Genomic DNA, 144179 nt, shown 5'->3' on the forward strand with positions numbered 1-144179 from the left:
CTCCTCTTTCTCTTCCTTCCTTTCCACATTTTTTTTTCCTCTTCTTATTCCTTTGAATAATGTTTATGCACATTTATACTACTTGGCAATATTGACAATTACATGTGTTATTATCTTTGCATTCAAAACTGCTCATGCATAACAACTCTTTATAACATATTATATATGTTATATATATTATGTATACGTAATATGTATATATATTATGTCTCTAATGTTACTTCAACATTAGTATAGGTGACCATGATCTATGTTTTTTTCCTACTTTCCTTTAATAAAAACCCAAACTTTTCAAAGAGGCCCTGGCTCACATCCTCCAACTACAGAAAGCTTAACTGATTAAGACTACAGCTGCAGCGGGGCACCGGGGTGGCTCAGTGGGTTAAAGCCTCTGCCTTCGGCTCAGGTCATGATCCCAGAGTCCTGGGATCGAGCCCCGCGTCGGGCTCTCTGCCCCGCAGGGAGCCTGCTTCCTCTTCTCTCTCTGCCTACTTGTGATTTCTCTCTGTCAAATAACAACAACAAAAAAAGATACCTTAAAAAAAAAAAAAAAGACTACAGCTGCAGTGTTCTGAACTTGGTCTTTGAGCCCATGCTTCCTACCAGCCAACAAAGGTCCCAAGGTAGGACTGTCCCTCAAAGACACAGACTCTCCTGAGGACTTTGGCTGAAGGACTCCCAGATGGCCTCACTGAACCTTCCTTATACTACACTGTTGGATTCCGCTCAAACTCTCTCTCCTTCTCTTTCACTCCGAGTCATACTAACAGTGTGGTCTTAAAAACTATCCCAGAAATGCCCTACTCCTTCCCCATTTTCTCCCACACAAGGGCTCCTCTAATAATATCCTTGCACATTTAATCCCATTTTGGCATCCACTTTTCAATGGTGCCAGACCAGAGATGCACAAATATGCCAATATTTATAAGCTAGAATAAAGAATTCAAAGAACCAAAACCTTCAGATGTATTGAAATCGAATAAAAAGATGAAGAAATCAACAAATAGCCAAAAAAGGACTTATCATGTTCACAGTTCGAAATGTGCCCATTGTCTTTCTTTACAGAGGAGGCATTCAGCATTTCATTCTCTCCTACTCCAAGTTCCAGCTATCCTTGGCACAATTAATGCACCATCTCATCTAATGCCCCTTTTTGCATCTTTTTGACAGAAAAGGAACACTGAAACTCAGAGAGACTGATCCTGAGCATATACAGCTCCAGCATGGTCACATGGAATGTGGATCTAAATTAAATCCACTCTTAGTCCTTCCTTCCACACTCCATCTGCTATGGTGCTAGGTTGCAAGATCAAGGCAGTATAAGAGCTGCCACATTTTTCCTATTGTTCTTGTTTTTATATAGATTGCCCTAATTCATAGCTGCTTATCAAAAATATGTCACAGTAATTATAACAAGTGCATTCATGTCAAAATAAGTTGATTAGAATATGCCACAAGGATTCCCTCTATCCTCCATGGCTGAGTATTTTTATTTAGATATGAAAAAGACACATTTGTTTGTCCAATCTGCAGAAGAAAATAGAGGGTTGTTAATATGGAGGATTACACATTCTGAAAGAAAACCGAACTTGACAGAATGAACTGAACTGCAAACTGCAAGATAAAGTGTTACAGACAAAACCATGTGTCCCTGATTTTCAGTTCAAAAGAAAATTTTCTAAGTACAGGATGTAACTGCTCAAAGATGAGACCATTTTTCTTCTGAACATAATTTAAGGTTGGACTTGTGGAATCACATGAGTTCATAGAAAGGTCCAAGATTTTATATGACCACAAACTTGATATGAGCCAAGAGTGTTACTCTGTTGCTAAAAAAGAACATCTAATTTTGCATGCTACTAATTTACATACTGCATTGTCAAAGAACATTAAACACATGGATCTGGAAGACAGTCCCTGGGTCTGGCCATCAACTTTAGGGGGAGTCTCCATGAACTCCAACATTATGGAAAGCATGCTGAAACAATGTCCTGGATTAGGGTTTATTTATCTATGCACTTAATAAATGTTGAAGGGAATACTATGAAACAGACATGTGCTTGATAAATGGAATGAAAAAGTGATTCTTGCACTCAAGGAATTCAAAGCCTAAAGCTGATGATCTGAAGAGTGTAAAGGAAGATTTAAAGGAAAAATGTAAGTTTCCTTAACATACCTGAAGATACTTTAATAAGGAAGGTTTCCTTGTTCAGGCCTGATTTCATTCAGGCAATTGTCAGAAAAAAGAAGTTGTCCTGTATTACTGTGTGGGTAATGGTTACATTCCTGGTACCAAATATAGTCATCCCTCTTAGTCAAGGATTCCTAGACCCCAGATGAAGAACAGTAATGTGACAAAGCTACCTGTAGTCTTGGGCCTGAAGTACAATAACCACTGCTCCCAGAGAATGAGTAGTACCTGCTGTCCCCTGGGATGCAACAGAATAGAACTAATTGTTATCATATCCCAGGCTCTGAATACACCTGGTGAGGAATGAAAACTTGTCAAAGTCATCTTCCTAGAATTTTACATTCAACCCTGCTGGATGTTTATGCTGCCCTAGAGCAAGACAGACAATGTAGAGCTCACACACCTCTTATCCTACCCATATTGTCTCTTTCCCAAGAATTCATCTTCAACAGGTCTGCTGGGCTATGTGACTTTCTTTGACTAACACATACATTGGAATACATTGTATTATATGTTAGATACACAAATGATTGAGTACAATAATTATGAAGTACACTATAACAAATGGGTAGAAGTTGCATCCAACAAAATTTCAATGGAATAAGAAAGAATGTTATAAAATTAAAGATACAGGAGTGTCAAGATGGTGGAGGGGAAGCGGACTGAGATGACATCAGGTCGTAGGAGTTCAGCTAGATAGTTATCAAACTATTCCAAACACCTACAAACCCAATAAGAGATCAAAGAGAAGAAGAGCAGCAATTCTAGAAACAGAAAATCAACCACTTTCTGAAAGGTAGGATGTGCGGAGAAGTGAATCCAAAGCAATGGGAAGATAGACCACAGGGGGAGGGGCTGGCTCCTGGCAAGCAGTGGAGCAATGGACCACAAAATCCAAACTTTTAGAAGTCTGCTCCACTGAGGGACATCGTTCCAGAGGCTAAGCGGGTGTGGAGCCCTCTCAGGGACAATGTGGTCTCAGGTCCCATGGGGTCACAGAAGGATTGAGGGTGTCTGAGTGTAGCAGAGCTCCCAGGTATTAGAGTGGGGAAGCTGGCTACAGAGACAGAGCTGAGGAGTGAGCTCTCAGCTCGGGGTTAACTTTAACTGTGATCCATGGCTCAATCGAGCCACTGCTCTTTGAGCAGCCACCCCACAAGTGGCAGATCCAGGGAGACCCACCTTCCTTCACTGGAAGAGCAGTGGGGCAGAAATCTGCCAGGTTTGGAGACTCCAATGGGGTCGTGTGCCAGAGACAGAAATTGCTCGGTCACAGGCCAGGTGAGCTCAGAGTGTGGCCAGGGACAAGGGAGATAGAAGTGATTGACTGCTTTTCTCTGAGGGTGTACTGAGGAGTGGGGCGCAGAGCTCTTGGCTCCTCTGGGTCAGAAACTAGGAGGCCACCATTTTCATTCCTGTCCTCCAGAGCTCTAGGGAAAGCGTTCAGGGAACAAAAGCTCCTAAGAGCTAACCCAAGCAGATTACTTAGCCCAGCCCCCGGCAAGGGCAGTGCAACTGTGCCTCAGGCAAAGACATCTGAGAATCACTATAACACGCTCCACCCTCAGAAGCTCAGCAAGAACAGCAAGACAAAACCAAGCTCACTGATCCAGGAGAACACCGGAATTCCAGAGGAGGGGAAAGCAAAGCATGGAATTCATGGCTGCCTCTCCATGAGTCTTTAATATTCCAATGTTAATTAAATATTTTTTATTTTATTTTTTTCTTATTCTAATTTTTAAACTTTTCCTCTTTCCTCATTTAAAGTTTTTTAACTAGTTTATCTTAACAAAACCTTTCTAAAAATAAAAACTTTTTAAACATTCATTATTATAGTCATATTTTATTCTTCATTGTCTCTAACTTTATTTGTTGTATACAGATAGAGTTTTTTTCTTCTAAAAAATTCTGGGATACAATTTCTTCTAATAGATCAAAATATACCCTAAATCCAGCACAGGGCTTTGTTCTAGTCTCCAGCCTGAGCAAATTCTCTCCATTTTTTCTTTCTTTTCCCAACCAACTTATAAATTCCTTTTTTTAGAATTTTTTTTGAATTTTCATCTTTACAGTCATATTCCATCCCTTCATCATGCTTACCCTTATTTTATATATATATATTTTTTTTCTTTCTTTCTTTAAAATTCTGGGAGGTAGTTTCTTCTAAGAGACCAAAATACACCCAAAATCAAGTGGAGAGCTCTGTTATATTCACCGGTCTAATATATACATATTTTCTTTTTAAATTTTTTTTTTAAGATTTTATTTGTTTATTTGACAGACAGAGATCACAAGTAGACAGAGAGGCAGGCAGAGAGAGAGAGAGGGAAGCAGCCTTCCTGCTGAGCAGAAAGCCTGATGCGGGACTCGATCCCAGGACCCTGAGATCATGACCTGAGCCAAAGGCAGCGGCTTAACCCACTGAGCCACACAGGCACCCCTCTTTTTAAATTTTTTAAAATTTCTTTTTACCCCTTTTCTTCTCCCCTTGATTTAGGGTCTCTTCTGATTTCATTAGCATACATTTTTCTGGGGTCTTTGCCACCCTTTTAACATTTTATTCTCTCATTCATATATTCTTATCTGGATAAAATAACAAGGTGGAAATACTCACCTCAAAAAAAAGAACAAGAGACAGTACCTAAGGCCAGGGACCTAATCAATATGGACATCAATAATACGTCAGATCTAGAGTTTAGAATGACGAATCTCAAGGTATTAGCTGGACTCAAAAAAGGCATGGAAGATATTAGAGAAACCCTTTCTGGAGAAATATAATCCCTTTCTAGAGAAATAAAAGAACTAAAATCTAACCAAGCTGACATCAAAAAAGCTATTAATGAAGTGCAATAAAAAAAGGGGGCTCTTACCACTAGGATGACGCAGAAAAGAGAATTAGTGATATAGAAGACCAAATGATGGAGAATAAAGAAGTTGAGCAAAACAGAGACAAATAACTACTGGACCACCCAGGAGAATTCAAGAGATAAGTGATACCATAAGACAAAACAATATTAAAGAGAGAGGGGGGCAGAAGGTATATTGGAATGAATTATTGTAGAAAATTTCCCTAATATGGCAAAGGGAGAAAGCATCAAAATCCAGGAGGCACAAGGAAATCACTTCAAAATCAATAAAAACAGGTCCATATTCTGTCATCTAATAGTAAAACTTACAAGTCTTAGTGACAAGGAGAAAATCCTGAAAGCAGCCCAGGACAAGGAGTCTGTAACATACAATGGTAAAAATATTAGATTGGCAACAGACTTATCCAAAGAGACATGGCAGGCCAGAAAGAAATGGCATGATATATTCAGAGCACTGAATGAGAAAAACATGCAACCAAGAATACTATATCCAGCTAGGCTATCATTGAAAATAGAGGGAGAGATAAAAAGCTTCCAGGACAAACAAAAACCAAAAGAATTTGGAAACACCAAACCAGCCCTACAGGAAATACTGAAAGGGGTCCTCTAAACAAAGAGAGCACCTAAAAGTAGTAGAACAGAAAGGAACAGATACAATATACAGAAACAGTCACCTTACAGGCAATACAATGGCACTAAATTCATATCTCTCAATAGTTACCCTGAATGTTAATGGGCTAAATGCCCCAATCAAAAGACACAGGTATCAGAATGGATTAAAAAACAAAACAAAACAAAAAAAAAAAAACACCATCAATATGCTGTCTACAAGAAACTCATTTTAGACCCGAAGACACCTCCAGATTTAAAGTGAAGGGGTGGAATACAATTTACTGTGCTAATGAACATCATAAGAAAGCTGGGGTAGCAATCCTCATACCAGATAAATTAGATTTTAAGCCAAAGACTATAATAAGAGATGAGGAAGGACACTATCATTCTCAGAGGGTCTGTCCAACAAGAAGATCTAACAATTTTAAATATCTATGCCCCTAACATGGGAGCAGCCAACTACATAAACCAATTAGTAATAAAATCAAAGAAACACATCAACAATAATACAATAATAGTAGGGGACTTTAACAGGCACCTCACTGAAATGGACAGACCATTCAAGCAAAAAATCAACAAGGAAATAAAGGCCTTATATGACACACTGGACCAGATGGACATCACAGATATATTCAGAACATTCCATCCCAAAGCAACAGAATACACATTCTTCTCTAGTGCACATGGAACATTCTCCTGAATACATCACATCCCAGGTCACAAATCAGGCCTCAACCAGTACCAAAAGATTGGGATCTTTTCCTGCATATTTTCAGACCACAATGCTCTGAAGCTAGAACTCGATCACAAGAGGAAAGTTGGAAAGAACTCAAATACATGGAGGATAAAAAGCATCATACTAAAGAATAATGGGTCAACCAGGAAATTAAAGAAGATTTGAAAAAATTCATGGAAAGAAATGATAATGAAAACACAACTGTTCAGAATCTGTGGGACACAGCAAAGGTGGTCCTGAGAGGAAAGTATATAGCAATACAAGCCTTTCTCAAGAAACAAGAAAGGTCTCAAATACACAACCTAACCCTACACTTAAAGGAGCTGAAGAATGAACAGCAAAGAAAGCCTAAACCCAGCAGGAGAAAAGAAATCATAAAGATCAGAGCAAAAATCAATGAAATAGAAACCAAACAACAGTAGAACAAATCAATGAAACTAGGAGCTGGTTCTTTGAAAGAATCAGTAAGATTGATAAACCCCTGGCCAGACTTACCAAAAAGAAAAGAGAAAGGACCCAAATAAATAAAATCATGAATGAAAGAGGAGAGCTCACAACTAACACCAAAGAAATACAGACAATTATAAGAACATACTATGAGCAACTCTACGCCAACAAATTCAACAATCTGGAAGAAATGGATACATTCCTAGAGACATATAAACTACCACAACTGAACCAGGAAAAAATAGAAAACCTGAACAGAACAGAACCATAACCAACAAGGAGATTGAAGCAGTCATCAAAAATCTCCCAACAAACAAGAGCCTGCGGCCAGACAGCTTTCCAGGGGAATTCTACTAAGCATTTAAAGAAGAATTAATACTTATTCTCCTGAAACTGTTCCAAAAAATAGAAATGGAAGGAAAACTTCCAAACTCATTTTATGAGGCCAGCATTACCTTGAACCCCAAACCAGACAAAAACCCCATCAAAAAGGAGAGTTACACACCAATATCCTTGATGAACACAGACGTGAAAATTCTCACCAAAGTACTAGCCAATAGGATCCAACAGTACATTAAAAGGATTATTCACCACAACGAAGAGGGATTTATTCCTTTGTTGCAATGTTGGTTCAACATCCACAAATCAATCAGTGTGATACAATACATTAATAAAAGAAAGAACAAGAACCATATGATCTTCTCAGTAGATGCTGAAAAAGCATTTCACAAAGTACAGCATCCTTTCTTGATCAAAACTTTTCAAAGTGTCAGGACAGAGGGTACCTACTCCAATATCATCAAAGCCATCTATGGAAAACCCACAGCAAATATCATTCTCAATGGGGAAAACTGAGAGCTTTTCCCCTAAGGTCAGGAACATGGCAGGGATGTGCACTATCACCACTGCTATTCAACAAAGTACTAGAAGTCCTAGCTTCAGCAATCAGACAACAAAAAGAAATTAAAGACATCCAAATCAGCAAAGAAGTCAAATTCTCACTCTTTGCAGATGATATGGTACCTTATGTGAAAAACCCAAAAGACTCCACTCCAAATCTGCTAGAATTTGTACAGGAACTCATTCAAGTGTCATGATATAAAATCAATGCACAGAAATCAGTTGCATTTCTATACACGAAGAGCAAGACAGAAGAAAGAGAAATTAAGGAGTCAATCCCATTTACAATTACACCAAAATGCCCAAGATACCTAAGAATAAACCTAATCAAAGAGGCTAAGAATCTGTACTCAGAAGACTATAAAGTACTCATGAAAGAAATTCAGGAAGACACAAAGAAATGGAAAAATGTTCCATGCTCCTGGATTGGAAGAACAAATATTGTGAAAATGTCTATGCTACCTAAAGCAATCTACACGTTTCATGTAATCCCTATCAAAATACCATCAATTTTTTTCAAAGAAATGGAACGAATAATCCTAAATTTATATGGAACCAGAAAAGACCCCAGATAGCCAGAGAAACGTTGAAAAAGAAAGCCAAATTTGGTGGCATCACAATTCCGGACTTCAAGCTCTATAACAAAGCTGTCATCATCAGACAATATGGTACTGGCACAAAAACAGACACATAGATCAATGGAACAGAATAGAGAGCCCAGAAATAGACCCTCAACCCTATGATCAACTAATCTTCAACAAAGCAGGAAAGAATGTCCCATAGAAAAAAAGACAGTCTCTTCAAAAAATGGTGTTGGGAAAATTGGACGGCCACATGCAGAAGAATGAAACTGGATGATTTCCTCACACCACACACAAAAATAGACGCCAGATGGATGAAAGACCTCAATGTGAGAAAGGAGTCCATTAAAATCCAGCAACCTCTTCGACCTCAGCCGCAGCAACTTCTTCCTAGGAACATTGCCAAAGGCAAGGGAAGCAATGGCAAAAATGAACTCCTGGGACTTCATCAAGATCAAAACCTTTTGCACAGCCAAGGAAGCAGTCAACAAAACAAAAAGACAAAATGGGAGAAGATATTTGTAAATGACATATCAGATAAAGGGCTAGTATCCAAAATCTTTAAAGAACTTATCAAACTCAACACCCAAAGAACAAAGAATCTAATCAAGAAATGGGCAGAGGACATGTACAGACATTTCTGCAAAGAAGACACCCAGATGGCCAACAGACACATGAAAAAGTGCTTCAATTCACTCTTCACCAGGGAAATACAAATCAAAACCACAATGACATACCACCTCATGCCAGTCAGAATGGCTAAAATTAACAAATTAAGAAATGACAGATGTTGGTAAGGATGCGTAGAAAGGGGAACCCTCCTACACCATTGGTGGGAATGCAAGCTGGTGCAGCCACTCTGGAAAACAAAATGGAGGTTCCTCAAAAAGTTGAAAATAGAGCTACCCCACCACCCAGCAATCGCACTACTGGGTATTTGCCCTAAAGATACAAACATAGCAATCTGATGGGGTACATGCACCCAAATGTTAATAGCAGCAATGTCCACAATAGCCAAACTATGGAAAGAACCTAGATGTCCATCAACAGATGAATGGATAAAGAAGTGGTGTGTGTGTATATATCTATATATATACACACACAATGGAATACTATGCAGTCATCAAAAGAAATGAAATTTTGCCATTTGCAATGACATGGATGGTACTAGAGGGTATGATGCTGAGAGAAATAGGTTAGTCATAGAAACAGAATTATCATATGATCTCCCTGATATGAGGAATTTGAGAGGCAAAGTGGGGAGTCTGGGGAGTAAGGAAGGAAAAAATGAAATAAGATGGGACCAGGAGGGAGACAAACTATAAGAGACTCTTAATCTCAGAAAACAAACTGAGGGTTGCTGTGGAGTGGTGGTATGGAGAGTGTGGTTGGGTTATGGACATTCAGAAGGTATGCACTATGGTGAGTGCTGTGAAGTGTGTAAGTCTGATGATTCACAGACCTGTACCCCTGGGGCAAGTAATACATTATATGTTCACTTTAAAAATTATTTAAAAAATTAAAAAGTAAATTTATTTTGAAAATTGAAAAAAAATTAAAGATAATAGGACGTGAAATCAAAGTTTTGGGTTCTTTGTTTTGGGGGCCTTTTTCCTGAGGTAAGAATGTTTCAGTCATCAGAGACTTCAAAGAGAGAGGTGAGGATGGCACCAGTATGTATATTACTGAGTTTATTTTCTCATCAAGGGATTCCTGTATCGGGTGGGAAAACGTTTTTGTTTTTTGGCTTGTTTTTGCTTTTGTATTTGTTTTTTTGGTCTAAGTTCCCTTTTAGTTTGAAAATTCTGTTGTTCTCCTGTTTTGAATGGGCAATGCAAAGCTGCCCCCAAGAAGTTGTCTCACAGGACTGATTAAATGCATGTAGCTGGTCTGTTTTCTCAATGGCAGTGTTCTTACTATATTTGCATATTTTCATTACCCTCTCCACCCCTTATTTCTTAAATGTTCCAAGAATAATTTCATGCTTCAATTATATTTCCTTTATGACTTTTACATTATTTTAAAAAGGATGTTTTAAATGTCTATTTTTTGTTTTCCTGAATTTTGTCTTTATTTTATTTATCTATCTTTTTAAATTTTAGAATACACATCAAGTTTAGTAAAGGCTATGTTTTATCCAAACATATGAGGGATTTTCCTTCAAAGTATGACTGAAACCTATCACTTTTTCTTCACAGGATACTTATTAATACTGTAAAATGAGAAGACAGTCTCATTGTGGAAATGTTGTAAAAGGTGTTATTTGAGGTCTTGAAAAACTCCCAACAAAGGATCTTATTTTTATACTCCCCTGAAAGATAATATATGCTGGCAGCATTGAACATTATAACTAAACTTGGCATTCACAACATATAGCTTACTCAGATGCCAGAACTTCACTGTAAATGAAGGCTCTACTCATTCAGTTCCATTTGTTATTTCCTTTCTCATAACGCACCAAACAATGTAGTTAAAGCAGTAAAGCCAAAATCAAATGATCAAACTATCTTGAGTAGGGATTGTAAAAATACTGGGCCCAAATGATGAAAAGCTATAAATGGCTAATTCCTTAAGAGAGAAAGTTATCATCCCTTTGAGACAAATAAGCAATCAAATTTATAGAAAAATGGGGAGAATTAAAACATACCATTGTATCTGATCCCAGAGAGTTTCCATTTATTTGACCTTTCCAGGTTGGAGGTATCTATTTTGATTTGCATCTCATGAAGGTTTTAAGGAAGTTATGGAACATGCGAGATAATTTTTACATCTTTTTTTCCTCAGTTGTTTTACAAGTAATTCAACCACTTGAAGCTCTAGAATGGAAATTTAATGTTTTTTTCTTTCAAATAACCAATATAAACATTTTTGGATATTTACTCTTCTATTATTTTTAATTTGTAACAGGGATATTTGTATGTGCCAAGGGCTATTCTTAAAATACTGCAGAGAACTGGAAATGCTATATTTGGAATCACAATTTAATTTTACATAACATCTAAACACATGAAACAAATAGAAGTGCTCTAAACAAGCACTTTGAGAAATTCGAAACAGAATGAGCTTATGTAGAGAGAAGGAGAAAGGAGAAGAGAACGGAAAACAAGGAAAAATACAAGAAACGGTAAAAAAGGAAGGGAAGAAAGAACTGAATTACAGAATGAAAGATAGGCTAGCTAAATTATTTTATATCTACTTTGAATTTCTTTAGGGAATTTAAAAACAGTAATTAGGGTCTCTTATAATTATTTCATTTATTTGATAAAAAAATTTGATATACTTAATGATGGTTTTTATCTAGTAAGATTGAAACCAATTATCAAAAGTTTATGTGTGTTGATTGAATTAACATGCAGTTTCTCACTCTTAAACAACTGTTACATTTGATAGTCTACTATGTCCAGTTTTAGTTGAAGCTGTTCACAAAATAATATGCATAAACCACCCTATCCTTTTTTGTATCACTCTTATCTTTTACATGTGTCTTATGCCCATCTCTTTGACTGCAAGTAATTGACAGATTTTTCCAAAGCATTTAATTTGGTTTTTATAATTTATTTATAATTAATTTTATATACATATATTTTATATATACATAATAAATTTTTATTTATAATAATTTAATTTAATTCTTCTCATACTGTTGCTTTACCAGTTATGTAATATTTGACTAGTAAAAAAACTTATTATAGAAAGTATAAATAGCCTAATTAAGTTTTTAAAAAAGCACAATACTTTTTTTAAATTTTTTTTTAAGATTTTATTTATTTATTTGTCAGAGAGAGAGGGTGAGCACTGGCAGATGGAGGCAGAGGGAGAAGCAGGCTCCCTGCCGAGCAAGAAGCCCAATGTGAGACTCGATCCGGGGACACTGGGATCATGACCTGAGCCGAAGGCAGCTGCTTAACCAACTGAGCCACCCAGGCGTCCCAAGCACAATACTTTCTTGATTAGCATAGTAGATAGTCTAACTGTTCAGAAAAAAGATAAGTGATATGCTCTAGAGAACAGCTAACTAATCCTGAATATGCATAGAAGATACTGGTCAGTATGAACCATACTGGTTAATCTTAGAAGTCAATTAAATGTAATTAGAGAGAGCTTTTCTGTATTTATGCAATGATAAAATGTTGAGGATGTAAAATGTGCAAAGTAGCCTTTCCATTTAAGAAAACATTTATATGTGGATGCAAGCTTTTCCCGGTAGGTAGGTAGGTAGACAGACAGACACAGATAATATTAGTTATCATATATATTTCACAAAGGAAATGCTAGTTCACTTTGTTTTGAATCAATAGATTCAAGAGATTTTTTTAAAAAGACTAATTTTCTGTCTACATTCAGTATCTGTTATTCCTGGGCCTGGTAAAAAAAAAACTTGATGCTTTCCTTTGGTCCCTAGTTTTTCAGGAAAATATCAAGTAAATATGTACCCTCATTAGCAATAGTGGCAAGGAGGCTTTCAAAACTGCTTGGGCTCAGAATTCTCTTAGGAATTAGAGTTCATGGGATCCCTGGGTGACTCAATTGGTTAAGCATCTGCCTTGAGCTTGGGTCATGATCCCAGGGTCCTGGGATGGAGCCCCTCATCTCGTTAGTCTCCCTGCTCAACTGGAAGGCTATTTCTTCCTCTCCCTCTGCTTGCCACTCCCCCTGCTTGTGCTCTCTTTCTATGTCAAATAAGTAAATAAAATCTTTTTAAAAAATGCAGTTAGTGGTTAGAATCAGATCTATGATATATATGATGTACTTGTAAAAGCCTAAGAACTTTCTATGTACTAAATTCCTATATTCCTTGACTAGATCATTTGATATGGGAGTATTCAGTCAAAAAGATCATCCAGAATGGCCAATGGCATCTTAATGAAGATGGGCAAGTTCTGAAGAGTTGGCCATATTCTGATAAAGTTTCAGAAGATTTTTCGTGAATACAGTATGTCAAAAACAAGTTAGCGATCATATTCTTATTTGCCTGTTTGTGTAGCTCTTTTTCCTTGGATAACATTCACCAATACTTCAAAAATGTTGGTGTGTTTCAAAAAAACATGCTACAGTTTTAAACTATGTACTTCTTATTGATGGAGATGTTGAAGACTTTATAAGCTAAGTGCTTATAACAAAAAAGTCATTTTATTCTTTTTTTGAAAGTATTAAGTACACCTGACATGTCATTATCCACAAGAGCAACATAAATCCCCTCTAGTCTTTTGACAATAAACAAATTAAAAAAAAAAATCTAGAATAGACTTTAAGAGGAATGTAAGAGATCAAATACCATACTTTTTCCCCTCAATTTTTAGCATCTACAGGTGAAGTGTCAACTCTAGTACTAAATCTTGAAAAGAAATCAGACTCACTGGATAGAAAGCAGCACTTTACTTAATCTAAGCCCTATGAATTTAGTTGTTTTTTTACATTTTTTTAACTAGTTAGTAATCTTCCGCCTTTACAAGAAAAATTAGAAAATATTTCAAATGAGATTTTATTCAAGTCTAGTTGTAGATATTAGGCAACCATGCCAAGTCAAGGAGGCCCTTAAATATTCCCAATATACAAATTACAGATACAACTTATTATAGCTACTGATGAAGACCTCTCAAAGATGATTAGGAATTAGTTACACTGAGTTTTATTTAGTGATGGATTTCCTTTGAAAAAAATATTGTTTGTGGCTTGGCAGCACATTTGAACATGATGATTTTTAAATTGTACAACATAGTCCTCTAAGTCTCTCTAAGTCTTTAAGGAGTTTTAAAAAATTATGATTTCACACAGAAATAAAAATGTATGGCAAACGTTATACAAGTATGGCATTTCAGCATTGTGAGGTAATGCAAAAACTCACAAAGATTTATTAATTAGACAACAAAAGCATATATTCTATTTATTTCTGCTTCTGAATTCATCTCAGCTTTGGCTTTTCCTCCCTTCTCCATGTCTTGCTCAGCCTTTCTCTTTGTAAGACATCATTCAACAGTACATCAAAAGCTAATGATGTACTATATGTTGGCTAAATGAACAGAATAATAAGAAAGAAAAAAAAAGAAATCAGTACAGGCTAATACACATACAAGGTTTAATTTCATCATACGTGCCACACTTCTTCCATAGAAGGAAATATCACCGAGACCCATCCCTTCATCATGAAAACACTGGTCAAGATTCAACTTTTCAAAGAAGCTTTAGGACAAAAACCACAGTAATTTAATTTGCTCCAGAAAAATCATCCTGCCAACCTCGCCTCATTTTATATATCTGTTGATCTCAATAACAATATTTTTATTGATATCTTTAAGCAAAAGTCTCTCATTCAGTAAGTCCTTTCTTTTTTTTAAAGATTTTATTTATTTGACAGGCAGAGATCAGAAGTAGGCAGAGAGGCAGTCGGGGATGGGGGGGTGGGGAGCAGGCTCCCTGCTGAGCAGGGAGCCCAATGCGGGGCTCGATCCCAGGACCCTGAGATCATGACCTGAGCTGAAGGCAGAAGCTTTAACCCACTGAGCCACCCAGGCGCCCCCAGTAAGTCTTTTCTTAGAAAGCCTTATTATTTTCATATTAAAGTACCTTTGATTAATCCTTGTTTTTAAAGCCCTAAATCCAGCTTCACTGTACACCTGTGAATTGTATAGGACTTCATATAAAATCTGAATCTCTTCCACCCTCCCCCATGGGGATCTAAGTACTAGCCTGGCAGAAATTCCCCAATAGCAAAGTGTCAGTGATGCATATTCTACCCACCATAGCATGAAACATTGATTCAAAGGATCACATCAATAAGGATCTTCTAGAAAAAGCCAAGCTTCAAATACTAGAGATACCAAACTCATACACTAAGTACAATGGGTAAAAGACAGGAACAAGATTAGGGTCACAGAACGTGAGATTGACATTCGTTGGGAAAGGGTCAAATACGTCCATAATTATAAGAAAAACCTGATGGTCGGGACTACTCTATGTTTACATTTTGGTCTTACAGATGTTAGATGTGGAATTACAGAATTGATTATGAATCAAAGCCATGATAGACTCAGTCTTTTGGAAAAACACTCAAACATGACTAGCATGTTATGATCTTAGTTTCTGCAGTGAACAGTAACCTACTTGGCTAATTAACACTTCAGCGTTTCGACCTTTTTAAGTCAATAAAAGCACCAAACATAGAGCTCAATATAAAACAATCATTAAGAAGATATCAGTTTATGAGGTGCCTGGGTGGGCTCAGTCAGTTAAGTATCCAACTCTTGGGTTCATGTTAGGTCATGATCTCTGGGTTGTGAGATCAAGCTCTATGTCAGCCTCTGTACTCAGTGTGGAGTCTGCTTGGGTTTGTCTACTTCTCCATTTGCCCCTCCCCTCATGTGCCCACATGCACACTCTCTCTCAAATAAATAAAAAAATCTTTAAAAAAATGTATCAATTTATATATACTCAAAACAAGATATCTCAGACATACCCTAAGTTTAAAAAAAACCCCAACTCACTATGTTGTATGTAAAATTAGTGCCATGTACATTAAACACTGTATGTAGAGAGGGAAAAAGTTCCAAAAGGTTATTAACAACTGATAATTTTACAACCATTATTTGAGCTAGTAAGAATGTAAGTCTTATATTTTCATATAAGTATTTTTATTTTTATTATGTTTGTAGTAAGAAACTATAACTTAACACTTATACAAGCAAAATATTACTTAGCAAATCCTTAAATATTAATAAAAATATGGGGAAATTTCCATGTGTAATTGCTATCAAAACCTCTCACAAGGCCATCTTAAATATAAAAGATTCTATTTTTTTAATTATACAAATCATTATTGTTCAGAAATTTTCTTGTTTGCTCTTCTCTCAGTTTTTGAATTTGAATTTGCATTTGTCCCCTGAAGGTAGAAAAAGTCTACAGCTACTATTGGCTATATGCCAAATTCCCCATGCTCCTAGAGCTATAATTTTGTGAAGTAGTTGCCTGTCTCTTTCTCTGATATCCATAGATACACATATACTCCCTCTTAAATACCAATTCTTTCTCCAAGGGCATGCATACCAGGCCCAGAAGCTAATGGAGAAAGAATTCCACTGTCATCCACTTGTCTAGCACCAGCCCATCCCTAAAATATCCGGTCTTGACACTGATCCTGGATCACTAGTCGAACATTTCACTTCTTTGTGATAAATTTCATCTCTGAACACCTGGGTCTTTTCATTGCCATTGAAGTTAGGGACTCCCAAATTCATCTCAACCATCTAATAATGTACATCAAAAAGGTAACAAGCCTAGTTTCTGGATGGGATTTCCCAAGGAAAACCTCCTCGTCTGCAATGCACATTTTCCAGCCAACCTTTTGAATTCCAAATTTATAGATTTTATCCTTTATCCGCCTGCAAAGCATCATGTTAGAGACTCCCCTGAGATGAACAGAAACATCCTTACCTCACTTGTTATTTCAATTAAGATTTGTCTAAAGATGACAGGGACTACTCTTACTTATTTACACACACACACACACATACACAAGAATTTAATAATAGCTATATTTAAACTGAAGTAATGGGTATTATCTATATTAAGACAACTTTCAAAAGCTAATGAAGGCCGGGTGGGGGGGGGGAACTTGCCTATTTTCAGATAGAAAGAACCAATAATATGTCCACTCTCAAATTCCACCAGAATTTCATGTGATCCTTACAGTATACCAGTAAGACTTCTCTTTTAATTAGTTCATATTTTACAACAGCCAACTACAGTAATTTTTAAGAATGAGCATTTGAACAAAAGTAACAAAATACAAAAGAAATTATGTTACATTATTGCATTTACATTAAGTCCTAGAAAACCAAAAAGTAATCCATAGTGCTATAAATCAGCATAGCAGTGGTGGGAGGCAGGCGATTTACTCAAAAGGGGCATGAGAAAAACTTATGAAATGATAGAAATACCTTATTTCTTCATTTGGGTGGTGGTTATACGGGTTTGTACAATTGTCAAAACTGATCTCATTATAATCTTAACTTACAAATTTCATTGCATATAAAATATACCTCAGCAAATATATATAAACATCATTTTTTAAAGAAAGGAAAAAGCAAAGCTGAACATAAAGCAGAATAGATGTCTAATCCAATGCATCGCTTAAATAGCTAATAAAACACATTCCCCTTTCCACTGATGCAATTCCAATCTTACTTCTTCCTGTTCCTATTTTGTGATGCCAGACATCATCTTACCCATCACCCCAACCAATACTGTAATCTCTCCTTTTTATTATTTGCTATTTTCTCCTGTGGCATGAGAAGCATATAATCATTAGAAGGCAGTCTCAGATTCCAGTTCAATGAACACAGTCCATTATTATGTAGAGTGAAACCTTCAAATCAGAGGAAAACAGAGATAAGAAGATGAAAAGCCAACATTTTAACACTTTAGGTATGACTATGAAAAAACTGTGGTATCCCCTTCTCCTCTTACCTAACACACACACACACACACACACACACACACACACACACACACACACACATCCCTTTTGGCTTCTGGATGGACCAGTGAATTATGGCTATGAGGTTTAAATGAAATGGCACCATACATCACTTTGGTTTTCTCCAGGGTCAAACGCTTCTGGGTTTAAGAACAGTAAATCTTGTGATAATCTTTACATTTTTTTAAAAAAGATTTTATTTATTTGACAGATCACAAGTAGGCAGAGAGGCAGGCAGAGAGAGAGGGGGAAGCAGGCTTCCCGCTGAGCAGAGAGCCCGACGCGGGACTCGATCCCAGGACCCTGAGGTCATGACCCGAGCCGAAGGCAGCCGCTCAACCCACTGAGCCACCCAGGTGCCCTGATAATCTTTACATTTTAATGTGAACTGAGTTTCTTAGTAATAAGAGTGTGACATACATGGAAGCTATGTAGAATAGAGAACTACTAACATGTGGTACCAGCAGAGGCATGAAGGACAGGGAAATCAAACCCAATTTCAGAACTGGGTCTTGTTTCATACATTTTTCTCAACAACGTAAGGAATTCAGTGTAATGACACCACATACCTTGCCGCTCCCGTTGACTTATAGAACCATACTGGAGGTCAAGGATTGGTTTATGCAAATGAAAAATTGGTCCCTCAGACATGGTGAAAGCCATGTCTGTCTTTATGAGGGGGAAGCCAGTTTGTTGAGCGTATGTGTATATTTGCCTCCAACACTACCACTAGGATCACTTTCCTCAAGAACACAATAAAAAATAAAAGGTACCTGGCTGGCTGAGTCAGTAGACCTGATGACTCTTGATCTTGGGGCTTTAAGTTCAAGCCCCATGTTGGGTGTAAAGATTATTTAAAAACAAAATGTAAGGTACCCAGAGACAGAGGTTGATCATTTATCCAGGGAGCAAGTTATTATAACAATATGTAATGAGCCTTTTCTACTTTAGCAGCTTTTTAAAAAATATCCATTCAAAGAAACACATCTATTTCCTTGACTTCAACACTTTTTAAGAAGTATATACCAACTTTCTAAGTTGTATTATCCTATTTAATTCTTGCTCCTTCAAAGTTGCTACCCATGCCATCAGACCTTTAATTAGCCTTTTGCCTAGGAACTGGTATAGATATTCATCTTAGGCTACTCTTTCTCCAGGCAGTTTTTTCATCTAGAAAGGAAGAGAGATGATATTAAGTTGTTATATTATGTAGTATGATTGATAACCAATCAGTATACTATGGGAGCAGAAAAAGAGTATTTTTTATCAGGTAATCAGAGTACTAATTGGAGATGGCAATATTAAAATTATTATTATTATTTTAATAAAATTAAAATATTTATAATTAAAATATGGCTCTCAAAAATAATCGTTAAAATTTGGTAAGAAAACAATGGAGAGATGGTGAAGGAAGAGTTTAAGAATACGGAACACAGAGTTGGATTGTAAAATGTAAATAAATACACTTTTATGGATGTTTAGGTTTCCACATTGAAAGATTTGCCTTTTTTTTTTTCTGTAGTGGGTAGTCATCCGGCAAGTTTAACCATGTAAATGATTCAGTTAGACCAATGTTTAAGGAATATAATTCTGTTAACACCGTGCACAATGGATTAGAATGAATATTAGAGGAATAGAGTTCAGTTTGGAAGAAAAAGAGAGGAATTCCAAAGTGGAAATGTAAATAAGGTTCAGATGGGGGGGGGGGACTGTGGATATAGAATCAATAGAATTTGACAAGCAATTAGACTAAGAATTGAGAAATAACTAATAGAGGCAATTCTAAAAAGACTTTCCTTATCCAGCATCTCTCCTGGGAATGATAATGGACCAGAAGTATAATAGAGCAGTAGTTGTCTTCCAGAAAACCAGCAAGGTTTCAAAAGAATATTCAGGTCTCCTAAACCCCAGAAGAGAAGAAACTCACATAATGGAGGGGCAATCACTATGAATAATTCTGGGAAAAGCCTAGATCTCCTACTGGGTCATCTTTTGTCTGTGCTTTGCACTATTGAAACCTGTGTTAGCCTTTCCCTGTAGAATAACTAAACACCATTACCACCTCTTAGCCTGGTTGGGGTTTTTTTGTGTTTTTTTTTTTTTTTTTTTCCTATTGTGACTATTTCCTAAAGGGTACTTTCCATATCACTTCCTTCCTGTACTGTTTTTGTTTGCTTATTTTTCTGTTTTTACAGGTTTTATCTAGTAATCTTGATCTACCTTTTACCTTCATGAGCCGTGAAGTCATTTTTAAATATTCTCAAGTCAGGATACCTTTGTTCTCTGTACTGACTACTGAGATTTCTAGGACTGAACTGAGTTCCTTACCATCTTCTTTGGATTTTATCCCTACCATCACTCCTTCCCTGGGTGGGTCCTTTGGCCCTGATGGGACCCTATGAGCCTGCTGTTTCCCTGCCACTTCCATGTCCTTAACCCTGCCCTAGCTCCTTCCACACCCTATCTGCCTTGCAGTCATGACACAAGGTGCTGGATTATTACTCTCCGCTTCTAACACTAATGCTGATGCCAACAGCCTTCAGAGTAAAGCTGAGGGAAGGTTACTGGGAAGGTTATTAGTGTTTTGGAGTTGAGTAAGTTATTAGGCAGCAGTTCCAGATGTTTCAGAAATAGACAATACAATTACATGCAACCTGTTTTTATATCTTTCCTTTCTTATTGGGAAAAGGTATTTGCTCTGGAGCAATACTACCTTAAGCATTAATCCACATCTATCAATGTTAAATTGAAACCCTATCCTCTATCATGCAAAATTCAAGGTAGTTTTATATTTCTTTGGTAATACTGACTCATTTTCATTTCATTAAGTTTTCTATACAAATTTAACTAAAAGCTAAAATTGATCTTCTTGAATATTGTGTCTAAAGTTCAAAATATGATTTTCTAAGGAGATTAAAATTTAGTCTAATCATTTTGACTATCTGAGTCTCAGTTTCTTATCTGTAGAATGAGGGATTGGACAAGGCAGACTTCATAGATTGTTGTTTTAGAACAACACAATAGTTTTAAAACACAATTAACACACAATTTACTTATATCTAATTGAAGGTTATATTACTTCTCTGGCCCTAGCCCCACCTCGATGCTTTCCTCCAATGAAGAAAAAAAAATGCATACTGTGTTTTGGTTTAGGGGTATGGGGGTTTTTTCTAATTTAAAATGTTTTTCTTAAGTTTTAAATGCATAGTGACATCTAACGATTAAGTTAATCCCCAGGATCAGTTCAAAAGAGTAAATTTGTACCATTATCAACTTAAAAATCCAGAGTAATTTCCTCAGCTTCTATATCAATAGTACTTTACAATAGTTATTAATATTCTTTATTAAATGGTTTCCATTCCATGCCACAAATCTGATCATGGTCCTTTTTAAAGCTATAGAACTAATTTAGAAGAAATGAGATATGTTTAGTGTAAAACTTAAAAAAATAAGAATAATATCCTATCATGTCTAATTATTTCAAGAATGTGTACCTCCTGCTGGGCAAAACATAATAATAATTAAATTTAGCTTGGGGCAGTATGGGGAGTCCTTATTTGTTTAAGCTTCATTTAAAATATACCCCACAGTACAAAATTCCATATCACGGATGTTGTGGTTCATTAACTCAAGGTCATATCATACTCAAAAAGGAACATAGTTTTTCAATTAACCTATAGATTTTAGATAACTGTCCAAAACTCATTTACCATTCACAATAATTACATACTTTTAACATTTTTATTTTCAGTTTAGTGAAAGTTCATTTCCCAGCGGCTTTTACCCTTTCCTCAAACTGCTGCAGACACAAGCCATTTTGCTTTAACAACACCTCCCATATTCACTCTCCCACGTATGCTTATTGGAAGCTTTAGCGGTATCTAAATTAGACTTGGCAGAAATAAAGAGAGACTTTCCATTTTGGACAGCATATCCTATGGGGCACAAGTATGGAAGATGCAAATTGAAAATGAAAAGAGATTTGATGCTACAAGGACAAAGCTGGAAAAATGTTTGAAAGTGGCATAATTTAAAAATACAATACCCTATGTTTATTTGTAATGTCTGGAGAATGCCATGGTTTGCTTAAGTGAAAATTATGGGCAATCCAAGGATACATACGCCATACAAGGATTACTGATTTTCAAAGTGCAATGGGATAAAACACATTCAGCCCTAAAACTTAAATTTTCCCAAACCTGAACTTTGATGATTCAGATGGTCCCTCATTGTTTGTATATTCTTGGCCTGCCAAAACATGCTCCCTCTAGCAAAAAAAAAATGAATTTTGTTTTTATTCATCCCCAAGAAAAGCAATGTTCTCTGCAACAAAAGGGGAGGTTGGTTTGTGGGAAACCATTGCATGTTCTAAAAAATATTTGTTCTATATTCCTGCTACTTGTCAAATAAGTCTGTACATGGGAGCTCAAGAGCAATGCAAGATATGGGCAAGAGGCATCAGGGACCACTCATGTAAAAAAAAAAACCTGTCAGGGGGCGCCTGGGTGGCTCAGTGGTTTGGGCCACTGCCTTCAGCTCAGGTCGTGATCTCAGGGTCCTGGGATCGAGTCCCGCATCGGGCTCTCTGCTCGGCAGGGAGCCTGCTTCCCTCTCACTCTCTCTGCTTGCCTCTCTGCCTACTTGTGATCTCTCTCTGTCAAATAAATAAAATCTTAAAAAAAAAAAAAAAAACCTGTCAGTCCACTGATTCATTCTACTTATTCTACAAAATGGAGATCCACTAGACACCAAACATTTTTCTACGTAAATACAAACCTTAGAGTCATTTGCTTTAGTAGTCACTTTTTAATAAGGTAGGAAGGGGAAAGTGAGAAGTCAAGGAGAAGGAAAAAAGGGAAAAACAAACCACATTTTAATTCATTCCTTCATTCAAACATAATTAAGCACTGCAACACTGCAGACATTACATAAAATTCAGATAAAAGAAAAAGTCAAAAAATCCAGTTTAAAACAGAAGATTGGCATTTAAACAAATAACCATAATATATTGTCATTAGGACTCAAAGAGAAGTATGCACAAAGTTCTAAGGGAAGAAGAAAGAAGTGAAAGAGGATGGACTAGATTTCCATAGAGCAGAAAGTTGTTAAGAATCTCCATTTATAAGGGACAAAATTCAATGTATCTTGAAAAATGGTTTAAGTGTCAAAAGAAAAAAAAAAAGAGAGAGAAAGAAAGAGAGACCATACATAATGAGACAGAGAAGTGATTACATATAGCCAGTGGGGAAAAAACCACAGAGATGCAATTAAATTCATTTGAGTCCAGGGAAACTTGTTTTTATGTTTTCTATGCCTCTTTTAGAATACATGGTAAACTCTACCCTTAAAATTTAAAGTCCAATTTATATTATTTAATCTCCAAGATTTCGTGTGTAGAATAGGGACCCTCTGTATATTAACTTTGAACAATTTCCTCATTTTATAATGAAATTGGTAGAAATTTTTAAAAATACTCATCTGGGTTTTTCATTGTTTAGTAAGTCATACTCCCTCCCAATCCTAGAAGTCCTGGCAAGGAGATAAGGAAAGTAAATTTATTGCCCAAGGAATCAAACATTATCAAGTACCTTGAACAAAGAAGTCTCTAAACATATTTAAATTACAGATGACAGTTGTAAAAATCAGGTACTATCAAGTGTTTTATACTTTCCTGAATCTCTTCTTTACATGTTAATAATGTCTGGCTAACACAAAGTGTTAATGTAAAATTGGTTAAGGACAGTTAAGGATATCTGTGATTTGAGGAAGTAATCAAGTAAAAGGAAATGTAAGAAGGAATCAATTCCTAATGGCAAAGAGAGGACTGAAGAGAAAATAAAAAAGAAATACATGCTAGAATTGGATACAGTTGCTGTAGTTTATTTTTTCCATTTAATCATTTATTCACTTAACACTTATCCAGTGACTACAACGTACCATTAATTTTTCTAGGTTCTGTAGGTAGATCTTTAAGTGTAAAGCCTCTGTACTCATAGGCAAAGCTTCTGGAGGAAGGGTATTTAAGAAAAACCCAGAGATGTTTGAAGGAATCTTGGAGAAGTGAGGTTTCTTACTCATTCCTCAGGTTGCAAGCTAAAAACCTACAATTACCCTGAGTGAAGAATTACATCTAACTTCATCAGTTAGAATATTAGAAATAGTTGAGATAAGATTTGAGGTAAAAAGATGACCGAGATGTCATCTTGGTGAGGAAGAAATTCTAAGAGATGGAAAATTTGGCAGTAATAGAGAGAAAATACAAGGAATCTGCTCTCGAATCACACCAAACAGCAATGCTAGACAAAAAAATACATATATGCATACATATGTATTTTTTGCTTGTTTTGATTCTGGTCCTTTTGTTTCTTTATGTAGCTAAGTTTGAAAGCATGAAAGACCAAAAAAAGGAAAAAAATATAGTAGACATTGGAGAATGAAATAAGCTATGGCATGAATAGGAAGTAAGCAAATGGGTCATAGAGTACCACAAAGGAATGTGCCCAAGAGACTAGAGTGTTAACACCCATGTAGGGACCGAAGCTGAAGCCACAGATCCTAGTAATGTGTGAACCTGGAACTAATCTTGGTATAAAGCTGGGAACCATCTATAAAATCAGGACTAAAAACATTCCTCCCCCTAGCCCAAGTGGAACAAAAGTGGGCATTGGTCATAGGTAAAAATAATCACATGTGAAATTTTAAAGCCCATACCTGGAAACATACGGGATAGAAATCCTAAGCTGAGAAATTACCAGGAAATTTGACCCCCAACTGGAAAGGTCACAGGTCAAATGTAAAACAGCCACATTAATGACGTTCATAACTCAGGGTATATATTCAATTCATGTGGAAAACAAGTCACTCTAAAAAGTCAGTGTCCAGGGGCGCCTGGGTGGCTCAGTGGGTTAAGCCTCTGCCTTCGGCTCAGATCATGACCTGAGGGTCCTGGGATTGAGCCCCACATCAGGCTCTTTGCTCAGCAGGGAACCTGCTTCCTCCTCTCTCTGCCTCTCTCTCTGCCTACTTGTGATCTCTCTCTGTCAAATAAATAAATAAAATCTTAAAAAAAAAAAGTCAGTGTCCAACATTAGAAAACATGAAAATAAAATGTTAAAAGTGTGAAAGTGAAAACACACACACATACACACATACACAGAAGAATTAGGATCACACAACTTAAAACTAGAGCAATTTAAAAGAACAAAGCATATTTGTCAAAAACTTCAAATAGATGAAAGAAGCAACATAAGACATAAAATAAACTAAAGATTTGGAAAAAAAGACATACATTTGCAAGACAAAAAAAATTAGAAAAATGAAATATCTATCAAAATTAAAAAAAAAACAGATGCATGGATCAGCAGGCTGGAAGAAACAGAAATTAATTAATGACTTAGAAAACAAAATAATGGATAATAATGAAGCTGAACAAAAGAGAGAAAGAAAAATTATCCAACACAAGATATTAGACTTAGGAAACTCATTAACTCCATCAAACATAGTAACACTTGTATTATAGGAGTCCCAGAAGAAGAAGAGCGAGAAAGGGGAAAGAAAATATATGTGAGGAAATAATAGCTGAGAACTCCCCTAATCTGAGGAAAGGAACAGACATCCAGTTCCAGGAGGCAAAGAACTCCTGCCAAAATCAACCAAAACAGGCTAACATCAAGACATTTTGTAGTTAAATGTGAAAAATATAGTGATAAAGAAAAATCTTAAAAGCAGCAAGACGAGAGAAGTCTTTAACTTACAGGGGAAGACCCATAAGACTAGTTGGAGATTTCTCAACAGAAAGTGGGCAAGCCTAAAGGGAGTGAAATGATATATTCAAAGTGCTGAATGGGAAAATCTACAGCCAAGAAACCTTATCCAGCAAGGCTATCATTCAGAAGAGAAAGTGAGATAAAGAGTTTCCAAGACAAGAAAAACTAAAGGAGTTTGTGACCAATAAACCAGCCCTGCAAGAAATATCAAGGGGGATTCTTTAAGTGGAAATGAAAGGCCAGAAGTGACAAAGCCAAGAAAACTACCAGAGAAAACTTCCAGAAACAATGACAAAACAATTTATAAAAATGGGAATAAAGACATATCTACCAATAATTACCTGGAATGTAAATGGACTAAATGCTTCAATCAAAAGACATAAGGTGTCATAGTGGATTAAAAAAAAAAAAAAAAAAAGATCAATCTATATGATGTCTACCAGAGAGTCCTTTTAGACCTAAAGTCACCTACAGATTGAAAGTGAGGCAGTGGAGAAAAATTTATCATGCAAATGGACATCAAAAGAAACATAGATTAGCAATATTTACTTCAGACAGACTAGACCTTAAAACAAGGACTGTAACAAGAGACAAAGAAGGGCACTATATCATAATAAAGGGGATAATCCAACAAGAATATATAATAATTATAAATATTTATGCACCCAACATGGGAGCACCCAACTGTATAAAACAATAACATACACAAAGGAGCTAAATGATAATAATACAATAATAGTAGGGGTCTTTAACACCCCACTTATAGCAAGGGACAGATCATCTCAGCAGAAAACCAAAAAGGAAAAACAATGGCTTTGAATGACACACTAGACCAGATGGACTTAACAGACAGATTCAAAACATTCCATCCTAAACCAGCAGAATACACGATCTTTCCAAGTACACACAGGACATTCTCTAGAATAGATCACGTATTAAGTCACAAGCCAGGCCTCATGATACTCTATAAAAATCCTGAAAGTCTCCACCAAGAATGCTAGAACCGATAAATGAATTCAGTGAAATTGGGGCGCCTGGGTGGTTCAGTGGGTTAAAGCCTCTGCCTTCGGCCCAGGTCATGATCTCAGGGTCCTGGGATCGAGTCCCATGTCGGGCTCTCTGCTTGGCAGGGAGCCTGCTTCCTCCTCTCTCTCTGCCTGCCTCTCTGCCTACTTGTAATTTCTCTCTGTCAAATAAATTTTTTAAAAAAATGAATTCAGTGAAGTTGCTGGATATAAAATCAATATCCAGAAATCTACTGGATTTCTCTATACCAATAATGAAGCAGCAGAAAGAGAAATTAAGTAGACCATCAGTTCCAGTGATAGCTGCACCAAAACCCCTAAGATATCTAGGAATAAATCTAACCAAAGAGGTAAAAGATCTGTTTTTTGTAAACTATGAAACACTGATGAAAGAAATTGAAGATGACACAAAGAGATGTAAAGACATCTCTTTATGGGTTGAAAAAACAAATATTATTAAAATGTTGTTACTATGTGAAGCAATCTATACATTTAATGCAATCTCTATCAAAATACTACCAGCATTTTTCACAGAGCTAGCACAGTCCTAAAATTTGTACGGAAGTACAACAGACCCTGAAAAGTCAAAGCAATCTTGAAAAAAGAAAGCAAAGCTGGAGGCATCACAGTTCTGGACTTCAAGCTATATTACAAAGCTTCAGTGATCAAAACAGTATGGTACTGGCACACACACAAAAGAAAGAAAGACACACAGAGCAATGGAACAGAATAGAAAACACAAAAATAAACCCAGAATTACATGGCCAATTAATCTTCAACAAAACAGGAAAGAATATCCAAAGGAAAAAGACAGTCATTTTAACAAATGGTGTTGAGAAAACTGGATGGCTACATGCTAATGAAGGAAACTAGACCACTTTGATACACTATACACAAAAAATAAATTCAAAATGGATTAAAGACCAAATGTGAGATGAGAATCCATTAAAGTCCTAGAAAAGAACACAGGCAGTAACTTAAAGAAGCTGACAGAGGCCATAGCAACTTCTTTCCACTTATGTCTGCTAAGGCAAGAGAAACAAAAGCAAAAATAAACTATTGGGACTTCATCAAAATAAAAATCTCCTGCACAAAGGTAACAACCAACAAAACTAAAAAACAACCTACCAAATGGAAGAAGATTTGCAAATCAGCTGATGAATGGTTAGGATCCAAAATATATAAAGAACATATAAAAGTCAACACCCCAAAATTAAATAATCCAATTAAAAGTGGGTAGAAGACATGAACAGACATTTCTCCAAAGAAGACATCCAGATGGCCAAGAGACATATATAAAGAGGCTCATCATCGCTTATCATCAGGGAAATGCTATTCAGAACTACAGGAGAGTATCACCTCTTCCCTATGAGAATGGCTAAAATCAATAAGAAACAACAGGTGTTGGTGAGGATGTATAGCAAGGGGAACTTTCTTACACTATTAGTGGGACTGCAAACTGGTCCACCCACTCTGGAAAACAGTATGGGAGTTCTTCAAAGAGTTAAAATAACTACCCTATAACCCAGCAATTGCACTACTAGGTATTCACTAAAAGAATACAAGAATGCTAACCTGGAAGTATACATTCACCCGGATGTTTATAATAACATTATCTATAATGGCCAAATTATGGAAACAGACTATCAGCTAATGAATAGATAAGATAAAGGAATGTGTGTGTGTGTGTGTGTGTGTGTGTGTGTGTGTGTGTTTGTGTGAATATTACTCAGTCATAAAAAGAAGGTGATCTTTTTATTTACAATGATGTGGATGGAACTAGAGAGCATTGTGTCAAGTGAAATAAGTCAGAGAAAGACAAATACAATATGATTTCATTCATATGTGGAATTTAATGAATAAATGAACAAAGAGTTAAAAAAAAAATGGAGAGAGAGAGGCAATCCAAGGAAAAAAACAGACTCTTAACTATAAGGAACAAACTGATGGCTACCAGAGGGAAGGTGGGTGGGTGGGTTAAATAAGTGATGGGGATGAAGGAGAGCAGTTGTAATGAACACTGAAGTGTTGAATCAGTATATTGTACACCTGAAACTCTATTACACTGTATGTTAACAACTGGAATTTAAATAAAAACTTTTAAAAAATTCAAGTGATCAAAGTCCTTTTGTTCTTTGGAATGGGAGGAATGTCAATATTTTACTTTGAAAAATCAAGAATGGATACTGTAAATTAGAGGGTAATCAATTAAAATGCCAACAGTGAAAATAAGAGAAGGGGTATTAACAGAGAGGGAAAATGGAATAATTCAAATTCTTAGTTCATAAATTAAAAAAAAAAGACATGAAACCAACATAAAACAGATGAGACAAATAGAAGCAAAAAAGTTACTACTTACCACCAAATGTATCAGTAAAAACATTTAATGTCAATGAATTATATTCTTCAATTAAAATACAAAATCCTCAGACCGGATAAATACACAGACATACACACACACACTATACACACACCCCTAAATGCCACATACAAAGAAACAGCTAAAATATAAGGATATTAAAGAATGAAAGAAGATATTGAAAAAAAATATTAGGTAAATTCTAAAGAAAATTTAATACAATTTTATTGATTCCTGAGACAGCTCCCCCCCCCTTTTTTTAAGATTTTATTTATTTGACAAAGAGAGAGTAGGCAGAGAGAGAGGAGGAAGCAGGCTCCCTGCTGAGCAGAGAGCCCAATGCGGGGCTCGATCCCAGGACCCTGAGATCATGACCTGAGCCAAAGGCAGAGGCTTTAACCCACTGAGCTACCCAGGCACCCCGATTCCTGAGACAGTCTTAAGGGGAAAGCATTATTAGTGATAAAGAAATACACTTTATTATAATAAAAATGTTCAATTCATCAAGATTATAAACTTCAGTATTTTATCCACCCAATAACATATTCTAAAATTTTCTAAATTAACTAAATTAGAGGGAAAATAGAGAGACTATCATTGTAGGATATTATAAAGCATAAGGATTTTAATAGCATGATCACAATCACCCAACTTAGACCTAATAAACATATCTATAAAAACATTTCAGAACTGCCAATATAGGGTGTTTTCAAGTTTACATGGAAAATTTACCAAAAATAACCACATGTTGCATTTAAATCAAGTCTGTCTTGGTCTGCCAGGGCTTCTGTAACAAAATACCAGAGACCAGGTAGCTTATAAACAACAAAAATCTATTTCTCACTGTTCTGGAAACTAAAGGTACAAGAACAAGGTGCCAATAGAATCTTCTCACTGTATCCTCACATTTGGGTTAGTAAACTCCGGGACTTCTACTGTCATTCATAAGGCTCCATCTTCATGACCTAAGTGCATACCAAGCGTTCTGCTTCTTAATATGATCACATTGGGCATTAGAATTTCAACATATGAATTTTCAGGGAACATAAAATTCAAACTATAGCAAAGTCTCAACAAATTTCATAGACTTGAATTTGTATAAAGTATGATTTATCAAGAAATAAAACTGGAGAATCCTCTTTTTTTAGAAATTAAGATCATGAATTCAGAATAACCCATGCATAAAGTAGAAATCACAATAAAAACTGGACTATTTTGAAATGAATAAAAATGGGAATATAAGTAACATCTTCTAGGATGTACCTAAAATCAAGCTTAGAGGATCTGTAATATATAAGTATACTTTCTAACAAAAGAAATGCTGCAAATCATTGGCTTCAGCATCTCAACTGAGTTAGTAAAAGAATTAAAAATTGAAAGAAAAAATATAGAAGGAAATAATATAAGAATTTGCAAAATAGAAAAAAGATCTACAATAAAGTGGATCAACAAAACAAAAATTTGGCTGTACAAGAAAACTAGTAAAATTTTTATACCCATTATCAAAAAAAGAGCAAGAGAGAGCCTAAATAACTAACATCGGGAATGAAAAAGAGGGCTTTGTGGCATATTCTACAAATATTAAAAGGCAGTAAGAAGATCTCATGAACTTAATAATCAAGAACAAAGACAAATTTTCATGAATAGACTAATATCTAGAGAAAGATGACCAATCTGATTTAAGGAAAAAATAGAAAACTTAAACACTAATAACTAATTATCCGTACTCAGGAAACTTTCAAACAATTCCTCTTGCCCTGCTGACATAAGCAAAGAATTATATCAAACACTTAAAGAAAAATAAAATCTTAAAAAAAAAAGAGAATTGTTTCATTTTTTTGACAGACAGAGATCACAGGTAGGCAGAGAGAGGAAGGGAAGCAGGCTCCCTGCTGAGCAGAGAGCCTGATGCGGGGCTCTATCCCAGAACCATGGGATCACGATCTGAGCAGAAGGCAGAGGCTTTAACCCACTGAGCCACCCAGGCGCCCAAGAAGAAACAATTCTAATAGTAATTTCCAAAACTTTCCGTACAGTGGAAAGGGAAGAAACACTATAAAAAACCGTTTTTATTATGACCAGTGTAATTTGATTCTAAAACTTGACAAGCTCATTACTCATAAAAACCTAACTTATGATCATACATGTAAATATACTTAATGAAATATTCCCAAACCAAATTCAGCAATGTAGTGAAGGGGTAAAAAAAAAAAAATCACACCCACGTTACATTTATACTGGGAACTTAATAACGGTTTCAAATGAACCCATGTAACTCACCACACTAATAGATGTGTTCTCGATATCCCCATTAGTCCCTCTAGGACAATTCTCTGCTCACCTCTGCCTTCACCTGTGCCCTGGCATGTCAATAAGCTTCAACCGCTACCTGGTTTGTCTAGTAAGTGGGAGACACTGACAAAGTTAATAGAAAAGTGGTATCAGTATCAGTATCAGATGCTCACTCTTATAGTTCTCTGACCATAGTCCATTTGCACCAGGGCATATGTTAATCCAAAATAGAGCTTCAGTTGGAGCAGTCCTCTGTAATAACTATGTATCTCACTGAAGTTAGATACCTACAGTTCTCTCCCTTCTTTTGGTATATAGAGCTTCCCCACTATAACTAGTTCTGAAGTTCTCTGCCAATTCTCATTGGATATTCTCAACCCTATCTATTTGCTATTTCTTTCCTGCTGGGCACAGAGAGATAAAAGGACAGGTAAGAAAATCTTATGTGAACTCAGCAGATGCAGAAAGAATATTTCAAGTAATACTGTAAATTCCTGCTATAAATTCTTAGTAATCTAGGATTAGAAAGAAATGTTAATCTGATAACAACAAAAAGACCTTAACAAACATCACACATAATGGTGAAGTACTGAAGGTTTTCCATTAAGTTTGGAAAGAGATAAAAATGTCCACTAACACCATTTTAATTCAATTCAGTACTAATGGTTCTAACATGTATGTTAGTGAAACAGAATGAAATAAAGGTCTCAGATTTTTTTAGAGATGACAGTTTAAATTTATAATTTGTTCACAGTTAATAAGAATGTGTTGATAGAAAACCTAAAATAGTAACAGGCACAGAATTACAATCAGTAATAATTTAGCAAAGTTGTTAACATTCAAGAATCACATGTCTCTTTTACACCCCCAGAAAACAGAAAATTAAATTTGAAAAATATGCCATTTATATATTACAAACATCAAAATTTAGAATTCATCTAACAAATGATACATAAGATCACTAGCAGAGAAATATGAAATATTGAAAGAAATTAAAGAAGACTTAAATGAATATATTCATGGAATGAAAACATGAAACTATAAAGATCTCATTTCTCTGAAAACTGATAAAAATACCACTAAGAGTACTTGTTTGTGTGCCAATTTAAAAATGATTCTAAAATTTACATCAAAAGCAAAGAGCCAAGAATAACACTCTTGAAGAAGCAAAAGGTGGAGCCTATCATAATGTTATCACAACGTTATAATTCATACATCATAATGCTATATTAACTTCTCATGATGTTAAAATAATTAAGACAATGTAGTACTGTCACAAAGACAAGTAAAATCAATGAAATAGAAAAGATAACACAGAAAAAAATTAAACCTCAGACATGTATGAAAACTTTATGAAACGGTATCACTACAAAGTCCTAAGAAAGGGAGAGTCGTTTCAATAAAAGATGATGGGACAATGGGAAATTCATATAGAAAATATATTCAAACCATTCCTCGAAACATGTACAGACTTCATTTTTAAGTGATCTACAGACTTAATTGTCAAAACTAAAACAATACATATATAGAAATTAAGACATTGTTTGCACAATATTGGGATAAAGGAAGTTTGGGTAAATAGGAAAAAAAAATGACAAGCTACCTAAGACAGTACTGAAAACTGGACCTTATTAAAATTACACCTTAGGGGGAGGAGTCAAGATGGCGGAGAAGTAGCAGGCTGAGACTGCATTGGGTAGTAGGAGATCAGCTTGATAGCTTATCTAAACATTGCAAACACCTACAAATCCAACGGGAGATCGAAGAGAAGAAGAACAGCAATTCTAGAAACAGAAAATCAACCACTTTCTGAAAGGTAGGACTGGCGGAGAAGTGAATCTAAAACGACAGGAAGATAGACCGCGGCGGGAGGGGCTGGCTCCCGGCAAGCGGCGCAGGAACGGAGCACAAAATCAGGACTTTTAAAAGTCTGTTCCACTGAGGGACATTGCTCCAGAGGCTAAACCAGGGTGAAGCCCACGCGGGGTCAGCGTGGCCCCAGGTCCCGCAGGGTCACAGAAGGATCGGGGCTGTCGGAGTGTCGCAGAGCTCGCAGGTATTAGAATGGAGAAGCCGGCTACAGAGACAGAGCCGAGGACTGAACTCTCAGCTCGGGGTTACCTTGAACTGGTCGCGGGCTGGGTGAGCTCGGAGCGCGGCTAGAGGCTGGGGATACGGGAGTGATTGGGTGCTGTCCTCTGGGGGCACACTGAGGAGTGGGGCCCCAGGCTCTCAGCTCCTGCAGGCGGAGACTAGGAGGTCGCCATTTTCATTCCCATCCTCCGGAACTCTACGGAAGGCGTTCAGGGAACAGAAGCTCCCAAAAGCGAACCCGAGCCGATTACTTAGTCTGGCCCCCAGTAAGGGTGGTGCAATCCCGCCTCGGGCAAAGACACTTGAGAGTCACTACAACAGGCCCCTCCCCCCAGAAGATCAACAAAATATCCAGCCAGGACGAAGTTCATCTATCAAGGAAAGTAGGTTCAATTCCTAAGACGGCAGCGCAATTCCAGAGGAGGAGAAAGCAAAGCACAGAACTCATGGCTTTCTCCCCATGATTCTTTAGTCTTGCAGCTAATTCAATTTTTTTTTCTTTTTTCAATTTTTTTTCTTTTTTTCTTTTTTCTTCTTCTGCTAAATTTTTTAAAACTTTTATCCTTTTCTTTTTTAACGTTTTTTGACTAGTTTATCTAAATATATATATTTTTTCTTTCTTTTTTATATTTTTTGTTTTATTTTTTAAATTTTTTTCTTTTTTTTCTGAACCTCTTTTTATCCCCTTTCTCCCCCCCACAATTTGGGGTCTCTTCTGATTTGGCTACAGCGCATTTTTCTGGGGTCTTTGCCACCCTTTTAGTATTTTATTTGATCCTTCATATCCTCTTAGCTGGACAAAATGACAAGGCGGAAAAAATTACCACAAACAAAAGAACAAGAGACCGTACCAAAGGCTAGGGACCTAATCAACACAGACATTGGTAATATGTCAGATCTAGAGTTCAGAATGACGATTCTGAACATTCTAGCCGGGCTTGAAAAAGGCATGGAAGATATTAGAGAAACCCTCTCTGGAGATATAAAAGCCCTTTCTGGAGAAATTAAAGAACTAAAATCTAACCAAGTAGAAATCAAAAAAGCTATTAATGAGGTGCAATAAAAAATGGAGGCTCTCACTGCTAGGATCAATGAGGCAGAAGAAAGAATTAGTGATATAGAAGACCAAATGATAGAGAATAAAGAAGCCGAGCAAAAGAGAGACAAACAGCTACTGGACCATGAGGGGAGAATTCGAGAGATAAGTGACACCATAAGACGAAACAACATTAGAATAATTGGGATTCCAGAAGAAGAAGAAACAGAGAGGGGAGCAGAAGGTCTATTGGAGAGAATTATTGGAGAGAATTTCCCTAATATGGCAAAGGGAACAAGCATCAAAATCCAGGAGATGCAGAGAACCCCCCTCAAAGTCAACAAGAATAGGTCCACACCCCGTCACCTAATAGTAAAATTTACAAGTCTTAGTGACAAAGAGAAAATCCTGAAAGCAGCCCGGGAAAAGAAGTCTATAACATACAATGGTAAGAATATTAGATTGGCAGCAGACTTATCCACAGAGACCTGGCAGGCCAGGAAGAGCTGGCATGATATATTCAGAGCACTAAATGAGAAAAACATGCAGCCAAGAATACTCTATCCAGCTAGGCTATCACTGAAAATAGAAGGAGAGATAAAAAGCTTCCAGGACAAACAAAAACTGAAAGAATTTGCAAACACCAAACCAGCTCTACAGGAAATATTGAAAGGGGTCCTCTAAGCAAAGAGAGAGCGTAAAAGTAGTAGATCAGAAAGGTACAGAGACAATATACAGTAACAGTCACCTTACAGGCTAATAATGGCACTAAATTCATATCTCTCAATAGTTACCCTGAATGTTAATGGGCTAAATGCCCCAATCAAAAGACACAGGGTATCAGAATGGATAAAAAAACAAAACCCATCAGGATGTTGCCTACAAGAAACTCATTTTAGACGCGAAGACACCTCCAGATTTAAAGTGAGGGGGTGGAAAACAATTTACCACGCTAATGTGCATCAGAAGAAAGCTGGGGTGGCAATCCTTATATCAGATCAATTAGATTTTAAGCCAAAGACTATAATAAGAGATGAGGAAGGACATTATATCCTACTCAAAGGGTCTGTCCAACAAGAAGATCTAACAATTTTAAATATCTATGCCCCTAACGTGGGAGCAGCCAACTATATCAACCAATTAATAACAAAATCAAAGAAACACATCAATAATAATACAATAATAGTAGGGGACTTGAACACTCCCCTCACTGAAATGGACAGATCATCCAAGCAAAAGATCAACAAGGAAATAAAGGCCTTAAATGACACACTGGACCAGATGGACATCACAGATATATTCAGAACATTTCATCCCAAAGCAACAGAATACACATTCTTCTCTAGTGCACATGGAACCTTCTCCAAAACAGATCACACCCTGGGTTACAAATCAGGTCTCAACCGGTACCAAAAGATTAGGATCATTCCCTGCATATTTTCAGACCACAATGCTCTGAAGCTAGAACTCAATCACAAGAGGAAAGCTGGAAAGAACCCAAATACATGGAGACTAAACAGCATCCTTCTAAAGAATGAATGGGTCAACCAGGAAATTAAAGAAGAATTGAAAAAATTCATGGAAACAAATGATAATGAAAACACAACAGTTCAAAATCTGTGGGACACAGCAAAGGCAGTCCTCAGAGGAAAATATATAGCGGTACAAGCCTTTCTCAAGAAACAAGAAAGGTTTCAAGTACACAAGCTAACCCTACACGTAAAGGAGCTGGAGAAAGAACAAGAAAGAAACCCTAAACCCAGCAGGAGAAGAGAAATCATAAAGATCAGAGCAGAAATCAATGAAATAGAAACCAAAAAAACAATAGAAAATATCAATGAAACTAGGAGCTGGTTCTTTGAAAGAATCAATAAGATTGATAAACCCCTGGCCAGACTCATCAAAAAGAAAAGAGAAAGGACCCAAATCAATAAAATCATGAATGAAAGAGGAGCGATCACAACTAACACCAAAGAAATACAGACAATTATAAGAACATACTATGAACAACTCTACGCCAACAAATTTGACAATCTGGAAGAAATGGATGCATTCCTAGAAACATATAAACTACCACAACTGAACCAGGAAGAAATAGAAAACCTGAACAGGCCCATTACCAGTAAGGAGATTGAAACAGTCATCAAAAATCTCCAAACAAACAAAAGCCCAGGGCCACACGGCTTCCCAGGGGAATTCTACCAAACATTTAAAGAAGAACTAATTCCTATTCTCCTGAAACTGTTCCAAAAAATAGAAATGGAAGGAAAACTTCCAAACTCATTTTATGAGGCCAGCATCACCTTGATCCCAAAACCAGACAAGGATCCCACCAAAAAAGAGAACTACAGACCAATATCCTTGATGAACACAGATGCCAAAATTCTCGCCAAAATACTAGCCAATAGGATTCAACAGTACATTAAAAGGATTATTCACCACGATCAAGTGGGATTTATTCCAGGGCTGCAGGGTTGGTTCAACATCCGCAAATCAATCAATGTGATAGAACACATTACTAAAAGAAAGAACAAGAACCATATGATACTCTCAATAGATGCTGAAAAAGCATTTGACAAAGTGCAGCATCCCTTCCTGATCAAAACTCTTCAAAGTGTAGGGATAGAGAGCACATACCTCAATATTATCAAAGCCATCTATGAAAAACCCACCACAAATATCATTCTCAATGGAGAAAAACTGAAAGCTTTTCTGCTAAGGTCAGGAACACGGCAGGGATGTCCATTATCACCACTGCTATTCAACATAGTACTAGAAGTCCTAGCCTCAGCAATCAGACAACAAAAGGAAATTAAAGGCATCCAAATTGGCAAAGAAGAAATCAAACTATCACTCTTCGCAGATGATATGATACTATATGTGGAGAACCCAAAAGACTCCACTCCAAAACTGCTAGAACTTGTACAGGAATTCAGTAAAGTGTCAGGATATAAAATCAATGCACAGAAATCAGTTGCATTTCTGTACACCAACAACAAGACAGAAGAAAGAGAAATTAAGGAGTCAATCCCATTTACAATTGCACCCAAAACTATAAGATACCTAGGAATAAACCTAACCAAGGAGGCTAAGAATCTATACGCAGAAAATTATAAAGTACTCATGAAAGAAATTGAGGAAGACACAAAGAAATGGAAAAATGTCCCATGCTCCTGGATTGGAAGAATAAATATTGTGAAAATGTCTATGCTACCTAAAGCAATCTACACATTTAATGCAATCCCTATCAAAATACCATCCATTTTTTTCAAAGAAATGGAACAAATAATCCTAAAATTTATATGGAACCAGAAAAGACCTCGAATAGCCAAAGGAATATTGAAAAAGAAAGCCAAAGTGGGTGGCATCACAATTCCGGACTTCAAGCTCTATTACAAAGCTGTCATCATCAAGACAGCATGGTACTGGCACAAAAACAGACACATAGATCAATGGAACAGAATAGAGAGCCCAGAAATCGACCCTCAACTCTATGGTCAACTCATCTTCGACAAAGCAGGAAAGAATGTCCACTGGAAAAAAGACAGCCTCTTCAATAAATGGTGCTGGGAAAATTGGACAACCACATGCAGAAAAATGAAATTGGACCACTTCCTTACACCACACACGAAAATAGACTCCAAATGGATGAAGGACCTCAATGTGAGAAAGGAATCCATCAAAATCCTTGAGGAGAATGCAGGGAGCAACCTCTTCAACCTCAGCCACAGCAACATCTTCCTAGGAACAACAGCAAAGGCAAGGGAAGCAAGGGCAAAAATGAACTATTGGGATTTCATCAAGATCAAAAGCTTTTGCACAGCAAAGGAAACAGTCAACAAAACCAAAAGACAACTGACAGAATGGGAGAAGATATTTGCAAACGACACATCAGATAAAGGGCTAGTATCCAAAATCTATAAGGAACTTAGCAAACTCAACACCCAAAGAACAAACAATCCAATCAAGAAATGGGCAGAGGACATGAACAGACATTTCTGCAAAGAAGACATCCAGATGGCCAACAGACACATGAAAAAGTGCTCCACGTCACTCGGCATCTGGGAAATACAAATCAAAACCACAATGAGATACCACCTCACACCAGTCAGAATGGCTAAAATTAACAAGTCAGGAAATGACAGATGCTGGCGAGGATGCGGAGAAAGGGGAACTCTCCTACACTGTTGGTGGGAATGCAAGCTGGTGCAACCACTCTGGAAAACAGCATGGAGGTTCCTCAAAATGTTGAAAATAGAGCTACCCTATGACCCAGCAATTGCACTACTGGTTATTTACCCTAAAGATACAAACATAGTGATCCGAAGGGGCACGTGTACCTGAATGTTTATAGCAGCAATGTCTACAATAGCCAAACTATGGAAAGAACCTAGATGTCCATCAACAGATGAATGGATAAAGAAGAAGTGGTATATATACACAATGGAATACTATGCAGCCATCAAAAGAAATGAAATCTTGCCATTTGCGACGACATGGATGGAACTAGAGGGCATCATGCTTAGTGAAATATGTCAATCGGAGAAAGACAACTATCATATGATCTCCCTGATATGAGGACATGGAGAAACAACTTGGGGGGTTAGTGCGATAGGAGAAGAATAAATGAAACAAGATGGGATTGGGAGGGAGACAAACCATAAATGACTCTTAATCTCACAAAACAAACTGGGGGTTGCTGGGGGGAGGTGGGGTTGGGAGAGGGGGAGGGGGTTATGGACATTGGGGAGGGTATGTGCTATCGTGAGTGCTGTGGAGTGTGTAAACCTGGCGATTCACAGACCTGTACCCCTGGGGATAAAAATACATTATATGTTTATTAAAAAAAAAAAAAATTGGAAGGGGAGGCGAACCATAAGAGACTATGGACTCTGAAAAACAACCTGAGGGTTTTGAAGGGTCAGGGGTGGGAGGTTGGGGGAACAGGTGGTGGGTAATAGGGAGGGCACGTTTTGCATGGAGCACTGGGTGTTGTGCAAAAACAATGAATACTGTTATGCTGAAAAAATAAAAATAAAAAAAAATTTAAAAAAATTACACCTTATTATTTACCAAAAGACTATTAAGAGAATGAAAAGACAGGTCACAAAGTGGTAGAGGACATTTATTTTATCAGACAAAAGATAATATACAAATAAATCCTGAAGAAAAGAAAAAGAGGGGGATATACAATTTTAAAATTCAAGAAAGAGGTTCCTGGGTGGCTCAGTCAGTTCAGCATCTGACTCTTGATTTTGGCCCAGGTTATGATCTCAGAGCCATGAGATCAAGCCCCACATCAGGCTCCATGCAAGTTATATTTCACAATAAATTAAATATTTAAAATAAAATCTCTAAAAAGTTATGGAAAAGAAAAGGTAGCTATTGATTAAATTGACAGTAGGCTTCTTGCCAGTGCAATAAAAGCCAGGAAATAATGAAAAATTTATGCCAACCATAGGCAAACAAGCTATAATTGGCTATTTTAAGTTTTATATTCGTTAACATCAGATTGGGGTTTTCAAGATATAATAAAATCATTAACAGAATGTAAAAGAAAACTTATTTTAACAACTATAGTACAAAACGTTGTTCTTCATTTTTGTCCTTGTTTTTTGTTTTTATTTTTTATGCAGTCCACTCTCTACCTTTAAAATGAAGAGGGTCTAGGGGTTTGCCCTGGAGGTAGGCATAGATCACAGCCCATCTTTTCAGGAAAAGGCCAAAAAAAAAACTAAAAAGGAAACAATATCAAAACAGTATCAAAAATTAATATCAAATTTATTATCAAAAATTTAATATCAAATTTAATATCAAAATTTAATATCAAAAAGTAATGGAGGTACTCTAACAGGAAGTTTATTTATTAGGAAGACAGAGGAGGGATCCTTCAGAAGAGAGCCCAACGTTGGTCAAGGCATCACAATGTCAAAAGCATGTCGAGAACAGGAATCCAGGAGTAGGTATATGTGGGTATGGTCACAGGTTCTGGGGGGTGAATTCCAACAGTTAAAGCAAAAAACTAACTCTATCCTCTAAAAAGCATTTAAGTAACCTAAGGGTAATGAAAAGGTTCAGAGAGGTAAACAATTTCACTAGATATTCAGGATTTTAGAATAATCCTCCTCATAGGCAAATGGGTCAGTATTGGAAAGAGGAAAGACTGAAACCTCTGGGACCACTTCAGATCTTTTCAAATCCAGGAAAATAAAAAGCATCTTAACTAAGTTTCAACCACATAACTAGATTTTAAAGTTCCAGTTTTAAAAATAATGGTAAAGTTGATAATACTGGTAAGACCCTATAAAGAATAAGGTGCCAAAAATTTACTAGTATTTCTTGAGTTTTCAGACTAGATGGAGGATTTCACAAAAGATAGTATACATGGGAAGATCTTACAGGCCATTTGCCCCAGACAGTCCCTCTACAGCCTCCTGGCCTTGTAGTTATTTAAATTCTCATAAGTGTCCCAGCTTGAACGATAAATCATGATCTCACCTTAATACATAGGAAGACAGAGAAATTTGTCACTTAGAAAAGCTACTGCACCTTCAGACATGCTAATTTTGTTATATCTATTGATTCATTAATTCCTATGCTACAAAGTTGAATTCCGAAGATATGAAAACCTGTCTAGGAAGTTTTTGGAGTTTGGGATTTTGGAGTATGGGGAAATGATTAAAACACATAGGCCAAGTGAAACCCATGGGTGGAGATTACATCTTTCAGGGACAGGTGTTGAATTAAACAAAAGCAGCCATGGAAGGCCTCACTCCAACCATAGTAATTCAGACTCACATAATACTCCTTTCAATCCATCTTTCTCCATTAAAGAAGTTATCTTCAGATAGGCATTTTATCACTCCTTGAAATTTTTCTCTCCTCTTTCTCTCTGCTTTTCCCCACTACCTTTTTGTTTTTCCTATCACCGTATAGTGAATTGGGAAGTGCCTTTGTAAAGAAAGGTGTCTTATAAATCCAAAGGAGAAGGGAAACCTTGCATTTTTTTTTTTGAGTGGGATATTTATTATATAAAACAGGGCCATTTGCATTGTTTTGTTTTCTCAGAGGACTGATGGAAAAATATTTAAACCCTCGATATTATATGACCCTTCCCTTACTCCCATTCACTCTTGCCAAGTAATTCACTGATATTTAAGCACTAAACTAGCAAGAGTTTTGCAACACGGTTCAGCGGGCTTAATGTGGGATAACACACTCCCCAACATAATATTTAGTCTGGAGGGAGCTTGTGAAGCAGTAGCTAATTCTGCAGGGAGGAAAGTTGGGGACATGAACTCCAATTCCTTCTTCCCAGAATCACTTTACCAATTTATAACAAAAATCTTGGCTTAGATGTATAAAATCATTCTTCATATTTTGAAGACATTACAATTTGTGCTTACTATCACACTGGACAACAAAACTAAGCATATGTATCAGAACCACTTTGTTCTGCATTTCTTTCTCAACTTCATGATTCATTCTTGTATTTATCATTTGTTGCTCACAGAGATTACCCCCTTATCACAAATGAAAAATAATAAAAAGGGAACATCTGCATATAACGCTTCAGTATTAGGCTGATGAACTGTGGACGGGGTAGAATACACAAGAAAAGCAGCTGTGTAACTTCCTTGAGATTGTGATGTGCAATTTGTCATGTTCTAAGCAAAGAATCCAGACAAGTCTAATATCATGCACAGGGTCACTAAGAGATGAGGCCTGTTTTTTTCTAAACAAAATAAAAAAGCCAGGAATGGAGCTCAATGGACCAGGCTTCATATTTGAAATTAGAAATTTGTCTTCATATACTTGGCACACTTGATTCTAACCTATTAAAAAAATAAAATGGAAGGCAACATCAAAGTCTAATTGTATTTTCTCTTCATGAGGTAGACCGATATGTGGGAAGGGTTGGGGCTTGAAGATCCTGCAGACAACAAAGAAAGAAAATAAATATACAAGTTGAAAACTTCAAATAAACGAATTTTCCACACGTACTTATGTCAGCTCTCAGACAAACTCTGAGGCAAGGGATGACCTCACATGCAGTTGGAAGGACAACCACCACCTTCTTCATAATGTTTCCTCATTTTACAAATATGGAATTAGATTATCTATTAATGAAGATAAGATATAATCACCCTCTATAGGACTCTGGAAGTGTCATTAACTTTGGGTCTCAGTTTCCCTATTTGTAAAACAAACACGTTGAACTTGTTTGATGGCGGAAAGAGGGTGGAGCCCAGAGCAGCTGTGGGAAGCTGGAGAAGGACTGACATAGAAAACTGATATAATTAATTAGCACAAAACTGAGTGGTTTGTTTTGTTTTTAATAGAGACAACACTCTTTGAGACTTGAGCAGAGATTTAAATAAGAATGCAAAACCAACTACTCAATCAATAAAATAAAATTCAAAAACTTCTCTATTTCCTCTACCACGGTATTTGCCTCTCTGACCTGTTTCCAGAATTCCCAAAGTCACTGCTTAGGGGGGGGAAAAAAAAAAAAAAAGGTATGGAATATAAGCCCTTGAATCAACCACATGCTATCATGCTGTCTGAACAAAAATCATTTTTCTATAAAAGTTAATTATTTGTGGAAAACTCTAGCAAATTCAATCACTACAGATGAGGTCATGGATCCTTTTAAACAGATTTTTAAAAAAGGTTGTTTTCACACAGCCCTAACTAAATTCAGACTACCCCAGCTGAACAAGTGATACAGTCTGACTATGTTTACCCTCTCACATTACGTCATTTTCTATATGGTTGTCATTTTATATATTATAATTTGTTGTTTACATTTTAGTCTGACCCACTCCGTGGTTAACTTTTTACAGTTATCTTTTTCTTTTCCATTGTCTGGTTGCCATTAAATTACTTTATTCAAGCACATTTTCAAAGGATTGAAAAAAATTTTTTTTATTTGTTTATTTTGCATAACTTGCCAACTTTGCCTTTAATTTTGGAACAGTGTGAAATAAAAACCCGGAAGTCTATTTAGGGAATATTCTCTCTGTGAAAGTTGCTCTGTAAAGCAAATGCCACAAATAAAACAGCCAATATTGGTTCCTATAGTCACCATCATCATAAAAAGGAGATCAGCTCACAATCAGCCAGAGTCACAATCAGAGTTCTTTTGTGAGAGCCCTGCAGAGATGTATTACTTAGTCCAAATATCATATACCTTATTGAGGAAGTTATCTGTTAATATACTGTTCCTTGAGGAAAACATCAGAAATAACACTGATTTATACTCAAAATTCAAAGTAATCCTGATCTTCTTTAGAAACCAATTTTTGATCAATTTAATCAGAAATGTTATGCTATTACTCACAGATTAACACAACAGGTGTCCTCATGTAGAACAAATATAAGAAGCAAAATATGGTATAAAGTCTATTTTTTAAAAAGATTTTATTTATTTGAGAGAGAGAGAGCACAAGCAGCGGGAGCAGAGGGAGAGGGAGAAGCAGGCTCCCCACTGAGCAGGAAACCCAATATGAGACTCAATTCCAGGACCCTGGGATCATGACCTGAGCAAAGGCTTAACTCAACTGAATGAGCCACCCAGGCAGCCCCATAAAGCTTATTTTACAGACTTACAGTAATCTGATTTTGACAGAAAATGTCTGAAAAAACACTAGCCATTAAAATATCATGTTAATTTTTTTTTCTATATTGGTTAAATTCGACAGTCAAGACTGATGTTTTTTCAACTACTAAAAGATGAAGGAGCTTGGGGCAGCTGTGTGGCTCAATCGTTTTGACATCTGCTTTCAGCTCAGGTCATGATACCTTGGCCCTGGAACTGGGCTCAGTATCAGGCTCCCTGCCCAGCAGGAAACCTGCTTCTTCCTCCCCCACTGCTTGTGCTCTCTCTCATTCTCTATCTCTCTCTTAAATAAAAATCTTAAAAAAAAGAAAAAAAAAAGATTAAAGAACCTAAAAAGAGAGAGAGAGAGAGGCAGACCAAGAAACAGACTCTTCTCTAGAAAACAAACCAAAACAAACCAGTGGTTATCAGAGGGAAGGTGGGTAGAGGGATGGACAAAATAGGTGATGGAGCTTAAGGAGAGCCGTTGTCATGATGAGTACCATGATGATAAAGGCGTTGACTCAGTATATTGTACACCTGAAACTAATATTACACTCTGTTAACTAACTGGAATATAAATGAAAACTTTAAAAGAAAAAAACTAAAATAATAAATAAAAGATGAAGGAGACTGGAAGTAATAACAGTAAAATAAAATAATGATAAATGAGGAGTCCTTAGTGAATTTCAGTTCAAATAACCTTCATCATGACAGTAACTTATGACATTTTCCAATTTCCAGATTTCCTCAGTCCTGTGAATTAAAGAAGTTAAATGGAAGCAGAATTTGAGATACATCATCAATAGGATAAAGAACTTGAATAGAACACAACTGGAAAATAGCCATATTTGATTCATGAATGAATTGACCGAGGTATCTATAGGTAGCTCAATTCAAAAAAATGTTACATTTTTATTAGAGTTCTGTATTATTTTTTCCCACTTTATAAATCATCCCTGAATGATTTCATGCATGCTAATGATGTAAACTACTATACACATGTGTGAATGACTCCAAATCTCCAATCCAATTACTCCCTGGTGTTTAGTATCTATGAATCACTTCATCTTCTGGAACATGTTCTAATTATTCTTACTCAACAGTTCTCAAACTGAACTCCAAATTCCCCCTCTTGAAATCTATTTTTCGGTATTCACCAATTGCCTGTTTATGTCTTTCTCACTATTTTACAGGCTTATTAAATGCAAAACATCCGTGCTTGTATTTTTCTATCTCTATGTGTACTCAACACCACCACACTGAGAAAATAAATGAAAGTCTGAGTCATAGTCTAGAAACAATCTAATCCTGAAACCTCAGGTTCTCGTGGATATTCCTTTAGCACATTGCTTCTGATTAAAAAAAAAAAAAAAAAAAAAAAACTCAAAAGAACTGATTTAAGATTTTATTTATTTATTTGACAGACAGAGATCACAAGTAGGCAGAGAGGCAGGCAGAGAGAGGAGGAAGCAGGCTCCCTGCTGAGCAGAGAGCCTGATGCGGGGCTTGATCCCAGGACCCTGAGATCATGACCTGAGCCAAAGGCAGAGGCTTTAACCCACTGAGCCACCCAGGCACCCTTGTTTTTGTTTCTTAATCATGGTTTTACTAAGTCCAGTTCACAGTATATACTAAGGTAGGGCAAAAAGTGATAGTGGTGTTGTGCATATTAAAGGTTCAGTAGACTAATTTTGGCAGGATCTTTGTCAAACTGGAGTCCTGGGGCCTGGAAACTTAAGATTAAGGAGATAATTGGCATGATGAAATCAAGATAGGGACAACACTGGGGGTCCTTTGGAGCCAGGAGCCCAAATGGTAAAAACTAGAGACAAATTCAAAATAACATGATATAAATTCAGCATTTCAGATGTGATAGCTAAGTAAAAGCAGGTTAATTGTCAAAGCCCCAAAGAGAAGTGCTTTCTTGCATAGAAACTCCTTGGAGACACACCAGTCCTGTGGTATTATAGAATGAAGGGGACTACATCCTCTGGATAGAATGCACATCTGTTCATGTCTTAATTATCACTACTTTTATTAAGAAACCTTTTAAAATCATTCATCCCCTTTGAAAACTATTATACTTTATATAAAATATACTTTCCTTAGTTGAGCACAGAAGAGATGAGACAGGCAATAAGCTTCTGCCCTAAGAAATGCAGTATCACAGGGGAACCTGGATGGCTCAGTTGGTTTGAGCCTCTGACTTAGTTTCTGCTCAGGTTGTGAACTCAGGGACCTGAGATTAAACTCTGAGCTCAGTATGAAGACTACTTGAGATTCTGTCCCTCCAACTTCTCCCACTCATGTGCGCACACTCTGTGAAATGAATCTTTAAAGAAAAAAGAAATGTGTATCATTTAGGGGCATCGGGGGCTCAGTCGGTTGGGCAACACGCTTGGTTTGATTCAGGTCATGATCCCATAGGTCGGGAGATGGATCATGGGGCTTCACGCTCAGCGGGGAGTCTGCTTGAAGATGCTCTCCCTCTGTACCTCCTTTCACTCGGGTGCACATATGTGTGCCCTTTCTCATGCTCTTGAATAAATAAATCTTAAAAAAAGAAATTTGTATCATTTGGAGGGTATGATTTGTGTCATAGAAGTTGACCATTTTAAAGCTTTTCCTCAGGATAAAATTCTGTAGCACTGTATTTGCAGTTATATATAAAATTTGATTTTCCCTGGAAGAAAACCATTTCTTAAATTCCTGTGAGTGTCAGATTTTAGATGCAGTAAAATCATACTCTTTAGCACTTAACATCTTTAATATTCAGTAACTATAGGTGTTACTTTTCCAAGATGCTGTATTTTGGTGACAAATAGAAGAACCATGAATGAAACCAAAACATTTATTTTCAAACACCATGTAGTCAATTTGCCACTCCCATTGTGCAAATATACAAGTATTCCCTGAAGATTTGAAACACAATTTTATTTAAAGTTTTCCTTTCCAAGATTTGTATTTAATTTAGGATTTAATCATCCTTGGAAATGTTCTCACTTAATTTTGCTCAGAGCATATTTTGGAGTAAACAGATACTTGTTTACATACTTTTAAAAACAAATGTACTTCATCAACTGGTACTTTTATCTCACAAAAATAATTGCAGCAAACAAAACAAGGTGGTGGGGGCAGGGAAACTATCTTGTGTTTGAATCTCAAAGGGTACAAAAAGTCCTGGGAAGCATTCCATGCATTTGCCCTGGGAAAAGGCATTGTAACTTGAAATGCTATCTCATAGCCCATAACTTTCATATTGCTTGCATGAGCCATACATTTTTATTTCTTTTAAGTGTAAAAAGGAAAAGCAATTTTTTTTTCCTTTTAAAGAATACATAATTGAAATATATATTTTAGTAGAACAACAACTTAATTTGTAAATGCCATTCATGGAAGCTACTGGGGCTCTAACAACCACACACTGAAAATCTAGTTAAGTAAACCAAAGCTTCACTTGTGAATGAGTTTAACTGTCCCAAGTAAGAGATACCATGTTTACTACACTGTGAATCTTCAAAGGAAAAAGACAACTCAGTTTGGGTATTAGCAAAACAATTTTTTTTTCCATTTTATTTATTTTTTCAGCGTAACAGTATTCATTCTTTTTGCACAACACCCAGTGCTCCATGCAAAACGTGCCCTCCCCATTACCCACCACCTGTTCCCCCAACCTCCCACCCCTGACCCTTCAAAACCCTCAAGAGACTATGGACTCTGAACAATTTTTTTTTTAATTTCACAGACAGAGATCCCAAGTCAGAGATCACAAGTAGGCAGAGAGGCAGGGTCCCTGCCGAGCAGGGAGGTCAATGCAGGACTCGATCCCAGGACCCTGGAATCATGACCTGAGCTGAAGGCAGAGGCTTTAACCCACTAAGCCACTCAGACGCCCCAGCAAAACAATTTTTGTGTGGTATTTAGCCTTCATGTAGTCATATGGAAAAGACCAACAAAAACCCAAACAATATTTTTCCACTACTCAAATAAGATATTTTAAATTAAATTTTATTCTCCCAGCTTTTTAAAAGCCATCATATATTTTACAATTTTAAAAAGGAAATGAGCTACGATTTAACAAAATTCTAATGTGAATTATAAAAATTACTTCCTAAGTTGTGAGATAATTTGCCTATAAATTTATTTCATCCTGCAGATATTATACAGCCAATTTATAGAACCCCTCCCCCAAAATGAAAGTCCTAGGAAAAGGATTCCCTATCCATTTGCCTCTAGTCTTCCCAGGTACCACGTAACATCAGTAAAGTTTCTCAGTGTACAACAAAGGAGAAAAGAAGCAAAGGAGAAAAGAAGCAAACCTAAAAATCACATAAAGCAGCATCATCAATGAGGATCATACTAAAATTTATCTAATAGTAACTAAGTAACAGTAGCTGATTCGGCTCCAAACTGACCTCCCCAATAGACTACTGGTGTTACTGAAAATCTTTCCAATAGAATTTTGTTGGGATAAGACCTTGGTTAAATGTTTTAACAGGTACTATAGCAAACCATCAAAACTTAGCTGAGTGAGAGAAATCTCCTGAAAAGAAAAGAAGGGACCAGGTCCTTCTAGGAGATTTGTGTCCCATGCCAGAGACCATTTGGCTTCAGTGGCTAAAGGGGGATCCTTTGGAATGGTGTTCAGAGGGACACGTGAAATGAAGGTGCACATTAGTGGCAGTCTAATTAGGTGAGTGAGGTACAGGAGAGGAAGAACCCTATAGCAACTGATACTCAGGTATGTGTGGTCTGGTATATGATTGTCATTAGCTAGCAACAGGCAACAGGACTTCAGTCTCCCACCTACGCTACAAGCTAAGGCTTGAGTAGTGGGATGGAGGTTTTAGGGATGACTGTCAGGATCAAAACTAGAATATAAGCTGCCTAGCTACCGAGGTTGGGTTTCAGTTCTGAAGCTAAACTTGAAAAAAAAAAAAAAAGAAAAGAAAACAGAGTTTCCAGCCAAAATTTTAATTTTAAACTCTTCAGAGATTAATTTAGAGTGGAAACTCAATTTTCTGACTTGGGCAAACACAGTGGTCAGACATAGTAGAAGAGAGAGAGAGAGAATTTGGGACAACATGGACATTTGCTCCTCAGTTCTAATGTGTCCTAAGGCAACTCATTTACTCCTGCTGAGTCACCAGAGCTCATGCTTTGTGGTGAATTATTTCTGAGCCAACAGATATAAATCATATGTGTACCAGCTACTCGTGTTTCATGGCAAGTTGAATAATCTGAAGTCTCATATCTCCATCTATAAATACAAAACAGTAAAACCGATCTTTTAAGCCTCAGGGAGGAGTTTTCGGTGGCACTCAATAAATGTCTGCTTTCAACTGGCTGGGCACAATTGAAAATAATTCCTGACTTAAAGCAGAACTGTCTGGGAGCTGGAGCATAACTGAGCTCTAGCTGATTGATGTGGGACATATCAATGGATCCATCTAGTTGGGAGAAGCTGAGGAAAGCAGAAGCAAGAGACTCAGAGCGGGCTGATAATTATGTCAGTAGTTTCTTTCAATGGGGCAATGTATTACTTCCCCTTCAACTAAGAGATAAAATCTGATGGTCAAATACACAGTGTGGTATTAAAGAGTGTAAGATACGTGACTCCAGAGAATTGCAGAGGAGTAAATCAAGAAGGGTTAAAATCTCTGAAAAGTGGGCTTTGAAGAAAGAGAGGTATAAATGATGACTAAGACAGCTAATAAAAAACATAATAAAAAGAGAGCCTTAATTTCTACTTAACAGTCATGAAGGTCTAGGTAAGAAAGATATTGTCTGGTAGATATAAAAAAAAATCAGTTCCATAATATTCAGAAAAATTTGTTTAGCTTTTACCACATAAAAACAATGGTAGTTTAAGTATGTGGAGGGTGGGTAAAGTAGATAGGCTACCAAGGATGCACTTTATCTTTGTCAAAATTGCCAAGGACAAAAAGAGATGTCTGTTCTCAGTCAGACGGGGAAATGGAACTGGATGAATGGGAAAGTGCTTTGCCCCTCTAGGTCCAGAAGACATACACAGGGCCAAAAGGCTATAGTCCCATAAGCTGCATTGGCTGAGTGCAAAGAGAGTAAAGATAAATATTTTTGGAAAACAGATGGTAATGGGAATGTACAAAGAAAGGGCCTATTTGCAGAGTATGGAAGAAAAGAGAGACTCTAAAGAAGAACAAATGGAATGGAGGATTAAACACACACACACACACACACACGCACACATGCACACAAATTTATACACACACATATATACACACATACATATGTACTCAATATATATAAAATTTAATATATATAAAAACTCATTATATGTATATATTTTTTAAAACTCTGACCTTAATAAGTCAATCAGAGAAAGACAACTATCATATGATCTCCCTGATATGAGGAAGTGGAGAAGCAACGTGGGGGGTTTGGAGGGTAGGAAAAGAATAAATGAAACAAGATGGGATTGGGAGGGAGACAAACCATAAGACACTCTTAATCTCACAAAACAAACTGAGGGTTGCTGGGGGGAGGGGTTATGGATATTGGGGAGGGTATGTGCTATGGTGAGTGCTGTGAAGTGTGTAAACCTGACGATTCACAGACCTGTAACCCTGGGGCTAATAATACATTATATGTTTATAAAAAATAATTCAAAACAAAACAAAACAAAAACTATGACCTTAAACCACCCGTTTTTCAAGATATTGCTTGAATGTATGAAATTTAATAGTAAAAAGTATAGAAATCTTCATCATAAGAAAGGTATGCAACTATTTTATTAACACATCCTCCCTCTGGGATCAGAAAATTTATTTTGAAAAGGAAGTTTTAGAGAACCATGGCTGGTTCTTTATATCAAGCCCATCTCCATTTGATTCAAAAGATTTAAAATCTGGTATTTATCTCTTCATTAAATATACATACTTTGATTAATGAACAATCAAATTTGTCTTATAAACTGGAAAATGTATATATCATAGTCTTTCTCAAGCCATTCTCATAAAGGATAAAAATCAGAATTTCATGTTTTATCAGCCAACATATTTAACACCCACAGACATCACTATCCTTCAAAATCAACATTTTACAAGCTTCATAATTTTCTCAGATGCATTACTCCTTATCTGTCTTGCTTTCTCCTGATAAATGGCTTCAGGTCACAATCAGGCATCCAATCAATTTGGAGATGAGTCAAGGCCCCAATCAACACGATTTTACAACTCTGCCAGTGACTCTGCCTAGGCTTGCTGAGAGTCCTAAAGCATTGCTTTTCCTCCTCTATAGTCTCTTAAGTGACTTTTATGTGTTATCACAACACTATCAGCATCACGATTTCGAGATATGTTTGTTTTAGCGAAGTCCGTACTTTGCAATGCTCTGAAGTATCTTGGATATATTGTTGAAGACTTCAGCTCCTTCATGCTCTAAGAATGACATGTACCTTGGCTGAACTTTGAAATAAATTCTACGTTTATCACTGTTTTACTGCATCCTTTTATTTTTGTTGGTTTCTCTTACAAGCCTGAATTCTCTTTGATCTTCCCGTACTTTGTAGCCACACTGAAATTTATAGAGTATAAGCCTCATTTTTTTTTCTCCTATAAACAGCTTTGACAATTTAGGGCCACAGTATTTCTCTTTTAAACAAAGAAAAGATAACTTAGTCCAGGTACCCAACCCTGATTTGCTTTTTTCCCAAACTTTCAAAAAGTTTCTTTCAAACTTCCCAAGTCAAAATACACTTTGATTTCACTGGTGTATGTGGAATCTAAAAAAGAGAACAAATAAATAAACTAACAAACAGAAAGCAGTATCAGACATAGAAATATGGAGAACCAATGTTTGCCTAAGGGAAGGGGGAGAGAGGGATGACCAAAACAGGTGACAGGCAGTGGGAAATACAGGCCTCCAACTGTGAAAAAAATGCATCACAGGAATAAAAGGTACAGCAGATGGGATATAGTCAATGATACTGTGATAGCATTGTACAGTGACAGGTGATAGATCTATTGTAGTGAATGTATCATAACATACAGAGAACTTGAATCACTGTTGTATACCTTAAACTTATGCAACACTATGTATGTCAACTATACTGAAATTTTAAAAAAAATTAAATTAAAGCTTCCCAAGTTAAGCCACCTACTTAGAGTATGAGAAGAAATACAATTTAAGTTTTCTTTATGTACTTCAGAATTTCTGGACTTCCAACACCATGAGATTTACTAGTGAATATTATTTCTTTTTTAAAAAAAATTTTATTTATTTATTTGACAGAGATCACAGGTAGGCCGAGAGGCAGGGAGATAGAGGAGGAAGCAGGCTCCCTGCTGAGCAGAGAGGCTGATGCGGGGCTCGATTCCAGGACCCTGGATCATGACCTGAGCCGAAGGCAGAGGCTTTAACCCATTGAGCCACCCAGGTGCCCCAATATTATTTTTTTCTTCACATGAAGATATTTATTTGAAAAGTCAACATGTACTGCTTTTTCTCCATCCCAACCAATCATCCTCAACAAACTGTACCCCAGTCCATATTCCACACACAAAACCAAGAAGGGTAATTCACAGTGATAAGACAAGGATTCTTTGACCTTCAGATGTCCCTGCCTCCCCCCAACCCAAAAGCTAGCAATCTGCTGGCTAATCTCAAGGATGGCTTCCATATACTAATTTACCTCTTTCTTTCAGTTCCTTTCTTCCATCTTTTCCTAATCAAGTGTTTATCTTCTAGTATGCTTTGGACTCTAGGCTAAGTGCTGGTGATACAGAAATGAAGCTGAAGAAGTCAGATCTGAAAAGTCCTGCGGGGATCAGGAGGCTATGGGGTAGGCGTAGATAGGGGCTGTCATAGGAGAGCACATGGGAGGGGCCAGTTCATGGTATTGCTTGCCACTTTCACTTAGCATTGGCAGCTTTCTGATAGGTCCCTCATCCATCAGTTCTGATAGCTCCATTGATGGTGATGGTTATTTGTGGGATGCTTGTGTTTACTCTCCTCACCAGTAACAGCTTACAAATTGCTTTAATTCTCATTTAAAGGTCTCCCGTGACTTGCTAACCTTCCTCATAATCTTCAATAGGATAGACTAGGGCAACATTCCTGCTGACCCTTTAATTGGCAACCAGGATCTTAATCAGTTCTACTAAATGAGAGACACCTTAAGCATTGATTCAACACTCTTTAGCATAGTATTACACAAGAATATCACTATGGAAACATACAGTCATACCTGAGCAATTGACCTTAAATTCTTCTCCTTATGCCCTTGACTTAGGGTAAAATCTCATAGTTCCAGAAGATTTCTAGTAACTGTGTTGCAACACACATCTGGCTGAAAAAGTAGATCAAAGAGAATGTCCCTCATGTATTCTGGAAAGAATGCTGCTAAATCTGGTATCTACAACTGAGTCACTCAAAAAGCTAAGCCCAAAAGAATCCAAGATCCTTTAGCAATTGTGTGTGGTAGACAGAGATTTGAATTACACAAGAATTTGGGATTCTCTATGGAAGCAAAAACCATCCAGACATTCGTTAAAATGCTATTTTTCAAATTAACACATGGCAAGTGTAATGTTTACTGTCAGATATTCTCTCAAGCTGAGAAAGAAATTGAGTATGAGATAAGAAGGGATAGAACCACAGGCAATGTACAACAAGAGCAATGACAGCTACTATTTACTACCCACTGCACTAAACTCTGCACGGATGACCTCATCTCATCCTCATAAAATCTTTATGGGCACAGTAAAATCATTATGACCATTTAACAATGGCTAACGAAGGCTTAGAACAGAATAATAGTACTATCTGATATATTTGTATTGAAATATCCTGGCAATGGTATCACATCTATACAATGAAGGTATTTGACAAAAGTCTCAAATTTTTTCATGTGTATTAGCTTCAGGAGAAGATACCAAAATTCTTTACCGAGACATCCCTTGATATTCCATTTTAACTCAGTGGTGTTCCAACTATAGTATGTGGTCCATACACTTCATTTATCTGTGACTAATTTAAATTAAGAAGATATTAGGAATGTTTTAAGAATATAACATTGCCCCAAAATCTATATAATTGATCATTTATCAAGTCATTAATTTTTATTGTGTTTTACAAAAGTACCAGTCCATAATAATTTGAGATTTTTTAAAAAGGTGGCAAAATACCTGCTCCACAGACCATTTGAAAAATACAATCTTACTTAAATCACCCACAAAATCTAAAATTCAATTGACACTCTCATAACTGAAACATCAAGTGATATCTATAAGACTCATACAAAGGAGACATTTTCTTAGATATTTTCGGGGGAAATTAAAATCTACCTGAATCATATTGTAAATTATATTGCTTTTTAGTTTCTAAATCTACAACATGAAAAAATAGATTACATATTTTCTAAGTTTTTCTAATTCTCTAATGCAGTGGTTCTAACACTTATGTTGATGATAACAGAAGAAAACTGATTCCTAAAATCTGGTTCACTGAAACTCTTGAAAAGCTTCTAGGAATTTCTGAGTTTCATGTGTTTGACACGTTTATAATATTAATATATTTATTTTACATATGGGATGGATTTACTTTCATATAAAGCATTTCCATGGTATCTTCAGTGTCAAGTGGTATCACATTTCCCATTCACTATGGTATTTCATTGACTTAGCGAAAATTTAAGTTGGTAGGTGATACATAGTGGAACTGTGTTTTCATAAACAAGGCTTAAGACTCCTGGTCTTTCTCATTATGCATGTTCTTTAAACTTCAAGTAACATAAGACAACAGGAGACACATGCTGCTTAGCATAAAAACTTAGGGAATATAGTATGTTTCTGTATTTCATTTACTCTTGGAATATAATTACTAGAGGTAAAGTGCAAGAATGATCAAACAGACCCTTCCTCAATTGCAGAAGGTTCTTGCAACATTCATAAGAAAAAAAAAATCACTCTTTAGTGATTTAAGAGACTAAGATTACTCTTTGATTACTAAATCTTGTATCTTTATGACCTGATAAATGTGTGGCAGTCTTAGAGTTAGCAGGCATCACTCTACCCACTACTACAATAACTGCAAAATTATTTGAGACAAAAGTACTAACATACCAAATTAAGGTCAAGGTCAGTAGTATTCTACTCATCTTAAATATAATGAATTCTAATTTGTTATATTTTACCACAAATTTATTTAAAATACTAGGATTCCCTCTCCCTGTAACTTTAATTAATTACATATAGTTATGTATTTTTTAAGTCAATAATACAAATTTTTTTCCATGACTGTTGTCTACCATGAAGTTCCATGGCTTACTGATTTTATCATTCAAACATATAGATTCTTATTTCCTTCACTTTGCACCTTCGACCAACTCCATCTATAGGTTTCCCTCCCAAAATATCACTGAATTACAATTCTAAGCCAGATTTGCCTCTTCTTGTCTTCCTTTTGCCTTTGTCTAAACCTGTTATGTAAACCTCTAGTTTTTTAGGTTGCCAATTTTTCAGATCCTATCTCTTTTGTTGATCTGATTTCCTCTATTTAAAATTATGTCTATTTGTAGTGATTGACAATTCATACAATATGGAAATACAAGAATGAGAATTCTTCCATTTGCCAAATAGCTATAATGAAGAATACACTTGTGCCTAGTAACTCACAAAAGAGGAACCACAGTTGCAGAAAATGATCTTAACCGTCATTAGTAATACCAGAATTTATAGAAGATTAATTTTTTATTTATGTTTTTTCTCCATAGCCTCTCAGATAAAATCAGTCAATAACAAGTATCATTAAGAGCCAAATTATTCATAGCACTTCCCCCCCACAGAATGGACTGTGCAAAAAAATTTTCTCCAAGGTTTTCTATCGTTGTTTCTCATTACCTGTGGGTGATTGAAATGATTGACAAACTTGATTCCAATCACAAAAGTTTGCTGAGAAAGTCTAACACATTTATGTACATGTGATCATATCTATATTGCTATCTATAAATACATAGCTAAGTCCCCAAACTTAAAGCAAAGTAGTTGACATTAAATTATTTTGCCATGTACATTGACATAGTTACCCCCATGTTTAGAGCTACTAAAAGATTGCAAGATAGTATGATGTCAGATCAAAGTCCTAAGGCACATCAGTCTTATTCTTCCAGAGAAGTTCTCTTTCAGAGAACTTCTACCTCAAAAACTGTCCATTATTATTATTTAATAACCATTGGGAAATTTAATTATAAGCTATGCCTTTTATGATGGAAAATATCTGCTATCAATAAGTGCTTATAAAAACAAATGGAACCGTATCAGTGGCAAAACATTTACTTAGGCAGAAGAATTCAACATCTACAACTACAGAAGCATAATTGAATTAAGTTAAGTGAATAGTTTTATATGCTACAAAACATTTTCTAGCACTGGAACACATTAAGAGGATGGCTGGAATAGCTCACTGTCTATTTTTTCAAAGGACATTAAAGGTGACAGAAATCCTGAAATGAAACCTTGGCTCCTTTTCAGACTGGAAATGAAATAGAACTGCCAGTTTCTTAGATATTAATTTAGGACTAATTGTGGCTTCTGTTTCAAACCCCAATTCTTGTTCTTTCCTTGAGCAGCCTAAAGATAGGCTTCTTTATGGACAACAGAAGGTAACATTAAAATTTGAAAATCTCGTTTTATAATACTATTTGCCTCAGTTTTATTTACTCCCGATGTTGACACAAATTGATAAATCATTCTATAATTTTCTGAGGATTTTTAGTCTTGGAGACACCAAAAATATAGTGAGAATCAATAGACACAAATAAATACTTGAATGCAGTAAGTTCTAGGATCGAAAAATACACATCAGCTCAATGTTGACCACCTTGTGACCCCTCTATTTGTGTTACTGATCCTCCACCAGGAGAGTAGGCAGTTGAATGTGTCTATCAAGGTGATGATGAAGGTGGGTCCTGATCTTAGAGTTTCTCATCCACTCACTGCTGTGGCCCTTTTTACAATTGAAGGATATTTGGCTAGTTTTCAAGGCCATTTATCACTATGGAATAACCAAGCATCATCTGACATCCCAGGATGGAATATAATTAACGTTGGTTTGTATTTTAAGTAACAAAATATTTGATTAACATTATGCCCAGTATTATTCACCAGTGACTTGATTATTTAAATATTCCTATTAATACTTGGGAACTGAAGTTTAAACCCATCACAGTTGGGTTGTTGTTGGTGGTGGCGGTTGCTTGCTTTTTAAGACCCACTCCAGAATCTGTGCGATGTGCTAAAATTTCTTCATAGAAATGACAACATCAAGTGGGTTAATTAGGTGTTTGAGTTTCAAAAATGTGTCAGAAAAGCACATTTAATACAAATTCAACCTGTCTGGTTTCCTAAGCTTCCTAAAGAGATACAATCTCTGGATGGATACAAATCATATGTTTTGGTAAGAAAAAAAAATATCTTCAGTAGAAATTGTCAAGGTCAAGTTATGAACCCTTATAGTCAAAACTTAAATTTGCCTCAGGTTCATTCCATGTCCCAGGCCTTGCTTGGTTCACTTTTGGGGAATTCTAATTTGGATTGCAAAGTGAATTATGTTTCCATTGCTCTCATGGCAGAGACACGGGAGAATACATCTCATCATAACTGAGTGAGATCCAAGGATGCTCCTTCTCCAGAAGTAAAATCTGATCCTAACAGAGGTAAAGGAGCCCCTAAGATGAGGGCTCTCTGTGGGGAAGGAAGCAAAAAGAACTAAGGAAAGTCCTCTGGTCTTTCAGAGCAGAGAGAAGTCAAATTTAAACCTCCACAACACTCTCACAATCCAAAGTCTTTATTCTCAAATGCAGTGGTCAAAATGAGAAAAAAAGGATGTAGAAAGAATCCAGCTGCGGTATTTCCTTTTAGCCCAAAGTAAATAATCATCAAGTAGAAGTTTCTTTTCCACATACTGCTGGCTTTCAATATATATACACTTTTAATAAAGAGCACGTGAGTGAGAGCTTGAAGCAGCCCTTAGAGCCCAAGCCAAGCCCTCTGTGGTTCTGGATTCTGATTCAGTGGCCACTGCTGACTGCTCATATAATCATATTTTAAATGAGTAGAAGTGACTTATTCACCTTACAAAATCTTGTTTTCATAAAAGCCATGGCATCTCAGAAGCAGTAATTACTACAATAGCTTTCGGCTCACATAGTTAAACCTTATCCAACCCATGACTTTAAACAAAGGCCTTGAAGGTTAGCTAACTCTATAACATACAATTTAGGATTACCAGTTTTCTATTCACTAATTTAGGTTCATTCAAAAAATATTTACTGAGCAACTTCGATGTGTCAGGTCCCAAGTTAAAGGCTGGTCATCAAGTAGTAAAGACATAGTCACACATTTTGCCCTCTAGGTTCGTAAGAGCTCACATGTGTCTATGCATTGGTACGTGGTATATGTGTCAAGTTGGATGGCAATATTTTACTAATCACACCCCCAAGGTATCATCACAAGCCATGGTAAAGGCTGTGAAGGAAGAGTAGCCTAGACAATTAAAGAATACAAGATCTTACTTAAAGAAGTGTACGTCCAAGTAACTGCAATCACGTATTTGTCTATTAATGTCTTGAACGAATTCAGTACAACTGGAATTAGGTCATTTTGTCTTGTGCATTCCTCTTTCCCTATTTCTGGTCATTTCTTGAAGCTTCTTCTAGAGACCAATGGCTCTGCTACCCATCGTCTCCCATCCCAGTGCTAGATGGGACCAGGATGTGAACCCATCTTTCTGACTTTATTTTTCAGGTAACTGAGATCACACTCCCTTTTTTTATTACTGTTGATGGTGCTGAGTTTTAGTCATAGATGTGATGTATTTGTTAGCTACTTGTTAGCAGGACCTTAATTCCTAAAAAGAGATGACAAAAGTAACCTCAGGAAACACAGAGCCTGGGAGAGAATCTGGCTAAATAGGATCTTAATGTTCCTCTCAAGTAACGGTGCAGAGGAAGTTGCCAGTTCTGTTCCTATTTGTGGCCAGCCTCGAACTAATGAATTGCTATTTTCTATGTAATCTTAGCATTACACCACTGAAAAACTCGCTCAATTTTCTCTGGTCTATTATCACTTTTGTCAGGCATTTTTTCCACTTATACCAAAGGAGATCTTATTTCAGAGGTACATCTATGTGTAGTTTTTTCTTCTCAGAGTAAAAAATTTTTCCTGTCTTCATGACAACTTGCAAATTTTAGCATTTAAAAGAGGAATGCTAATATTTGATAGATTAGTTGACTCAAAGAACATTGTTGAGCACCTGGTTATCCAAATACACTATGAACACCGATGCCTATAATACAGTCACAGCTTCGTTACAAGTGGGCTAGGACATTTTGGGCAGTTATGATGTGCTGTATTTTAGCTTTCACGTTCCAAGGGCATTTCACTAACAAACTTGTCACTTTCAATTAGATTAGTCTATGTTCTGAGACACACTAAGAATTGCTTATTCAAAGCTACTATAAGGTTTAAGGCTTAAATTACTACATCTACGTAGCAATTTATATATATGTGTGTGTGTGTGTGTGAGTATGTAGATATATATATCTACATACACACACACATAAATATGCTTAAAAATACAATGCAGCTTTGTGGCAATTCTAAGTAATATTAGTGCATTTAGGGATTATTTAGGAATCTAGAACATTTAGAAATGCAAAGTTTATCTGTGGCTTTGAAGAGAAAACAGTTTTAATTTATATTTGTCTCTGATGTGAGATGGGCTTTCTTCAGCCAAGAGGTTCTTAGTTTTAAAACCTGAGAACATGTGATAGAATTGCTTTTCCAACATTAGTTGTTTGTTGCATAAGTAGCTGTATGCATAATTATACAAACACAACCATTGTGTTTTCTTGCTTGGAGTTGAAGGCAGACGGGAAGGGAGTGAGATGTTTATAAACATTGCCAAATATTATGTTCAAGCTATAGTCCACATTCTAGTTAATTTTTACAGTAGAATTAGTGTGTTTTAAGTTTTAACCCATTTATATTCTCAAGGTCAAAATATTTATTAAGGCATTCTGGTATAATTAGAGAACTTACATGAAAGAATTTAGTAAGTCCCAGTTTTAGTTCTGAAATGTAAACCTCTTTCCCATATTAATGGCTCGTCACAAAGACTAAATTTATTACATAAAATATAACGACTTTGAACTGCAAGTAAATGAGTAACTGAACAAGCACAAACAAAAATTTGATTCCTGAAGTAGTTACGATTAGTATCTGAAAAAGCTGCAGTATTCAGAAATGTTTGCAGTTCTATTAAGACTACCAAAAAGCCACGGGCTGCAGATACTGACCTCATCCCAGGAAAGACACAACCTAATTTTGCTGAAAAGTAAAGACACAAGGCCAACAGAAATAGAAGCGCCATTATTTTGCCTAACGTGGATCGCTGTAATGATCTAAGAAAATATTAATCACTGATCATTGTTTACAGGAGAAGTAAATAACATAAACCAGGTAATTTTCTTGCTGCTTATTTATGATTTTGTTAAATGACTCATTCAACCAGAAACTTGGCAAAGTCTCTAATAATCATTATATATATATATATATTTCTAGTTCTAGGTAAATGGGAATTTTTTTTATAAAAGTGCATTAAGGCTCAGAGCACCTGGGTGGCTCAGTCAGTTAAACATATCCCTTTAATTCAGGTCATCATCTCAGGGTCCTAGGATTGAGCCCTGTGTCAGGCTCCCTGCTCAGTGGGGAGTCTGTTCTCCCTTTCCTCTATACAGCCCATTCATGCTCTCTCTCTCTCTCTCTTCTCTCAAATAAATAAATAAAAGTTTAAAAAGAAAATGCAAGGCTCAGAGTTGTATTTGATTTTAAAAGATGCCATTTTAACATCTACTGTGCACTACGAACGTGGCATAGAAAATTAAATAATACTTGGTTGATTTCCTTGAGAAGCTGATAATCGTGAGAGTAAAACTGACACCAAGAAAGGTTTCAACAAGATATTTTGCGTTCTAAACAGACTATGATTTACAGGAAATATCCTTGCTTGGCCTTTCATGGCTATCTGATTTCACAGAAATTACTTCAATTTGTTTCTCAGTACTCTTACTTCTCAAATCAGGACGCTAATAACAGTGTCTGCAATCATGGGGTTGTTATGAGGATTAAATCAGCTAATGCTTGTACAGAATGCTACTTGATATACAAAAATGACTCAACAGCATTCTTCTCAAAATTTATATGAAAAAGCATCATGCTAGGCACTTAAGAAGGACTCCGTAAATATTAGCTAGCATTATTTGTTATGGAAACACAGAATTGGGATTTTGTGCTAAGAAACGATGTCAAATTTCTTGCTTTAGTTTAATCCACTAGATAAAGTTTTAGCAAACAGTTATTTGGTTTGTGAGGCAGACATTATATTTTAATATGATTTTACCATAAGAAAACTCTTTAAGAAGTCTGTTTTGGTTTACTGATACTATAAATAAACCCCATTTACAAAACATAAATATAACCAATAAGGAATGGAGAGTTTGTGTTTTAACTTATTTTCATTTAACAGGGTATTAAAATAGAAGCTGTGAGAAATATAAAAGTAGTTGTACAAATACTGATTGTGACATTCAAACTTCTCGCTCAAGTTGAGAGCTTATAAAGTGAGGCAGGACAGATGGGAAATGGTGACTGTCTTTGCTCAGAGCTCTGCTGTGAATTCCACACTTACCCAGAAGATTGCCTGGACCTCAAGCCCTAGTGAAAAAAGCTAGGGTGAGACTTGCTTCTGAATACCATGCAGTGCAGGAATGGACTGAATCCTGGTTAATGAGCAAAGCAAGAGGTGGCTGCTTCTTTGGGAATGATCCTACATTCCTGGCCTTACTCAACTGCAAGTTGCCTGGAAGTTAGCCATTGCCTAGGTGCAAGCTGGGATCAAGAGAGATCCGAGTGGCACTGTCTTCCACCCTGCCTATCAGAGTCAACTGGAAGAGTGAGCAGGACTCAGCAGGGGTTCTGAGGTTTATTTTATTTTATTTTATTTTATTTATTTATTTGACAGAGAGAGAGAGATCACAAGTAGGCAGAGAGGCAAGCAGAGAGAGGAGGAAGCAGGCTCCCTGCTTAGTAGGACATTCAAGAGTCAGCAACAAGCTGGTGATTGCGTCACCTCCTTTAGGGTGGCTACTGGTGACAGTCACCCAGCAGTAAGTAGTGCTGGAGGAACACTCTCCAGAGAGCCCATGACAGCACCTCGTCAAGAGCCCACGTTCAGTCAGCCTAGGACCAGACAAGCCAGGGAAGGTCTTTCCTTCTTTCCATCTGTCTTCTCCTGCACCTACCTGCCAACTCTGAGGTGTTTAAGCACCGGAGATAAGGGGAAACTGGGAACAAGAGATGTGAGAAGCAAACACACACATTGCTTCCTTCCCTGCAGGAGGTGTCTAGACAGAAATAGGAGGGGAAGTGATTGTAATTTAAGATAGTTAGGGGGACCTAGCTGGCTCTATGAGTACAGCATGGGACTCTGTCTCCAGACAGTGAGTTTGAGCCCCAAAGTGGGCATAGAGACTACTTTAAATAAGATAAAATAATCAGTTTAACATCATATGTAACCAAACTTTCTAATCCTGAAGTAAAACTATACCTTGCAACTTGAATGGATCAAACGACATCTACTACTTAATAGTAATCACAGGAATCATAGGACATTTTAGTTTTGTGTTTTTATAGTGCAAGAGATAAACTGTCCACTGAGCAATGTTTAAACACATAGAAAAATCAAGCTATTTTTTCATCACATGCTGCAAATTAGGTTGTTCATCTTACTAGTTTCGTCAGCTTCAGGGATAAATATGTTGGAGGAAAAATCAGAGCTGTTTCTGTAGAATGTTTTAAAAAGCTCTTGACTTCTTAATGAAACCAGAAAATTCCCTCATAGAGCACAGAGTATCATTTCATGTAAAACCCTTATTATATTGTTAAAGGGCAAATTTTAATAGTTCTCTATAGTGAACAGCAATGGAGCAGATCTTGCTTTGTCCTCTTGGTCACCTGCCTTCCCGGCAGCCAGTTCTTTTATGCTCAAACACCAATGGCATTATTTCCTGGCAGAGTAATTTTTAGTACCTTCCCTCAGCAAGAGGACTCTTTATTCAACAAATATTCCAGTATCCACTTCGGGATAGGTCATGTGCTAAGACCCAGGGATACCTTAGGAAACAAGTATCTCCTACCTCCCCTCCCAGAGTGTACCATGTCATACAGGAGGAAAACAATCAAACAAACTAACAAAAAACAAATTGGTGAATAAACAACTTAGTGTCAACTAATGTTAAAGATCAAAATAAATCCTGAGTGCCCTGATTAGAGGGCAAGTCTGGTAAGGGAATGAACAAATTACAGAGACAGAAAAAAACTACAAGCAAAAAACCAGGAGGGCAGCCGATCTGTGGATGGGGTGGCGTTTTGGGTGAGTGACCAGGGCATTCAAGGAGATGCCAAGGAAGCATACCTTGTCGAGTATACAGAGCACAAGGGCTCACAGAAGCAGACGAGATAACATTTGGGAACAAAAGAAAGGCAGAAGACTAAAACCTTGAAAGGAGACAGGAAAACCGAAGCATCATGTCTAGCAATAATAGTAATTGCAGGGTATTGCATTACATGCAGGGAGAGTCCAAAGGCCTCCTCTGTCAGGCCTGACGATGTGGACAGAAATAGTCAGGGCATCGCCGCCAGGATAAACAGGGTGTCAGAGAGCAGAATTTGGGACTGAACAATGCCTGGCATGAACCCAGGCCCTTCAGACATGCATTGTGATATTTAATGGGAGAGAAACATTGCTTAAAATTCAATTTGCTGTTATGTATTTGTGCATTTTATCATTAATAAAAACAGACCTGTTTGGTAAGAGTGGGGTTTTAGATATTTATCTCAGAAAAATACTCTTTTGTTTCTTGTCTGAATTTAAAATCTTCAAATTATTATTACCTATAGCCAAAATACTTCAATTCAGGCAGAACCTTAAGTCCCAAGCAGTCCCAAAACTAAAACTACATTTGTCTCAAGCAGAGAGTGGCATCACTTCTTTGGACTTCCTTCTTTGGTCCACGTGGACAAGGAGAAGGAGATCCCTCATAGCTGTGTTCACAGAAAGCGACACCCACCAGACCAGGAAAGCCTTCGAGGTGAGCTAGAGACTCTGCATGGAAAGTACAAAACAGTGATAAAAAGCCAGGTTAAAGTTGACCACGTATTCTCTTACAAATGGATTATTTGCTCCTCCTTTCTAGAATGTCATAGTAAAATTCATGTTCAAGTCTTAGATGCATTCCACTAGAATCTGAACATGAGACAAGAATTTGAAGGAAAGCAGTTCATTTCAGAGGCAATCCCAGGAAGTACTGGCAAAACACAAGGACAGGAGAAAAGAAAGTAAATGAGGCCAATAAATGACTGCTGTGGAGACCTGTGGAGCTCCAGGGAATCATAGGTCATACGTGCACAGTTCCTTCACTGAAGAATGCAGGAGTTGGGCTAATGATCCATTAAATCCTAACAGTCATTGCTTGAGATCTATTTCTAGGGACAATACTTGCCCAACACTTCCAGCCTGTCTGAGGTTCCTCTTGTGCTCTGATGGCCAAAGAAAACCTTTAGGCAAAGAATCACAGAAGCCTGCAAGGGACAGTCTCGGAAATCACAAGTGCCAGGGTAAATGGGTGGGACACCAACAGTGTCTGCCACACATACCTATCAAGAATAAATTACTCTGCATTAAAATATTGTTAACTACTATATACACGTGTATCAAGTCAATAGTAAATTGAACTAAGTTACAACGCTTACTGCAAATAGAGCTCTGAGAGCAGCACAGTTTGAATAGAAATAAAGATCTATTTAGAATAGGAAACTTGGGAGGAGTCAAGGTGGTGGAGTAGCAGCAGGCTGAGATATTAGGTCGCAGGAGTTCAGCTAGATAGTTGCCCAACCATTCCGAACACCTACAAACCCAACAAGAGATCTAAGAGAAGAAGAGCCGCAATTCTAGAAACAGAAAATCAACCACTTTCTAAAAGGTAGGACCTGGGGCACCTGGGTGGCTCAGTGGGTTAAAGCCTCTGCCTTCGGCTCAGGTCATGATCCCGGGGTCCTGGGATCGAGCCCCGCATCGGGCTCTCTGCTCTGCAGGGAGCCTGCTTCCTCCCTCTCTCTCTCTGCCTGCCTCTCTGCCTACTTGTGATCTCTGTCTGTCAAATAAATAAAAATAAAATCTTAAAAAAATAAAATAAAAATAAAAGGTAGGACCTGAGGAGAAGTGAATCCAAAGCAATGGGAAGATAGACCGATGGGGAGGGGCCAGCTCCCAGCAAGCGGCAGAGCAACAGAGCAAAAAATCAGAACTTTTTGAAGTCTGCTCCACTGAGGGATATTGCTCCAGAGGCTAAGCAGAGGTGGAGCCCTTGTGGGGATAACGTGGTCTCAGATCCCACGGGGTACCAGAAGGATCGGGGTACCTGAGTGTAGCAGAGCTCACAGGTATTAGAGTGGAAAAGCCAGCCACAGAGATGGAGCCAAGGAGTGAGCTCTCAGCTCAGGGTTACCTTAAACTGTCATACATGGCACAGCCGGGCCACTTCTCTTTAAGTAGGGACCCCACAAGTGGCAGATCCAGAGAGACTAACCTTCCTTCTCTGGAGGCAGGAATCTGCAGGCTTTGGAGACTCCAAACAGGCCTGTGAGCCAGAGACAGAAATGCTTGTTCACAGGCCAGGTAAGCTCGGAGCGCAGTCGGAGACCAGGGAGATGGGAGTGATTGAGCGCTTTTCTCCGAGGGTGCACTGAGGAGTGGGGCCCGGGCTCTCAGCTCCTCTAGGTGAGAGATTGGGAGGCCGCCATTTTCACTCCCATCCTCCAGCGCTCCCTGGAAAGCATTTGGGAAACAAAAGCACCCAAGAGCGACCCCGAGCAGATTACTTAGCCCAGCCCCTGGCGAGAGTGGCAAATTCCACCTTGGGCAAAGACACTTGAGAATCACAACAACAGGCCCCTCCCCCAGAAGATCAGCAAGAACATCCAGCCAAGACTAAGCTCACTGATCAAGGAGAACTGCGGAATTCCAGAAGAGGGGAAAGCAAAGCATGGAATTCATGGCTGCCTCCCCATGATTCCTTAGTCTTGCAAAGTTAATTTTTTAACTTTATATTTTTTCTGATTCTAATTTTTTAACATTTACTCTTTACTCTTTTAATGTTTAACTAGTTCATCTTAACAATACCTTTCTTATAAAAAAAAACTTTTTGAACCTTCATTATTCCTATTTTATCCTTCATTATATCTAAATTTATTTTTTGTACACATGCAGGGATTCCTCTTCTAAAAAATTCTGGGATACAACTTCTTCTAACAGATTAAAATATACCTTAAATCTAGCACAGGGCTTTGTTCTAGTTTCCAGCCAGAGCAAATTCTGTCCACTTTCTTCTTCTTTCTTTTCCCAACCAACTTATCAATTCCTTTTTTAGAACTTTTTGTAAAATTTTCATCTTTACAGTCATATTCCATCCCTTCATCATGTTTACCCCTATTTGTGTGTGTGTTTTTGTGTTTGAGTGTTTTTTTCCTTTAAAATTTTGGGAGGTAGTTTCTTCTAAGAGAACAAAACACACCCAAAATGAAGTGGGTAGCTCTGTTCTATTCACCAGTCTAATATATATATATATTTTTTTTCCTTTCTTTCTTTCTTTTTTGAACTTCTTTTTACCCCCTTCCCTTTCCCCACCATTTGAAGTCTCTTCTGATTTGGTTAACACAAATTTTTCTGAAGTCTTTGCCACCCTTTTAGTATTTTATGCTCTCATTCATATATTCTTATCTGGATAAAATGACAAGGCAGAAAAACTTACCTCAAAAAAATAAAGAAAGAAAGAACAAGAGGCAGTACCAAAGCACAGGGACCTAATCAATACGGACATTGCTAATATGTCAGATCTAGAGTTCAGAATGATGATTCTCAAGGTGCTAACTGGGCTTGAAAAAGGCATGGAAGATATTAGAGAAATCATGTCTGAAGAAATAAAATTCCTTTCTGGAGAAATAAAAGGACTAAAACCTAACCAAGCTGAAATCAAAAAAGCTATTAATGAGGTGCCATCAAAAATGGAGACTTTACTGCTAAGATAAATGAGGCAGAAGAGAGAATTGATGATATAGAAGACCAAATGATGGGGAATAAAGAAGCTGAGCAAAAGAGAGACAAACAACTACTGAACAATGAAGGAAGAATTCAAGAGATAAGTAATACCATAAGACAAAACATTAGAATAGTTGGGATTCCAGAAGAAGAAGAAAGAGAGAGGAGGCAGAAGGTATACTGGAAGGAATTATAGTAGAGAATTTCCCTAATATGGCAAAAGGAACGAGCATCAAAATCCAGGAGGTGCAGAGAATCCCCCCTAAAATCAATAAGAATGGGTCCACAACTTGTCATCTAATAGTAAAACTTACAAGTCTTAGTGACAAAGAGAAAACCCTGAAAGCAGCCCAGGACAAGAAGTCTGTAACATACAATGGTCAAAATATTAGATTGGCAGCAGACTTATCCAAGCAGACCTGGCAGGTCAGAAAGAACTGGCATGATATATTCAGAGCATAAATGAGAAAAACATGCAGCCAAGAATACTTTATCCAGCTAGGCTATCATTGAAAATAGAAGGAGAGATAAAAAGCTTCCAGGACAAACAAAAACTAAAAGAATTTGTAAACACAAATTCAGCCCTACAGGAAATACTGAAAGTGGTCTTCTAAGCAAAGAGAGCACCTAAAAGTAGTAGGCCAGAAAGGAACAGATACAATATACAGAAACAGTCACCTTACAGGCAATACAATGGCACTAAATTCATATCTTTCTACAGTTACCCTGAATGTAAATGCACTAAATGCCCCAATCAAAAGACACAGGGAATCAGAATGTATAAAAAAACAAAACCCATCAATATGCTGTCTACAAGAAACTCATTTTAGACCCAAAGACACCTCCAGATTTAAGGAGTGGGGGTGGAAAACAATTTACCATGCTAATGGACATCAAAAGAAAGCTGGGGTGGCAATCCTTGTATCAGGTAAATTCTAATAAAGAATTCTTTTCTAAGATTCTAAAAGATATGAGGAAGGGCACTATCATACTCAGAGGGTCTGTCCAACAAGAAGATCCAACAATTTTAAGTATCTATGCCCCTAACATGGGAGCAGCCAACTACATAAACCAATTAATAACAAAAATCAAAGAAACACATCAACAATAATAATAGTAGGGGACTTTAACAGCCCCCTCACTGAAATGGACAGACATCCAAGCAAAAGATAAACAAGGAAATAAAGGCCTTAAATGACAAACTGGACCAGATGGACATCACAGATATATTCAGGACATTCCAGCCCAAAGCAACAGAATACACATTCTTCTCTAGTGCACATGGAACATTCTCCAGAATAGATCACATCCTAGGTCACAAATCCGTCTTCAACCAGTACCAAAAGATTGGGATTATTCCCTACATATTTTCAGACCACAATACTCTGAAGCTAGAACTCAATCACAAGAGGAAAGTTGGAAAGAACTCAAATACTTGGAGGATAAAGAGCATTCTACTAAAGAATAATGGGGCAATCAGGAAATTAAAGAAGAATTGAAAAAATTCATGGAAACAAACGATGATGAAAACACAAGTGTTCAAAATCTGTGGGACACAGCAAAGGCAGCCTTGAAAGAAAAGTATATAGTGATACAAGCCTTTCTCAAGAAACAAGAAAGGTCTCAAATACACGACCTAACACTACACCTAAAGGAGCTGGAGAAAGAACAGCAAAGAAAGCCTAAACCCAGCAGGAGAAGAGAAATAAAGATCAGAGCAGAAATTGATGAAACAGAAACCAAAAAAAAAACATCCATGTTCATTGATTGGAAGAACAAATATTGTGAAAATGACTATGCTATCTAAAGCAATCCACATACTTCATACAATCCCTATCAAAATACCATCAATTTTTTTCAAAGAAATTGAACAAATAATCCTACAATTTATAGGGAACCAGAAAAGACCCCAAGTAGCCAGAGGAATGTTGAAAAAGAAAAGCAAAGCTGGTGGCATTACAATTCCAGACTTCAAGCTCTATAACAAAGCTGTCATCATCAAGACAGTACGGTACTGGCTCAAAAATAGACACATAGATCATGGAACAGAATAGAGAGCCCAGAAATAGACCCTCAACACTACGGTCAACTAATCTTCAACAAAGCAGGAAAGAATGTCCCATAGAAAAAAAGACAGTCTCTTCAAAAAATGGTGTTGGGAAAATTGGACGGCCACATGCAGAAGAATGAAACTGGACAATTTCCTCACACCACACACAAAAATAGACTCCAGATGGATGAAAGACCTCAATGTGAGAAAGGAGTCCATTAAAATCCTTGAGGAAAACACAGGCAGCAACCTCTTCGACCTCAGCCGCAGCAACTTCTTCCTAGAAACATCGCCAAAGGCAAGGGAAGCAAGGGCAAAAATGAACTCTTGGGACTTCATTAAGATCAAAAGCTTTTGCACAGCAAAGGAAAAGTCAACAAAACCAAAAGACAACTGACAGAATGGGAGAAGATATTTGCAAACAACATATCAGATAAAGGGCTAGTATCCAAAATCTATAAGAATTTATCAAACTCAACACCCAAAGAACAAATAATCCAATCAAGAAATGGGCAGAGGACATGCAAAGAAGACATCCAGATGGCCAACAGACACATGAAAAAGTGCTCCACATCACTCAGCATCAGGAAAATACAAATCAAAACCACAATGTGATACCATCTCAGGCCAGTCAGAATGGCTAAAATTAGCAAGTCAGGAAATGACAGATGCTGGCGAGGATGCAGAGAAAGGGAAACCCTTTCTCTGTTGATAGGAATGCAAGCTGGTGCAGCCACTCTGGAAAACAGCATGGAGGTTCCTAAAAAAATTGAAAATAGAGGTACCTTATGACCCAGCAATCACACTACCAGGTATTTACCCTAAAGATACAAATGTAGTGATCCAAAGGGGCACATGCACCCGAATGTTTATACCAGCAATGTCTACAATAGCCAAACTATGGAAAGAACCTAGATGTCCATCAATGGATGAATGGATAAATGTAGTATTTACACACAGTGGAATGTATGTATATATGTATGTGGATGAATGTGGCATATACATATAATGGAATACTATGCAGCCATCAAAAGAAATGAAATCTTGCCATTTGCAATGACATGGATGTAGCTAGAGGGTATTAGGCTGAGCGATATGTCAGTCAGAGAAACACAATTATCATATGATCTCCCTGATATGAGGAATTTGAGAGGTAATGTGGAGGGTTTAGGTGGTAGGGAAGGAAAAAAGCTATCAAGATAGGATCGGGAGGGAGACAAACCATAAAAGACTCTTAATCTCACAAAACAAATTGAGGGTTGCTGGGGGTAGGGGGGTAGGAAGAGGGTGGTTGAGTTATGGACATTGGGGAAGGTATGTGCTATGGTGAGTGCTGTGAATTGTATAAGCCTGATGATTCACAGACCTGTACCCCTGGGGTAATAATACATTATATCTTAATAAAAAACTAAAAATTTTTAAAAAAAGGAATCGGGAAAATTGACATTTTTAAATCTTGACATTTCCTTGGGCCTATCACTTCTTTAACTTAAATGAATGAATGTAAATAGGGTAGTATTAGCTTTCCTAAAGATGAATATATTAAATGAAACGAGGGGAGAACGTTCCTAGTATTATACCGAACATAGAGTGGATTTTCAACAAATGTTAACTCTCTTCTTTCTTCCTCACTTTCTTAAAGATTATTCTCACCTAGAGATGCTTAAAATTTTCCATCTATCGCACCATCCCATTAAAGAAACAAGTTGAAGCCACTGAATGTTGAAGTTACTGAAAATACAAGTAGCATACATTTAACATTACATCAGGGACACCTCATGTGTCAAGGTACTGTACTTAAGCTAGTAAAAAAAAAAAAAAGAGAGAGAGAGAGAGAGAGAGAAAGAGACTAATATTATCCCTGTCCTCAATACATGGTGAAAAAAGGGAGAGAGAAATGATTATACACTAAGAAGACCATTTGATTTTTAGCTTTCTACTCACTGACCATCATTATTTGCCTATCACTACTATTTGAATATCATCACTATTTGATGATTACTAATATGAATTTCAAAACTGCTGACATGCTTGTCCAATGCAATGGTCTGATGTTTCAATGGCATAGAAGATTTCAAGGCAGATTACTCCATGTGCAATAGACCATACACATTCATACTACATGATTGCCCTTCTGGACCTCTTTATAGTTTTTATCAGTAAGAATTAAAAATTATATGGACATGAGCAAAGATCACCCTGTTCCTTTTCAACTTCAATTCTGTCAGAGAGGACTTGTAATTGAAATGGGGAGTCAAAAAAAATGTAAATATAAAGAAATTTCTTTGTAGATCCTTAAAATAAAAGAACGCCTAACATTAAATGAAATGCTAATGCTGCCTGGATCAGGTTGATCCAATTTGTTAACTTAGGATGGCTGCCTGGTCAGCAGGAAGCAATTTGGTCCTTTCTGGAATACCACCCAAGTCAGCACACCATAGCCACGGTGTCGAAAGAGTATGTTTAAAGGGGGAGAAGTTACTGAACTTGGAAAATAAGCCTCCTTTAAGTAGAATATTGCATTTAAAAAGCAATTAGGAGGCCCTTGGGAGAAGATTCTACTATATATAAATGTTTTAAAGAACATCAACTCCCCAAAAAAAAACACTTCAAGAAGAAAACTGCACAACCCAAGTGAGACATGGCACAGGCTGATAGTGAGCTGGAACTGACCCATCACAAGGGCTACACAAACGTTTTGAATCAAGCAATAACGATTTTGCTTATTTTGTTTTTGAATAGATCCTCAGTAATTTTTACCTTTATTTCAGTAAAGGTAACATGATACTAATGAGTTAAGGAAATGAGTGCCTTTGAATGCCCTTAGTCATTAAAAAAAAAATTAATGTTTCATTAAGTATAGTTCACTTGCGAGCTGTTAAAATTTTACCTAATTCTCTTATTGACACTGATCTATGTAATTCCATAGTTTGAACCAAAAATAAATTTGTGTCTTACTGAAAACATGATTTAATTGATATTAGTATTTAATGATAATGTACTTTTAAAATGCTAGGACTCTGCCACTTACATATTTCCAAGGCTACTATATCTATTCCCTAAAGAGGAAGAAAAAACATGTGTCCAGTGTCGAGCGTACGCTTTTAAAATCCCTTGCTGGATCTCAAAGGAATATTAGGGTACACTAACTTAAGTGTCAAGAAGAAGGTAATGATAGATGCTGAACTGAGCAAACACTACTTTAGTGTCGATAATGACCCCCTTTACACACACACACACACACACACACTTACACACACACACACTTACACACACACACACACACACACACACACACACACTATACCTGCACAGAAATGGTGCATTTCAAGGAATACTCTGAAGGTTGGTAACTTTGTGAAAAGCTAGGTTTCACATTTAATAAACTGAATCATTTTCAGATCTTTCCTTAAAATCAAGGGAACAAGCTTTTCTCTCTCAGTAAGATTCTTAGATGTTCAAATTTAAATGGCAATTTCAGAGAGCCCACGTTTCAAAAAGTAAGTCAGAATAAAATATGACACCTAATTTAAACATTCAGTTGGCTTCGTGTCAGATTACATGCTGATTTTACAGCCATTTGCTGAAGTTTAAAGCTTGAAATGGATTAGCTCCAAACTAATACTATAAATAGTTCTTTAAGAACTGACTACTTTATATGATGTACTTTAAACTCCATTAATAGTAGCTTTTAGAGAATAAACTTATGTCAGCTTGTGCCAGTCCATAGTCTGCCTACAGAATTTCAAACTTTCCAGTCTGCTTAGAGGTAGGAACAGGGCAAGTGGGAATTGCACCAAGTTTCTAGTGATAGTCTTTCCTCTTTTACTGGTATATTTCCTGCTTTTCGCCTGGATGTAGGACCTTACTGCCAAGTACAAGGGAAGAAAATTCAGTGTGTCCTGGTGAAATGTGTTGCTTATGAGCCACCTGAAAAACAAGATGCTAACCCCAATATTCTTCCCAATATTTAAACAAAAAGTACTGCCAGTAAGAGGAGACAAGATGCAGAAGGCAGAGGTAGTGAAATCAACAAGTGACTGAAATCTTCTTTGATTTCCTCACTCAACTCACTTTGTCGATTTCTTTCCACATACTGGGAATTGTAAACTGGCAGACCACTTAGAAAAGTAAGACTCGTGGGGCACCTGGGTGGCTCAGTGGGTTAAAGCCTCTGCCTTCAGCTCAGGTCATGATCCTAGGGTCCTGGGATTGAGCCCCACATTGGGCTCTCTGCTCAGCAGGGAGCCTGCTTTCCCCTCTCTCTCTGCCTACTTGTAATCTGTGTCTGTCAAATAAATAAATAAAATCTTTAAAAAAAAGAAAAGAAAAGAAAAGTAAGACTCGTTCTCCCCTCCTCTTAGCTCCTATTGGAATGCAAGAGATGGAAATTGAGCCCTTAATAAATGGAGTAGTTTCACAGAGGAGTGATTCTATGTTATAAACAAGAGGTTGGTGACAGAGCAGATAAAAGAAATACACACAGTTATAAATGTTAAATTAACCAAGCAAATGAAACACTGATAGAATTTTTAAAAATTCAGCCACTGCTACAGCATACCACTAAGGAATTATAATCGAAATGTTCTAGAACATTAGCATCAGGTCACAAAGATCAACTGCTCTACCAGGCCTTCTCCCTTGAGTTGTTGGGTTGCAGGGTGGTCCAGATAACTCTAAGCTTTCCAGACCATATACCATCCTGACCACATCATTTGGCCTAGAACTGCTATATCTTTTGAGATAAGGCCAAAGAAGAATAGAGAAAGGAATGTTTAGACTAGTAAATAATATTACAAAATGATGGAAATATATAGTGCTATTATTCAGCAAAACATTAATGATTAGCCCTTACTGTGTTTTCATAATATATATCATTTCATTAATTAATTTTTTCATTAAAGCTTTCATTTTGGTTCAGTTCACATTTACTGAGCCCGGCTGTATTCCAGGCAACATAGTAGTTGTCATCTGTTGCCCCCAGAAGCAAACAACCATTACTGTACCTTCACATTATTGAAAATAAGACTTTGTCTATTATAATTGTATATTCTTTAAAAGCTAGAAATAGGTGTATTTTCTTCATAAACCCAGCGATGCGAGGTGAGAGTTTGGAATAAAGGTCATTAGCAAGAATCGTTTCTGTGCACGGAAGGAGAAATCCAGTAGGAGATCAATGGGAGTTCAAGAAACACATCACTCTTCCAATAGGCCTGATCAGGAGAGGGAGGGGGAGCAAAAAAGTGGAGCCACCCTATTAGAAGCTATCCTAAACCCTTATCATAATAAGGTATTTTTCTCTCTTCCAATTTTTATTTAAATTCTAGTTAGTAATCATACAGTGCAATATTGGTTCCAGGAGCAGAATTCAGTGGTTCATCACTGACGTGCAAAAGCCAGTATTCATTACAACAAGAGCCCTCCTTAATACCCATCACACATCGAGCTCCATAAAAAGGCAATTTAAACCTATTAGATGGCCCCTATAAAACATCTGAGCTCCTCTTTTATTTCCCTTTGCCTGTCTTGTCCTCCAGGTGCTGTCATATCATAGGACACTAACAAATAGGATCCTTTGAATCCTGGTTCTGCCACTGACGAACCTCATAACCCTTGGGAACATTGATCACTACCTACGACCTTCCATTTATTCAACTGTAAAATGTGAAGAATACCAAACTTGCAAGATAAAATTCTAAGTTTACATAAGTGAGAATTTGAGAAAGTGCTCATTAACATGGCATCTGGCATATGGTCGGACAACTAATTCCAGTGATATCAATGGAACTCCATTCCACTATGCCATCATGGCAGCAAGAGACGGGCAGTTGTGAAATTTGCTGCTCAAGTACATGGCTCATGCAGAATTCAGTAGAAACCATCAACATTTACACAACGATAAACATATGCAGCCTACAGGTCTCGTAAAAGGACGTTAAAGAGTGTGATTTAAATCCAGACTATATACAATCATCCTCACATGCAACACTATTGACAGTTTGGTTTTCTTACCCAAGACATCGTAAGGCTGTGTTTAGAAAACTTATGTCTCCACAAATCTTTTACAATTTAAGTATTTGATAAGCCCCCATAAACTTAGATTTACACCTGTTTGTTATTTTGCAACTAACCTTTTTTAATGTGTGTGTTTTTTTTAAGATGCACCACTGTGCTTTCAATCCTCTTTACACATGATCTTGTTCAATCTTTCTCATGACCATGTAAAGTTGCTATTTGAATTATTCCCCAACTTTCTCCCCAACACACAATTACGCATTTTACAGAGGGGAACTTAAGGTTAGAAAAGTTATCGGGCTTCTGCCAGAAATTTCCCAAGTAATGGAAACAAGAAGATGCTCCATACTGTTTTATACCTTAGAGACAGGGGTGTGAGCAGAAACAAAGCCACACTCTCCACATGAGACAGTGTTACTCTGTACTTTAGGGGTACTTCTTTTATATATATATATATATATGTGTGTGTGTATATATATATGTGTGTATATATATATGTGTATATATATGTATATATATATATATGTATATATATATATTTTTTTTTTAAGATTTTATTTATCTGACAGAGAGAAATCACAACTAGGCAGAGAGGCAGGCAGAGAGAGAGGAGGAAGCAGGCTCCCCGCGGAGCAGAGAGCCCAATGTGGGGCTTGATCCCAGGACCCTGGGATCATGACCTGAGCCGAAGGCAGAGGCTTTAACCCACGGAGACACCCAGGCACTCTAGGGGTACTTCTGAAAGATATGCATTCCCACGTCCATTCTTTGTTTCCCCTGCATTAAAAAAGGAACTACTGAATATGGCCAAAGTGTTAGAGTTAGAATGCACCGTAAAGATAGGTAGTATAATAGTTATCGAGTTGGGATACTTTGTCTTTTAAATTCCAGGACACTTGAAGTGGCATCTTTTTCAAAGAAAGAAAATAAAATTCTTCTTTTATTTTCACTTTTACATTTGCCTTACAACTGGTGGAAAATTAAAGTATTTTCTGAGGAAGGCATGTGATTTAAAATTGCTGTTTAATTTTCAGGAGAACACAGTCAAGTACATGAATATTTAAGAATCCTATGTGGTTTCAGGTTCCCCATTTGTTCCAGAGTAAGTCCCATGAAATTAAGTAAAACTTGACCCTGGATCAAATATTTCATAAAGAGAGTAAATATTTTAATGCCATTTGATCCAACACTTGCTATACAGTCAATTGATTTTATTTTTATTTCACAGGAAACCTTCAGGGAAAAAAATGAAATGGTAGAAGAAGCAATTGTTTCTGTTTTAATTCAGCCTTTTATAATTTTCTTAAGAATAGATATTCTTGTTTGCCAAATAAAAAGGAAATATAGTCAACAGTAAAGATATGTTAGTATTAGTTTCACAGAAAGAAATGAAGCCTTACCTTCGCCAATTTTTTTTTTTTTTTAACACTTGAAAATGTTCGTTTTAGTACCAGGATGAAATCAAATAGAACACATTACAGGTGTTGGGGTTTTCATTGCTGCCAATTCAATTCCTGTCTCAGAAAACTCTTGTTAATAGGTGTGATTCTGTGACATATTGGTTTCTCTCCCCCTCTTTACTGGTTTCAACTTTATTTATGCAGAAGAGTAATAAAACTAGTCAAGTATGTTGGATAAAAAATATTTCCATAGCACATTTGAAAAACATAAAACCAAAACTTGATTCAAGCAAATGTCAATAAGTAAAAGTTTTTAATAGAATCTCCCCAATCACCAGGGACATCCTTATCAAAAATATGTGTAAGTCCAAAGTCAGCCCATTTAGTTGATGGAGAAAGCCTAAGAATGAGTGTAGGAAAACATTACTATCACCAATAGCTCCTCAGAGAGATGACACACAGAGATCGGACTTTTGTCAAATTCTGTTGGTGGAATCTCAAATGCAAATGGGAGTGGCACAATACAAAACTGCATTTTTGAAAAGTAGCTATACCAAGCCCAGGGGTCCCAAGTGTTGAGTAGAATATACTGGGGGGGGGGGGGGGGAGAAGATCTCATTACAGGGAATCATGGAATACCTATTTTTAAAAAGGGACATTGACTTGTTCCAAAAGTATATACAAATGGGCAGAGGAACCCAAGAGAGAAAGAGGCACATAAACCATGCATATTCCTCAATCCCCAGGGACACCTGCAGTCTGACAAGGTATTTAGAAATGAACATTGCCCAGGGCTACTACCCTGTGGTTCTGCTTTAAGTTTTGATGAAAGTGATACAAATTCTTTTCATCTTGTCAATGTGTCCACAGCTTGTTACATTGGCCTTATTTTCTATCTGTCTTGGAAAGTTGAAATAAGGAAGCATTGTGAATTTTATTGCAGCTACAACAGAAACTGACAAGGTCTTTCTTCTTTCTAGGTTTAAAATTGAGAAAATGTAATGAAACTAGCCTTTGGGGGATGAGATATTTAGCAAACAACCAGCAAAAGTTCACAGAAGAGGTGTTCCTTGTTCACAAGTTTTATAGTCTCTTCACATCTGTTGTGGATTTCGTCCACAACTTCTGATTAGAATTCCTCGTTTCCTGAAGCCAAGAGATTCAAAGGAAAAACTGTGAGACTAAACGAAAAAACTGTTTCATTTTTGAAAACTGATATATACTGTATTGGGGTCCTTTAGAAAAGTCACAGAAGGGACAAGTCTTGAATTGAGAGTGTATCTGATATATTAGCACTTTCCTCCAAAAAGACAGGGTATCTTAAAGGAAATTTTCCATCTCGAAGCAAGCAAGCTTACAAACTGGTTATCAGTTCCTTGCTATTTTCTTCGAATGGCTCTTATTATTTGATGCATTTATTTTTTTCTGGCTTCCATAATTCCCTATCTCACCTCTATTCATCTTCTGCTTAGCTGAATACACATCAGAATACTGCTTAATTTCTTGAGAAAGCTGTTCTGTCTGTGAAAAGCACATGCACAGAGTTCAGTTTTTGGGGTGTTGTTTTTTTTTTTTTTTTTTAGTTTTGAAGTCCCTCTCTCCAGTAAATACAGAGAAACAGAATAGGATTAAAAATCAAAGTGTGTAGGGTGCCCAGGTGGCTCAGTGGGTTAAAGCCTCTGCCTTCAGCTCAGGTCATGATCCCAGGGTCCTGGGATTGAGCCCTGTGTCCAGCTCTCTGCTCCGCGGGGGAGCCTGCTTTCTTCTCTCTCTCTGTCGAATAAATAAACAAAATCTTAAAAAAAAAAAAAATCAAAGTGTGTGTGTGTTGTGTGTTAAAGCCACAGGTGGATATCTCTTGATTTCCTAAGTAAGTATTGGTTTGATCTAGCTTCCATTCAGATACAGCCCCTGATTCTGGCCCTGGCATCCCGTCTCATGAATCCCACGCTCTTCCACATTACTCAGACAACGCCTTAAGGAACGCTCAGTTCCTAAATTGCTCAACCAGGTACAATTTTTACTCTATCCTTGAACACTTTTTTTTTTAATAGATTTTATTTTTTAGAGCCATTTTAGGTTCACAGCAAAATCCAGTTGCAAGTACGGAGATTCCCATGTTAGGTGGAATAGATAGGAGTCGTGGAAAGAACACCCCAAGGCAGAGTCCCAAGTCCTTGAAGGGGAGCGATAGAAACAGGAGCTGAAGGCAAGGACACTGGTAAATGTACATATCGAAAGTGGAACACAATATCCTGACTGAGTGGCTTCCAAGCCCTTGGGGCGGACATGCTTCCACCTCTTCCCCAAGGGAAACCCTAGACTCCTTTTTATATATTTGCATTGAGGTAACACCCCCACCCCTCAACAGAGAAAGGCAGCTGTGAAGATTTCATTACAAACCTTGTGTAGGGTCAGAAAGTCTCCCTCCCATCCTGTTGGGGGAGTTTCCCAAATGACTAGAAGCAGCCTTGATTAGAGACCGCTCCATTGTACCTCACAGCTCCTCCTGGGCCAGAAAGACCCAAAATCATCCAAAGAACAACCTGGGGACTGATTCCACCTTGGAGAACCTACCTGCTCTTCCACCTTGAGAGTTGCTTTTGGTTTAATAAACACCTTTGTGCTTGCTACTTTCCTTCTGGCTGTCTTTATTCAAGCACAGATCCCCACATAAATCTTGTGGAGAATCCAAGGGCCAGGACCTCCATTCACAAAATGCAGACTCACCCACACTGTCCCCTCATAAGCATAGCCTTCCCATCATCAATATCCCCTATTAGAGTGGCATTTTTGTTATAATCAATAACCTGTGTTACCTCATTTTCACCCAGAGTCCATAGTCTTGAACTTTCTATTTTTTCTATATTTTTCTAATATAATATATTTTTTCTCTAATTTCTATGTTTTTCTCAGGTAAGGGACCCTCAGTGATTATAAAAGCTTCTCTTACCTTCAAATATGTTACTCTTGCATACTTGTGCTTGTCCTGAATAATGCTCCAGAATCCCACAATTCATTATTTCAAACCTGATCTTTCTCTTGCCTTTCATATTACTCTTATTCCACTTTTTTAAAAAGTGTGTTTCATAGAGTACTAATATCACCTGAGATCTTAATAGGTGATTTGCCAGAACAGGTGGACAGAGAAGATATTGCTAATAATATTTTCTTCTAAAATAATCTAATAATCCAAAATAATCTAATAAATACAGTGTGAACAAAAAATTAGTATTTTACAATGCTCCTCACTTAAGAAATGGTGAGGCAATATAAGAAAAGGACCAAAAGCCATTTGAGTTACCACACTGAGATGTATGAACCATTGACTTTGGATCTGCACAATGATCCAAAGACAGGGTTTTTCAGTGAAGTTTATGTTGAGGTATGTCATCTATTAGATGATCACTGTTCTATTTTAGGAAATATTTGGGTTGCTATGCAATGTTTACTTTAGTTTATATATTACACAAATTCCTGTCCATTGGATCAAATTAAAGAAGGAAGAAAAGGAAAGACTTAGAATCAGCTCTTCTATTTGAGTTGAGCTTCTTACTACCTTTGGGAACTTAACCAAGCCACCTAACCATTTTCTAGACCTGTGATCACAGGCATCAAAGTGCTACAAGATGACCACTGTAAAATGGAGATAAAAATACTAACACCTATAGGTTTGTTATGACCTAATATAAGTAAAGCATTTAGTATTCTTCTTGATTCATAGTAAGCACATTATACAATAGCTATAATTGTAACTTTGAGCAGAATAGCATTGGTGGGCCAAAGAATTGTAATTACTCAAGTGATACTGTCATTTTCTAAAAAAATAAAAATAGGGAATCTATTTGGAATTCAAAGAATTTCTAGAATCCTATTTGGTATCACAATCTCCTAATTCTAAGCCAATTCCTGGAACACTAGAAGTATTCAATAAATATTTGTGAAATACTATTAAATAAAATTCTTAACTCTCTAATGGAGAACACTGGTGAAAGACAGACTGTTTAAGATTCCTCTCTACATCTATCCCCCCAACACTAATATAGTAGTTGGCTCTATAGAGCTGATTTTTTTTAAATTGCTATTAGAATGAGTGAATAGGTTAATGGAAAACATTTTATAATATACGTAATACATAGTTTTGCTTCCTTCAGAGATTTTTTTTAACTTACACTAATTCCTGCTAACACAAAAGGATTTAAGTTCTATCAATGTATAGTCTGTAAAAAGCTATAATATAAACAGGAAAAATCAGTCTATTTTGCAATCATAACTTTACATAATATTATTTTATGGAGATGGGGTCTCATGTGTAATTTATCCAAAATTACTCTTTTAATAAGGTATTTCAGTGTTATAGGAATTATTACTTCAGCTGGACTTATAATTTTGAAACAGTTGATATTTTAAATAATATCACATAATGTGGGGCACCTGGGTGGTTCAGTGAGTTAAGTGTCTACCTTCAGCTCAGGTCATGGTCCCAGGGTCCTGGAATTGAGTCTTAAATCAGGCTCCTTGCTCAGCTGGGAGCCTGCTTCTTCCTCTGCTTGCCCCTCCGCCTGCTTGTGTGTGCTCTCTCTGACAAAATCTTAATTTTATTTTAATCTATCACATATTGTGTATAATTATTCTATTTCATAGTTTCATCATGTTCCGGAGCAGTTTTCAACTTTACAAGCAGAGTAGCTACTGTTTTCTGTAACGACATAGTCTCTCCACTTGGCCCTTGTAAGTCCTTTAGTTTTCCCCATCCTGTGTTGCACCCAGTGTCTAAATGCTTCTGTCCGGCCCGTGTTAAGAAGAGCTTTAGGGAAGCTGAGAGGACACAAAGGTGGACTGACTGTGTTGCTGCCAACAGTTGACCAGGATAGGAATGTTGTTAATCTGTCAGATAATAGAGATAATGACACTAATAATATCTCAACAGTCTTGAAGTGGAACAAGAGGAACAAGTGATAAGGGCCTATAATCTAAAATCCTGATACAAATAACACTACAATAATAAAGCATGGATGTGGGTGCTCTTCATTGATCTTAGAGAAAAATAAAATAGTCACAGTTTTACACACATGTTAGTGAATATAGCGAAGGAGGAAGTACCTAAACCACTAGGTTAAAGATTCCCAAGAATGACCAACTAAGAAGACTGGCAAATTTCTTCCCCTCCCCACAAAAAAAATCAGCCAAAGAACTGAACAAAATCAAACATTCCCATGCTCTGGTTATCAAACAAAAGTATATAACCAGCAGAGGGGAATTTATGCTATGAGAAATTTATGCTAAAATGTAGGTAAGAACGGTGGGTTTCATGGCTTTCTTGCTGGAGCTGCTCCCATCACCACCCCCAGCCCAGGCAGCAGAGAGGCTCTGATAGGGTAAGGCAGAGCAGGAGAACCAGCTGCTTAGCTTCTGCAGCCAAAGCAAACCCATTCAAATTCTAACAGTAAGCAATGACCCCGTTTAATATTATTGGTAGAAGTGACCATATTGTGCTTATGACTGAAGCCATCATTCTTGCTTGAGTCTGCATGCATGCAAAGCAAAGAACTATAAGCACTCAAACTAGCCACACATTCTTGGTCAAATAAGACTGTATACGTATGCAGAGGAAATATAAGAAACCAGTGGAGAAGCCTGGGCACTCCCAATCCGAATGCACTCCCCTACTCACACACAGACCATTCAGCAGAAAAAGATGTACTGGTTCTGCACGCTTCAGCATAACCTATTTTTAACATAGGCTTATGACTCAGTTATGCAGACACAGGAGCAAATCCTAGAAGACCAGATTTTAAAGGTAAAAAATAAAAAATAAAGCATCAAGTGGCTATACACCATAGGGTGACAGATTTAGCCAAAACAAATAATTAAATAAAGAAATGAACAAAGAAACAATGTTTAGGGGTGAAAAATCTGATACAGAGTTGTTTCAATGCATTATCTATAAAAATTCAGTTTTCAGGGGCGCCTGGGTGGCTCAGTGGGTTAAGCCTCTGCCTTCGGCTCAGGTCATGGTCCCAGGGTCCTGGGATCGAGTCCCTCATCGGGCTCTCTGCTCAGCAGGGATCCTTCTTCCTCCTCCCTCTCTCTCTCTGCCTGCCTCTCTGCCCATTTGTGATCTCTGTCAAATAAATAAATAAAATCTTAAAAAAAAAATTCAGTTTTCAACAACAAAAAAACCTGTGAGACTTGTAAAGAAATAGAAATGTGTCAACCATATTCTGGAAAAAAAAAAAAAAAACAAGTACAGAAGTTGTCCCTTAGTGTCACCAGATGCTGAACTTAGCAGACAGAAATTTCAAGCAGCTACTGTAAATGTTCAATACAATTTAAAAAAATGTTTAAAAAACAATAAATTGGCAAATAAAGGCAAATGCATAGAGATACAGTAAATTTGAGGATGCCTGGAGCTGGGTGTGGGAGCAAGGATTAAATATATAGTCAGGAGCAGAACACTGAACTTTTTGAGGGTAGTGGAAGGTTCCAGAACTGGACTGTTATGAGCTTTCAAAGCTCAATAAATTTATTAAACATCACCGAGTTTTAGATTTTAATAGGTGAATTTTGTGGTATATGGACTTTACCTCAGTAAAACTATTAAATATAAATATATATATATATATATATATATCTGTTCACTTGGATATTTCTTAATCCCTTAATTTTCTGTATTTTTTTTGTTTTATTTTTAGTTAATCTGTGTTTCACCCATTTTAACTGATTATAAATACTGAATTCAGCTTATAATTCAAATACTTGAGTTGTAATACTTTTTGACATTATTCCTTTACACAGTTCTTTGTCATTGTTTTAATACAGGCTAATTACTTTAATGGTATAAGGAATACTAACTTTTTAACATCTTTATCCTCAGGTAATAGTAAAGTAGCCAGAATCTTTTTACTTTAATGTTCTTGATTTCTCATCTAGAAATTTGGGAACTAATCTCTTATTCCTGTCTCCTGATTCATCCTCCTTAATTCCATTCATAGGCCAGAGTAATTGTTATGATCACAAAGACAGCTACATTACAAACTTTTTCACAGTTTGTTACTCATTCCCCCTTGGCTATTCCAAGTTTCTTCCCCTTCCTCCCCCCTCTCCATTTATGCATGGTCTTCTTCTGCCCAGTTAACTTTTACTCCAGAACATTTTCAGTTGCCTCGAGATTTTGCAACATCCTATTAGAAAAATTTCTTTGTGTTCCTTCACTGTCTTGTCAGTAAACTCTGAATGAATGAATTATAAAATGTCACATTTACAGCAATTATTGTTTATACATGTTTTCCTAATCTAGACTGGGAGCTCACGAAGAGGAAGAACTCAGGCACGTTTAGTTTCCAGCCATCTAGTAGGCATTCTGAAACACTTTTAAATTCATCAACGAATAAATTGCTGGGGGAACTCAAGGTTTCTTGGGTCAAAATATTATTTTCTATTATCAATTTATGAAGGAAGAAATAATTTTTTTTTCTTCTAGAGCAAAGAAAAATTTGGTTGGGTTGTAATAGGCAGAATAATGGCTTCCTTAAGATGTCCTTATCTTAAACCCTGGCAACTGTGAATATATTCTCTTAAATGGCATGGAAGCTACTCAGTTGTAGATAGAATTAAGGTTGATAATAAATAGACTTGTTTTGTTTTTTTTTTTTAGATTTGATTTATTTATTTGACAGACTGAGATCACAAGTAGGCAGAGAGGCAGGCAGAGAGAGAGGGGGGAAGCAGGCTCCCTGCTGAGCAGAGAACCCAATGTGGGACTCGATCCCAGGACCCCAGGATCATGACCCGAGCTGAACGCAGAGGCTTTAACCCACTGAGCCACCGAGGTGCCCTGATAATAAATTGACTTTTTAGGAAGAGACTACCCTTCATTATTCAGATAGGCCCAGTGTCTTCAAATGGGAGGAAAGAGACAGAAGAGGCAGAAGCAGAGAAATGGTATCGTGGGGAAAGCTCCACTGGCCAGTGAGGCCTTGACGATGGAGGAAGGGGTCACAGACTAAGGGAAAACAAGTTGCATGTAGAAGCTGGAAAGGTCAAGGAGATAGATTTTCTCCCAGAGTCTCTAGAAAAAGACACAGCCCTGCTGACAGCTTGGTTTTAGTCCAGTGAGACTTAATCAAGACTTCTGACTTCAGGGTTGGTTTTTTTTTTTTTTTTATTTATTTTATTTTCTTTTAGAGAGAGGGAGACAGAAGGCACAAGTAGGGGGAAAGGCAGAGGGAGAAGCAGGCTTCCCACTGAGCTGGGAGTCCGATGCAGGACTCGATCCCAAGACTTTGGGATCATGACCTGAGCTGAGGCAGATGCTTAACCATCTGAGCCACCCAGGCGCCCCTTCAGGGTTGTTTTAAACCACTAAACCTGTGGTTATCTATTACAGGAGCTTCAGAAAAGTAATATGTGAATTTTCTGTTTCCTACAGTTAAAACAGCCCTGTTATAAACCAGCATCCTCCCCAAAAATTTGTTGTTCAAGTCCTAAATCTCATTACTTCAGAATGTGACCCTATTTGGAAATACTACTGTTGCAGATGTAATTAGTCAAGATGAGGTCACACAGGATGAGGGTGGGCCCTTACTTCAGCATGACCACAGTCCTTTTAAGAAGAGGAAAGATCACATTGGAAGAAAAGAAGGGGAAAAAACATCAAAAGCAGAGAAGGCCACCATTTAACAATACAGGCAGAGACTGGAAAGATGCATGTACAAGTCAAGGTATTGGTACACACAGAAACTAGAAGAGACATGGAATAATTTTCCTCTACAGGGTCCAAAAAGAATACAGCCCAGATCACATCTTAATCTCAGACTTGTAGCCTCCAGAATTTTGAGGTCTTTCTTATGTAATTTTTTAAAAGCACCCAGTTTATGGTTTCTTACAGCAACACAAAGGGCATATAATACAAGCCCCCTCAGGCATGAATTCTAATTGCAGAGTGTTGCTGCATATTAAAACTTCTCTTTAAAAATCTATCATGAGGCACCTGGCCAGGTCAAGCAATGGAGCATGCTACTCTTGATCCGAAGGTGGTGAGTTTGAGCCCCATGTTATGTATAGAGATACTTAAAAATAAAATCTTAAAAAAAAAAAAAAAAAAAAATCTTATCACTTTTGAAAATCCATTTTTATGTTTCTTCAGATTGTTTGAGCAATTGTGTTATTTAGCACAGCACTGAAGTGACACCTGAAATGTTTAATTTGTAGCAAATCAGAGACTGAACAATCGGGCTCCAATAGTGGACTCTACTCATATCTCAATGAGCTGTCTGCTGTATGCCCTACAAGGAAGGTCAGAAAGAACCCAATGAAAGGAGACCAGTCAAACATTCTGTTTTAACACTCATAAGTCTTATTTTAATTAAAAAACAAAACCTTAAGTTTTGTATTGGAGAAAAAGTAGAGGCATTGATACATTTCATCCCAGCTGGAATATCGTTTGACAGTTTAACCTCAAGATAAACTTTTTCGGCAAGGGAAGCAAGGGCAAAAATGAACTCTTGGGACTTCATCAAGATCAAAAGCTTTTGCACAGCAAAGGAAACAGTCAACAAAACCAAAAGACAACTGACAGAATGGGAGAAGATATTTGCAAACGACATATCAGATAAAGGGCTAGTATCCAAAATCTATAAAGAATTTATCAAACTCAACACCTAAAGAACAAAGAATCCAATTAAGAAATGGGCAGAGGATATGCACAGACATTTCTGTGCAACAGACACATGAAAACGTGCTCCACATCACTCGGCATCAGGGAAATACAAATCAAAACCACAATGAGATACCACCTCATGCCAGTCAGAATGGCTAAAATTAACAAGTCAGGAAATGACAGATGTTGGTGAGGATGTGGAGAAAGGGGGACCCTCCTACACTGTTATGAGAATGCAAGCTGGTATAGCCACTCTGGAAAACAGCATGGAGGTTCCTCAAAAAGTTGAAAATAGAGCTACCCCACCACCCAGCAATCGCACTACTGGGTATTTACCCCAAAGATACAAACGTAGTGATCCAAAGGGGCACGTGCACCTGAATGTTTATAGCAGCAATGTCCACAATAACCAAACTATGGAAAGAACCTAGATGTCCATCAATGGATGAATGGATAAAGAAGATGTGGTGTGTGTATGGATGTGTGTGTGTGTGTGTGTGTGTGTGTGTGTGTGTGTGTATAATGGAATACTATGCAGCCATCAAAAGAAATGAATCTTGCCATTTGCAATGACCTGGATGGAACTAGAAGGTATTATGCGGACCAAAATAAGTCAATCAGAGAAACACAATTATCATATGATCTCCCTGATATGAGGAATTTGAGAGGCAATGTGGGGGGTTTGGGAGGTAGGAAAGGAAAAAAAAGAAAACAAGATGGGATCGGGAGGGAGACAAACCATAAGAGACACTTAACCTCACAAAACAAACTGAGGGTTGCCAGGAGGAGGGGGGTAAGTAGAGGGTGGTTGGGTTAGGGACATTGTGGAGGGTATGTGCTATGGTGAGTGCTGTGAAGTGTGTAAACCTGGCGATTCACAGACCTTTACGCCTGGGGCTAATACATTATATGTTAATAAAAAATTAAAAATTAAAAATAAAGCTTTTTCTTCAAGTTCTAAATTCCTCTGAACTTTGGACAAAAATATATTGGTTTTATAAATATTTCTGAATATAGAAGTTTAAATTGATTAAATAATATCAGCAATAAGATGGTCCCCTAAACCACTATATCCTCACTGTTCACTGATGCATTTAAATAACATTTTGTACTTTTTGCTTAGTGAAAAAAAAAAAAATTAGTTGCTTTGTTAAGTCTTCTATATTTAATTCTTGTTTCTATGTAAGAGGCATCATGAAAGCAGTGATTCCTACAATCTTGGTTAATCTCATTATCACTTACCCACGTGCCATATACCTAGGTACCCATACACCAATAATAGCAATTCTTTATAAAATAATTCACTTTTCATAGGAGTATCAGTTTTGAAAATAATGTCTTAAAAATACAACTATTTATCAAATGATAGAAATAAATCTATTTCTGCTCTACCTTAGTATATAAAATCGAAATTAGAGGAAAATAAAGTATTATAAACACACAAAACAAAGTTAGGGAAGCGATTTTGCTCTTCTTAGTTTTTTTAAGTAGTGTAAACTCCCACTGGAAATACACCTTTTAAGTAATTTTTGGCCAAAAGCTTTTCCTAACAATTTGAATTTATTGTTGAGAAAGACTGATGGATCTTATTAGGTAAAAGCCCTAGCCAATTGAATGAAATGCTACTGAGTGCCTTGGTAAACCAGCCCTAAATACATACATTAATCAAGCTCTGTTTATTTTAACCTCTCTACTTTATTTGTTGAAACATTATATATATTTGATGTACATTTGCCAAGGCTGAAAGTATAAGTACCACACCACACCAGTACTCAATTAACATTCGGCAGAGGATGTGGCGCTTGCAAATAATGGGATTAAGATAGCTTTTAAACACATCCAAACATGGTATCTTGAAATTCTCCTTAAAAATCAGTATTTTCAGGGCGCCTGGGTGGCTCAGTGGGTTAAAGCCTCTGCCTTTGGCTCGGGTCATGATCCCAGGGTCCTGGGATCAAGCCCCACATCGGGCTCTCTGCTCCGCAGGGAGCCTGCTTCCTCCTCTCTCTCTGCCTGCCTCTCTGCCTGCTTGTGATTTCTCTCTGTCAAATGAATAAAAAAAAAAAAAAAAAAAAAAAAAAAAAAAAAAAAAATCAGTATTTTTTTTTTTGCTGATAAATTCTTAAAATCAGATTCTTCACTGAAATTTATGAAACAATTCGATGAAAACCTGCAGCAAATTTTGTACATTACCTAACTTAAATTCATTTGTAAATTATTTTTCCCTCCATAAAAAAATGGTAGTTTCTATACCATATAAGCTGCTAGGTCTGAACTAACCAAGTACCACAGACTGGGTAGATTAAACAAGAATTTATTTTCTCACAGTCTTGGAGGCTTGAAGACTGAGATTAAGGTATCAATAAAGTCAGTTCCTTCTGGGAGCATAAAGGAGGGATCTGTTCCAGGCCTCTCTGCTTGCTTATAGATTAGTCATCTTTCCCCCCATCTTCACACCATCTTCCCTCTGTACATGTCTGTGCCAAATTTCTTCTTCTTATAAGAATAGTGAAATTGGATTGGCCCAACCTAATGATCTCATTTTAACTTAATCACCTCTGCAAAAAGCCTATCTCCAAATATGTTACATTCTGAGGCACTGAGAGTTAGGATTTCAATTTTTTGAGGGGGGGGGCATAATTCAGCCCATAACACATATATCATTCACAAGGTAGTATTTACAAGGTCTTAGGTAGCTATAAAGCCTTTGAACTTCAAAAAAGCAATAGATAATCTCTTTATGCTTGATATACAGTGGCAGCTTTATTAATTTTGAACATCTAGCTATTTTTTTTTCTATCCAAACTAAGCTCACGGTTAAGGAATAATTAAAACTACCTACTGCATTTTCAAAACCCCAAGAATTTAGGTAAATAGTTATGTTAATGAAATCTACAGTAAGAATGATAAGTGTTCAATATTTCATAGTCATTGCATGTGAGGTTTTCAGCCTTGGAGATGAGCAAATAAAATGGAAAAGAACCATAAAGTTTGGTTTTAAAGATTTTTTATTTATTTATTTGACAGAGATCACAAGTAGGCAGAGAGGCAGGCAGAGAGAAAGGAAGGGAAGCAGGCTCCCCGCTGAGCAGAGAGCCCAATGAGGGGCTCGATTCCAGGACCCTGAGATCATGACCTGAGCTGAAGGCAGAGGCTTTAACCCACTGAGCCTCCCAGGTGCCCCTAAAGTTTGGTTTTAAAAGCAAAAATGAACAGCAATGAAACAGCCAACATTAGCCAAGGCAACTATAGATCCAAAACTTAAACTGTCAGGTTAGAGTTGACTTTGGAACGTGACCAATCTCCAACTTCATTCCTTTACACTAACGTATCAGTCATACCCAAGTGGAAGATGGCAGGACCTTACACTTCAGGCCATGTTACCTCCACCGTGCTCCGTTTTCTAGGCACAGGGTAGTTCTGAACTCTTAGAAGTAGCTTTTAACCTTAGCTTTTTAATGCTTAGAATTCTATTAATAATTACAACTGGTAAGAAAAAAAATATTCCTGTGAAATAGACCATATTAACTTTGTAACTTTGCCTGAGATGAATGACTTCATAGTATGTCCTTGCCTGACAGAAAATGTAATTCATGTTAACGTAAGGAACATGTAGATTCTGAGCCTCTGTAAGCAACCAGGGGGAAGGAACCCAGATGGGGGAGGGACGGGGGGGATCTGAAAAAGGGGTTAAAATAATAAAAACAACATCAAAATCTAAAAGGAGGTCTTTTTAATTACTTCAAAATCTAATACAGATACTAAATAAATCTTTTAATGTGCACATTTCTATAAATTTATGTATTTTTATCACTACAAAGTAAGCCAAAGAAAATTTAATTAATTTAATCCAGTAACAAGGGACCATGCACCAAGGATAAAAATGAGAGGATCACTTTTGTCATATGTGCTAAGTCCAGAACACTCGGGAGTTAGTGAGAGGAGGAAAAGAGTTTTCGCTTCTTTTAAGAGATAGTCCATGCTCAAAATTAAAACTCAGTCAGCCTCACTGAATAATGTTTTGCATTTTAATCCCACCCGTGCTCCTTATTCTCTGACTTCCCTTAAAATGTTTTTAAACGAGATCTCTGCAGTTAACCTGATGTCTATTTTCATGTTTGGGGCCATGTTAGGAAAGAACATCCAGCAGAACACATCTATTCCTTCTATTACTTACAATCCTTACACTAAAGAAATTCCAAGGTCATTTAATTACCCTCTACATTTCTTTGAGAGTTTAAATGTGAAAGCGAGATGGAAAGATAGACAGCTGAGGAAGGGGAATCGTAAAAGCAGCCCCCAGCTCAACACAATCAACCTAATCTTGAACACAAATGTACACAGCTGTGCGGTCTTCAGGCACCAGAGAACCTGTCTATGTGTAACACAAGATTAAGGAAAAACATCCTTGTTCTCTAGAAGAAACTTCTCCATTTCTTCTTTTGCTTTCTTACTTAAGAATGTTAGATGACAAGACACTTCCTTTCTTTGAAAGATCCCTCAGTCTTGAAAACCCAGGTGAAAAAAGGAAAAATAAAAGAATTTCTAGGTCTCATTCCAGCTGTTACTTTATGCTCCATTATTCCTGTGTAATACAATAATTTAGAATAATAATTGGACAATAAGAGTATTGGTAAGCTTCTAGAAACTTCAAACAATTTCTGGAATACCTCTATTAGTAATATATCTGTATAGAAATAACCTTAAGAAGATCTATCATCACTTCTATTTGACAATGCTTCCCATGTAATTTATCATACCAAATAAACCAAGGTAGTTTAAAAGTAGTTTAACATCTTTCATTAGGTGAGGCACAAATCCTTTGAAATTTTCCAGGAACACTCTAGGAAATCTCACTTACCTTGAGGTCAGCAAGACTCCACCTAGAATTTGATTTGGGGCAAGTTGTGACTTCAAAAGGTTTGAACATTTAACTAAATAGTATCACAGACCGTTATGAAATAATACTTAACCAAAGTGACAAGAGAAGATTTTTAAGGCAAATGCAGAAGTGTACACGTTTGTGAACAAAAATTAGCTCTTTTAATATGGAGAAGACTGGGTTTTCTTAAGTAAATACAGACCTGATAAACCCAACGTGAAGTACAATAAATTAACTGGTAAAACATAAAATCCTTGCAGATTTTTTTTTAAAGATACAGAAAAGCCTTTATAAAGAGCAGACAAACAATTGAAGAAAACTGTTCTGTATACAGAAAATCAAAACTAATTCTGCACCAGTGTACTTTGATGTTACAACTCATTTTTTTAATTTAAATAAATCTGTTCCAATCATAGCATGCTTGACCACACATGAAACTCCTTTCAAGATTCCTTTTTTATAAATATTCTACAACTTTTTTTTAAATCCCTTTCAACTTTTGTCTCATTTTCCCCCTTCTCTCATTTTGGAACAATCATTTTAGGAATTACTGGATCCCATGGTATTTCTATTTTTAATTTTTTGAGAAAACTCCATACTGTTTTCCATAGTGGCTGCACCAATTTACATTCCCACCAGCAGTGCAAGAGAGTCCCCTTTTCTCCACATCCTCACCAACACCGATTATTTTTGCCTTTTCGATAACACACACTCACTCGTTAGCGTGTGGAAGGATTTCTATTGTGATTTTGATTTGCAGTTCCTTGATGCTTAGTGATGTTAAAACCTACTCCTGTACTTTGTAGCCATCTCTATGTCATCTAATGGCTTTTAATAGTCTGACTTGTGCCTACTTAGATTTTTACGTGCCAGTGATCAAAACAGTTTAAATTTCTGGTCTTAATTTATTTTCCCAAGTTTCCCAGTGGTTGATGCAATGGACTTCAGGTTTTTCTTGAGTCCCCTAATGACCGCCATCTTACTTTACATTGAGGGACATCCATTATTTTCCCTTACTGAAAACGCCTCCCTAATTCCACCAGGCTTACTGTTTCTGGCTGCTCCTGCACTGTACTCCTGAGACCTGTCAGGACCTCCCAAAGGCACTTAACTTGTGAACGTGGTTGGCCACAAACCCAAATGCTGTGGCCTGCTAAGATTCGTGAAAATTTCTAGCATCTCACACCCCAATTTTCCACTGAAAAGGAGTAGGACAAACTTGAAGAACTCAAACACAAAATAAGTGGAGTTCAAACCGAGGGAAGCTTACCGGAGATCCTGGAGAGCAGCTGAGGAGACGGCAAACCGCAGAGTTTCTCTCTCATCTGTGCCTACGAGCAGTCCCCAAAATTTCAGCAGCTCTCTTTGGGTCCCATCTCACTGCCAAAGCTTTCAGATGGCAAAGGCAAAACAATCTGATAACAAGTTCGATGTTCTATTTTCAAGAAGTAACCGTCCATGAAGTGAGAGAGCATAATACTCACAAACAGTGAGACGCAAAGGATGGTGGGTGAAAGAGTTTTATAGGTGAAGAGGCAACATGGAAATGAGGCATGATGGGCTAGGAGGTCAGGATTTCCTAATAAAGCCTACAAGTCCTATTATCTAGTGAAAAGTAAACTAGCTAAGACTCAGGTGCAGGATTGTGGTCCGCATGTATTAGGATTCCCTGACAGGTGTTTCCCATAAGTGCAGCTTTACTTTTGTGACATGAACCAGCCTCCATTTCACGAATCCCTGTATACAAATTCACTTTGTCAGAAGTCTTGATGTGCAAAATCAGGAAAGTCGGGGCGGGAGGACAGGACAGACTCAGGGCTGAGGATACACCTGATTCTGGGACAATGGCACACACCTTTATGGAGCCCCTTTCCTACTTTCCCCACAACTTTGGCTACAGGACTCTTCCACCAAGCTTGGAGCAAAGTAAGAAATAGGAAAGTAGGTCCCCTAGCAGTGATGACATTAGAGGGATGGTAGGTTAAAGGAACGGAGGAGAAAGAAGCAATAAATAAAAACAATGTCTGGAAAAAGAGTTTCATTCCCTCCTTAGCTCTTTCAAGTGCTAATGTATCTGCACACATTCAAGGTCTTGAAGATTGTTATTGCATTTATTGTAGTGTGACAGTTCAAATAAGAATTGTTCTTCATGGATCTCACTATTTTTTTGGTGTGTTGGTGATTAGTGTAAGGATAGTGCATAGATTACTATAAATAAATTCTAGGGGTGCCTGGGTGGTTCAGTGGGTTAAGCTTCGCCTTTGGCTCAGGTCATGATCTCAGGGTCCTGGGATCAAGCCCCACATTGGGCTCTCTGCTCAGCGGGGAGCCTGCTTCCCCCTCTCTCTCTGCCTGCCTCTCTGCCAGCTTGTGATCTTTCTCTCTCTGTGTGTCAAACAAATAAATAAAATCTTTAAAAAAAAAATTCTAAAAAAAAAAAAAGAAATTCTATATTTAAAATGTCTCCCTAACTCACAAGGGAATACCCTAACAATAGCAAGTTAAATTATTAGTCCAACAGAGTACTGTTGTAAAACTGAGGTGAACAATGATAAAGGAAGATCTTTAAAGGAGGGATGAGATTAGAATTCCTAACGCCTGTGATTTTAAAATGTGACTACTAAACAGAAACATTCTATCTTCTTTCTTTCTAAGCTTAAAATACAGTATGGAATCTCCAAAAACCATGCTCAAGTATAATAACGATAGAATAATTTAATGATGTTTCCTTAAATAGAGTAAGCTATTCAGAAACTCTTATTAAATGTATTGTTTTGCTTTGGTCCCACTAGTCTTAAAGTTTTAAATAGGTTTACAAAGTCATATGTACTTTATTAGAAAATGTGTCTTTATTATGACTTATTTTACCCCAGACAGTTGATTTTTTAATAATAAATGGCTATACATGAATTTTCAATAAAAAGAAAAAAACTGAGACAAGTACAGAAATCATCCAGAAACAAACTACAATTTCCTAAACTACTTACCTAACTCATTACTCTGATAATAGACTTAACGTATGCACTTCATTTTGGTACTGAGGGCTAGGCTCTCAATTTTGTTTAAAAAGATGAGTACATGAATGAAAATATCACAGAATGGCATTTGCAAATAGACATTACAAACTATAATTTACAAAACCGTATGTTCTGCATTTAATTCACTGCACAAAAGGCTGGAATTTTCAGTGTGTCCTACTGTCCCATTTACTTAAAATTTTCTGCTAATCTTGGGAGATCCTCTTTAAAAGACCACAAAAGATCATGAGGTGCCTCTTCAGTTGTATTTAAAGGGAAATTAATTCTCTGGAATCTGCATTTGTCTTTTTAAATGACAACAGACTTGCCTCAAGTGTGAAATCATAAATTTAAAGTTAAAAGGCCTCTGGGGTGCAAGGCTAGCAGTTGTCCAGGGATGTGGAGACCATTGACAATGGCAGCAGATGACATCCCTCAATCCAAACATTGTTGTGCGTGCCCACGTGAAATTTACGGAGAGGTATTTTAATGCTCTTCTTCTATGATTGGTGTGGTTTGTCTTCTAGAAGAGAAGCAATTGTTATCAGTATGTAACTCAAGCCCCTAGGATGTGATTACATACTTGAGGCATGAAGAATTAGCAATGCTTTCAACGGCCCCCGTGGACTAGCTTAGGCCCTTGTGATTGATCAACGGGGGCAACTCTCTTGCTTGTAATCCTCACATTACATTCCAGAGGAAAATCATCACTGCACCCATAGTTTTACAAGTTGTATTATTTATGTCAACAGTGAGGATTTATACTAATATTATCTAGACAACTGTATACAGATGTATCATCTAAAACGGTTAGCCCAGGGGGTAAAAATATGTCTTGGTCTCACTATTCATCTGGCAACAGCTGACAATTTGGCAACAATCTGTGTTATGCTAAGATTTCCTAATATCCCTTCTTGTACTGTTTCATAGATGGCTGCTATATGATATGAAAAAGCCTGCTTTGCAGAATAAGTTATTAAACAATCATAGGGTATAGGTCTGTCATTAAAAAGAATCTTTATGATGTTATTTCTGTATATATGGGAGAGGACTAAGAGGGGAAGAAAGGTCAATGCCTGGGTGAAAAGTTCCATACACAACTGGAAATCTCGGTTTCCGTGTATTTAAAAAACATGCTTTCTCTTGGGGTGGAAAAGTATCACAGATTACCTTTGCACATCTCAAACAAGTGTGGTATTTTTCAGAGATGTATCATTTACAGCTTCCCCTAATAAGGAAAGAAAAATCTGGTAAAACAGTCTGACATGCACAGAGAACTAAATGACTGAATGCCACATGCAGAGATTTATGGTCTATCTCTGCATAGTTTCACTCTTCTGAATTTCCTGGGTCTGCCTGTGGAAATACCTGAAAATCTGATCATGGGCATGAGGTGTTTGTTCTGGATCAGTGCTTGCTGTATGGCCATGTGAGACTTTTGTTGCTGTGTTTTCTTGCTAATCACATCAGTGTTTCAGTGTTTCAGTTTGCAAATGTGCTTCCTTTATCCTGAGGGTAGATAATCTGCCCCGTGTTTATACACCAAAAAATTGCATTATCGTATTTTAAGAACTTCACTCATTTCTCAATATTAACTGGTCCAAGAAAAAGGAATATGGCACTGATAATTGTGAGTAACTTCTATCTCAAGACTCCCATACTGGTACCCCATGCTTGCTCACTTCAGCTATTTTTGAGTATCAATAAAATTAGCTTACTCTTCTCTCTAGGTCGTGAGCTTACGTAATTACCATAGCTGAGTTCCATCTTAATCAGCTGCTCGACAAAGTTAATTCTGTATCATTACTATTAGAATCAGAGTATTCAAACCAGGTAGAAACTCTCCAAATATTAAAGAGACACAACACTATGTAGATATCCTAAGGCAATCAAGAACTCCATATTAACCCTATTGCATTAATTCAGATCACCTCATTGCTCTACCCACATGGTGATCTATGTGAACTTGCGAAAGGAAGAAAAGGAAGGAAGGAGGGAGGGAAGGAAGGAAACCAAGAAGGGAGGAAGGGAGGAAGGAAGGAAGGAAGGAACTTCCCAAAAGCTAAACGAGAAAATGGCTAATGTTGGGGCGCCTGGGTGGCTCAGTGGTTTAAGCCTCTGCCTTCAGCTCAGGTCATGATCCCGGGGTCCTGGGATCGAGCCCCGCATCGGGCTCTCTGCTCGGCGGGAAGCCTGCTTCCTCCTCTCTCTCTGCCTACCTCTCTGCCTAGTTCTGATTTCTCTCTGTCAAATAAATAAAATATTTAAAAAAAATGGCTAATGCTTATGCAGTGCTTAATATATGCCAGAAATGTTCTAAATGCTTTATGAGAACTGAGGTATTTAATCTCACAACTTAAGAAGTAGGTTGTAATTATTTCCCTCTGTTTACTAATGAAGAAATCAAGACCTAAACAGTTAATTAATTTACTCACAACGACAAAACTAATGGGTAAAGACATGGATTTTGAATCCACGCAGTCTGACTCCAAAACCTAAAGTTTTGACCATTAAGTTTTGTTGCCTCTCCAATATAATCTGAAAATACAGTAAGAGCTGATACACTCACACAGCTATAGGTTTACATGTTTTTAAATGAAGATTTTAGAGAAGTTCTTAACTAGAGAGGCTTTTTCTTTTCTTTTCTAAGATATTTCATTTATTTGTTTGAGAGAGAGCAAACGAGCAGGGGAGGAGCAGAGGGAGAGGGACAAGCAGAGTCCTCGCTGAGCACAGAGCCCACCACGGGCTCCGTGACCTGAGTTGAAATCAAGAGTTGGACGCTTAACCCACTGGGCTACCCAGGTGCTGAAGGGTCTCCTTTTCATCACTAGGATCTTTTATATTATCATTTTGCATTATTAGGCATTTGGCCTTATAATTTTCCCTAAATTTTTCCTTTTACAGTTTAATCACATTTATTCTACAAATTAGAAAGCATATCCAAAATTGTATAGAATTGGCAATATAGAGTCATGATTAAGAGACTGAATTCTGAATTTCAAAACACTGGTTTCAAACCTCCAGTTCAACACTCAGTGTTGGTGTAACCTCAGGCAAGGATGTTGCAATTTCTTATTACCTAAACCGTACTTTTCACCTAATTAGGAGGAATAGTATATTGTTTTTGTTTACATTTGTATATTTATTTCATGATGTTGTAACATTTAAATGAGATAATGCATATAAAACATTTAGCAGAGTACCTGGATGGAAAAAGTCAATTGTAACTATTTCCATTTTTTAAGTGGTGATGGTGGGCCCCTGGGTGGCCCAGTGTGTTAAATCTCTGCCTTCAGCTCAGTCTTGATCCCAGGGTCTTGGGATCCAACCTCGCATCAGGCTCCCTACTCAGCAGAGATCCTGCCTCTCCCTCTCCCTCTGCCTGTCGCTCTGCCCACCTGTGCTCTCTATCTCTCTGTCAAATAAATAAATAATATCTTTAAAAAAAAAAAAAGTAGTGATGGGTCTAAAGTTTGAAGTTTAATGCAACATTTGTCGGCCTTTCTTTTCTGTTCATGAGCATACAGTTCTACCAAAACTGATAACCTCGAACATGAAAGCTTTCAATTATTCTCAGCCCAGTGTTTAAAAAAGACCATCTAATAACAAAATATATGCTTATACTAAGAATTATAAAGATCCAGAAGAGAATAATATCATGAATTTTAAAGTTAGGAGAATTTGAGAAAAATCCAGTATCTTCATTTTTACTACATTTTTCTTTAGAAAGGATACCCCATGCCAGGTTTTATGTGAAGTTGTTTATAGGAAATACAGGTTAAGGAGCTTCTGTATTTGAAGGGGCACCTGCGTGGCACAGTTAAGGTTAAGCATTCGACTTTTGTTTTCGGCTCAGGTAATCATATCAGGCTCATGGAATGAGCCCTGCAACCCACTCAGTGTTCTGTACGGAGTCTGCTTGGATTCTCTCTCCCTCTTCCCCTGCCCACCCCACCCCCACCCAACCCCTGCTCTCTCTCTCTTACTCTTTCTCAAATAAATAAATCAGCTTTTTTTAAAAAGGAGCTTATGTGTTTGGGGGGAACTTTAGATACACAAGGCAACAAAAAGCCATGAGAATAATTAAAGAATCTCTTCAATGAACCATGTAATGAGAAAAGAAAAAGATGTTACCTTGTTATAACTCGTACATGACTTCTTTCCCACTTTCTTTTTTTTTTTTTTAATATTTTATTTACTTATTTGACGGAGAAAGATCACAAGTAGGCAGAGAGAGAGGAGGAAGCAGGCTCCCTGCTGAGCAGGGAGCCCAATGCGGGGTCTCGATCCCAAGACCCTGGGATCATGAGCTGAGTGGAAGGCAGAGGCTTTAACCCACTGAGCCACCCAGGCGCCCCTCTGTTTTCTTGAGCATAACGCGCTAATATCCCAGCACTTGCCTTGCTGTAACACAGAGAAAGTAATAGATCCTTCAGCAAACAGTGGAGATGAAACTTACCAAAAACTGCTTAATTACACTACCTTTTTTTTTTTTTTTAATTTCTGCTGCCCCTGATGTCTTCGTGTTCCTGGTGATTTACTTCCCAAGATGCCCACTTCCCACTGTTTTTGCTGGATGATTGGAATAGAGAACGCTTTCACCGTTGTTTGCTTCACTTGAGCTGAGATGGAATGGTTCCAGTTGTGTAAACAGTTCCTGGTGATCTCGCAGCGGTCTTTCCAGTGCCCCATGGAGGTGCAGTTGACTAAGCAGGGCACCGTGTGGGCAGGTGCGACACACATTCCCTCCAGCTCCCCCCATCCCCCTGTGGGCCTTCAGTCTGATTCTCATCCTTGTTCTTTCATGGGTTCAGACAACTAATCATAATTTACTCTGAGGTGATTTGGGTCATGTACAAAATTGCAGATAGAATTAAGTTAATAGAGTCCTTTCATTGTGTGCCTGGCTGAAGCAAGTTCCCCTGAGAGCAAAGACTAATTGACACATCACCTCTTGCTTTCTGTGCTCAGAGAGACCTGAAGACAAGAGCATGACCGCAACTAACAGTATCCAATCAATACAGAAGATTAGGCTCTCCTCCTGCCTGAAATGTATCCACTGCCCTGGTTTTTATAACCAATGGAATTTGTTTGTTTTTTTGTTTTATGGGAGGACTGTGGAGATAGGAAGGGACAGGATTTCCATGACAAAAGAAGGATTTCCCCTACCACTCATACATTAAGATTTTCATCCATGGATAACTGCTTTCATAAATCTTATGAAGATAGTTACTCCATCTTCTAAAGATATTTTCACATGTACTTTTAGGAAGATATTTTAAGAGAGAATTTTTCAAAATTTTAATCTATATTTAATAGACTATTTTGATGGAATTATTTATCTTTTTTTAAATTTGTCCATACAGTGGAGGGAAAATATGTTGATACATGTGAAATGAATAGTTTTATGAACATGATTATAACAACAAAAGAGCAGTCAAAAATTACTTGGGGTACCTTTATATTTACTAAACAATTTAACATGTATTAACTACATAAGTACATAAACTTATGTTTTCATCATTGTATTTCAATCACTGTGTTTATGAATTTCACCCCATTTCTTTTCTTTGCTAAAACTTTTGTGTTTCTTTAGTTTCTTTTACTTTTCTGCCATACTGTAGTTATATTTTTTTAAAAACAGAAACTATGAAATCATAAAGTGGGGGAAAAATGAATATTGTGAAAGGAGCTGTTTAAGTATATATGGTCTAGGAGATATTTTAGTATACTCATGTTGAAAGTAGATTTCTAACACCCGATACGACAGTGATTCTTGATCCCTGGTTACACATTAAAATTATCTGGAGAGGTGACCCAATTCCCACTGCAGATCATTTAGTCATTTTGTAAAGAATGTGTCTCAAGTAAGAATATTTTTTCAAAAGCTCTTCAAATTATTATAATTTTCAGCCAAATTTGAGCTATAGAGCTCTGTGGAAATTAGTACATGTTTACCACATGACAGATATGGCATTAGGTATATTTAAAATGTTGTTTTATCATTTTTATACCTATCACCAAAAAATAGAATTATTTAATTAATCAATTTTGAGGTCTCAGAATTTAACTCCATGAGGCTTTATACCTCACACTCCTTAACTTCAGTAATGTAGTGTTTTGTTTTTTATGTTTGTTGTAAATTAATATGGGGAAAACCACGCACAAAAAATATAGGTAGGACTTTTACTTTTACAAGGATGGCCCCAAGAATTATTATAAAACAAATCCCTGTACAGACCACTCAAGCCAAGAAATAGAAATCATCATCCACATTCAAAATTTTTATTAGTATACAAAAATTGTTTTTTCCAATGGAATTTACTAGTCAAAAAAGTTTACATTAAATTTTCTCATTTTTATAAGGTTGTACCTGAAGAGTTTTATCTTCATTTCTTTTTTTTTTTAGCTAAGTCTGATTTTATTGTTTTTTTTTATTAACATCTAATATATTATTTGCCCCAGGGGTACAAGTCTGCGAATCATCAGGCTTACACACTTCACAGCACTCACCATAGCACATACCCTCCCCAAAGTCCATAACCCAACTACCATCTCCATACCCCCTCCCCCCAGCAACCCTTAGTTTTTATCTTCATTTTTTTTGAATGAACACTATACTGCTCTCAGTACATTTTATATGATAGAATCTCCTAGAAAAAAGAGTTATGGACTGAAAATTTAAAAGAAACAAACTTTTAGCTTTCTCTTTCAAATAACATTTGGATTAGGCCTACTGTCATAATTTATTAGGAAATTTTCTGCAATTTAATAGTAGCTAATGCCTTGTTTGGTTATGAATTATTAATTATCAAATATTAAATTCAAATTATACAATGTATTAGCTTTTCTTGTGTGATATTATAACATGCAAATATTTTAAAATTCTATCTTTTTGGGCGCCTGGGTGGCTCAGTGGATTAAGCCGCTGCCTTCGGCTCGGGTCATGATCTCGGGGTCCTGGGATGGAGCCCCGTGTTGGGCTCTCTGCTCCGCAGGGAGCCTGCTTCCTCCTCTCTCTCTGCCTGCCTCTCTGCCTGCTTGTGATCTCTCTCTCTGTCAAATAAATAAAATAAAATCTTAAAAAAAAAATGCTATCTTTTTTTTCTTTTTTTAAAGTGAGGTGTTTATCTTGTTTGTAAAGATGATCAAAAAGTTGCTTAAGATTTTCCTTGTATTGATAAAAAAGAATCGTTTTGTCTTTGTATTTTAGGCACCGGGTCATTATCAGAATAAGAAAAACAAGCATTTTAATTTTAATTAAAATTATTTACACAGATATATATAAACACTATTATATATTATAAAAACACTATATATAATATGTAATATATATTATGCATAATACATAGAATGTATTACATATTATACACAGAATAGACAATATATTAACACACACACATCTATATTGGTTTTGAAATTGGGTTTATAAATCAATCAGCACATTTTAAGTTCACAAATAAGCCTGAGACACCAAGGTGTTTATAAGTGAATTCAGTCACACCAGTTTAAACCATGCTCTTGATATATGGCCTTATTCAAGTTGTTTGGCCTTACAAAATGCCAGGCTTTGCTTTTCTTTCCTCCTACTCTTAAATGAGGTAATTTCTGTATGTCAATAGCTCCTTTGGACACTATTGACAATATTGTCTATTTTCTTCCTAATAAAAAATACATTGACTCCCTTCATTTTATTGCAGAATTTGAAACAAAGAACAAGAAGGAATGTCAGATTTTCCCAATCTCTGTGATGTTCTTAACCCAGGGCTAATAACAATATTGTTAAATAATTTTTTAAAGTGGCGTATGGTCAACTTGTTAGGATGTTTTCTTCTAAAATCAGAATTTCAGTCCTGTGTATATATCCATACCTAAACTCCAATTCCAACCTTTCACCAGAGTTTTCCATATGAAATGTGTTGCAAGTCTTTTTTATGAAGTTTTTTTAATACAAATCTTTCAAAATGTGTAAGACAAAAGTCAGACCTTGTGGTGGTGTCAGGGAGAGTCGGAACAGTAGATTTTGCCGATGGTCATTTCCTATCGTTTGTATTAGATCACGTATTTGGGAGGAAGTCGAAATAGTCTCTAACCCTAAATAAATCAACCAGCATAATGACGGATAGAAATAAGGCACAAGATTTTAGAAAACTGGCTCTGTCATACGTTCCTCTGGATTTCAGTTCCTACTATTTAGGCTGTAGAAGTGTTTTGCTATTAATTGCTTCATTTTCCACAATCAGAAATGGTGACAAAGGACTGGATTGTGAGAACAGAACAAGGGTTTTCTGATAGCCTGTACTTTCTCTTCATTATTTACGTTTGGTCTCAGCAATAGCAATGAGCTTGTAAATAAGAACCTTGACTTCAGGGGATTTGACTACTAGAATAAAATAAGTACCAAGGGCGTCTTTCTGGCAATCCAGTAAAACACTCCAGTAAAATAATCACTTTTTCATTCCTCCACTATAAAAATCTCTGACTTTCCATGAATACTTTATCTCCTCATTATTATAGACCAAATTTCTATCTTCAGCAGTCTTTCGGAGCTTCATAGACTATTTTCAGTGAGCTCTTTAGAGTAGAGGGGTGACAGAAGATGGGGTATAGAATTGAACTTTGAAAGAGATCAGTTTTCTTTATAACAACACAGGAATCTTCAACATTACCACAGAAAAACAAGGAGCCATGCTATTCAGTACTTTTCATGGCCCAGCACATGCTTGAATGACCCTTGACCACAAAAAAGCATTAGAATTGACATAGCAAGGAAAAAATATTTTTTGAAAAGAAGTTCTTATCAATAAGCAAAGAATTTTGACTTAAAGAAAATATACTAAGTCGTAAGGGTTTCGGTGAAACACACCATAGTTGTGTCTTCCTGCAAGAAAGGTGTTTGATTTACTGCTTTGTTTGGTTCAGGACTTCTATTTATGTCTGGTTTATGCATCCATAGAAATTTAGAAAGAAGGTACATCACATAGGATCATGTCAATAAACCATCAGTTGTAGTCTTTACATGGAAAAGAAATGGCAATGTAATTATTTCAGTGTTTGGAAAATAGAATTGATATGAATTTCAGGAGTTGAAAATATACATGTATGCAATGATATGCATGTAATCTATGTACAATTAATTTGGAACCAAGTATTTCACATTTGTGGTAGAGCAGAGATAAGCTTCCTCACATTCTACTGTTGTCGTCCAATCTACCACTTCTCCATCTCCTGCTCATTTTCTTTTCTTTTCTTTTCTTTTTTTAAGAGATGTATGTATGTAAGTATGTATTTGATAGAGAGAGAGAGAGACAATGAGAGAGGGAACACAAGCAGGGGGAGTGGGAGAGGGAGAAGCAGGCTTTCCGCTAAGCAGGGAGCCCAATGTGGGGCTCGATTCCAGGACCGCAGGATCGTGACCTGAGCAGAAGGCAGATACTTGACCACTGAGCCACCCAGGCTCCCTGACTCCTGCTCATTTTCATTTTTATTTCAGAAACAGAAAAATGAATTAAGGCTGACAGCGGCTGTGCCTTCCTGGAATTGACAACACGGTGTCTTTCTTGCCTGCAGCATCCATTCACCAAGAGCCTTTTTTGGTATTACTTTTCAAGGTGCTATAAGACTGGGATTTAGAAATTATGAATTGCCGGTGTTCATAGACAGGTATGAGGGACCATCCAGTACCATTACTATTTTGGGAAGGTGATTTATTCCTATACTGGGTAAGCTATTGGCTTGTTAATGTGTTCTACTTTATGATTAGTGCCTGTATGTCAGACCAGTCCTACTCCTAAAGAAAGATTGGGATCTTCTTACAAAGGTGGGTGTCTTTCTGACAGAACTACTTATCAGCATAAATCGTAAATTCCAAAAGGACAGAGGATATTCTATTTTGTTTATCATCACACCTGCAGAGCCTACCCAGTGTCTGACATGTAGGAGGTATTCAATGACTATTTGTTGAATGAATAATAAATGCCTGAAGGTAAAGTAATCCACAGGGTAATCATGATTTATTTCATTTTACTTATCTTCATCCATACATATACCTTCATAAGGATAGACACTTTATCTTTGAGTTCATTATACTTTTAAAAGTAGTATAACTATTTAGAAAATAGTGATCTATTTTCATTTACTGTTCAGCCAGCTAAATAAAATCTGACCGGAATTTAAAAATCAGGTATCAGTCTCATAAAATATCCAGGTGGTCGCACTGACAGTTTTGAGTTCTTGTTCCACAATCTGAACAATTTTCCCTGTACAGTTTCACTGTAGCTATATGGATACTAGTCTAGCATTAATTTATTTTTTAAAAAATTAAGCTATAACTTGAACAATAACTGCCATACAGCTGAGTTCCATCTTACAAGTAATTCTACGATATTAAGAAGTCTACAGTGTTAGTTAAGATATGTTATGAGTATTAAGGTGACGCACTGAAGAGACTTTTCTAGTAAGTCTAAGTACAATCTCTCTCTATTTATTTGGTAAAGTTTTCCCCCTAAGGAACTTATTTTGCAATGCATAAATTGTAATGTCTCACCTAAGAAATATTTTATTGTTGTTTTATTTCTGGGTTTGGAAAGACTGGTGAGTCCCTTTCTTAAGAGCCTTTGTAATTAGGGAGAAAAAGACCTGACTATATAGCCAGTCCCATTAGATGCTAATTTCCAAATTAGCCTTCTGGAACTTTACCTTCTGCTTAGAGAGTTTAAGATTTTAGTGTGGTAATTTGGGCTGACATTCCGTATGAGTTCTACAAAAGAAATACACGGCTCCAAAACCCTGCGTTGGCGACCACCAAGCTAAAGTTTGCTTATAACTTAGTCCCAGTAGAAGTAAATAACTCTGTGTAAAGATTTGTAGTTTCTTTTGGACCTCACAGCCCTCATCTGTTTCTCTTTTACATAACCACCCATGTCATTAGAAATAGTGAAAAACAAGGTTAAAATACCCAGAAGTGATGAGAATTGTAGTCATAATAGAATCAGGATATTTTAGGAACATGTAAAAATTCAAATGGCAAATGCAGAATTTTAATAAGGTAAACCTCACTGAGTGGCACCATGACTATCATAGCAAATCAGACTCTTGAAAACGTTTACATTAGCTTTCCATTGCTATCAAATTTTGCATTGCTATCTAAAATTCTGCATTAAACTTGGAAATGTATTCAATTCTACCTTTCACAGTAGATTTGTCTACATAAATGGAAACACTAGTGGATAGAGTGAGCAATGAATTCATTTCTTTGATGCAGTAGTCCCTCCTTATCCACAGGGGATACATTCCAAGACCCCAGTGGATGGCTGAAATCGTAGACAGTACCAAACCCTGTACGTATGTTTTTTTATTATATATACCCACCCATGATAATTTACAAGATTGGCACATTAAGAGATTAGTAAAAAAGAAGAGTTACAACAATTACTGTAATAGAATTTATGTGAATGTGATCTCTCCCTCTCTCTCAAAATCTCTTGTACTATATTCACCTTTCCTCTCCTTGTGATGCTATGAGGTGATAAAATGCCTAAGTGATGAGAAGAAGTGAGGGAAATGGTATCCGTATTGTGACATAGCATTAGGCTGCTTCTGACCATAGATGAGAAGGAAGACCATCTGCTTCCATACCGCATTGACCCACAGGAACTGAAACCAAGGAAAGTGAAACTGCAGATGGGGGGGGGGGGGCTTCCATACTTTCTTTTTTCTGCCTGTGCTTTAGCTTAGGAAGGAAACCCATCAAATCGTAGACATACGAGTAGGTCTGACAAACACCCCTCTTTTTCCCCTACAAGGAGACTCTTTCTGTCCTTGCTAATATGTCACTTTCATCCTACTAGGACAAGAGAACTGAAAATAATTCCCTTGGTTTTTGCCTGGGGTTCCAATGTTGCAGGTAAGTATTACTTTATCTGTGAAATGTTCGATAGCAACTGCTGGAATTGCCTTTTTTCTTCATGTAGGTGTTTCACAAAGATGTCCATTTCATAACTCTAGAAGTGGTTAGTTTTATTTTTTCCTCTCTTACATTCTTTAGGAATTTGCAGCTTGAGCGGGTACTCAAAATCCATCCCAGATCTCACACATTGTCAAAAGTTAATTGTCTAGGGGCGCCTGGGTGGCTCAGTGGGTTAAAGCCTCTGCCTTCGGCTCAGGTCATGATCCCAGGGTCCTGGGATCGAGCCCCACATCAGGCTCTCTGCTCGGCGGGGAGCCTGCTTCTTCCTCTCTCTCTGCCTGCCTCTCTGCCTAGTTGTGATTTCTTTCTGTCAAATAAATAAAATATTAAAAAAAAAGTTAATTGTCTAAAATAATCTCTTAAAAAGAAAAAATCTTTGGTCCTTTGAATAGGAAGCGATGTATGCGATCCTTTAATCCCTTAATGCAAACCTCTAAATTTTCAAGGGAAGAAATTCACTCCCGGAAAGGTGAGATGGTTGTAAGGGATCATCTACAGTACCCTAGTAAGACAGAGCAGAGAGGAATCTAGAATCTATGTGTCAGGACTCCACGGCAGTATGTTTCCATTTTACCATGTTCCCTTGCATTAAATTTAAATGATAGGGAGTGCTTTATAGATTACAAGGCATGAAAGGATGTTCAGTGAATCTTTTCCTCTTTCAATTCCACTGTAAAATTCAGTATGTAAAGTGTGGGAATAGTGACCCAAGCTCCCCTGAGAGAGCCTTGACACTATCTCAGCCCTGACCTCGTATTATTTCACTGTGTAGAGTCCCAGAGTTAGAGAACATCATTCTCTCTCATTTTAGGATTTCAGAAGCTTGCATAATTACCATCTATTTTTCTTTTGGTAGAAACTCTTGGTCAAATGTCTCTATGATTTGGGATCTGAAAGATCAAAGAATTCTCGCTCTTGCTTTTTAGATACAACTGGCTTATTTTACAACATTGCAATTGTTCCGTTTTTACAAATGCATCTCCTTTCCCACTGTGTCCCACCTGTTTCAAATGACTACTGAAGTAAATACCTGCTTAGATTAGATTATGGAAGATCTAACAGATAAAGTTTTTTTGTTTTGTTTTGTTTTGTTTTTTTTACCAAGGATCCCAGAAATATGTTTTAAAGCTGCTTATCTTACATCTCTGCACGCATCTGATGGCAAATTGCTATTTTCCAGCAAAGGTTAATGGGTACCTGTTTGGACAGGAGCAGAGCATAATTATTTTTTTCCCCCTGAGGACAAATGTGAAAGGAGCCTGGAGGGATCTATGAAAGCTGTCTCCAGACTTGTGCAACACGTTTGATTAATGGGAGGTGAGGTTGCTGGCCTTTGGGAGAACAATGAGAAAACAAAGGAGTGTATATTGAGCTTTGTTTGATGCTGTCAACAGGGGTTCTTGTTTTAATCTCACTGCTCTATCTCCAGTGCAAGAGTAATGGCATTCTTTGCCATCCTATCTTTTTCAGGACTATAACTTTCAGATCTTTAAGACTGACTCTACCTGACAAAGAACATGAGTATAAACAGAATTTTATACGCACACACACACACACACACACACACACACACACATATACATATGAGTATATGTATATATGTATAAACAGAATTATAAACAGAAGTCTTTCCTTACACAAATCCTGACAAGAAAAATGGTGTTTAAATATAAAATAACCAGGAAATAAAATTTGAGATTCCTATAATTAAAAGATAGTTTTCATTACACAGTATTCTCAGATTTTTAGATGGTATTATAGTTGACACAGTACTGGAAAAAATAGAGCTGGTTTTGGGGTTTCCCTTTTTCACTGATTGAGACTTACCTAAAATTAGGAATCCGATAGACATATATAAGTCATATAAACTTAACTCTTTCTGTTTAATTGTTAACATCATATATCATATTTCATACCCTTAGAGTTCATGGGGGTAGGAATTGTTCTTGCCTTGAAGAAGTTGCCTACTTGCTTTGATTTATTCTCTGTCCATTCATTCAATCATTTTTTATACCTGGCTCACAGAAGCCAGGCACCATGTCAAAAAAAATAGCAATTCTATATTCTAGTGTTGACTTTTGTCCTGAACTCCAATTCAAAATTTTCAAGACATTCCTTTTTAATACCCAATTATCCTTCTTCTGGATTCCTGATCTTTGCAATACTACCCTTAACTTCCTTCTAGACACCCAGACTTAACTCTTGAGTCATCTGTAATTTCTGGCCCCTTCCGTCCCCCATAGTCAGTAGAAAAATGCCATCACTTTTCCTTTCAAAATGGTTCTATTCCTGTTACTACAACCACATTTTAGATTTCATTCCCAGGCTTCCTCAATGACCTTTTTGTCTGTCTTATACCCTAGAACGAAACAATTCTTTCTCAAGCATTCTTGAAATACGCCTTATACAAATAGATTCAATAATTTCATAATATACCTGCAATTTTTCTTCCTTAAACAAACAACTTTACCAGCTCCACATTAACTCTTATATATAAGTTTTAGGGTGACATCCAACACCCTCCCTATTTTGGCTCCAATCCTATCTCACCAAGCATAACTTGGGTTCCTCCCCTAAATAAATCTTTGGTTCCACCTATACCATCAACCTCCTGAACTCTACTCTTGCTAGCCACATTCCTGGGTTGGGTCTAGTGATATACTCTTCCTTTGTTTTGGAAAATTTTCAACCCCTTTCAGCTACTTAAATTTGATTTACGTTGTAGTGTGCATTTCAAGGCCTATAAGAGTTATATAGCTATTCAAAGGGTAATTTCTAAATTCAGACTGCTTAGGTACAAATCCACACCCCAGTCATGAGAGTTTAAGTTAAGCCAAAGTGACAATTCATAAATCTAGTGGCTTTAAAAAGTAAAGGTTTATTCTCTCATACATATACGTCCTTACCAGATTGGCTAAGGTTTCAAATCCATTTCTTTCACTGTCAAAGACCAGTAGAGTTCTCTACCCTCTGCAGTGTGGCAGTGAGAAGAGTACATGAATAACAAGAAGCTGACTCTTAAAGTCTCCTGCCCTTTCTATAGCCATGCCCAGCTTCAGAAGGTACATGGAAATAAATCCTGCCGTGAGCGTGTGCAGAGAGCAAAATGGAGTCTCTCGTGTCAAGCAGGAGCCTACGTCAAGCAATGACGCAAGCAGTTAAGGTGCTGCAGCTAGGAGATATTGCCGGCACCCGTGACAGCTGACACCCCAGAACTGATCACGAGCAGAATCGATAACGAGCAGAACCAGAGGAGGTCTGCAGAAATCCAAAACAGATTAAATTCCTTTAAAAAGGGAAGGATTTTGGCAGCAAACTGTCAGACTCCTCAGACCTGACCCTTCTACATCTGACCACTTAAAAAAGGCAACTGCTGCTGATGGTTTTGCCCGATGGATCTCGGAACAGAACTGAGATCCTTCCCTGCTGAACATGAGAAGCAGTGAGTGCGGAGAGCTGACCTGGACTCAGGACCCAGGACTTATCTCAGCGGCGCACACACAAACTATGGTCGCATTTGGTTCGTTGGTTCGTTCCCTTCCTGCCCCTTCTGTTATCTTGTTTATTGTGTGACTTGTCTTCTGTCCTGCTCTGTGTGCCATGTAAGAAGCCACGTTTAATCACATGGGGAGATGTCATTGAGTTTGGAATCCTGAGCCTGCTTTATCATTGTTATTTAACTTTGCTTTGTGATTGACTAAAGCTGACATTGTGGAAAGACACAGCTCGTGTGCGTACCCTTCTAGCGTGCCCGTGACAGCTGGCATAGTTGGCGGGATTCCATGTCCTTGGCTCATCATGTGTTAGAAAATTTAGAAGAATCAGGAAAGACTCCCTAAAGTCTTGCTTGAATTGACTATAGCCAAACTAAAAATAATAAATTAGGGAATAAATTTATGTGACTATAAACTTTCCAGGCATCTCACTGAGAGTGAAATCCTAAGGTACCAGCACAGGCAGGTGAAACCGAGACCAGCTCTATGCGGAGAGCAGTTGGCAGCAGAAGCCCGTGCAGCGCTCGACCCTTTGCATGCCAGTCATGAGATGGAACTAGCCAAAGCCAAGACCAAGGGATATTGCCTCAGAAAGGCACTTGGAGGGCTAAGAAAAATTAAACCGTTGGGAGACATCGCAAAGATACATGCCACTACTAGCCAAATTAATCTGTAACTTGACAGAAAGACCTGAACAAAATTGTGGAAAAATCTGTACAAATATACTAGGTAGAAATAGAGCTCTACATAGTTAAGAAATTGTATATAGTAGCTACTAGGTTACAAAAACAGAAGAAAGATGTGGGACTAGGTAAATGCCTAAAAAGGACAGTGTAAAGGGCCAAGAGGCCCAACACCACACTTTGTGTAGAAGACATGTGGTACCCCCACAGAGTTAGAAGTTAGAAAAAAGCTCACAACTAGGACCCAGGAGATATAATCATGGATCTGAAGGATCCTAAAAATGTAAAGACTTTAGCGTCCTGGGAGCCCACTGTGGACGTTCCCATCTTACTGATGGAAACTATCTCTCAGTTAGTTGCCAGCAGGTGGTGGTGAGGGGCTATAGTTATAGGGCAGGTTGAAGAAGTATGGGGATGTATGGAATTTTCCCTCTTTTGGTAATCTTGGGTAGTAAGTAGCCCATTGGTAGGTTAGGACCCATGGCCCGGTCCTTCAGCTCGGTGGTCACTGTGGGCCCTGTTGCCTTGTTCAAGTTTCCACTGCTCAAGTCTGTCGCCTAAAAGCTGCCTCTTTATTTAGTTTCTGTGAATCCTTGCAGAATTTAGCACAGTGGCTGTCTTGGCCCGAGTTTCCCCCCAGATAACACAAGCTGAAACAAGGGCTTTTTGTACAGGTGTGTTTTAAGGAAGCATCCCAGGGAAGGAGGAAGTGGGAAGTGAAACTGGAGAGGAGAGAGCCAATTAAATCAAAGATGTGTTAACAAGCTTGTTACTCTGTTGGCAACTGAGGCTGAGTCCTACAGGAATCCTAAGAATTCAGGGGCGGAAGAGTGGAATATTCAGCCAGACTTGTCTGCTTCATTGATCAAAGATTGACCCATGCATTGTCTTTTACACTTTGTAATACTGTGATTTATAAGTAATATTTATTTGGTTGTTTGGGTGAAATTTATCTCATATTTATTTGATTTCTTCCCCACCCTGGTTTCTGGCGAACTACTAAAGCCCTTGGAATTTTCTGTGATAAGGGCAATAAAGGTGTCTTTTGTTATGTGTATGAATGACTTCTTGAAAGCCCTGAGGTGATGGAAGGATGAGGGCTGGTTGCCAGGAGAACCCACTGTGTGATTAGAGGGTTGGAATGGTCCGCACCTCCTATTCCCCCAGCTCCAGGGAGGGGAGAGCGGCTGGTGATCGAGTTTGGTTCTCAATGGGCAGTGATTAATCAATTATGCTATTGTAATGAAGCCTCCCTTTAAAACAAAGGGGCCTGGGTTAGGAGAGATTCTGATTGGTGAGCATATGATTTGGAGAGAATGGTGATCTCTGAGAGGGTATAGAATGTGTGTCCTTCCCACAGACCTTACTTTATGCTTATCTTCCAACTGGCTGCTCCTGAATTAATCCTTTTATAATAAATTGGTCTGTGGTGTCTAAATATGGTATCTCTTTGGATTCGATGAAGGCCCCCACATGCTGGGGTGGGGGAGTGTGATTGGGCCGAAGCCAGTGGCACAGGCGGTGAAAGAATTCACCTGAGAAAGAACAAAGGAGATCAAGTTTACGTAGGAAAGACATCAGGGTTCAAAGCCAATGGCCAAAAAAGAATTCATGAAACGTCTTTGGTGCAAAAAGATGATTTTTTTTAAAGCAAGGGGACAGGACCTGTGGGTAGAAAGAGCTGCCTGCTGTGGGGTCACGAGAAGTGGCCCATTATATACTTTCAAGTTGGGAGAGAGTTAGGGATAACGTAAGTCTCTAAGGAATTTTGAAAGCATAGTTTCTAGGGCCTTGAGGGGCCTAGCTATTGTTGGGAAAAAGTCATTTATTACCAACTAACAAAACCTTATTCATGAGACCCTTCAGATGTATATTGGTGGGCTATATGCTTGGGGTTGATTGCCAACCCATATCTTGGGGGGTGCAGAAAAAGGAAGTTTCCAAAGGAATTTTTATATATTAAAGTAAACTTACAGGATCCTGGGGGTAGGGGGTGGGGCTTCAGGCTAGGATTGCCTTTTGCCTCTAGCAAAGTATTAACATCAAGCAGTTGAGCCCCTAAAGGAATGTCACTCTGCCTGTTTCAAGGACTTGTCAATGGGCTGTAGGTAGTAAGGAAGTTTAATGATTTTTTTTCTGTCTTTGTTTCCCACATCAGGTAGGACAGTAGAGAGGCTGTCTGCAACAAGGCAGTGGGTGGGGTCCATTTTTAAAGGGGAAAGATGAGGAAGTGTAGCAACATAGAGAATTCTCCCTTTTTTGATAACTGTGACTGGTTATTAGTAGCCCATTGGTCAGATTTAGGGTCTATGGATATTCTGAGGTGGGCCACCTCATGGGCCTGTGTAGTCACCCGGGTGGTCCCTGTGGGCCCTTTCTACATTCCGTTGCTCAAGACTGTTTGCTTAAAAGTGACCTCTACATGGTGATCTAGTTAAGTAGGATGTCTTTTGGATTCTGTGAGCTGCTCTAGCAAGTTAATGGAAACCAAGGAGTGGTGCTGATTTATAGCAGTCAGAAGCACAGGTAACAAGGTGGGCTTGCAACTGGCATCTGAAGTCGAGGGCGGTCTTACGAGACCGAGCGCTTTACCTGCGGAATCTGCTTCTCTCTCTGGGTAGATAGTATCAGAATTGGGTTGAATTGAGACACCCTGCACTGCCCAAGAATTGCTGTTTCCTGTATGGAGCCAGTATACATACACTGGAATAGGGTCCAAGAACCTTAAGGGACTAGTAGGACCCTTAAGAACCTTAAGGGTCGTAGTACCCATTAAGGGACTAGTAGGAACTCACTGAAGCCGTATCTCGGAGAAGCCACTGGACAGAAAGCAAGATACACAGCATTAAGCCCAGTGACCAGCGATAAGAGATAGCGTCAGGGGGGACGCCTGGGTGGCTCAGTGGATTGAGCCGCTGCCTTCGGCTCGGGTCGTGATCTCGGGGTTCTGGGATCGAGCCCCGCGTCGGGTTCTCTGCTCTGCAGGGAGCCTGCTTCCTCCTCTCTCTCTGCCTGCCTCTCTGCCTACTTGTGATCTCTCTCTGTCAAATAAATAAATAAAATCTTTAAAAAAAAAAAAAAAAAAAAAAAAAAAAAAAAAAAAGAGATAGCGTCAGGGGGAGGGAAGCTGAGAAAATTGGAGTGTAAGAGGTGTTCGTTACTGTATCTAACTTGTGTTGATGATATCCTAAAATGCACTTTCATATTTCAGATATATAAGCATGTTAATCAAGCTCACAGAGCCTGCTATTTATAATGCAGAATATTGTTTTTAAATTATAATGAAAAATTAAGTTGTCATGCTGTAGGGGCTTTGTCTATGTCTGTCTTTGTCTATGTCCCGTCACTTTCACCCAGGTTGTGGTAAAAATGAAAGAGGACTTTGGCTGCCTCGTTTTGACCTCAAACTTTCTAGGTGGGTTCTTCTTTCAAGCTTGTCTCTAGGCTCAGGCAGAAACAGCCCATGATGGGAATTAAAACTATCCCCTCAAGCAATAAGAAATGTCCTAAGCCAGCAAGACCTCACCCATGATTGACTCCAAGACAATGACTGATTTGACCTTCATGCCTACCTGCCTGTACCCACCCACCTTTGCCCCACATTTTCCTTATATAGACCTGGAAGTGTTTTCAGCACTTTCGAGACAGGCTTTGACACTCTTGTTTGATGTCTTTCTGGTGCTGGCCTCACTGAAATAAACTCCTCTCTCATTTGACCACTGCTCTTTTCTCCACCTTCAGATTTGGTCAGTAGCAAGTGCCAAACCTGTTTGGGACCCCTGAAGCCAGGTGCTCTTGCTCCTCCCATGGGCTAGCTACAAAAAACAATTCAATTTTCTGAGGACTCAACCTCCTAAAAAGTTTTTTAGAATAGTAAAAACCCAAGTCAAAGCCTCGCTCCATAATTGGACACACGACCAAACACAAACAAATGTGTCTTCAATCCTGGGACTTTCCAAAACTATCAAGAACAGATGCTAGTTGGTGGGATATAAAGTGCATCTATCAAAAGACGTTTTTGCCACCACAGGGGGAAATCTGCCTGAGACCAGTATAGACCAAGGAAGAGCCTAGAAGTAGAGAAATCGGGTCTTGATGACTTCTTCTGAGTGATTCTATTCACCCAAAATTATAGCTACTCTAACTGCCTGGATTTTTTTTTTTTTTTTGATTCCATGATTCCATCAATCTCTTTTTCTCTGAGCCAATTTCAGTTATATTTTAGTCGTTTGTAACAGGATTTCTGGCTCGCAGTCCAGAATGCTTACCTCATCTGACCACTTTGGTTTTTTGTCATGCTACATGCAAAGCCAAATTAAAATTTAAAATATTTAGATGAGCCTCAAATCAGGATAATTGGAATCCATTTTGTGATTCACATGTGTAATGGCACCAGATTTCAACAACTTAATGCACTCCTCCCTATGGGCTGTGTATTTGACCTGGACACCCTATCTCTGGTCATTCCTTCCTTGGGCATTACTAATTAGTTTCCACAGATTTCTTTTTATTATTCCTAGCTAACTACCTTTTTCTTTATCCATACTGCCTGTGGAAGTTCAGTTATCAGTATGTCATTTATACTTCCTATTTTAGTTCATTTGGGCTGCTATAAGAAAATATATATTGGGTTGTTTATAAGCAGCAAACATTTATTTCTAACCATTCTGGAGGCTGGGAAGTCCAAGATCAAGGCATCAGCAGATAGAGCATTTGGTGAGGCCCTAATTCATAAATAGACTGCCATCTTTGACCTATGTCCTCACATAGCAGAAGGGATGAGGGAGATTTCTGGGGTCTCTTTTCATAAGAGAATTCACAAATCCCATTCAGGAGGGCTCTGCTCTTGTGACTGAATCAATTCCAAGTACCACTAAACTGGAAGGTAGGTTTCAACATATGATTTTGGTGAGAGTGGTGGTGGACACAAACATTCTATAGCACTTACTATATATCTATATATAGATAGATAGATAGATAGATAGATAGATACCCTTACTATATATCTATATATACTATAGCACTTACTTTATGGTTGCTGTATATTTTCTCTTATTTATACTTCTATTCTGATTATCTTAGGTAAGGGCAAGGGAGTTTTGCTAAGCCATACCTATCCCATATTTTAAATAGACCTGGGATATTGAGATGGGTGAATGAAAATGAATTATGAAGAATTCTTTGGTTGCAAGTAACAGAAACTAATTCCAACTAACTTAAGCAACACAAGGATTTACTGGAGGGTAAACAGACTGAACAACAGGTTCCCAAAACATCAAAACCAAGGAAGCTCTTGTGATTTAAAAGGCAATGTCATCAGGCCACCACCCTCCAAATAAATCTCCTGCAAGTGTTTTCTTTCCTTGAGACACTCTGCTCAAGAATCTAATTCCAAAGTGAGTCTAGTTGACTTAGCTTTAGACATATGGCAAACCCTTTGCCAAGAAAACAGGGATGCTTTGGTTCATCATACCAAGACTACATCTAGGGTGAAAAAGTTTGGGCATGTATGATAAATAGGCAAAGAGAAAAAGAAAAAGAAAAATACAAAGCTGACTACAGCCGTAAATGCATTAAGTCGTGTACTTGGAAAATTCAGATAATATGATCCTAGTGCTATATTTTTAATTTTTACGTGAAATGATTATAGTTTCTCAGTTTGATTTTACTATTTCCATAGACAAACATATATATTTAGGAAAAAGAAGTATTCAAACAGCAATATTGATGCATTCATTTTGTTTTTGTTTTTTTAAGTAAACCCTATGCGCAACGGGGAGCTCGAACTCATGACCCCGAGATCAAGAGTAGCATGCTCTAATAACTGAGCCAACCAGGCGCCACTTCATGAATTCATTTGTAAAATAAAAAGGTCACTTACTCTCAAAAAAAGATTTATAACTTTTAATAATAATTAAAAAAGCAAGCTCCACTCCCCCTGAGTTTTAGTTTCTTTGTTTGTGAAATGAAAGATTGTGAATAGATAATCTCCAACTCCTACAACCTTTAAATCTCTGAAGATGATGACCTACTACAAGCCAGCCTCAAAGTGAAAAATATTTTTCAGAGATGTTTAAAAACTAAAATTCACCCTTTGATACTTTGGCTTTGATCCAGAGTAGCTGGGCTAAGGGAAGTAAGTCTCAGCGTGAAATGTCCTTCTTGAAATAATGACCACACCCCTGATGTCTATCTAGGATCTGTATTACTTTAGTAGCCTGCCACAGTTCATAAGAGCAAAATAGCGAACTTTCTGGAGTTAAATACAGTTAGATACCTTGAAATTAGTGAATATAAACACATATCTGATTTTAGCTGCTGTATTTCTCCTCTTACTAGAAATTCTCAGTCCTTACTTTAGAGTGTGAATGAAAAATATGGATCTGATAGACATCCTCAAAATTAAAATATAGACACTAACAAGAGATAGCCTCTTGTATTTCCCAGCAAGTATTAAACAAGCAAGCATTTTTTTGGTGGGAACATTTCCTCGTGCTTGTTTGCATGATGTCAGATCCTCTAAGTGAAACCATTTAATGCATGGTAATTATGGTTTGGAAGACATATTTTAGTAGAGCATGTCCTTGATTTCTATTGTTGCAACCCTTGCAAGGAAGCCAAAATTTCCAGCTAAACTACAAGACTAAGAAACAGATTTTTTAAGAAAATGATAGAAATGATAGAAACTTTTACATATTTTGTTGGCAATATTGGTGGCATTCTTACTAGAAGTCTAATACCAATTTCTTTGGCCTGTGTGCTTTGAAGTTTATAGAATTTCAACAGCATAGTAAGGACTGCAGAGACGAAAAGAGTGAGGGAGGAGGAGGGAAAGTGGCACGTGACAAGAGTGAGGAGAAAATACAAACAGCACTTTAAAGTCACTGACTGGGGTGCCTGGCTGGCTCAGTTGGACGATCATGTGACTCTTGATCCCGGGGTCATGAGGTTTGATCCCCATGTTAGATGTAGAGATTACTTAAGAAATAAATAAATAAAATTTAAAAATATAATTCACTAAGTTTTTGAACTCTGTTGTCTCCATTCAGTTAAAGCAAAGGATCACTTTTTTAAAAAGATTTATTTTATTTTTTATTTTATTTTTTTATGAGAGAGAGAGAGAGAGTGAAGAACACACGCTCTGGAGGGGCAGAGACAGAGAAGGAAGCAGACTCCTTGCTAGGTGTGGAGCCTCACCCAGGGCTTGATCCCAGGACCCTGAGATCACGATCTGAAATCAAGAGTTGGATGCTTAACCAATTGAGCCACCCAGGCACTCCAAAGCAAAGGAATCCATTTTTAAATAAACTATTTACAGTATGTGATGAAAGAATCTAAAATGTGTTAAACCAAATAACTGATGACTAAATCCTATCGAATCAGCTTAGAAACACTGTCATCATTATGCATTTATTAGTGAGTAAGTTCAATTTAACACTGTGTTAATGCAGCATTAGTCAATTCTTTCTTACCTGTGGAATCTACTTACTATCCTTTCATTTTCCTCTATTTGTTTAATTATTTTTTGTTATTATAAGAATACCATAACTACCTTCTCTTAACTTTAAGAAAATAGAATGGAAAATAAATTGAAATCCTTCATTATATTATTTATTAATAATATATTAGTTCACTTCCTGCTGACTTGTCCTCATCATATATGCATGTATGTATGTGTGTGTATATATATATATACACACACACATATATATCATAATTTAAAATGTGAAATTTTTGGAATACTACTCTCACTGAATACTATGAATAAATATTTTCACATCATAAGAATGGAAATACTAGGCATAATATTTGGTGGCAAGGTAATATGCTGTCATTAATCAGATCTCCCCACATCTCTTTAGCCACCACCCATCTTGGACTGTAAGCCCCATTTCCATTTTCTTTGAATAAGAATGAATATTGTAAGGGAAATTACGGTAGTTATATTTTCCCCATATTTCCAAAGGATGCATATAACAATTTTGGATTCACCTGGTAAAGAATATGAATATATCTATATTTCTGGTTTTACATTAGCAAGTTGCTTTCTGCAAAGGCTCTCTGATTATAGCCCCACCAACAATATGGAACTTCCTCTTCCTTTGACAAGCTAGTAAATGAAAAAATTGATGGTGGTTTTAATCATCATTGTTTTGAATATTTCTATGAAATATTGAATATTTCTATGAAATCCTTTGCTCCCATATTTTCACTATCTGTTACTGATTGCTGTCTATCTTGTGAATGACTGCTTTATTACGTCTCCTTGTTTACATAAGGAATACCTTTCTTAATTTGGGGGCACTTAAAGATCTCTGAGGTAAACAATTGTCCCAAATCATTATTTGACTATCTCAGTGACATTATCAGTCTCCATAAAAACGTGTATAGATTTCTCTTGTCCTAAAAACACAGAGTGGGATATAAATAATCATTCCCTTTCAATTTCAGTCACTGGGAATTAATGATTATATACACAAATACAAATCACAATTGTGAGTATAGTCCTTTACATTTGGTCTCATATTTTAATTAGTTTCAAATAAAGCAAGCTTCACCCAAAAGGGACACGAGACAGGCAGAAAAGTACACATATGCTGTTTTATCAAACTTGAAGATGAGTAGGGTTGTAGGAAGAAACACTGGTCAGTCAATGGTAATGAATCTTCAATAGGAAATCACCCCCCGATTTTCTGACAAGGAGGAGGGGTTGAGCTCCCCTTTAAGAGACCTGTAAGTGTGCTGTTTTAACTATGGGGTGCTGATTGCATTCTGGCATAGTTCAGAGAAGGGTGTGTTGGGTGGCAAGATAATCTGAAAGAAAAATGAAGCATTTAGTCATCACTCACTCTAAGTTGTTATTTTATCATCATAACACGCAACAGCTTGTTTTACTAATATGTTTTTAATGGTGTCATACAGGTTCCGCTGGTGTGTCATTCTGCACCCAGAAGGTACAGAGCATTTTATGTTCCTAAAGGTGAAGCATGAATAAAGATTTAGTTGGAAAGTAATTTCTGGTATGCAGGGTGTGGCCCTGAGCTGATCCCATACCCTGAAAGTCCTAGCTCATCCCCCTCCATTAAGCATATGAGGAAAATCCATTTATACACTTTCATTTATGGATTGTCTTGCTTCATTTAATATAAGGACTTTACATTTTCGTGCTGCTCAGGAATCGCACTGGCTACTTTATCCATTCAGATACCCAGACACAAATATTCCCAATAAAATTTCCTAGAAAAGTTACAGAAGTTCTGTAGGGATATTTATGTTAGAAACCACTGCTTAATGTTCTTCCCTTCTAATAAAAAGTTACATGATTAAAAAGTCTAAACAAATTCTGACCTAATATAGAACTTAACAGAAAAACATGTTTAGAAACATTCCTAACAATATTTTCTGAAGTCTAATCAGATAATATCTTATAAGTTTTCATTGAGATTTAACTTACACAAATTCACACCTAATGTTGTATTTAGTAATTGCAAAAGTTTCCATTTTTACATGAATAACTTTTAAATATTTTTATTCAATTCATGTTAAATATAAATCATTTTTAAAGCATGAGAATTACACCTTCTCCTACTTTTCCTTCTCCAGACCCCTTTTTTTCTCTCCTTATTTTATTTTATCGTTGTGTGTTTTGACCTTGTTTTTCTTTTCTGCTTTTCAAAAATTAAGCAGACTTAAGCAATGGGCTAATTAGCCATCATAAACTGCTGGCTCTTTATTTATAAGTATTAGAAGGATAGGAAAGTAAACCATCCAAGTGATTTGACTTGATGAGTCTTCCAAATTTCCTGGCAACTAGCATCACTCTTTGAATGTAAAACTTCCACTATTTACTGAAATAATAATTATAATTTTCATAATCAAAAGCCTACTTTTAAAATGTGTATACCTTTAAACTGGATGAATTTTTAAGGCATTAAGATAATAGTTTATCAAAAACTAACACTGAGGAATACATTTTTAAGTAGATTTATTGAGTCTTTTATATAGCAAGTAAACCTCTCACTGTTAATCAGTATTAAAGTCATCCAATTTTTCCTAGGAGAAAGTTTCTGGATACCAGGTCTCTTCCTTTTCTTCTCATTGATGACTCTTTATATGATTTTGTTATAATCTGGCAAATATCAGAACACCCATGATTCTTGTTTGGTATATTTAACAATGAATAGCCTCAGTGCCTGCTTTGCAGAGCTTGTCTAGAAGAAAGGGCGTACAGGTAATCAAATAATTTCAGTGACATTTTATTAAGGACTGAGATGCATACGATACTGTGGAAGAATCATGTAGAAGTCTTTCAGGAATACAGGAAACTTAGTGAAGAGTGAGATTGGGCAAGAATGGGAGTGGTGGGGAAGCCAGCTGCAGACTCTAAGTAGTTTCAGGTGGAGATAGAAATAAAGCTATAATCACATGAACATGATGCATAATTAGAGGTAATCCAGTAATGCTGAAACATAAAAATTGGACAGAGATACTTAGAGTGTGTGAAGCCAAATTCAAGGGCTAAATCACAGAGGGTGTTACACATCATTATGTCAGCATGGCCAAGTACTGTGATAGTTACCAAGCAAAGGAACGTGGTCTTATTTACATTTTAGAAACAACTCTCTAGGATAGTGTCAGAAGGTAATTTGGGGCGGTGTTTGGAGGACAAAGAACAGAGGCTGGGAAACTAGAAAGGTGAAATGATCCACGGGAAAAAAGCAGGGGCCTGAATTATACAAAGGATACTGGGGAAAGAAAATGAAAGGACAGATTTATAAAATATATGTAAAGTATAATTCACAGAACTTACTAGCCCATTGAGTGGCTACAGATGAGAGAGTTGGAAGAATCCCAGGTGATTGCCAAGTTCTTATTTTTACAGAAAATTGGATGGTGAAAACACCATCCAAAACAGGGCGTGCTGAACTTGGAGTGACATGGTGCATGTAAGGTGTCCTAGGAACTCTGAATGCATACACATTAGGCAGTAGACTTCTTGAATCTGGATCTCAGGGTTCCTCAACATTTATATCTGTTTCTTTCCTCCACTGAACAGAATTAGAAGTCTTTTTCTGAGCTGGTTCTTGTTACCATTTTCCTGGCTGCCCTTCTTATGGTTTTGCTGTTGCCCTATAAAATTTATGAGGATAGAAACAGTGTCTTATTCATATTTCTTCCAAAAATTAGCACAGCTTTGTGTTCTTTTTGGTGCTCAAAAAAATATTAAGTTACTCCTTTCATTTGCTAGCCATTGAGGTTTACAAAGATGAAAAGCAGGCACAGTCCCTGCCCTCAAAAATCACACAGCATTACTGAACAAACAAGTAAGCATGTAATTACTACTCTTGATACCTGTAATATTGGAGGGGCTACTAGAGCAAGGAAGAAGTAGCCACTGAATTGATTTTGCAGAAGTTACGTGCAGGTGGGGACTTTTGAGTTGAATTTACTATGCAAGGTCGTATACGTCTGCTGCTTCAAGTTGCCATGTTACTACGAAATGTAAAGCCTGAGTGACTAAGTTACCTCATTCCTCCATACCACCTAACAGCTCAAAGAAGACAGAAGCTTATTCCCTGTCTCCCAAACAAACACATTAACAGCTGTAGCTGACACTATGGTTCACGTTCACAATAACAGATGTGGACCCCAGTTCCTTTAAATTTTCTTCTCCCAACCCTTAGGTCTTGTCCAACTCATGATAATCAAAGCACATTCACTAGTACCTTGTCCCCATGCTAATCCACATGGAGAGGAAGATAGAAAGTAGAAGGCAGACAATGTATTTTTTGGAAGAGGTTACTCTGAAATAGTCCGCTTAACTTCTATTGGTAGTCTCTTGCAGAAATTTATTCTCAAGACCAAAATAAGATAAAAGAGAGGCAGAGAAACAGGTTTCCAGCTGGGCTTCTGTGTGTCATGCAGGTTCATGGGTGTTTTATTATCACCAGGAACAAAGGAAGAATCGATAATGGAGAGTTACATTACCTTCTCTGCCATAATCACTTAGTTCCATTATTATCATACCTGACAGAGCCATTGTTACCAGAAATTATGTCACATCTATGATCTCAAATTGTTCATCCTATTCTCTGGCCTAGTAATTTTATTCTTTCAGTTCACGTGCTCTGGCACTGCCCACTCCAGTCCTGCAGACCTTATTCATGACCTTGAACTCACCACCTTTTTTTTTTTTTTTTCCACCATCAGCCCTTCCTCTTTTTCATGTCCAGTTTAGAATTCTATGATCTATTGGGTGCCTGGGTGGCTGAGGGGTTAAGCCTCTGCCTTTGGCTCAGGTCAAGATCTCAGGGTCCTGGGATGGAGTCCCGCATTGGGTTCTCTGCTCAGCAGGGAGCCTGCTTCCCTCTCTCTCTCTGCCTGCCTCTCTGCCCACTTGTGATCTCTCTGTCAAATAAATAAATAAAATCTTAAAAAAAATTAAAAGAAAGAATTCTATGATCTATTAATATAATCACAACACTGAAGACAATCTTAGTACTCTTGTCTTCTTCTACTTGTATCACAATTATGTAACAAAAATCCCACTGGGCCTGAACCCAATTACCCACCTCTGGGCCTAAATCTTGACTTTTAAATGTTTCCAGAGAAAAATTAAGAAACTGAAGTGACTGACTTCACTTTAGTTACCACAGATTTCAAGCGTGCAAACAGTACCAGCCAGAGGAAGAACCAGCTATAGTCATTTCATACGCTTTTATATTCCTATGCTTCAAGATGAGTAAGTTATACTTCTCAAATCTCTCGCCCCATCAAGAGCCCCACCATGAACAATTTCAAGAGCTTCATTTAGAATAAAAATGACGTTCTCCAACCTTGAAGTCTTCCTTTCCTCACCCAACCTTGTCGCAGATGACCTCATGCTTCAAATATGAATTCCTTCATCTTTTTGGAACCAAACCTGCAAGTCAAACTGCACCTGCAAAGTTTTCCAATGAGAAAATGTCCAATGAGAAGGTTTTCCAATGAGAAAATATCCCTCCATCTATCAAAGGGAAGTCTGGACCACAAATTGTTACTCTAGACTCCATCTCCTGCAAACTTCTCAAAAGATATGGTCAAATATTTCCCAGAATCTTCAAATTCATCCTTTCTAAAGGCATATTACCATCAACATACTCTCTTTGCTCTAGTACTTGCCATAAGTCTTCCTTCCCATCTAGGTCATTCTCCAGGTACTACTCAATTCTTTTGCCCTCATTTCTAAAAACAAAATAAAACAAGACTCTTAAAAATTGTTTATACATCTTGACTCCATTTCATCGATTCTCATTTGTTCTTTAACACAATGCAGTGCAGCTTCAGCCTCTAAACCCCACAGATGTCACAATCTCCAGTGACTTGCATACCATACGGCGAAATTCAAGTGACATTATTTGGTCATCAACGTACTTGACTCTCCGTGTGACAGGTAACGGTTTGATTTTTTGCTCTTTTTGAAATTCTCTTGTTTCTCATATCAAGCTCTTCGGATTTGCCTCCAATTTTCCAGGATGCTTATTTGCTGGCTAGATCTCCTTTTCTCAAATTACACATACTACAGTTCATCGAAGTGTAGTCTTGACCTCCTGGCAGGTCTATGTATATTCTTTACCTGTGAGATGACTCTGTTCCCACAGATTTAAATAATAGTTACATGCTAGTAACTTAGAATTTTACTTTGCTGATGAAGATTTGACTTCAAAGATCCAAATTTTTATAACTAACTGACCCTTTGATATTTTGAGTGGAATATCTTAATGGAAACTCAAAGTTAAGTTATCCAAAATACAACCCTTGATTAGGCCTCAATCTGATTCCTCCCTATTCTTCCTCATCTTAGTAAATGGTGTTAGATATAGTCCACTACTTACAATGTCTCCGAACTGAGTTATTTTCTTTCTTTCCTTTTATTTATTTATTTATTTATTTTTTTGCCAATATTCACCTTCTCCCTTACTTCCCAGCATAAGGAGTTTTAGCATCTACCTTTGTAATATACTTTGTATATATACACTCTATTTTTGCCGCCTCTAGCTTAGTTCTTGCCATTTCCATCCCTCGTTTAGACTACATTTAATTACATTCAAACTGATACTGTATTTCTATGTCATTTTCCCTTCTCATTCATTCTCTATACAGAAATTAGAATATCCCTTGATATATAAATCAGATCATACTATTTCTAGGAACATTCAGTGACTTTCATCTACACTTGGAATAAAGAGTAAAGTCCTTATTATAACTTCCAAGGTTGTGTGATCTGTCTCATCCCATGCCATTCCCTCTCAATTACTGCACCAAGACACACTAGCTTGCCCTTAGTTCCTAGCACCAGGTAGAGTCCCTCCTGCATTAGGGCTCATGGGTTGCAGTTCCCTCTACATTTCTATTTGCCTGGAGGGTTCGCCCCTAAATTCTGCATGACTACCTTTCTCTTGTCATTTAGTTACAAGTTCAATTAACAGTGAGCTCTTCCTTGACCATTTTTTCAAATATAGGTTTTCAGATGCTCACAGATATTTTCTATCACAGAATTCAGTGACTTTCTATTTTAGCATCATATAAAACTATATAATTATCTGATTTTTTCCCTCTATTATTTGTTTGTGGTCTCCCACACTAGAATGTAAACATCATGATTCTGGTGTGTGTGTGTGTGTGTGTGTTTGTTTGTTTGTTTATTTGTTTTTCTGCCTTGTGTTCTCAATTTTGTTCTATATTGATAGTCCAAGAGTGAGTTTTCAGTATTTGTTGACTAATTGAGTGAATATATTTTTACAAGTAAAAGTTCACTAACTGGAAAAGGGGGAAGAAAATTCACCTTGTAAAAGTAAGTGGATATGGATGGACCAGTAAATATCCCCAGAACCGCAAGGCAGTTTGGCATATGTCCATAGTGACGGTTGGGTGCAAAACAACGAAGGCCAAAAAGTTAAATTATTAGAAACATTGTACATCATGCTAAATATTTGAAGTATTTTCTTCAAGTTGGTGACAATATTGGATTTTACTTTTAGCTAGCTACTTTCAGCAGCTGTGTAAAAGGGGCAACTCACTGACAAGAGGAAGAGCAGCTACGGTGTTATTACTGTGTTCCAGTAAGCTACGAAAGGATGAGAAACAGAACAATGTGAGGAGCATTTGGGCTACAGGGACTGTGACAGGTTAGATAACAGGTAATAAATAGAAGAGAGAGGATTTGGTAACCGTTTGATGTGGGAAGGGTGAGAGCAGAATTAAAAATGAATATCAGGTGTCCGGTATTGGTGACAGGTGATGTCACTAACAGAAGTAGGGGATACAATAGGAGTAGATTTCACTGCAAGGTCTGGTGTATGTACATGTTCCTGTTTTCAAAGTTAGCACAATCTGATTTATCTGGATACCTGGAACAAGTGAACAAGCATGAACTGTGAACTGATCTTTCTTCAAACTTCACATTACTATGCTCTCACTCTTGTTTTGTGAGCGGTATTTAAATTGGCAAGAGAGAATTGCGGTGCAGATTCTACGTCAAAGTGAAGACAGTCTTGGGTAAAAGTTGTAAAATGTATTCCTTTACCTTGCTTTTCTTTTATTACAGGTTTTTTTTTCTCAAAACCTTTTAAAAATTGCAAGACATGAACAAAGCTTAAATACATATAAATAAGTGAAAGAAGCTAATCTGAAAAGTTTCATGATTCCAACTTTCTGGAAAAGGCAAAAATAGGGAGACACTAAAAAGATCAGTAGCTGCCAAGAATTTGAGAGAAGAGAGCAATGAGTAGGCAGAGCACGGAAGATTTTTAGGGAAGTTTAACTATTCTTATGATACTATAATGGTAGATACATACCATCATATATTTGCCAATCCCATAGAATGTACAACACCAAGAGTGAACCCTAGTGTGAACTTTAGGTCTTGACTGATAACCATGTATCAGTGTACATTCATCAATTGTAACAAACGTATCATTTTTACAAGGGATGTTGATAGTGGGAAATGTTGCATGTATTGGGAGAACTAGGGATAGACATGAATTTTCTGTACTTTCTGTTTAATTGTGCTGTGAACTCAAAACTTCTCAAAAATTATTAATTAAAACATTAATGTTGAGGCCTACTCAATCTTCATTTGGATTATGTATTTCTTAGAAGTTACTGATACTGTCTTAAAAAGCGAAGGGGTTGGTAAGACACTCAGCAACATATGAATCCTTCTTGTTCTAGCTACCTCTTAGTTTTTTACATCTTGGGTAAAGGTATAACCACCAAGGAGATGGAAGGAAAGGTACTATAAATTGGTGTGGAGTCTAATTTCCAATGTGTAACTCCTGGAATACTAGTCACAGCATAATACTGCCTAAACCTAAGTAGCCTCAAACACAGAGTTTGATCCTACCTTATGCTTAAAACCAAGCTCTAAGAACTTACCCCTTCCCTGAAATGGAAGTTGACGTGGGTCTCTGGGTCACCTATGGATGCTTGTTGGCAGCATTAAGTCACTAAGTCACCATTTAATATTCTTCCTAAATTACTTTTGCTTATGGCTTTATACTCAATTATACAAGTTAAGTAAAACTCTACGAGAGAATTAACCAAGTTTGCTAGGACTTCACACCAACTAAATTAATTATTTCTTTATATAATCCCTTGGAGAATTTAATTTTACTTAATTTACTAAAGCCCTGATGTCTCCTGGGTGTTATTTGAGAGAAGAACTTTTCTAAGAGAAAGGAGCCTTAAATCATAAGAACCCAATAGAGGAAATTATATTTTTCACTTTCATGTCTTTCAGTTACAAAGCTATTTCTGGTTTCTCCCTAAAACCATGTACTAACACATGTTCACTCATAGGAGTACAAAGAATCAGTTTAAATAGAAAATTGGTAAATCTGCAATTGCTTTCAAAATCAGAAATTAAAGAATGTGTGATGTTTTCTTTTTTTTTTTTAAGATTTATTTACTTATTTGAAAGAGAGAGATAGAGGCAGAAGGAGTGGGAGAGAGGGCATCCTCAAGCAGGACTCCCCACTGACTGCAGAGCCTGACTCAATCCAAGGACCCTGAGATCATGACTTGAGCCAAAACAAGAGTAGAACACTCAACCGACTGTACCATCCAAGTGGCCCAGAAGTTGTGATGTTTTCAAAGGACAGGGTTGGGGGTGGTTGAAGCAGGGATTTAGAAGATGGTTATTATTAACATCTTACATTAGTAGATTCATTTGTTATCATTAATGAGCCCATATTGATATGTTATTATTAATGTAAAGATCATACTTTCTACATATTTCCTTAGTTTTTAACCTGATGTCCTTTTCTATCCCAGGATCCCATCTAGGATACCACATACATTTTAGTAGTCATGTCTAATTAGTTTCCTCGTGGCTGAGGGAATTTCTCAGACTTTCCTTTTTTTTTTTCTTTTTTCTTTCTTTTTTTTTTTATGACCTTGACAATCTTGAAGATTATTAATCAAATACTTTTATAGAATGTTCCTTCTTTGGCATTTCCCTGATGTTTTCCTCATGATTAGGCTGGGGTTATGAGTTTTGGGAGGAAGACCACAGAGGTTAAGCACCATTCTCCTCTTATCATTCAGTACATTTTTAAGACTTATCCAAGTTGAAAATGCGTAGTTCTCTAGTTCATATGTTTTGTAGCTTTTATTATATTTTTATATGGATACCCCAAAATGTATTAAGTTATTCTACCATTGATGGATAGTGAGGTTACTTCTAAAAATTTCAGAATTGTAGATAATGCTTCAATGTCCCTTTGTGTACAGGTGTGAGCGCCCTCCAAAGAACACATGTAAGAATAGAATTAGCTGGGTCATAGAGTATGTGCCCTTTTATCTTTGCCACTTTTTCCTTCCAGGGTGACTGTATACACTTAAGCTTTATAAAAACAATAGTTTATAAGGATATACTCTGTTCTCCATACTTGTCATGATCCGGTTTGCAAAGTTCTGAAATTATTGACACATTGAGGGTTGGAATTCCAGGCTATGGGAAATAATTATCTCCAAATTTAGTAAGTATTATTAGATTTTTCCTATAATGCTTATAAAATGCACTCTCCTGTCTTCATTTTATGAGCATTTCTATTGTTACGTATCCTCACAGCACTTGGTATTTTCAGACTTTTAACTCACACGAACTGGCAGATGAGTACCTACTAGTATGTATCGCCTCATGGTTTTAATTTTTATTTCCCTAGTTGCTAATGAGGTTTAATATAGTTTTATGTATTTGTGGCTCATTCATTTTTCAATGTTGGGGGGATCTTCATTTCGTACAGTAGTACATTTATATTATCTGTTGAAGAAAATGGTTCACAATCTCCAGGAAGAAAAACTGAAGGAGGATGAAATTCCTGAAAGACCTCCTCATTTTTTTATAAAATTATGAAGAAAATTTCTCTCACTCTGTTATGTGCAATAGTTCCAACTGCACTCTGTTATCACTTATTGAATAAAACAGCTCATGTGAAAGAAGTGTAATTCAATCTGCCTTAAATAATCTTACTTCTGTTGTTTTGAAATATATACTCCCGGAGAAGCTTTCCCAAGCTGACACCACAAACTGGAAATGTGAAGAAGGCTCCTACATAGCTTTTACCAAAACCAAAATGTTATAACACAAGTGAATACATTTATGACATACAAAGTTGATACTGAATTTTGTATATTGTTATGGGAACAAGTAATGAATGTACTTATTAACATCTATTCCAATTTTACTGGTTTTTACCCATATGTTCTTTATCTTAGGTACTTATTTATATTATGTTACAATTCTTAATTTTCAGCAGATTTACTGGTTTATCTTTTATTCTTTCAATCTCACCTAATTGTTTCAAATTATGACATAGCCAAAGGCAAGATAACAAGTCTAGACAGTATATACATGTTTTGTTATTCTGTGAGAAATACTAATTATAACTTAAGTAAAGAAATCTTTTTGAGAGTAGACATAATGAGAAATAATCTATAGCTTTTAAAATAGTATTTTTGCTTTAGTCCATTATTTCCTATAAAACAAAAACATGTTATGTAAAAGAATGATAATTGCTGACATATTTAATCAGCCCACCTACTTTAGTTCGAGTTAGTTCAGAGCCTAACTGTGTCCTAAGTAAGACAAATGTTTAAGTTTCCTGTGTGTACTAAGGATGGGAAGCCAAAGGTTACAGCAATTTCAATTTCATTTAATGGGAGGTAAACACAATGAAGGTATTCAACTAGCATGGAGAAAAAAATTTTTTTGAGAAAGTCAAACATTATAGCTGATTAAAGCTTTTAGGATTTTTTTTTTCTTTCTTGGTGTTATTTCTTAAAAATAGGCATATAGAAAGCTGAACTAACTACATAATGCCTTGCATGGAAACCAATATTCCCATTTCTACCCGTGCTTTTCCAGGCACTGTTCTGTAGGGGATTTTTCTTCTATTTTGTATGTCACAATGTAGGCACTGAATCACCATTCTCAGCCTCAGCAGATCTGCTTGTCTTGTCATCCTGCTTCTACGTCACCCACTGAATCTTCTTTTTGACTTCATACCACTCCGTACTCCGACTGTGTGGTTTTGAATCATAATGCTTTTGAATCGGGGTTTTTTACATTTCCAAAGTTCACACTTTAGGTTCCGTGTCTTTGACCGTCACATACACATTTTCAACAGACTGTGTAAGCTGTGAATTGCTGCTACAATCCTTAAAAAGGAAGGTTTTTCTCTCATGCTTCACTTCCATAATATAAGAGATTGTGCGGATCACCCAGGACTTCTCCTGGAAGATTATCAGTCTGGGTTTGAATGTTACCTGGAACGTACTCCGCCACCACCCATCATTGTTTGTTCTTTCTACTTCAGACAGCCGGCGGTTACCCTGGACTATTCCTAAGTGGAGTTTTGTAGTTTATATTCTGCTCATTTACATGTGGCTTGTACCAAGGTAAAGGATGTTTTAAAAGCATAAGCATGTAAACATAAAATTATTACACAAAGAATGCAGAAACTATATGTTAAAAGTGTATTAGGTAATAAATTATATTCAAAGCTTATTACATCCCCATAACTTACCTACTGATAAATCACTTTCTTGAAAAGAAAACCTATAAAGAGCATTAATATTGCTGACTATTCTTAGTGCCAATAAGAGCTTGCTCAGATGCGATTTATAAATAAGAAATTCTGAAATGGCAAAATCTGCAGTAGAGGATGTTTGAATACATTCAAGACAAAACCATAGCATACGCTTTCATATATAATGCATTCCTGGAAAGAGCTACAAGTCAAATATTTAAAAGTTTCCATACACTTACATTTGAAAGATTGCATTTTCATTTAGTGAAATCTAAAGAATGCCAGTGAATTAATTGTACCAGTCACCATTTCCGGGTGTAATGTTGTAGTTGAGCAGGGCAAAATTTACCACTGTGGGGAACTGGGTGAAGAAAGTACTGGATTTCTCAACATGTCCTGCAACTGTGTATGAATATAAAATCATCTCAAAATACATGCATACCCCAGTGGCTCAGTCCATTGAGTGTCTGCTTTGGGTCAGGTCGTGATCCCAGGGTCCCATGGAGTCCCGCATCAGGCTTCCTGGTCAGCAAGGAGTCTGTTTCTCCCTCTGCCCCTCCCTCATCTCATGCTTGTCCTTCACCCTCTCAAAAATAAAGTCTTTTAAAGAATTATCTCAAAATACAAATCCATTAACTCTACCTCCTTCTTTAGACAATTTTAATTACGTACCTCCAGTATTTTGTGCCTTTTCTTTTCCTCTTCAGTACTTTATTCAAAATTGATAAGTTGACTGGTTTAAGTCAAATTGGAATATAATTGTTGGTCAAAGGTTTGCTCTTTTAAAATACCTAATTATCTCCACTTTATCTCATTATATTCATCTAATGAGACACTGCTTTTATTACTAGTGATATCACTTTTATTTTTCCATATTCCATTCATTTTGTAAAAACTCAAGAGAAAGCACTGAAAATTTAAAAGATTAAAATCATTACGAACAAAGGCAAACGTTCTGATAGAGACGATGATTCTGTAAAAAGTTCTTGGTCTACAGAGGGTCATCAGGAAGTCGCTTGAAATGGGATGAATTTGCTCACAGGAGTTTGAATTTGGCACACGAAAGCCGATTTGAGGTGCTGCTGTGCGAGCAGCAGACAAGTCGGGTATTTGAAGCCATATAGGAAAATGTAGGGTAAATATTGCAGAATGGCATGAAACTCTCTCAAATTCTTAGTTGTACAAAAGAAACTCCTAATCTAAGAGTTTTTTTAAATAAGGATAAATCATTCTAAAGTTTAGAAATTGAAGGAATTATAATGCCCCTGTAACAAAATACAGATGTTTAACTTTGACCAGTTGCCTCTCCCATTTGCTTCTCCTGCTGCTCTCCTCAGACTGGCTTCCTGGGCTGCCTCAGCCCTCCTTGCTACTCCAGAAGAAAACACATCTCACATAGAATTGTGCCTACATAGCCACTATTTTCATCTTCTGGTACACAACTAAGAATATGTCTTGGGACGCCTGGGTGGCTCAGTTGGTTAAGCATCACACTCTTCATTTCAGCTCCATCAGGATCTCAGGGCAATAGGCTGGGTGTTTAGTGGGGAGTCTGCGGGTGATTCTCACCCTCTGCCCCTTCCCCCACTCTCTCTCTTGCTCACTCTCTCCCCCTCTCTTAAATAAATAAATAAATCTTTTTAAAAGATGTGTCTCATTATTCCAGACTTGAGCTTCAAGATCACGAACTCTATTTCTTTTGAAAAATTTTCTGTCAGTCTTATTTTCTCTTTCATTCATATCATGCATCTAACTCTCTCCACTGATGCTTTATCCTTAGCGATGCCTGCTCAGAGCTCCTTCATCGAAAAAGAAAAAAAAAAAGGCAAACAAAAATCCTTCCCTTGAATATATATCTTCTAAACATTGCCTTCTTTTGTTCCATGAAAAATAGCCATAAAATTGAGATTCCTTAAGTACAAGGTAAAATTTACAGACTTACCTTTTTATAATGTCCATTCGGGCATTTAGATTTGTTTTCAGAAAAAAAAACATGAATTTTTACATGATGATTGGAGCATTCTTTGGTTTATAAAATACCCTAATCTAAAACACTTAATAGGGAACTCAAATTCTGCTAGAGAAGAATAATTTTCATATACCCCAAACAACTAACAAGTAAATTTGGAAAAGAAGTAAATATATTTAATATTTTATTTATTAATTCTATTATGCATTTATTACTATATATATATATATATATATATATATATATATAGTCATGATAAATTGCAATGATCTCAGACAAGGAATTTTCCTGTAGAAAAAAAATAACACCTGCCACCACCGCTATTACTTCTCTCTTCCCTACTATGCCCAAAGGTGCTTTGGAGCAGCCCTGGGGCAGTTACAGCCTGTCTAAAGCCCTTGCTGAGGTTAATGACATGCACACCTGTGTCAGCTCCGATCAAGCTCAGCTCACTCCCTAAACAGCTGAGAAATTTCTTAGGAATTAGTACTTATCTGAGCCCCTGAGGGCTGCTAGCCAGCGCTGGGTGAGGGAGCCTCTGCCCAGACAGATCTAGACAGAGAATTGGACAGCGATGCAAAGGGACCCTCCCCCACCACACACACACTTTCCCCCTTACTTTTCAGACTTTGTTTGCCAATCTGTAAATTCTAAAAGGTAGAATCAATATGAATAACACTATTTACCTCATTATTTCTTAGAACTGCCAAAAACATTTTAGTTTTTTTTTTTTAATTGCTATTTTAACTTTCAACATGATGTCTGTGAAAATAAATTTTTTGTTAGATATCTATTTCTGTTCATACATGATGAAGAGGGGAAAGTGTTAACTTATAAGCCTTTCAGGAATTTTTCTGAGCCTTTCTTAAGCTGTTTTAGGCTTAAGCTCCATAGGTACAGCCCTCAAGCAGTTGTCTTTGGAGACGGTTCAAATTTTTGCCAGTGAGCAATTCCAGTGACGTGGTCATTGGTAATAGGACCGCTGATCTGCTGATCTCTGCACAATCTCTTATTTATCTCCCGATGGTTTCTGCTTCACACTTGCTTCTTTTTGCGTCCCAGCAGCCCTGAAGGAAAATATCCCGGTGGACAGCATGATACAAATCTACTCTGGTTCAACTCACCGAAGGTTTGGGCTTGTATCTCTTTGCCCTTTTCCAACACTTTACTGAAGCTTCTCTTCTTTATCATAATCTTTGGGTAGGCCCAGGGCCATTACAAAGATAACAGATAACAGTTAGATACCAAGTCCTTCATCTTCCCAGGTGGCCCTTCAGGGGTCTCTGAGGGAAACCATACTCACTCTAGTTTCAAAATCTTGAAAATCTTCCCTTGAAGCTTTTAATTTTTTTTCCCCAGAAACATTTAAGAGACAAGTTGTACCTTCGCTCTAAAAATATCAGTGTAATATCTAAGAACAACAACATCTTCTTACATTTGGCAATGTAAAATAATCTAGTGAAGGAACTTGACATTGATGACAGACTATTATCTAATACGCTTCCTGCATCCAGGTTTTTGAGAGATGCTCCACGATACCATTTATGACATTTTCCTGATCTGGATCCAGTTCCGGCCCTCACACTGTCTTCAGCTGCCATGCTATTTTAGTCTCCTTTGATCTAGGAGATTTCTGCAACCTTTCCTCATCTTTCACAACCACTGTATCTCTCAAGCCCAGACCTACAGTTCTGTAGGAGTAGAAACTTCATTATTGTTTTCTTTATTCTTATTGCTGTTATTGATAGCTCTTCCTCTGCATCAGCTGTCAGGACTGGTAGAACTAGCGTCCCACCCCCATGTGGGCACCCTAGCAAGATTATTACAGATATCTTTCCCTTCTTCCCTTTCCACATCAAAATCAGTAACTGAACAAGATGAGGGAGGGGGAAAGTTGCAGAGGGGGGTGCTCTGTCTAGGTAAACGCGGTAGAGCCCAGACTTAACCTACTTCTGGAGTATTTATTGACTCATCCTCTGGTCTGTGCGCTCTCATTAGATTATCCAACCCCATCATATATGTACATACTTTCTGTTTACCTTATGGTAAGAATTTATGGGTGAGACAACTTCTGTGGCAGAAGATTCATTCGTTAATGGTGTTTGTAACGTGGCCCGTTTGTAAGAGGATGTTTACTCAAGCATAGATACCAAACTCTTCCTTCCCACACTGTGACCACTCCTCTGGGGGAAAAGTGCACCCAGCTCTGTTAGGGGTTCTTAAAAAATATCTTGCGTTACTAGAAAAAGAAGGAAAACTCAGATGAAGGTTAGTTGAATGTTTAGGTGGTTGGTTGCTCTGCTGGATGGTGACCCAGCCGGATGCTGGACGGTGAAATGGTGATTTGAACTCATGAGCTCATACTCCACAACTAATCCTGCTGAGGTTCTAAGCAGTGACACATGTTCAGCAGATCTTGGTCTAGCTTCCACATGATTCCCCAGTACTGAGTATGAGGGATAGTGTCTGATGATCACCTACTTCTCTTCCCAATGCCCACTACTCCCCTCTTGTGTCTCTTGCAATCCTTCCTGTCGGTCATGCTCCCATCTCTATTTTTCTTCCCTGGCCTAGCCCACGTAATCCTCTAATCATCTCCTAGTCTACCAGTTGCAGTGGATGAATCTTCATTTTCTTTCCAGTTTGACTACTTTATTTTCTATTATTTTTTTTTAAGATCTGTTTCTTTATTGGGCGGGCGGGTGGAAGGAGCGAGACAGAGAGAGTCTTAAGTGGACTCGCCGCGGAGCACAGAGCCTGACACAGGGCACCATGTGAGCTGAGACCAAGAGCTGGATGCCTAACCGACTGTACCACCCAGGCTCTCCCCAAATCAACTATTTTCTAATCTACTTTCTGCTTTCTTCTACTGTTCCTTTTGATACACAGAGATCTCATTTTTTAAGAAAAAGAGGTATTTTATTTTTCTTCTTTTTATTCTTCATGTAACAGTGCCATTTTTACCTCAGCCCAACTTGAAGCCTCTGAATAACTTGAGAAGGATCATATGTAATAAAATAAGAGACGAAAAAAGTATAAAAAATAAAATCTCAACATACTGTCTTGTGACATCGGAAACTCAGTGAAGATTGGCACCGGGGGACTTTACTGGTAGTTTTGCTGTGAAGGCTGAAAGAATTCAAGGATGATTTGGAGAGTACAAGTCTTAAATATTTAGGAGACTTACAGTATTTTTTTTATTTATTTTTATTTTTTATTTATTTATTTTTTAAATGTAACACAGGCATTTCCATTGTTGATGCCAGGTGTTTTTATTTTATTTTATTTTTTTTAAAGATTTTATTTATTTATTTTACAGACAGAGATCACAAGTAGGCAGAGAGGCAGGCAGAGAGAGAGAGAGAGGAGGAAACAGGCTTCCCGATGAGCAGAGAGCCCAATGCAGGGCTTGATCCCAGGACCCCGGGATCATGACCTGAGCGGAAGGCAGAGGCTAGTATTTTTTTTTAAAACAAAAATGGAATATCCACTTCAGAGAAGTTAACGATTAACTTGGAATTACAGAGTTTGAGTTCTCAAGACTCACAACACACCAAGATGGATAATTCTATCAGCCCTTTGGAAATATGTTTCTGGAGTTTAGGAGAGAAGTTGGTCTGGAAATGCATTTGAAACAAATCTACACAGAAGTGATGGATATAGACAATGGAGTAAATATTATAACTTAGTAAAGCGATTGGAGAGAAAAAGAGAAAAAGCAGGGGATAGAATCCTGGGAATGTGTACATTTGGGCAGAGAAAAGAAAGAAACCTATGAAGGCACAAAGGAAAAAAGGCACAGTGTGAGAATTAAAAAAGATTTATAAGAGCAACAGCCAATATATCAATGAAAGTGCACTCCTCATCGAGGGGAAGGTGTAAAATATTATCACAGGAACTGAGCTCAAAGTGCTCGAAGGCTGGACCAAAACACACTCTGAGGGGGAAGCTGGTGTTCTTACTGAGATTGCTGTAATGGGCAACAGGAGATGAAAGGAAAGCTGAGTGGGGATAGAAAATTCAAGAGGCAAGTAGGGTTACTCCTCTGTGCCCTTTGACATAGAGGAAAGAGAGGGGTTTAACAACTACCTGAGAAAGTAGAATGTTTAAAGGAAGTCATTTTGATTAGGGGTGAATTAAGCATGCATAAAAAGTAGCAAGCAAACAGCCAAGGAAGACAGAAGATTTGAATACCCAGAAGGAGTGTGATCATTAGCGAACTAAATTCAAATTAAATGAGCGAAGGGGAACCCAGCACATTCATTAGGACTTTAATCTTAATAAGAAAAACTAGAAAATGGATATTGAGAAAATGGTATTAAAATACCTCACAATGGGTTAGCTCAATTTCTACAGTGTAGGTAATGAGATATGTTGACGGTGGTAACAAGGGTAGGGCATAATTACAGAATATAAAAATGATCTGGAACAGTCTTAGTAATTCGGTAGATCTTCACAATCGAGGGTCCTTGTAGGATTGATTCCACACACGTTCATTGAACCCAAAAAGCAGCCCAAAACTAACGACACAGAAAATACCATGTAAAGATACCCAAAGTTTTGATTTTGGTAAAGTAAGGGAAGGAAATAATAGATTTTTAGAGTTTGAGCAATATCATCGTTGTAATGGCTGGTCAGAGTAAAGGCATGTGATTCTGCTAATGGCTCTAAAAAGTTTACTGCAGAGAGACTGAATAAGACAGAGGAGCCTCAGGGTGGCAAAAATAGGTGTAAGAGAATGAAGGGAGGAAGCAACGTGAAAAGGGCACTGGTCTTAAGGTGCACTGATAAAGAGGGATAGTCGAAGCTGTTGCGCAATAATCTGCAAGTCGTGGCGGGAAAAGAAAAATATACTGATTGGATGTCAATAAACGCACTGCAGAAAACGATGTCCGAGTTATGCCACTCAAGATAACAAGGCTTTATTTAAAGCAGTAGGAGGTTGGTTTGTTGTTCTTGTTGTTTGTTTCTGTTTGGAAAGGAAATGTACACTGGGGCTTGTCTACACTTAAAACTAGGATCCAAACAATGGGGTCGCGAATAAGTAATAGGCTGGCAAGGTACATAGTTGGGAAAGAATGATCAAAAGGAATAAGGGACTAAAAGATTTAGAAATAGGCTCAATGAGACATGTTAGAGGGGAAATCCTAAATATGTTAAATATGTAAAATTCTGTTATTGGAAGAATTTGTATATTAATCATTTCCAGTCTTCCACTTGGAATGCTAGCAGGAAAAAATAGAACTATAAAGTTTTACCTACTTTGTTTTGATTTTTATCAAAGACATTTAAAGATATGCTCATATTAGACATACATTACCAAACAGGAATATGCAATATTTGGAACTCAACAATACCGCTTTTTATTACAAATAATTATTTCATTAAAAATAATTACTTTTGTGGACAAGATCCAATGGAGTAAGTCCTATTTCCATCGAATGTTCTTATTGAATATGAGAAATATTTTCATATGATTTTATTGAACCAAATATTCAGTTATTGGAAGATATTTTTAAAATTAGCAATGAATTGAGGCGCCTGGTAGGCTTTGTCAGAGAAGCATGCAACTCTTGGTCCCAGGGTCATGAGTTCAAGCCTCCTGTTGGATGTAGAGATTACTTAAATTAAAAAAATAATAAAATTAGTGATGAATCAAGACACATTGAGCAGTGTAACATTTCAAGCATATTTTGAAAAGTATTCTGCATACTTTGAGAGTGAAATCTCTAAGACAAAAGGATTATCTCAGAAACTAATATGTGGTTTTTGTTTTTATAGATGTTTATCTTCTGAAGGTTTAAGATTATATGTAATTTCAGGATTTCTAAAATATGATGACATATATTTTCTTTCTATTAAAAATAGAGAGGCTCTATTTTATAACTGAACATTTCTTTTTTATAGTGAATAATGCTTGGATAAGAAAATAAATACAGGGGCGCCTGGGTGGCTTAGTGGGTTAAAGCCTCTGCCTTCAGCTTGGGTCGTGGTCTCAGGGTCCTGGGATCCAGCCCCGCGTTGGGCTCTCTGCTCAGCGGGGAGCCTGCTTCCCTTTCTCTCTGCCTGCCTCTCTGCCTACTTGTGATCTCTGTCAAATTAAAATCAATCAATCAATCAATCAATCAATCAAATAAATACAATGGAGATAGGAAATGCGGTTTACAAAGAGAAGTTGAAAAATTGTTGTTTTGTTTTAATTAGGAAGTAAATCAAATTAAAAACAAACCCAAAACATTGAAACAAGTCCAGGTGCTTTTTTTTCTTTTACCTTATGGAAAATTTACAGAGTAGATTATGGCCACTATGTGATAAGGCTTTGTAGAAACTGGTCAACTCAGGGGTCCTCAAGGATTACCGACATTAGAAACAAATGGGTCACAAGACGCTGACTCTGTTTAGTTTGTTGCTTTCAAGTCTTAACTTGGAACAATGAGTGGTCAAGCGGGCATCTGCCTTTCCCTCTCTTCACCCTCTTCTCCATCGTCCCATATTTCATAAAAAGTGGAATCACAAAAAGTGGCGGTTTGGGGGATGACGAAACAATAAGAAAAATAGAGGAGATAAAATGAAAGAGAAAAAAATAAGGAATCACTAAGTCTTTTTAAAAAACAATTTTCCAAAACATGGAGGTGGCCAAAGAAAGAATAGAATCTGGAAACTGCATGAAGAAAAAACAAAACTTCAACTCTGCAGCTTGGAAAGTATCAACACAAATTATCTGATGAGATTTTCAGATCTTAGAAGTAAATATTAGATCATTGTAGATTTTTGTCAAGATAGATAGATGGATCGATCAATAGGTAGAAACAATAGAATAGAGATATCTCTGGTTTGTTTCCTTTCTCAGTAAACATACTGGTTGGTTGATGACAAATATCTGATCAAGAAATGAAAATAAAGACATGATTCAGAAAATTGACATATGGTGTAGAAAAATATCCAGATGATTATTTCTTTCTTTTTTATCTGGACATATAAAAATTATTTAGTCTCAAATTTGAATTTTCAGGATGTTTATTGACATTTTATGCAAACATTTGATAAGAAAAATGAAAATAGAAACATATCTATCAGTAGGACAAACATCAAAAACTCTAAAGTACATAAGAAAGTAGTCACAGTTTTAAATAATAATATATGTTGCTGTCCTATACTAAATACATAAAAAGTACAATAAAACATTGTGCCTATTACAAATTTAATATATATAATAAAAATTTAGAAATTGATGGTTTCCTTTGTCTCTCTGCCAAGTTGATTGTAGGAAAATTAACAAGGTAGACAAGAACAATTTCCTAATTTATAAATTATTTGATTCACATATTTATTGACAATGTTAATCATTGTTTTTAATATGATTTTTCTTGGAAAAATATATTAATGACCACAAGCAGACTTTTGTATTATTGTACAAAGAATCCAAGAGAGATTGCACCTACAAGTAATGAGGTCTTATTTTAAAATTTCTTTATGACAAAATGGTAAACAACTCTCATTTATTAAATCAACATGTTTCTTTTCTGCCCAAAGAATACAAAGTTTGTATCTGCAGACTTTATGTTACATGTATTCATACAGATATTACATATGTTTCAAATTAAATGTGGTATAAACTGACAGTGCTTCAAAGATAGTGATGTGGATATTTTTATCCTATTCAAACATTTTCAGCCCTAATCCTTACACTTTATAGACAGAACACTTACAATTTTAGAGCAATATTTTCTAGCAGGATAAATATTTTGCAGTAAAAGATAAATACAAAGGATAAAGAGTCAATTAGCTTGCTATCATTTTTCAAAAAATATAGACTGTAGGAAAGGATCTCAATTACTGTTTTTATGATTTTATTTTTATTTGAAAAAGCACAAAGGTCATCGTGCTTAATGCACAAGCCTCATACGGAACTATAAGGTTTTTTCATTTGCGATCAGTTACCCAGTAATGTCAAGATAAATCTTTACAGTACCATAAATTTCCACAATATAAACTCAATAAAAAACTACATGGCATGCGCTCTGAAAACATCTGCGCTTGCCATCTATAATATTTCTATACCAAAAAAGAGATTGTGTTCAACCCTCCCTTTAAACAATACTAACTAATTTGATGCAAATCTTTGGATTAGGGTACAAAGATTTCTCTTGGATAGGAACAGGGAAAAAAAAAATCAGTATCTTAAGCTTTTAATGTTAAAACTGGACAAATGCCTTTCCCTTCGTGTAGCCATGTCATCAAAGCTAACTATGAGCTCAAAACCGTTTTTGGTACTGAAACTATCCCACAAAGCCTACCAATATGCTAGCTGGTGTTCTTCCACAACCACAGAAATGGAAGGAATATTTGCTATCATTTACAGCTTAATTTCATATTTAAGTAACGAAAGAGAGGTCACCAAGTGTACAAGGGTGTCGTTTAATAAGAATGTGAGTACTCACTTCAGCAGCACATATACTTAAGGAAAAAAGAATGGAAAGATACAGAGAAAGCTAGAATGACCCCCATGCAAGGATAACATACAAATTAGTGACATGTTCCATATTGGAGGGTGGGATGGAGAACATGAACTAGTCTCTAAAAATAAGGGTACTGAGTTGTCTCTGGATTGAAGCTGAAAAAATTCCTAGTGATTACAATTTTCACCTGCAACATGAAGTTTAATTTGTCAAACCTAAAATAAATAAATAAATAGATAGAATGCATATATCTTAGATTTTTTTTTAAAAACTTAACTCTTGAGCTCAGTTCTCAAAAAAAGAGCTTTATGTTTAATAGAATGTCATCTAAATTCAAATTCAAGCTGAGAAAGAATATTTACAGAAGAGAGTGAATAAAATATGAAAACCGTGGAATTTTAAATAGAGTTAATACTGTAGGGAAATGTATTAATAATGTATTTGTAGAAAAATATGGGAATTTGATGGGAAAGGGCTAAATAAGGATTTTGACAAAATTTTTTTTAAAGATTTTGCTTATTTATTTGAGAGAGAGAGAAAGAGCAAGCAGGGGAAGGGACTAAAGGAGAAGGAGAAGCAGACTCTCTGCTGAGAAAGGAGCCTGATATGGGACTCGGTCCCAGGACCCTGAGATCATGACCTGAGATGAAGATAGAAGTTTAACCAACTAAGCCACACAAGTGCCCTGGATTTTGACAATTTAATGGTGAATTTGTAAAAGAGAAATGTAATTTAATGACAATTTCTCCTACTTTTAAATCAAAATTAGTGCAATGTGGAAGTATCATGAGTTTCATTTTATTTTTATTGTTTTGTGTATGTATTACATTTGTATAGTATAGTAAGTAAAACTTTTAAGACAATATAGTTAATATCGTTTCTAAGAAATAATGTTTGCCACATAAAATCATAAATCTATTTCTGCTTGTTTAAAAACACATGCTAACATCCAGGGCTCAAAATATGCTGATGCAACATGCTCCATTAAAATTCAAAACTCGATATGCACTGACAAATAAAATTTGATGTAGCATAAATGCATTGCTGACCAATGTTTCTCTGTGCCTTTAACATACTCTTGCTTTTTATTATTCTTTTAATTTTATAAATTTTATGGTAACTTCACAGTTCTATCTTTTAGACAAAGTAGATTTTTTAAAAAGAAGTAGCTATTAAATATGTGTTTAATAACAGATCTCTGTGTACGATCTAAATAGGCCACTGATAGAGTAGGTTTTGTAGGATAGGCCTCATGGCTTCCACTCCCTTCTATTTACTCATTCTAGCAAGTTATAGAAAATCTTCTGAACAATTATTTGAAAGGTAATGTATACTCATGGTAAACATAATTTAAAAATTAAAGAAGTGTAGAGACTAAAATGAAAAATACCTCTCACTTTCCTCCTTCTTCCTTATAGGGTCTCCTTCTAAGATATTTATTATATTTACATACATTTTCTTGCTAATATTTAGTATTGCTACCGTACCTACATAAATCATTTGTTTTAAATAAGTAACTCTCCTCAACTATCTTGTTTGCAGTGAAAATATAAATTAGTCATATTTCCATACCAATACTACATTATCTCCCACATTCTTTTGAACAGCTACATATTATTCCATCATATTGACATATCAAAATTTACATAATCATTTAGTTAGAAATAAACCTTTAAGTTGCTTCCAGTTTTTTGTTATTACTTTGATGCTGAAATGGAAATCCTTGAACATATGTATCATTATAACTTCTTAGAATATATTAGATACATTTTTAGAAATAAAATCTTTGGCAAAAATTGGCTGTGAAAATAAATTTGACTAAAGATGTCCATATCTGAAATTTATTCAATCCATTGTCGGCAAATTTATGATATTGATAGATTTTTTTTAATAAGCACAACTAAAGATGAAATTAATTCCTATTAATACTGATATTATGGACTGAATGTGCCCTCTCCAAAATTCATATGTTGAAGACCTAAACACTAAATTAGCTTAATTTGGAGATGGGGCCTCTAAAGGAACTGAGGTTCGAAGAGGTCATTAGGATGGGACCCTGTTCTGAGAGGATTAATATCCTTGCAAGAAGAGGCACTAGAGAGTTTGTCTGCTTTCTTTCCTCCCACACATATTAAGGAAAGGCCATATGCGGACATAGCAAGAAGGTAGCCATCTACAAGCAAGGAAGAGTGCATTCACCGGAAAACAACCTTGCTGACACCTTGATCCCAGAATTCTTCAGCCAGCAGCCCTGTGAGAAAATAAATTTCTGTTGTTTAAGCAACCCAGGCTTTGGTGTTTTCCTGTGACAAGCCGGCTAAGACAACTGATGTTGTTATCACAGTTTTCAGTTAATTCAGGGGAATAATGATCCAAATCAAAATTGCTGATAGTTATCTAGACCAGCTTTCACACTTTCCATTTGGCTAGATGTAACTTGTTGATAGCCAATTCAATGCATTTTCAAGTAAAAAGTATGTGTGTATATATAACGATGCCATAAAGGGTAAAAAACAGATTCATATCTTGGGACATGGAATTCACGAAATACTTCATTTTCTTTCTTAGAAAATATTTACCTTTTTAGAAAGATACTCATACTCCAAAGAGTGCTTATAAAAACTGAGAAATGAGAGTTTTCTCAAAATATGAAAAGAGTAATGAAAATAAAGCTAGTGTGAAGGGAGAATTTTTGAATGTGTATGTTTATAGTCAACCAACCACCGTTTCATTCAATGTCTATTCATAAGCAACTCATTATTTCATGCATGGAATAGAGATCAGTATGGAATAGAAATCATTACTCACATAACACTCAATTAACATTTAGAAATAAACTTCATGTACCTGTTCATTATATACTTACTCTTCTACATCCCTGAAAATAAAAATCACACATCGCAAGGTAAGAGAAGTAATATTAAAACTTTGCAGATGAAGAACCTCAGGCTCAAAGAAATTAGGAAACGCATCCAAGTTTCCAAAACCATTAAGTTACAGCATATAGACACTAACCAAGATTCTAGGAGTATCAAAGCTTGTGTTCTTTCACCTGAAATGTATTCTTTCTCTCATGCGCCTTCAAATTTGTGATGGACAAACTCTGATGAGTGTCTCTTCTACTAGCTCTGGTGAGAAAATAATCGAAGCAGGAGCACAGGGGCGTGGGATCGAGAAGTAAAGAAACAGAGTAAACAGAGTAACAGATGCTCTGATAGAAGCAGGCCAAGGGAGGATGGAAATTGACAGCTGGCAGTCTAGAGAATATCACAGAAGTCTCCCAGGGAGGGTGATACTAGGAATGGTTTTAAAGAACCCATGAGAATTA

The sequence above is a fragment of the Meles meles genome, chromosome 10 (assembly GCF_922984935.1).
Source record: "Meles meles chromosome 10, mMelMel3.1 paternal haplotype, whole genome shotgun sequence".
Taxonomy (NCBI): Eukaryota; Metazoa; Chordata; class Mammalia; order Carnivora; family Mustelidae; genus Meles; species Meles meles.